At 42.7% G+C, this 144179-nt stretch overlaps 2 protein-coding genes across 7 annotated transcripts; one reads left to right on the forward strand and one right to left on the reverse strand.

Moving 5' to 3' along the window:
• Positions 1-21627: 21627 nt before the first annotated feature.
• Positions 21628-89273, forward strand: ATG5 (autophagy related 5). Of its 5 annotated transcripts, none has more exons than XM_051613175.1 (9): positions 21628-21687; positions 22293-22453; positions 29085-29212; positions 32766-32844; positions 38736-38898; positions 51891-51985; positions 65592-65709; positions 80492-80536; positions 86937-87010. In XM_051613175.1, the coding sequence occupies exons 2-8, from the start codon at positions 22346-22348 to the stop codon at positions 80494-80496; spliced, it is 696 nt and encodes a 231-aa protein (XP_051469135.1). In that variant the 5' UTR covers positions 21628-21687; positions 22293-22345; the 3' UTR covers positions 80497-80536; positions 86937-87010. The 5 variants fall into 5 exon arrangements, with proteins under 5 accessions (XP_051469135.1, XP_051469137.1, XP_051469133.1 ...); XM_051613177.1 differs by lacking the exon at positions 86937-87010 and adding an exon at positions 83120-83281; XM_051613173.1 differs by lacking the exon at positions 80492-80536 and having other exon boundaries at positions 86937-89273.
• Positions 89274-118938: 29665 nt separating this feature from the next.
• PRDM1 (PR/SET domain 1) lies at positions 118939-141870 on the reverse strand. Of its 2 annotated transcripts, XM_051613109.1 has the most exons (7): positions 141777-141870; positions 139814-140062; positions 132769-132888; positions 129451-129703; positions 120566-121674; positions 120138-120266; positions 118939-119748 (listed from the first exon to the last, which is right to left on the reverse strand). In XM_051613109.1, the coding sequence occupies exons 2-7, from the start codon at positions 139994-139996 to the stop codon at positions 119173-119175; spliced, it is 2370 nt and encodes a 789-aa protein (XP_051469069.1). In that variant the 5' UTR covers positions 139997-140062; positions 141777-141870; the 3' UTR covers positions 118939-119172. The 2 variants fall into 2 exon arrangements, with proteins under 2 accessions (XP_051469069.1, XP_051469068.1); XM_051613108.1 differs by lacking the exon at positions 141777-141870 and having other exon boundaries at positions 139814-140095.
• Positions 141871-144179: the final 2309 nt, after the last annotated feature.

Here is a 144179-nt window from a genome sequence, read left to right on the forward strand (position 1 = left end):
GAAAAGGAGAGTGCTCCTCATACTGGTGTTTTCACAGCCACAAACCTGCAAAATTAGTAACACAGAAACAGCAGCTGACACTGAACTCACGCAGGAGAGAGACTACTACTTTCATGGCACAGATGCCATTATGCAGGTTTTCACATAATAGTATTTTTTACCTTTTAAGAATGCAAAGTGTGTGAATGTTTTTAGCATCCCTTTCCTCTTATTTTACTATCTTTTTAGAAACATATTTTTAATAAGCACTGATTTCCTCATTAGGTCACAGTATAGATAAAATGTGAGCAAAAATGTTCTGCATTTCATTATTTGATCACGACAGTCTAAAAGAACTTCTTTCCTCTGTAAACCAAAATTAAACTAATAAATTTTTGTTCCTAAGGCAGTAAGCTTACATTACAGAGTACCAAGAATTATACTGCACTGTAATTACCCTTTTTGCATTTCCACCTCCCATGCAGCAAGTGCAACCAGGAACACTTGCAGATATCCACATTCAGTCTTGCAAAGAACACAGGTGAACAATTCCATTTTTTCTTTCAACCAGATGACACACACATGTGAAGTTTACACACATAAAGTACATGGAGTTGATGGTTCATATTTTACTATTTAACATAGCTGACTGACAGGTTTGTATTTTTTTGTTTCTGTCAGTCAATCAATCAATCAATCAACCTACTGCTGTTCTGTGTTACTATAAGCTCTGCTTTTCACAGGGTGAAACTTGTTCTGCATTTTTCTGCAAAATCACAGAACCATAGAATGGTTTGGGTTGGAAGGGACCTTCAAAATCATCTAGTTCCAACCCCCTGCATGGGCAGGGACACCTCCCACCAGACCAGGTTGCTCCAAGCCCCATCCAACCTGCCCTTCAACACTGCCAGGGATGGGGCTTCCACAGCTTCCCTGGGCAACCTGGGCCAGGGTCCCACCACCCTCACACTCCAGAATTTCCTCCTCATGTCTCACCTAAATCTATAAATATGATGTTACACTTGGGCTGTGAAGCACAGCTCTGACACTTAACACATAAGTCACAGAAGAGTAATTCCAAGAATATGGAAGTAGGCAACAGGTATCAGATCTTCATCTCACCACCACTTTCTCCACTTGCAACACAACATTTCTTCCCATCCAACATACCTCCTTAATGTGTGTGTCCTCTCCAAGATAAGGTGTAATTACTAAACAGCCACACTTGCCTTGGATGCAGCCTAATGCTGTTTCCCTTTGCTTATTTTTATGGTATTACTGAACCCTCATTAGTTTTTGTTTCCCTGTCAAATCCTTGTACAGTAACAGTCACATAAGTTTCTTTGCCTTCCTGTATTTAGTACGTCGAGGAAGGTGTGCTGAGTTAAATCTTAATCAGGGGAGAAGAAGGTAGTAAAAAGAAGGGGTGTTGCTGATGGTAGCAGTTTTAGCATGCTCAATACCAAGGCCAAAACCAAATGACCAGTTTTTCTTGAAAGTGAGGAAGAAACAAGGAGCAAAAATGTCCTCTTTCTTCATGGTGATTACACTGACATGTTTCGGGCAAGCATCTAGCTACTGTCATTTATGTGTTAGCCAACTCAAAACTGGACTGAAGTAACTTGTCTGGTCTTGACCATCAAATACCAAAAGCTCCAGGTTCCTAGAGAAGCACCCATTGTGAGAAGGACTTACTGAACCATCACACCCCAAAGATATACAATTTTCTTTGCCCTCCTGTAGTCAACTTCCTGCTTTAAAGTTCAAACCCAAGTCATCATCTTCATTTTTAAAGCTGCCCTTGGGTGGAGATCATTCCAAGTCCAAGACACAACAACTCTGTAGGAACAGGACCTCCAAGAGATCAAGTAAAGAAAAATGGTGCAGTGGTGACAACCTGTGATACTTTTTCATTCTCCTCTTTCACGGCACCTTCTTAAATGCTCCAGTTTGTAATGCCTACCTCCAGGAAAGTGACTCTAGAAGCTTTTTCTGGAAAAAAAGAAACTAGAGGAGTTCACCTGGCTTTGCTGATTTAACCCCAGACACCCATGGACAGAGGCAGTGCAACACAAGCTGCTTTGAGGCAGGGGAATGCAAACTTACAGCCTCGAGTTTAAGGAGCTATGCTGCTTGTTTGGCTTTTATGGGAAGATTTTTTCACCCCATATTGGCTGCCACTCTTCCAGATAAGTAACTGACAGCAAGGAAAAGTACCAGCTACCTGAAAAAAAACAACGTCACAATAGTAAAAGAGTTTAACAGGTAATTTTTTAAATCTAGAGGATGATATAGAACAGGTGTCTTCAAACTGCCAGCTGTCAAGCTCGTTCTGTGCCAAGCCATGTCTCTCTCACAGCCAAGGCCATGACCATTCATTAAACATCTCACATTTTCAAAATCATCACTATTAAAAGCATACTTTGATTTGGCCTGTACAGCATTCTCACAGCCATGCATTACAGCCCACCACCCAGGAAATAAAAATAAAATACTTCAAACAGTGTGTTCTCAGAAATGCTACCATCATCTTCCAACCTGAGCTACACTCTTCTGGTTTATCTGGCTTTTGGAAGCCAGAAGAGGGTTCTGCTCCTGGATGAGGTCACCTGCAGCATCACCCTGAGCTTGGTCACTGAAGAAAATTGTGAAAGACATAATTTCCTGGTTTAACAGTTCTGTAAAGCAGATTTCTTTTTCCTATAAATATGTAAACTTAAGCTCTTTTTAAATTTTCTTTTATAGAAGATGCTGGTGTTTAAAGCTTTCAATAACACCTTTCAATACCAAATACAAACTTAATTCACTACACTTCAGTCAAGTCCATATAGAGAACAGAACAACAGGTCTACATTTCTACATTATGCCTATTTGGGGGCAAGTATTACCACTTTATGCATAAATAACATATATCTATAGAAACACACAGAACCACCCTCTGTAACGTACAGATCCCTCAGTCTGAGCCAAACACCTGAGAGACCTAACAATTACAACTTGTTCTTTCTTTTCTTCTTCAACCCAGGTAGCACCGACATCCTCCGGCCGCCCGGCTCCTGAGCAGCACGAACCGAACCGATTCCTGACACCACCCCAAGCTCACCACGACCCTGCTGCGAATTACCTTCACGACTTTAAAAAAAAAACGAACTAACAAACTCGACGGCTTGGACAAGCCCTCCCTGTCAGCTCCCCCAGGCTGCGCCCACAGGCTGCCCGCACCCCCGGGGAATACCTGCGTCCTCCCGAAGTTCCAGCCCAGCGTTTATGAGCCGGTCATTGCTCCTGGCAGCCCGGGAACCAGCCGGGGAGCAGCAGCAGCTGCGGAAAAGCGCTGCCAAGCCTTTCTCCTTTCTCTCCTTCCTTCGCTAACGCCCAGGGAATAAGCGAGAGGGCAAACCTCGCTGCTACATGCGAGTGCAAAGCCGTCGGCGGGCGCCAGCCGGGCTGGAGGAGGAGGCTGTTTGGGGCCAGGCAGCCTCCCCCTGCTCCGGGCACGACGTGACTGTTACTTCATTCACCCGGGCGCTGCTGTTTGTCAACACCGCCCGGGCGCCGCTCCGCCGGAGGGGCTGGGGGCAAACCCGGGGCACCCGCTTCCCTCCTCGGCAGAGGAAGAAACAAAGAAAGAAAGAAAGAAAAAACCCATTTTCCATCCTTCCAGCCCTGCCGGTCCCACGGACGGCAGCTGCCCCCCGCCCCCCACCCCCTTCCCCCGTTCCTCGCTGTCCCGTGGGGAGGGTCGCGCTTACCGCGGGGCCGGGGAGCCGGGGGCGGGCGCTGGGCTGCGGGTGGGACCCCCCCGGGGCTGCTGCTCTCTCCTCTTGGGGCGCCAGGGCGGGAAGGCGGGGCGCCGCTTGCCCGAGGGGCGGCGGCGGGGCTGGGGTGGGGGGGGAGGCGGCCGCCCCCGCTTCGGGCTCCGAGTCCTCCGACTCGCTGCGACCGAAGAGGCGCTGGAAGCGGCCGCGCCGGGCCATGCCGGGCTCCGCTGCCCCTCGGCGGGTTGGGGGGCTGTGAGGGGCTCCGGTGGGACCCGCCCGCCGGCAGCCGGGGCAGGAGCGGCAGCGGGGGGAGCGCGGCCCGGTGGTGTTCTCCGCGGGCATGGACGGGGAGGGCAGTAGCAGCCTCCCGCCTCGGTGTTATGCGTTTTAAGAAGGCGATTCCTTCCCTCCTCCCTCCCTGCCCACCGCCGGCCGCGTCGGTCCCTCCCCGTCGAGGGAGCCGCGGCGGGGCAGGCAGCCCGCCCGCCGGCCGCGCAGGAAGGGAGCGGCCCCGCCTGGGATCCCAGCCCAGGGTGCGCATTAGGGACCCATTATCTTGTTGTTGCTCTTCTGCCAACCCGCAGGTGTGCCCCGCGCCACCGACACTTGTGCAAGGCGCGGGGAAAAGGCTTTGCACGCCCGCCCCGCGGCTTGTGCCCGGGACCCTCCAGCTCCGGCCCACCCACCCCCCCCACCCCAAGCAAACCCCCCTTTCCGACCGCACCAGCCTCCCCCCCGGCTCGCCCCGTCCTCCCGGGGAGCCGAGGGGGGCTCCTCAGGAGCCAACTCCCCCCAAACCCTGCAGCGCTGCTTTTTTTGTCCCGCGCGACGGGAACGAGCGCGCTGCTGATCCTTCTCTCTGGCAATAAATTGGCTTGGACCGTCCTGGCGTTTCTCCTCAATGTGAGAGCCGAGCGAGGGAGTTAGTTGGTGGGGAGGCAGACGGGGCGGGCAGCGCTGCGGGATCTTCTCGGGTCGTGTGTCCTCACCAGCCCCTGCCAGGACGTGGTGGTCCCATGTGTGCCCCTCGGAGCTTCTCTTGAACGACCCCCAGCTTTCCTTAGGAGCTAGGCTGCTCGGCGCTGCAAGGTCCCGTCTGTCCCAAACTGTAACTAACCAGCCCGGGTTCGCCCGCTCTAAAAGACCTTTTTGTGCGTTTGGTTCCTCCTGGTTTTGCTTCCGCTGCCGGGACACGGAGGTTGGTGCTGCCTGCTAAAAATGCTAACACGCGAGGTCATAAAAACGTCTGTGTGCTGGAAAAACTCGACCTTCAACACTGAAAAATGGTCATCGTTGGCAAACAGCACTTAAATTGAGATGGACATAAATTAGCGTTGAGTTTGTTTGGGTTTTTTTTATGGCTGGAGGACAGAGATGTGATCAAGGCAAGGTAAGATAAAATACAGAAGGGGTTTGGCTGAGCAACTCAACCCCAGCTGTGCTACTGTTTTACCCAAAGGTGTATGGGCACCTGGATGGGAGGAGAATTCAGGTATTTTCCTGAGTCGTGTGTAATTTACTTGGCTAGTGATTAACTAAACAGATTACCTACCAAGAAAGTAGATTTTTCCCAACGTTAGAATAGATGATGAGTACTGTCTAATGTGTGCCATGATAAAATTGGGCAGAACCAGAAAGGTTGTTCCCTTGGGAAATGCGTAAGGGATCGAGAAAAAGAAATGTCAGGATTAGTAAAGCAGTTTAGATAGGCACAGAAATCATAAAATCACAGGATACTTGAGGTGGGAAGGGACCTCTGGAGGTTGTTGAGTGCAGCCCCTCCTGCTCAAGCAGGGTTAGCATGAGCAGGTTACTCATGGACCACATCTGGTTGGGGTTGAAGTACCTCCAAGGAGAGAGAGAAGACCTGATGCTGAAAGGTAGTACAGAAGCTGTCCTTGGTGGATGATTAGGAAGAAAGCAGGAGGTCCTCTTTCCTGTGCCTGGATAGAATTTTTGGACATTGACTATACACTCTAAAGATCCAAACAGCTTTACCTCTTTTAACCTAAAATTATTCCTATTTCCTTGAGCAGAGATCCACAGCTGGCATAACCACGGCCTTTTATGACATTCATTGATGAAGGAGCCAGATAAATACATTAATGAGCATTCGTTCTACATTTCCATTGAAGCCTCAATTATAATTGGGATTCTGTTGTGCCAGGACAAAGGTGAATAAATTGGTGTTGGTGAGCCACGGTGGCTGAACAGCACTGGGGAGAAAGGAGTCTGGGCCACTGCAGTCCTGGTGTCTCCTCTCTCTACCACTGCACCTACCAGGTACCCACAGCACTTGGCAGGCCAGGTGGCTGAGGGGTGGGCTCAGCAGACCTGTGCTTCTTCATTTCACTCCAAAAAAAGGACACGTGTGGCCTGAAAACATACAGTTTAATTATATAGAACACAGAGCAGGGAAAAAAAAGAGGGGGGGGGGAAGTGCAAGGCATGCATCTTGTAAAGTATTTGTAGATTATCTTGGGTCAGCATTAGCATCACAGAGCACCTATAAATCATGTGTCTCTCTGGAGAGAAGAAGAAGAGAGAGAAGAAGAAATAAGCCTGCAATGTGAACTTGGAGGTATCCAGCATTTATGCTTCAGTGCTAAGATACAGCACGATATTCTGAGGCACAGAAGTAGGTGAAGGGGATTTGGTTGATAACACTTCTTCAAGCTTTGGCCAAAATTAAAGTCTGGGAGTTATATTTGGCAGAATCAGAGCAACAGGTGATTTTAATGCAAACAGATTCATGGAGGTTCAATAATTGTAGCAGTACTTGTTCTTAGGCTTATTCAGAAGATTTGGACCTCTTCTTTCAGGAAGGGCATTTTTAAGACCATTAGTTAAGATAAAAAATTCATTAGAATTAGCCAGTCATTTAGGAAACTCGAAATGATGGTCGTGTTTATGTCAGCAGTCCTGGTGCATGCAACAGAACGAGTCAGTCTAGCTTTTATCTGAACCAACACAGTTTTGCAACAGTTCACAGTAATTCCTATCATAGAAAGATATTATGCAACAAATTATCCTTCTCCTGTTTGGTTTCATTCCAACATGGTGAAAAATAAGATGAATTGGTATCAGGATTAGAATTGACTGTATTCAATATCTGCCTGGTTTGACTGCACACTGGGTGTGAGATACATTACAAATAAAAACCAGATAAATGCTCATTTTGGAATGATGATGAGAATCAGACAAAAACAGACTCCAAATCTGTGAAGCTGTTACAGAAACTAAATAATACACAAGCTGAGGTAACACTATTCAAATCACTGATCCTCCCTTTTTCTTCTTTCAAAACAGAAACACTCTTCTAATCTGAGATTGTTCCAAGATGTGGCACAATATATGTGGAAACAAACAAACAAACAAGAAAACAACAACAACAATCTAAAGCCTATAGGCAAATGATAGAAAAATAGGAATGGACTATCATCAATTTTATCACCCAATATTTTCTCTTCTTTTCCAATACAACAGAGGTTTGAAATTGCCTCCAGGAACAGTACATGCAAGAAAACATTAGAGAGGTAAGTAATTAACTGTCAGGATGTATGAAGAGTCTTTTGGATTCTCACACTTTGGAGCTGGTGATAGAAGAGCAATAAAGTACAACAGGGCCCAAAATCCTGCCTGTGTCCTATATAAAACATGCAAGACCCAAACTATGGTCCCGAAACCCCAGATTCATTTGACACCTAACCCTTTGGGCACCTAAATTCCAGGGTTGCCTCCCTGCTTGTCTTGAAAGTGCCCCAAGTACTTAGGGATTCACCCCTCCACATGCCCAGAGCTGCCTCAGTCTTCACAGGATCTGTCTGGTGTTGAGTTCTTGCTTCTTGCCCAAGCCTGACGAGGAGCTAAAAACTAGGTATTGCTTGACCTAAATCTCAGCTGGGACTCCCTGTGGTTGGCATGACTGGGTCTTGTTTAACACACATAGTAATAGCAGGCTCTGTACAAAATGCTGTACTGACTTCCTCTTTTTTTTCCCCAAGAGTTCAAGGTACTATGTAGAAATAGTGATGGAAACGGTCGCCTTGATTCAGTGGATGTTCTGCCTCACAGCCACATCACTAATGTTTTCTTTCTGGCCCAACAAGACCAGAGGTTGCCTGACTACACCTGAAAAGAGGCAGACCAGTCTCCCTCCATGCCTTGGGAAAAAAAAAAAAAAAAGGCATAAATACATGTCCTCAGTAAATTATCAGATGTGGTGGGATGTGGGTGATCATGGCCTGTGGTTAAAGACAGCCTGGAGTCAATAATAGAAAATACAACTAAATATTATGACCAGGGGAAGCCAAGGCTAGGAACTAAATTAGCTCAGGAACATCCCAGCCAGAACTGCAGTCACAGCAACAGGTGGGAAGCCAGAGAAGCCAAGAGACCCTTGAAACAAACAACAGGTCAAACTCCATCAAGGCCAGCAAGTCCATGTCACAGGGAAGGGCTTTGGAAAAATAGGAAGCACAGACAGAGTGAGACTAGGACTAAAGGAATCTGGAAGCAAGAGCCAGGGATTTCAGCTTCAATCAAGAAGTAAATTTGGAAGGCAAGAAGAATTTGGGGGATTGCCCTGTGTGGGGCAGAACATCAGTCAGGCTCAAAGGACAATCTTCACTTAGTCAGGGTTTCTGGCCTGACTTATCCTGGCCTGTCTCTTGGCTGAATGGCTGGATTGCCTGGGGACACAGGCATGTGAACAGACAGGTGCTGGAGCTGAAGTAGATGGAGGTAACTCAAGCTTTGAGGGACATTTTGGAGTGGAGATGAATCTGCCTAACCTCATGCTCTGAATTTTTTCTGACTTGTACACACTGCATGATTATTCCAGGCAATACTTTTTACCTTTGTGTGTAGGATGCTTCTGGTCCCATTTCAAAGTGCCTTGTTCTCATCATGGTCTGATTTGGGATCTTTGGCATTTAACTCCACCTGTGAGCTAGTACCTCAGTTGCAAGCATGCAGTGCCCATCTCTTAGATGCTAGTTGTTGATCAGGTCAAGCAAAAAATGCATCTGAGCCTTGTCAGGGTCAAGATTTCACCCTCATTCTTCTGATAGCTTTGGCTTCATTTGTAATCTGGTTATTCATGGATAGTTCTGCCAAACTCCTTGATACTCTGAGATTTTTGTTCCTTAAACCGAGCAGTCCAGAACTGATAGGAGTGGAGAGAATTTCGAATGGGAAATTAGCCTATTCAGTTATGCAGTTCAATATTAACGTGGTTTCTTATTGTTGCTGTAAAATACAAACAATGTGTCTTGGAGTCACATGTATATCCACCCAGATGGAAGGTGCCATATAGACCTCCCTGCTACCCACACACCTCCTGTCAGCTGCTCAGAGATGAGCCCTGCAACCCACCTTTGGGCCTTTAAAAAGCTTTTTGCATTAGAATCCTACAGCTCAAGGGAAGGAAACAAAGTTCACCGGGTTGTGTAACTTCGGTGCTTACCCATTAAAAGTGTCCAACAACCTGGCTGAGGTGTAGCTTGTGATCTCTCACTCTAACAAGGAGTTTTACAGTGCTACCCACAGCCAGGCTATTTGTTTTTTTTTTTAAAGTGAACTACTTCTGCATTAGTTACCACCTCCACATAATACTCTCATTGAGATGCTAACAGTGAGAGTGCTCTGTTTGGTTTTAATGCCAAAGTAGGTGCAGCCCATGAGCTCAGGCAGATAGCCAGGCAGATTTCAGTTATGAAATCTTCAGGAGTTCCCAGTGTTGGAGATCACTATTATTCTTGCTAATACAACTGTGGTTGTAGTTTTCATTCGTTCTCCAATCAGTTCACAGGAAAACACTATTCCGTGGAAAAGTTGTCATCTGGGGGTTTCCTTCTTTGTTACCTGGTAAGTTCTTTTCTCATGCTATTAAAAGCCATCCCATTTTCTCTTAATTATAACTACCTTTTATTGAAGTGCAGTGCACTTTTATTGAAGTGCAGTGTCAGTACAACACCAGGATATCATATATATCCCACATGAGTCTTGCTTGTAGTACCCCAGTACTTGGAGCCCCCAACATGAGAAGGACATGGAGCTCCTGGAGAGGGTCCAGAGGAGGCCAGAAAGATGATCCTTGGGCTGCAGCAGCTCTGCTCTGGAGACAGGCTGGGAGAGCTGGGGTGTTCAGCCTGGAGAAGAGAAGGCTCCAGGGAGACCTTAGAGCACCTTCCAGTGCCTGAAGGGGCTCCAGGAAAGCTGGGGAGGGGCTTGGGACAAGGGCAGGGAGGGAGAGGACAAGGGGGAATGGATGAAAACTGGAGGAGGGGAGATTGAGGTGAGACATGAGGAGGAAATTCTGGAGTGTGAGGGTGGTGAGAGCCTGGCCCAGGTTGCCCAGGGAAGCTGTGGCTGCCCCATCCCTGGCAGTGTTGAAGGGCAGGTTGGATGGGGCTTGGAGCAACCTGGGCTGGTGGGAGGTGTCCCTGCCCATGCAGGGGGTTGGAACTGGATGGCCTTTGAGGTCTGAAGGCTACTCATAGAAAAGGATATTCCACAATGTGGCAAATTTTCTTTCTCAACTTAGTGGTTCTAGAGACTGATACAAACTGAGAGGGAGGTAGGAGATGCTGCTTCTCAAGAGGGCAGGATGCTATTGATTGGCAGCATCGTGCTGCTCTGCTCTCCTGTGGAGACACAGCCACAATTTCAAGCTATACTAGTGAGACCATAAATCAATGCAATTAAAACCCAATAAAATTAACATAATAATGAGGCATTAGGAGTGTAGTACAGGCAAATTATTAATTTATTGCCTAATATCAAGCTATGCTTATTTTTTCCTGAGTAGCTATAGCTCTGCTGGGATGGATATCTTCAGAGGTGAGTATTTTATGGCTTTGTTTCTCTTTTTCTTTCCAGTTTTCCACTGATTAGGGTGCCTAGAACTGCTAGTATTATGGTTGCCCAACAGCTAGGCTGTGTCTTGTGTTCTTACTTTGAATCCTGATGCCATTTAAAGTATTCTGTAGGCTGTAATGAATTTGGAAATTTTTGACCTTAGAGAATAATTTCTAATTGGAGTTTGACTAAATCAGCCATGCCACTCTTGTATTTACAGACTATTCTCAAAGAAATCTATCAGCTTGAGTTAGGATATGATCTTTCTCTTTTATTTTTTAAGAAGGAAGGCAGAAAATACCATGGAATTTCAAATCAATTATTTTCTAGAGATTCCAAGTGTATTACTTTATTAGTAGCCCTGGAAATGAAATACATAATTATTGGGAATTTATTATATTTTTATACTGACTAACAGATGAGCTGGGAAATGTACAAGCATGCAGGAAGACAGGTCTCTGTCTTCACCAGTTCACAGCCTAAAACTAAAAGATTGAAGCATAAACACAGCTGATTGAATAGCCATGGGATATGAGCACCCTGTGACAAATCCAAGAGCTATCCAGTCTCCTGTAACCTAGTTAGGTGCTAAAGAATCTGCAATTAAATATTGGGCTGACCAGATGTAATTAAAAGCGTAACTGTTCCTATACATCTGCAGATAATACAGGAGCATTGCTAGGAGATTGAAACTGCCTGTTGTTAGTTGTGTTTATTTATCAGCCACTTCTTCCTCCTGGCTCCTGTGTATTATAAAGCCCTTTTGTCTGTGTGAAGACCCTGTGAAATCCATCAGCCAGCACATCAGCTCTGGCCTCTCCTCAGATGAATCTAAATCTTGCACTACCCCATTGAAAGCTGTCCAGAAGAGGAGGTGGTGGAACAGCCTGATGAAGCAAACCAGTTAGGGGGAGTCCCAGGGAGCAGAAGCATGAGGTGCTGTTTGTCAGCATTTGCTTTTCCCGTGATCATCAGATGTGATCCCAGAGAATAAGGATGTCATATGTAAAACGAGCCCAGAGAGTGACTGTGAGAACTCAGGTCAGGGAATTTCTGCCATCAATAAACAATAATTAGGGAGTTATCTACCAGCTGGTCTACAAAAAAGCAGATGAAGGAGGATGAGTAAACTGAAACTGATTCTGTCCTCATAACCATGCCCTTCCCAATAGGTTAGCAAGGAAACTATATGGAGAAAAAATGGAGAAACAGAAAGAGTAAGAATAATCAGTGTGAGATGGGACATGAAATGGGCTTCCTTAAATATCTCTAATAAGATTGTTTGTGTATTAAATACTTATTGATAAACTGTGGTATGTAGCAGGACAGTAAAATTCACATGGGATAGAAAGTTATGGGGGATAGCTACAATTCATGGGGAACTTCTAGAATATTCAACACAAATCCCAGACTGGCTGGAACCGCCACCTTTAAGGATGAAGTAATGGGCAACAGCAGCTGAGGCTCCTTTCTCTGGGGGCCAGAGCACCCACCTGCAGCTCAGACCTGCTGTCAGGAAGGTGATTGCTTGTCCTGGGCCCCATGTGGGACTCTGCAGAAGGACTGATGGGTTCTTTGGGCTATCCCTGTAGCAAATAGTCTTTGCACTATTACTGTCTGTTTCTGCTGACAGCTGGCCCCAAGTGTTGGTGCCAGAAGAGACCTTGAGCAGATCAGAGATGACTGCTGAGCTCTGAGCTGTGCTCAAGGGGCCAAGGTGGTGGGTTTTTTTGATCCTACCAGTCAGGGAGATGGGCTCTGGAGAAGAACATGTATCTTACAGATCAAAGCTAGTGTGACTGGTGTCACAGGCAGGGCCTTTGGCTGTGATTCCCATTGACCATCTTCTGGGAGCCAGGACTGGTGGAGTGAGGGCACCCACAGGAGAAAGAAAGGCAAAAGCATCTTTTCCAAAAGTCTTGCTAATCTACTGAGAAAGGTTTTTAAGCAGGTTCACCAGGGTATGGAGATCAAAGCCTAAAAAAAAAAGAAGGTAAAGAAACAGGTTGAATTTAAGATGCTAAGGGAAGTGAGGAAGGTGCATAGCAAAGAGCTGGACTTCAGGATAGTGGACTTCAGCTTGGCAGGAATCCCTGGGGAACAAAGAAAGGCAAAGATCCTGTTAAAGCTGATCTTAAAAAAAAAAAATCCCCTTGAAGCACAAGAATGGTCCATCATGACTGCACAAGATGGGCAGATATGGCAGGAGGCCAGGTTGGCTGAAGAGGGAATTTCTAGCTGAACTCAAACACAGAAAGGAAGCACGCAGAAAGTGGAAGCAGAAACAGGCTACCAGGAAGCCTTGCAGCATCACCCAGGAATGCAAGAGTCCAATTAGGAAAGCCACACATGGCTGGGGTTGAAACCACCAAGGAATGTAGATGGCAATGAGAAAGGCTTCTACAGGGAACCTGGGAATCATGGTGAACGACAGGCTGGCCATGAGACAATGTGCTCTTGCAGCCAAGAGGGCAGTGCCATCCAGGGGGGCATCAAGAAGAGTGTGTCCAGCAGGTCAGGGAGGTTCTCCTGCCCCTCTGCTCTGCCCTGGGGAGGCCTCCCCTGCAGCACTGGGGGCAGGTCTGGGCTCCCCAGTTCCAGAAGGACAAGAACTACTGGAGAGAGTCCAGCACAGGGCACTGAGGTGCTGAAGGGGCTGGAGCATCTGCCTGGGAGGAAAGGCTGGGAGAGCTGGGGCTGCTTAGCTGGAGAAAAGGAGGCTGAGGGGGGATCTGATCAGTGCTGGTCAGTATCTCCAGGGGTGTCAGGAGGATGGGCCAGACTCTGCTCAGGGGTGTCCAGGGACAGGGCAAGGGGCAATGGGCACAAACTGGAGCACAGGAGGTTGAACCTGGAGATGGGAAAACACTTCTTGACTCTGAGAGTCCCAGAGCTCTGGGAGAGGCTGCCCAGGGAGGCTGTGGAGTCTCCATCCCTGGAGACATTCCAGCCCCACCTGGACGTGTTCCTGTGGGATCTGCTCTAGGGGATCCTGCTCTGGCAGGGGGTTGGACTAGATAACCTTCAGAGATCCCTTCCAATCCCTACTGTTCTGTGATTCCATGATTCCTTAAGCAGCTTCAAAAGAAAGATAAAGGAAAATGTAAGCTCACTCCTAAATAGTGCAATGAAGCTGGGATGGATCTAGTGACAAACTACATGGAAAAGGCTCAAGTATGTAATGTCTTCTTGGCCTTGTTTTTCACTGGCAAGACCAGGTCTCTGCCTAGTTGCAAACTGTGAGCAATGAGGTACTGCCCACTGCACAGGAGGATCAATTCAGGGAGAAATTAGGTAATTCTGGACATGGGACCACAGAAGTTGATGTGGCTGATGACTCTGTGAAGCTCCTGTTTATCATCTTTGAAAGGCTGTGGCAATTGGAGTATCTCTCCAGTTGCTGGCAAAAGGCAAATATTACACAGATATTTGAAAAAGCCAAGAAGACAGACCTACAGCCTGGTCAGCTCCTGGGAAAATTAAGGCACAAATCCTTCCCATTTCAGGCTCACGAAGGACAGATGGATGACTAGAATCAAGCAGCAGAGATTTTTCAAGGTCAAACCATCCTTGACCAACCTATGATGAAAGGGGAGGCCCTGTGGTTGAAAGGAGAGTTGCAGGTGTAGCTTACCTGAAGCAAGACTTTCAACACAGTCTTTCATAGCAGAGGTAAACTGAGGAGATGTGGACTGGGTGGGTAGGCTGCAAGGGGGGGGAAAAACTGGCTGGTCTGCTGGGCTCAGAGTAGTGGTTAATGGTGTAAGGTCTAACTGGAAGCTAGTTACTAGTGGGGTTCCTCCAGCAGCAACACTAGGGCCTGTGCCATCTAACATTATAATCATTGACATGGACAATGAGCTGGAACACACACTTGTTGGGTTTGGGGATGATACAGACTGAAGGGGGTGGGAAGAAGGGGTGATATGCTGGAGGGCTGGGCTGCCATTCACAGGAATCCCAGCAAACAAGAGGAATGAGCCAGTGGAAAAGTCATGGAGTTCAACAGAGACAAATGCCAACCCCTGTGCAGCACTGACAGTCAAGCATATACTGGGCTACTTTAGAGACAGTGTGGCCAGTAAGTCAAGGGAAGTGATTGTTTTCCCCTGCTCAGTTCTGGAGGGGTCACTGGTAGGTACACTTCCCATGGAATCAGAAAGACTTTAGGAGTATTATTTTTTTTCCCATCAATGCTACCATCCATCCTCCCATTTTATACCCATCGTGCACTTACTTTTCACCCTGGGAAATCAGAGTGATTTAACAACGAGCTCAAAAAACAGTTGTGGAAATAGAACAAAGAGAAAAAACACAAGAACTCACACCCTATATTGACTGAAAAGCATTTTTAAATTTAAACTTCCTGATGTAGTTCATTAATGGAGAAACGAAGATAGATCAGAGCTCCAGAACTGGTGTTTTCAAGACTTTTTACTACGAAATTACCAAAGGGATTTTAGAATCACTGAGATAAATTATTTCACAGAATCACAGAATCACCAAGGCTGGAAAAGACCTTCAGGATTATCAAGTCCAGCCTGTGACCAACACCACCACAACTCCAGACCATGGCACTAAGTGCCACCTCCAGCCTTGCCTTGAACACCTCCAGGGATGGTGCCTCCACCACTTCCCTGGGCAGCCCATCCCAATGTCTGATCACCCTTTCCATGGGGAAGTGCTTCCTGATATCCAACCTACACCTCCCCTGGAGCAGTTTGAGGCCAGGCCCTCTTGTCTTGTTGCTGGTTGCCTGGAAAAAGAGCCCAACCCCACCTGGCTACACCCTCCCTTCAGGTGGTTGAAGAGAGTGAGAAGGTCCCCCCTGAGTCTCCTCCTCTCCAGGCTAAACAACCCCAGCTCCCTCAGCCCATCCCTGTAAGACTTTCCCTCCAGTCCCTTCACCAGCCTTGTTACTCTCCTCTGGAGCTGCTCCAGCACCTCCAGATCCTTCTTGCAGTGAGGAGCCCAGAACTGCACCCAGGACTCGAGATGAGGCCTCACCAGTGCTGAGCACAGGGGAGAATCACCTCCCTGCTCCTGCAGGTAAAACTGCTGAAGATGATCCAGTCACACCAGAAGAAATAATTTGGTCTGGAATAGAGAAACCTTGCATTTTATTACAAATCAGAAGTATTTTCTTTCAGGAAGCTAAGAAAAAAGGTAGTCTAAGAAGTTGTGGTCAGATGTGATAGAGGCACATCATTATTGAGACTAGAAAATCACTTTTCTGCAGCCACGGCGACTGGTTTGGGTAGGGAATGTGGCCTGCTCTCCTACACCACACCCAGCACTGCTTATCCATAAGGCAGCAAGATATTTGGTACTTCATTTGCAATGTCAGCTTTCCTAAGCTAGTGCTGATCCTGGCGTATAAATGGCTACATTTATGTATCAAATGTGGATGGAGACAATCCTGTCACGGATCAAGACAGTACTGACAAAGCCATTAGCCTTCCTTTGTTTCAGTGTTCCCAAAAGAAAAAATGGGAATCATAGACTCACAGAATGGTTTGGGTTGGAAAGGACCTTCAAGATCATCCAGTTCCAACCCCCTGCATGGGCAGGGACACCTCCCACCAGCCCAGGCTGCTCCAAGCCCCATCCAACCTGCCCTTCAACACTGCCAGGGATGAGGCAGCCACAGCTTCCCTGGGCAACCTGGGCCAGGCTCTCACCACCCTCACACTCCAGAATTTCCTCCTCATGTCTCACCTCAATCTCCCCTCCTCCCGTTTTCATCCATTCCCCCTTGTCCTCTCCCTCCCTGCCCTTGTCCCAAGCCCCTCCCCAGCTTTCCTGGAGCCCCTTCAGGCACTGGAAGGTGCTCTAAGGTCTCCCTGGAGCCTTCTCTTCTCCAGGCTGAACACCCCAACTCTCCCAGCCTGTCTCCAGAGCAGAGCTGCTCCAGCCCAGTCACTGGGAATCATCATCCTACTGCCCTTTGAATACCAGGCACTTCTCTTTGATAAGTGACCATTCTTGGCAGGGTATTAGTTAACATGGAGAGAGCTGAAAATCTAGCTGAGTGAACAAAAGGCTGTTGGTGCTATTAATATTCACAAAAGAAAGCTTATGATCTGATTGATGTTTGTAAGAAGTCTCCTTACATACATATTTTGATATGTTTAAAAATGGTATTTTCCCTCTTCCTCATTAAGACCAAGATGTCTTAATGGGGCTTTGACAAAGCAGCAAACACAAGGCACTTTGTTCAAGGTAAATAATAGTCAGAAGGCTTAGAACCAGAAGTTCCTCATGTCCAGTCACTTATTTTGCCAAGAAAATATATTTTGATAGCCTGGAAAATTATTTTGGAATTTTAAGTTAGAGTAAAAGTAGGAAATCAGGAAAGCAAAACAAGAGTTAACCAATGTGAGGGAAAAACCCGGGCAGCTGTCAAGCACACTTCAGTTATTTAGAGAAAAAAGAATTTAAAACCAGTCTAAAATATTTCCATATTCACCTATAATAAAAGGCAAATATTAGTAGGTGAAGAGGGCACGAAAGGAGAACTGTATCCAGGCAGGTGTGATTTTTTGTTTCCACATATAAATGAAAATTGTATCTGGAAAAAAATGAAGTGCCATCAGATGATACTTGTAATACAGGTCTTGGATGAATGAATCAGCTTCTTGTGTAATTAATGAAATTAATTCTTCACTGTGAGTAGGCAACAATGAACTATTTAGCTATATATAAATAGCAGCATTATGAGTTGCATTTGAATCTTACTCACTGTTGCCTGTTAAAAAGTGTAATGATTCTCACAATCTGGTTTTGTTTACAAACTCACAAGACAATAGCTAAGAAATTAAAAGAAAATATGTTTTACTCTCTATTGAAAACTGTTAGGGAAATGAAGGGAGAACTTTTTAACAGTGATTGCTGATCAGTCCCTCATAAAGCAACACTGGATTAAGTTTCAGGTATCTTTGTGTGTTCTGCCATTGATTTAATGGAGCCAGGATTTTACAAAAAGGATATAAAAGGAATTTTCTGTCCATCTGCCAGGGCTCTGGCATTCATGTTATACACATGAATGATCCTTATTTTGTGTTTATGGGAGGTTTTCTATGAAAGCAGCATTGAATTCATTCCATGCAATCAAAGCAATGAATGTGTTCTCCCAGCTGCAGCAAAATCGACAGGGAAATACTATTTCACCTTTTGTTTCAGGTAACTTTTCAGCAACCAAATGTTGGCATTATTTGCCCTCACCAACATGTTCCAACTTTGCAGCCTCCTTAGAGAAGGGGTGTTGGCCCAGCCATCAGGACAGGACTGCAAAGGTCCCTTCCAGCCTAAATTACACAGGGGTCCTGTTTACAAACCTTCATCTCCACTGCCATGACACAAAAACATAACTGCCCACAAATATGCAAACCACCTGTTCCATTTCTCTTATATCTGTTAATATTAATGCATCTCTAATTACAATCTTGTTCTTTACAAGCATCTTCACGTGCCAGGTGTGCTCACTAACAGCTGTTTTGATTCAGGTGCCATTAGGCAGTGACTCACTGTGTGTTGTCTGATGATGACGTTCAAAATGGGGGGAGATACTCCTTGAGAACCTTTGGAATTGGAAATATGTTTCTTGAGCTCTTCCCTTTCTGATTTAGACCAGCCCATTCTGCCCAGTGATGATTCAACTTCAAGCATTAGATAGCAATGTGGAAAACAATGCACCAAAGGAGATAACTCCTCCTTTTATTGTGCTTGTTTGGCATTCCATCCTAACAATTCTTTTTAATGTTTGGATTTGGAATCATTATTTGCAGTCATATTAATAGCAGAGTTAGTATTCCCTTCAAGGTTTCTTTATTTTTTCAGTATCACTGTATCACCTTTACCTGCAACCAAGCTCCTCTCCTCAAGTGTCAGAGCCCCATTTGCCTATAGAACTATTGTCTTTATAATCTCACACAGATTTTAGAACTTATCTTGCTGTATCTCTGTCTATTAACAGCATCAGCAGTTTGTTAGGATGTTCTAAATAGCAGGTTGTTTCACTCACTTAAAACTTCCTGTGTTTCATTCTGGGGAATGGCTTTGGACAAGGGCTTGTAGTGAAGGGGGAAGGGATGAAAACTGGAAGAGGGGAGATTGAGGTGAGACATGAGGAGGAAATTCTGTGCTGTGAGACCCTGGCCCAGGTTGCCCAGGGAAGCTGTGGCTGCCCCATCCCTGGCAGTGTTGAAGGGCAGGTTGGATGGGGCTCTGAGCAGCCTGGGCTGGTGGGAGGTGTCCCTGCCCATGCAGGGGGTTGGAACTGGATGATCTTGAAGGTCCCTTCCAACACAAACCATTCCATGTTTCTATGATAAAGAACTAGTTGCTTGAGAGCTTAAAGCCCTTTCAGTATGGCCCATGGTACACGCTGTGCTTTCCCTGTGCTGCCAGGGAGATCATACCAAATATGAAGCTTAAACTTTTACACCAGTGTAGCTGTTGTTATTTTTTTTTTAAATGAAGTGTCACAAAAACCTGTTGCATACAGGAAATGTTTCACTGGGTACACCCCAAATCACAGAAGTGCCATGGCTAAACTTTTTACTTACAGGGCAGTAACAAAAAAAGTGCATTTTTCTAATATTTACACTAGGGTTTGTGTTCAGAATATTTTATATTAAAACCAGGTTACTGTGACAAGCATATTTAAACTGGAAAAAAAAACAAAGCAAGCTCTTTAGACTTCTCTAATCTTCCCAATGAATGAAAAAAAAAATTACTAAAACTCCCGAAATCATATGGTTGAATCATCAAAATGCAAATTCCTAAAAATGCCAGTCTGGGTAGAAGCCAGGGAGTAATCGGAATCCTTGAATTCCTGAAGACACCGTCAGCAGCAGTGGCCACCGCCTGACATCTGGTGGCCACAACCCAGCGTAGGAACAACATCGCGTTGCTGAAACCGCGGCGTGTGCCACCTGCAGCGGGTAAACCCGCGTTTCATCAGTTCCCTCTCACATTTCAACTGCGAAAACGCCGGTTGCACTAACAACTTTGCTGCAGCTGCACTAATTTTGCTGCAGCTGCACTGACAACTTTGCTGCAGCTGCACTAACTTTGCTACAGCTGCACTAACAACTTTGCTGCAGCTTCACTAACAACTTTGCTGCAGCTGCACTAACTTTGCTGCAGCTTCACTAACTAACTTTGCTGCAGCTGCACTAACAACTTTGCTGCAGCTGCACTAACAACTTTGCTGCAGCTGCACTAACTTTGCTGCAGCTTCACTAACAACTTTGCTACAGCTGCACTAACAACTTTGCTGCAGCTGCACTAACTTTGCTGCAGCTTCACTAACCAACTTTGCTGCAGCTTCACTAACAACTTTGCTACAGCTGCACTAACAACTTTGCTGCAGCTGCACTAACAACTTTGCTGCAGCTTCACTAAACAACTTTGCTGCAGCTGTACTAACAACTTTGCTGCAGCTGCACTAACAACTTTGCTGCAGCTTCACTAACTTTGCTGCAGCTGCACTAACAACTTTGCTGCAGCTGCACTAAAAACTTTGCTGCAGCTGCACTAAAAAGTTTGCTGCAGCTGCACTAACTTTGCTGCAGCTGCACTAACTAACTTTGCTGCAGCTGCACTAACAACTTTGCTGCAGCTGCACTAACAACTTTGCTGCAGCTGCACTAACTTTGCTGCAGCTGCACTAACAACTTTGCTGCAGCTGCACTAAAAACTTTGCTGCAGCTGCACTAAAAAGTTTGCTGCAGCTGCACTAACTTTGCTGCAGCTGCACTAACTAACTTTGCTGCAGCTGCACTAACAACTTTGCTGCAGCTGCACTAACAACTTTGCTGCAGCTGCAGCCTTGCCACAGGACCCAGCCCTGACAACTCCTGCTCTATGACACACACTAGCAAGGAAGCTCTGACAACCTTCTCTCCCACCTGCCAAGTGCTGCCCTTCCTGTGCAGCCCTACAGCTGTCCCGCGTCCAGACAGCGATTTGCGGGCTGACAGAACTGTCGGAGATTCACCTTGAAAATCCAGCGATGAAATTCACTTGTGAACCGGCACCGACCGGGCCGACACAACCGGATCCAGAACGACGCTTTGGCATGCAAGGGGACGTCCCTAGTGGCGGCACAGACTCCTCACCCTCCTGTGACCACGGTGGGTAAGACCTACTGCATCAAGAACCGGAAAAGGTAATTGGGTATCATTGGGTAAAAGACCCGGGGTCTGAAGGGGCTGGATCGGGGTCACACCTCTCGGCAGAGCATTTAAGCCTGTCAGCACCCAAGCCTTTCCAATTAGATTGCAAGCACTGCAGCTACATTGGCAGCTCTCAGACTGGTGTTCTCTCTCCTCTGCACCTCCCACAATTCTCATTAATCACAAGGGAAGACTGACGAGCTACAACCAACAAAAGAAAACAAACCAAAAAAAATGAGTGTTTCACAGTCCCAGAATTCTGGGGCTTTATGTATTTGTCTTTGAAATCTTTTGAAGAGCGAAGAAGCAAAAACAGTTACTGATGCAAACCCGAAATTATTCAATGCTTTTCATTTCAGCCCCTCTGAAGATGCAGGAGCTGCACTTTGGGTTGCATGTAACCTCTTCCTCTTCTGGAGACCACCTTTCTTCCCCCTCCGTTCTCCTAAAAGCTGTTCCTATCCTGTGAATCACACACGGAACCGCAGAGATCCTTAAACGGTCTCTGAGGACGAAGCAGCTTCAGATGAAAAACAAGTCAATTCCAAAGCAACGGGACGAGTTCACGGCAGGGAAAAAAAAAAACCAACAACCCTGTTTTTTAACCCAGGTCCTCCCCTTGCCGCTTCTTCTTCATTTTTTATCAATAAATTCAGGCGTTTCATCGTTTCGAAAGATCTCAGTTGATTCTTCGACCAACTAGGCCGCCCAGAGGCCTCAAACCTCCCGCCGCCGCCGGCTTCCGGCTTCCAGCTTCCGGCTTCCGGCGCCGTTTGGGAAGGGGCGGGGCTCTTCTGCCAGGAGCCGGGCGGGAGCGTCGCTGCGGACCGCGCATGCGCGGGGGGGGCGGGGCCGCGCTGCAACTTCCGCCCGGCGCCGCTGGCGGGGCGCGCGTCCCGGCTGAGGTAACGGCCCCGGGCCCCGCCGCTCCCCCCCCCCCCGGGGCCCCGCCGCTCCTCCCCGGGTCCTGCCCCTCCGCCCCGCTGCCGCCCTGCCCTGCCGCCTCACCTCGGGACGGACTGGGACCCCCTCGGGGCCGGCCGGGCCCCCGCGGGGCGGTGGGCGATGGGTGCGGCCCGGGCTGGGGCCTCCTCGGTGACCACCCCCCCCCCCGGGGCCTGCCCGCGGCTCCGCTGAGGAGAAACCCCCACACACACACCCAAACCCCCCCCCACACACCCAAACCCACCCTCGCCGTGGTCCCCGCCGCGGCCCCGGGGGTGTGGGAGGGGCGGGGGGGCTGCCCGGCGGGAAAGGTGCCTTTGGCCCCGCAGCTGCGGCGTGAGGCAGGCGTGGGAAGGGCTCGTTCGGACTGGGGAGCGTGACCTCGGAGGCCTTAGCTCATCTCGGTGGCAGGAGCGTGGTTACGGGAGAGCCTTTAACCGAGTGTGTTTCGCTTGCAGCCTTGCTGACTTGTTCCTCTGGGGCTTGGCGGGGTGGGGGGTGTGTGTGTGTGTGTGTGTGTGTGTGTGTGTGTGTGTGTGTGTGTGTGTGTGTGTGTGTGTTGCAGTTCTAGCAGAGGAAACAAGCTGATCTACATGTTTTTCACTGCCCCTTGGAAGAATGACAGATGACAAAGATGTGCTTCGAGACGTGTGGTTTGGACGAATTCCAACCTGTTTCACTCTCTATCAGGATGAGATAACTGAAAGGGAAGCTGAACCTTACTATGTGAGTATAATGAAGGCAGTCACAGGGAGGCCGATGCCTTGGTTAGGATTATTTCCTTCATTCTCATCATGTTGTGAAAAAAAAGAAAGCAACAACCCTGTTTTCTTATCCCTGGTACCTTCTGCAAGTAAACCATATAACCATGCTCTGTGAATCATCTCTCTTCACCTTGGGCTCAAAACTTGAAGCCTGTGTCACCAGTGAGATAAACTTACCACAGTTAACTAAGATCTTAAGAAAGTCTGTATATGAAGGGTTGATAAGTGATTGAGTAACAGGAAGAGGCTCTACATGCACTTAATGTGATTTTGTGTGTTCTTGGATAATGACCAGAAGAATAGAGAGAACTTGTATGTTACCTTCAGTCAGAGCTTTGTGCAATCTCAAACACCAGAAGCAGTCACCCATGTAACACAAACTCATCATGAACTCTGTCTCTAGTGTTTCTATTTCTAGACTTTTTCTGCTAGTTTTCTTAAATGCAAGCAGCCTTGAGAGATCAAGCTCAGATGTAGGAAAACCAGCTATCATGTCTTACAGTGCCTAGGCTGGGTTGCAAGCTGATGATAAAAACAAGGGTGAGGGATCTATATGGGTTGTAATCTAGAAGGGCCCTCTATAATAGTGACATTTATTTGTAGTATGCTTAGCAGTGTTTCAGCACCTAGCAGACACTTGACTGATAGAGAATGTGAGCTGATTCAATGAAACTTAAATTGAAAATGTAACAAGCACGTGGGAGGAAGATCTTGTGCTGAGTCTTTATGTGAGTCTGAACTCCTTGTTGTATCCCCTTCTACTTCTTTTAGGAATATTTCTGGATAGAAAGGTTTTTTCCTTCTGTATTGAATAGCATCTGTATGTGACCAGTTTCTGATTCACACATGTTCAGTGGGCTTTTGTAACCTAAAAAAAAGCATTAATGCTTTTTGTTCAGTGACAACAGTTCTCATCTTTCTGTCACTTAGTTTCACCACTGGTTGATCAGGAGGACTTTTCTGTGGCTGATGGATTGCCAGCTACATTTGAGCTGTCTGGGAGTCTCAGACTTTAAATTTTATATATTTTAATATACATGTATATATATGATTAAAATATAATATGTGTGTATCATATAAGAGTTGCATGAAAGGTATGAGTTGAAGTATAGAGACATGCAGTTTGGGTTTTTCAGCATGGAAACCCTGAAACCACATTATCTTTGTGGTGTGGCCAGATTTCTGAGTCAAGGAGATAGTTTTAAGCTGGTAGATTTTCTTTTATTTACTCTGCTTAAAGTGTGCACAGAAATTCTCAAGGCTTAATTTTGTATTTCTGCAAAATCTGGTTATTCATAGATCACAATTCTAAAATTTTAGCTTTGTCCTTTTCAGGCTGTGTTGGAGCTTTTCTTCTTGAAGGGTTTATAATAGGAAAAGGTAGAATAGCAATCAAGGTTTTAGATCATGGTTGGGTTCTCATGGTTTCAGTGTGCATCTGATTCATGTTTTTGTTCAGAGCTGGGGTGCATTTTTTTGAAGCAAGTCTCCATCCTTTCCACTTCTGTGCCCAGGTTTGCATCTCACAGCAGTCCTGGAGCCCACAGGCTGAATCCCTTTCAAGGGAAGGTGAAGCAGATGATGTGCTTCAGCTGCCAACAGGCATTTAGTGTATGGGATCAAACTGGAGTGAAATTGAGGTAAAAAACATGAAAATCCCCAAAAAATGAATTAGAAAAGTGAATGTAGTGTGAACGTTCCTGGCCTGTGACACAGGCTGTTCAGCTTTACACTTCTTATCACACCTCAGTACGTTAATATAGATGTAAACTCTCTATTCCAGGCTCCCTTTCATAAATGGGAAGGTGGCATTGGAAGGAGATAATAGCATTGTTATGTTGAGAGGGGGAAAAAGCTTCTGCTCTGAGGAACTTGCTTTGTGAAGATGGAGGAAGACATAGATCTGGAGAGTGAGGGGGTAGAAACACAACCCAGAATCTGTGTGATGAATTTCAGTTTGTTGAGAGGCTGGAGACCCTGTTGTGTTAGGAGTCTTGGCACAGGAGTGTATGTAATACATGCATGTATTGCACTGTGGCAATGGGTAGGGCTGACAGAGCTAATTTAAAATGAGCTTGTCTGTCTTTTTGGAAAGAGGATGGACATTAAGAGTAAGCAGCTCAGGTAAGGCACTTTCCTCTTTCTTTTTCTAATCAAGCCAGGAAGGTCTGTGTTTCAGAGTTACACTGGAAAGAAAAGAAACTTGATATATCCATTTCCAGTGTAGCTCTATAGTTAAAAATAAAATGTACAGGAAGCAGAGTGCTCATTGCTGACATTCATCAGGTGTAAAAATGCCAGAATGACAGCAGAAGGCAGTCTTGGAATGATACTGCCCAAGGGACCCTCTGCTGGGCCACTCTTAAGCTTTCTCAGTGTCAGAAGAGTTGTTCTGGCCAGATGTCTGTAATAGTGAGCAACATGAAGCCACTGCAGGTTGGGGTGCTTTGTTTCTTCATCCTGGATGCATTAGTGATCAAACTAGTTCAGGTGCTGTGTAATCTAGAATGTTTCTGTCATCATCATGTTTTGCCTGTAAAATGGTGTTTTGTTCTGCAACAAAACCCACTGAGATGGCTGGAGAGGTACTATTTTTTTCATGAAGATAGATGATGCATTTAACATGGGCATTAGACAATTCTTGCATTTCATTTAATCTCTATGGAAAGCATTCCTGATTATTACCATTAAATACAGAAATGCAAAATGAGGTTGTTGCAGTTTGTGTGATTTTGGGGGTGGCATGTTCTAACCTAGTAGGGTTAATTCTGTCTCCTGATGTATTCGGGAGCTTTTTGTTTTCTTAAGAGGGAGAACTCTCAACCTTACTTGTTTGTTCTTTTCCCTTAGCAGTTTTGTGTAGCTGCTTGGGTTTCAGCCGTGCATATGTGAATTGTGTGCCTGTTTTTTTACCATTTCTTTCAAAGCTGGGACTAGAAATCATATTGAAAACAGCTGATTGTTGTTCTGTCTCATTTTTAATCAAGAACTAGTGTCTGCTTATTTTAAAAAGATTAAATAACTACATTGGGTATAGTCACTGACTTAAGAATTGAGATGCAAATACAAATTTTAGGGCGTTTTCATGTTCTCAGATAGTATTTTTTTAACTGTTAGGACTGAGTGATGTGTTTGTCTTGTCTTCATTGCTCTTGCAATGGTCAGTCTGATCCCAACAGGTCGTAAACATCTGCTTGGCTTTATACCATGGACTCTGGCTACTTTGAGGGAGTTTATACCAGCTTTTTGATTTTACAGTAAGTGGGAGAAAACTTACACAACTGGTTGCTGGAGGGAAAGGCACCCAGCCTCACTTAGCATTTCAGGAATCCTTACTTTGTCTTGACACATAAAAGCAATTCACCCACTGACTGGCTTGGCCTTGAATCTTCTTTTAAGTCTTGTCATTTCTAGGGCATAAAATGGACGGCAGAGTCAGTTGCCAGACAACCTGAATAAAAACTGGGATTCTCTTCTGTTTAATTCCTTATATGTTATATCATGCACGTTCCTATTAGGTATTTTCTCTCATCCACTATTTAAAATCATAACTAGTGAATCTATGCTGAGTATGCAGTCAATCTGTTCATTAAAAACTTTGATACTACCTTTTCTGCATCTTGCCCATGCAGCACTGCAAGTAATTTAATTTATGATGGGCAGTTGTGTCTTAGTGTGTTATGTAGTGATTTATCAGCCCTACATTCAGGTTGTTACTTTACTTGCATTGTTGGATGTGTTTGATTTTCATGGCATTATTCTATCCTTTAGCACAAAGTCAGCTGATATAAGGGTGTTGGTCCAAAAAAAAGAAAATAAGGCAGTTGGGCAGATCTGACCTAGTGGAATGAGCTAAACTTGAATTAGTATGTCTCTGTTATCACTGAATCATGGCCTTTCATTTTCAGCATCTAGAAATATTGCTGTCGGATGACCTGCATGGGCTGGTTTAGTAGTCAGTAGCAGATGTGTTTGTGGGAGAGGTGTCATTCTGGTGAATGTGGCTTTGCCTGCAAGGAAGGCTCCTTGCCAGATGGGTGAAGTGTTGGAGAAGCTTGTGAGTCTAATAGTCTAGAAGGTGAACTGCTCTGTAGAATTCCAGTTTCATACAAAAGCCTCCATTAAAAAAACAAAACAAAGCAATTCTGCTGTCAGAGAGATTGACTAAAGCCCAGCATATTTTAGAATAGTTTGGGTTGGAAGGGACTTTTAAATGTCATCTAGTCCCAACCCCCATATAGTTAAATACATTAAGGGGTTGTTTTTCTAAATATTTTTTAGTACCTTTTCTCTGGAAATACTCAGTAGTAACATGTAAAAATTACAGGATTTTGGAGTAAAAATGTTTTGTGTCAACTGGTGTCTTTCACTGAGTGTAGAGAACTGATGGAGAAGGGTAACAACATGAAAATGTCTTCAAATCATATTTTGAAGGTCTGGCTTAACAGATTTGGTATACTTGAAAATCTCAAGGTTAGTTAAAGCTAGAAAAGTGGTAGGAATTGCATCCTTTCATGTCCCCTGTGAAAGGGGAAGAGTGTAGTAAGGTAAAAGCAGTTAGAGGAGCCAAAAAAGAGTTCAGCAGGTGCTGCAGATCCTCAGCATCTCTGAAGAACAGGCAGTCCCTGTTAACCTAATTAACTGTTGGGTTTTGTCCTCCAGAGAAGCCACTTGGGAGTGCTGGCCATGTTCTGTGAAATGCCATTGGGTTATTGTCTGTGATCAATAATTGTGTTGAAATAGAAACTGTGTTGTTCTTCCACACTATGACCTGAAATAAAGTAGTTTACAGAGGAAATTAGTTCTGCAGTTTCAAGGGTTATGTCAAACAGTGTTGCAATCAGTGGTTTAATCAATTTAGCAATTCCTGCATGGCTGTGCCACATGCAGGATGCTGAAAATTGGCCCTTGAAACAATCCAGATGGGTCTCCTGTCAGAATATACCACCATTCACATAACTGCAAATACCACACAGAAATAATATGGAATTATTACAAAAAATGTTTGGGTTTGATTGGAATATCCTGGACTATGTTCTCTTGAGAACCATCAGTGTAGGTATGTGGAATTAGGTCACTAAAGGAAAAGGTGATAGTGTCAATCAAGTCACTGGTGAACCAAAAGGTTCTCACTTGTGTGTGTACGTTACAATTATACTAAGTTTATAAGTTTATTAAGATTACAAATTTTAAAACTGAAGGCTGTGTTGAATTACCTTGCTGAATTAGACTCATATGAGAGAAAGTAGAAACAATATGATGATGGTAGTAAGAGCAACAGATGGAAAAAAGAAAACCAAATGCTACACAAAAGATCAAGTGTTAACTGACTTGGTTAGTGGTGAGTCTTGGTCTTTTGCAATTTTACATAATCCGAAAGTTGTTTCACAGGTATATGCAGATTAATAACCTGACGCAGCATTATCTAAAAGACAGATCCATTCTCGTTCAAAAAAACTTGCTCTTTATTTACTTTCCATACTTCATCTTTGTGAATCTGATCTTTATAAATAAATTCTAGTATCATGGCCAAAATACGGTCTCATTTATGTGTCAAAGTGTGGTCTAATTGTTGGAGAGATTCAGGAAGAATGTTGCAGGAGATACTAAGTTTTCTGTCAGGCAAAATGCATCCTTACATGCTTGGGGATGTTTGTACCACAGACATTTGCTTAAGGCCTAACTTTATCCATATACTATAAAGAAACTATATTAAGAAGATGCACTAGTTATGAGGAACACCACAAAACAAATGTTTCTCTACATATGCAAAAAATTAATTTACTCCTGTTTATTCTGTGGTCCCATCTATTGTTCTAATAAAAAAAAAGGAGGGGTGAAAATAAAAATAACATGGCATTCTATTTTGGATAGTGCCTAACAGTACACTTGAGAAAAAAGGATGGTATACAAAAAAAAGAATGTAAGATGATGTGCTGGTTCAACTGAGAAGATATTGAGAGCTTTCCTTCTGATTTTAGTAGCTGGGCAGTGGTTAAACAGTGGAAGGATCACAGTAGCCTTGACTAACATGTTGAATTGGCAAACCCAGTGCAGAGAAAATGGAAATTGCCAGCTATTGAAAATACAAAATACACTTGGAAGCCAAACCCTTAAGCAGCTAGTTTTCTGCTGCTGCTTTTTTAAAAAAAATGTAGACATTTCCATTTTTAAAAAATAGCTGATGCAGTTAATTCTTATGTTCAAGAAGAAGTTAGAACATGTTCTTATCTGTTAATATGAAAAGGTTAAAAACTTCATTCTTTCACCTGCATAAATACAGAATAGCAGCCATTAAATGCCACTTTTCTTCCTCCCACCACATTGAAAGAATCAATAACTTCTTTTTTTACTATTTTTGTTTATATTAATATATTGGGTACTGCTGTTCTGCTTCTTCTGAGTGCATAATTTTATAGCCTTTCATTGATCATTAATAAGTAACCTGCTTAAAAGATATCTTACCTTAAATGGGGGGGGGGAGAGAAGAACTCTGTCTGAATTTTGGTTATGAAAATGCATACTTGTTACAGATTTTCACTGATTTAAGGAATTTTATGTATACTTAAAGGTTCTGTATTTTTTTCTTTCAGTTACTTTTGCCAAGGATAAGCTACTTGACACTGGTGACAGACAAAGTGAAGAAACACTTTCAGAAAGTTATGAGACAAGAGGAAGTTAGTGAAATATGGTTTGAATATGAAGGCACACCACTGAAATGGTGAGTGTATTTAACCTTTGCTTAATTCATCATGTAGAGAGTTACGAAGCTCAACACAGTGTTGGCACTTTTCCTGAAGTAATCACTCCATTGCATTTTAAAGATGGCAAAAAGAGGAGGGTAAGAAAGCATGTTGTTTGGGAAAAACAGCATATTTTTTATTCTGCATGTATACACAATATTTATAAGGCAGAGGTTGTGCTGCACCTGTTGTTTTTGTTCTAGGTCCTGTAATATGAAATGCCTGTGGTTTTTGGCTTTACTCTTTCTTGCAGTATAATCACCAAATAATTTTTTTTTTAACTTGTTCTACCTTCTTAAAAGATGCCTATTAGCATAGATAGGAAACATTATTTCTAGAGTCTGAATACAAGTAGGATATATGCTTAAAGATAATAAAACATGTGCATGACCTTCACTTTTCACTGGTGTGATGTGTCCTTGTTCTGTAAAACAGAAAATCTAATACTGATGCACAGGCTCTTTTTGAATTCAATTAGTTCAACTTTCTTGAACTGGTTGCTCATGATTCTGTTTTTGTGCTGTCTTGTGGTCTATTAAAAGTGTCTTTTTTTTTTTTCCTGTGAGGTTGAGGAATCAGGCTGCTATTGTTTCATTTACTTAGTTCTCATAAATACTGTTCATCACCTTGTGTTTCTTTCTGTTTCCACCATGAAGAGTTTTAAAGAAAACCTTGATAGCTGCAATGTTTGCTAGTTCTGTATAGATAGCAGCAGCTCTTTGGAAAGTGTTTAGTTTTTTGAATGCTGAAGAAATTTTATATCTCTCTTTCCTGTGTCATGATAGGGAAGAAAACAACCAGTGACTGTTAGTTTCTTCAACCTGGCTTGTCTTGTGATTAGCAAGCATCATGTCATGGAGTCCTCTTAGACTTGGTAATGCAGTAGATCTCTTCTAGTCTTTTGTTTCTTTGAGATCAGCCTGATGTAAACCTTGAAAATATGTGAACAGAAAAGCATAAAAAACTAGCTGCTTTCACTTTTTCCAGTCTGGCTGGCAAAACCACCTTTAGACATCTATTTAAATTATCTGTAATTTAACAGTAATTGGTTTCTTGGTGTGCCATAGGGACCTTGAGTCATGGATACTGTCTAAATCAACAGCAAGTAGCACCAAGTTTGTCCCAGTGTGTTCATAATCTTGGGTAGATAATGGGAGGAAAATGTGTAAAGTTTTCACTGAAGTTGTAAAAAGAGAGGCTTTTTACTTCAACCAAAAATAGATCTGTATTTTCTGTAAGTTTTCAGATATGAAGCTTAGCTGTTGTTCTGTTTGATTTTTCTTTTGAGGGGACAATCAGAGACTCTCTTGGGTTTTCAAATTTCATTGTTTTTTTAATTCTCCTGGTTACTCTAAGTTCTAGAAAGCATTTGTATTTATTCAACACCTGTTTTTCAAATAGAATTTCAGAAACAGCATTGCTGCAGTACCACTGGAAGCAGGATCTTTAATGAAGGAAGACTGGCTAAGTAGATACACTCAGGATTGGAGTGAGGGAATGTTGTTATGGGTTTATTTATTTATTTTTTTTAATTCCATATACAGATTGACAAGTCCTCTTCTCAGCTTCTCTCTTTGTGCCCCCCTTAATTCTCTGTCCTGGTTAAGAAACCAGGGTTTATTATGAAGGAAACACAAATAATAGCTTTACTATTGTTTTGTTGTTTTTCCAGATTCTTAAAAAATGCTGGTAACTGTATCTCAAAAGCAAGTGAAGCACAGCATTGTGTACAGGCATTACTTCAGGCCTGTACTGGCTGGAGATTAAATGCTGATGTGTGAGAACTGGAATTGAAGTCTTATATCCCAGGATTGCTTCACTCCTGGTGTGAACTTTGCCCCTAATGCAAGGCTGCACTTCTGAATAGAAAATTATTTCTCTCATGGTCTGTCTTCATTAATTTCATGTCTTCTGCTAGGGAACAAAATTAATTTAGTACTGGCCTCTCTCAAAATAAAAGCCATGTATGAACTGTGCAAAGCATAAGCATTTTACTGAGGAAGGCTTGAGTACATGAACTTTATTTTGTAATCTGCACTGGGTAGAAAATACAGAGGTAGGCCAAAGTAACTGAAATCCTTTGTGTTCATCTCGTTATCAAAGAAAATCTGATTTCTGTTACTTAGCTCACCTGGAAAACCACTTTTTCATGGAACTCTTGCTGGATCCCTGTTCAAGTGCTCAAGACATGGCAGGCAGTTAGTAATTAAAAGTCTTTGTGGCATAAAACTTAAGCATTAACAATGAATCAGGATAAACCTGGATCTGTTGTTGTCTGTATTCATTATTTCGTCAGGAAAACATGATTTTAGGTACTTTTAAGAACTTACACATGCAATATGTAAGTTAAAGAGCTGTAGTACTGGTTTGTTTTTTTGTTTTGCTGTTGTGAAGTGACATCACAGATTCTTTGACTTTGTCTTAGTTTTGGGGTTGGCTCACCTGTAGAGGGTGCTGGAGGACTGTTGTGTGAGAGTTTAGCAGGTCAGGAGATGGGCTTGGCACAGGTGCTTCTGGAGCAGTGCTCTCAGTTTCTGCTCTCTGAACTTTCTTGGCTATACATCCTGTAATAAATCCCATTTAATTCAGTGGAACTACTGAGTTTACAATTAAGTGTAAGTTTACAATTAAGTGTGCTTATCTCTTTGTAGAATGAATAGCTAGTAAGGCTCTTACTTAAGATTTGAATTACAAGAGTGGAGTTTGGTATGTTGTATGCAAAAAAAAAGAGGTTTTGTCAAAAATCTTGACAATTTCTGCTTGTGAGAAGATGGTAGAAACTTTTTAGAGTGCCTTTGGGAGTTTTGTGTATGTGGTATGTGTTCCTTGAGTAGCTTGAGGCTCTATCTCCTAATGGATTTAAAAGAGATAAACCTGTAAGACAGAAGTGAGTATTTGGAGGAAGCAGCTTCTTTGGGTAACTCCTTTAATCCAGAATATCACTGAAATACAAAACTGCAATCAATCTTTTTTTTTTTCCTCTCCCATTTTTCTTAATTTGATGGTAAAGGTATAGAGTTCATCTTATCTGTCCTCTTTTCAGCCCTTTCACAGATCTGTTATTTTTTCACTTTATACTAGTTACTCTCCACAATGACTTGAGGCAGGTAGGAGGGAAGAGATGTTAAGGGTTGATGGGGTATAAACCCATGGTGTTTAAATATCTGAAAGCACGTATACTTTTCTTCCAGACCAGATTCCTACCATTATCTAGCTTTTAAACTAAAAATACTGTTTTTGAAAGGTGCCACAGAGCAGCTGTAGGCCACTTATGTTGTTGCAAAATTAGCAGTTTTTTGTAGGTGCAGGTTGGAGACCTCTGGTTTGGATATTGAACGTACAAATTCCAGACTTGATTCTGCCAGAAGATCACTCGTTTGTCTGTATAACTTTTCTGAATGAGCAATGATGGATATTAATTTTAGGAGTCAAACAGCTTGTTTTTTTTTTCATGTAAATGCAAATATGTTAACTGTCAAGTGGAATTAAATCCCCAGCTCTTATGTTCATTTAATATCTCTTCATTTTTAGGCATTACCCAATTGGTTTGTTGTTTGATCTCCATGCATCAAATACAGCCCTTCCTTGGAGCATCACAGTGCATTTCAAGGTAAAACTGAAATCCACCTTTAGTTAAGAATAAGTGAGCCTGCGATACAGTGAAATTTGGAAGCTAGGAAAAGGTTTCATGATTAGTTTATAAAAAAGTGAGTGGTATGACTTGAAAGGGAGAATGGTCATTCTTCAGGGATAATCTAAGGTTTTCTGTAACTCTACAGCTGTTTTCCATGAGATGTTATGGCTTTTCAAACAACCCTCCTTTGAAAGTGATTCTGTTATAATCTGAGCATTCAAAATTGCTTTTCAAGATAAGTTATGAGACTATCAGTGCAACTGGGTGGATATAAGGGAAGAATGTTTCTAATTCAGTGAGCTTAAGCTGACTGAAGAATGGGAAGCACTTCTTTCTAGGCACATGAGCATGGATATGAGATACTGTAGAAATCCTTGAAGTCAGGGGGTGCTGTTTTACTTCATAGGGGTCCCCTTTAGAGAACTGAGAGAAATGAGTTTGGTCTTGTGACAGTTAGTCACAGGAGAGACATCATTTTGATTACACATTGTAAAACCATTAAGGATGACTTCATATGCTCAGAAGAGTATTTGCAAAGGGTTGGCTTTGGTGCAGGATTCTTTCATACTCTGAAATGAATTGAGACAGTAATTCCAGGTATGTTTTGAAGTCAAAATCAGAAGTAGCAATCGTGGCGTTTAACTTTGAAACTTTAGTTTCTCCATTGTAAAAGAAACAATGCAATAGTAAAACTGATTCAAGTGAAAACACTAGGTTAATAGGCTTGACTTCAGCATGTGAGATTGGAAGTGGAAAGCATGCTGGGAAGTAGTTGTTTAGAATGTTTTCATTCAAACAATTCTGCTCCTGAAGGTTTTTTTAAAAAAGGTCTTGCTAGCAGGAATAGTCCAATTCTTTTTGGAAGCCTGCACTGAAATGATACATTCTTGTGTATTTCCACATGTTGAAACTCTTAATATGACTGACTGAGTCTGAGATAGGGCTGTTTTTGAAACCATTGTAATTGCTCCACTTCTGACATATGTCAGAGAGAGTTGGGATGAAGAAACTTAGAGTTTTTTGAAGAAGCTGTAGGGCTTCTAGTTTTGTAAATCATGATTTAATTGTTGCAGATTTTGAGAGCTCTGGGAAGTGAGCAGTGGCAGTGTTCAGATGTTGCTGTCCCAAAGCAGAGCCTTCTTGAGAACTAAGTTGCAGCACCATGATGCTTTTCAATTTCATGTAGCAGTGTAAACTGACTTTAATGTCCTTTTACGGCTTGCCAAAAGATCAGCTAATTTAGGTTTGTACATAGAATATCAGCAGAAATAATTTACTGCTAAGGCAGTATTATTTTAAAAGCTGATGTAATTTAGTTTTAAAAAATATAATACTTTGGATTAAGCACCTGCCTTTAATCTCTCTTTCTGTTCTTGATATAATCTGAAAGTTCATTTTAATAAACCTCTCTTTTAATCCTTACAGTCAAAACATGACTGAAATGTATCCAAAGTATGTAAAAATATTGAAGACATTTTCATGTGTTAGTTTCTTACAGATAAATAGTTTAGGTGTGGGACTCCTGCCTGGATTATTCTTTTATTTTGTGTGTAGTTATACTTCAAAGAGCCATAATTTTTATTTGTCTTAATTGAATGGTATTAGATAATCCTGGGGCTTAACTTTTTCTGTCATGGCTTTCTCCTTTCTTTTACTGAATCACGCAGCCACCAACAGGGATCTTGATACCTGCAAAGAGTGGTTTCTAACTTCTCCCTCCCACCCACCCCCCCTCATTAGTTCTTTGTTTAAAGTTAAAAACATGGAAAAAGTTTATTTCTGGTCAGGAAAAATCTGAAAGGGACAGAGGACTTGTGTTTGTCCTTCTGTTATGTGTATGCAGACCAAATAATGAACACACTTACTGTTTGCATTGAAGAAACAGTTTATTCATTTGTACTTCTAGTATACAATAAAATAAATGCATTGTTATCTCTATTAAAGTTGAAGTATAGTTGCTGTAAGTAGTCATAAAAGGACAAGCTTGAACAGAGTGCGAGGGGACTGAGAATCGTGAGAAGCCCTACTCTGGGAAGTTGCTTTTGTTATCCAAGTGTGGCTTTCTGGGAAGAAGGGAAACTTTATCCCTTGCTGATAATCTCTTCTTGTGCTACTCTGGCATGCTTAGTCCTAGTCATGGTCTCAATGTGGTAACCAACTCTAGATTTTTGGCAGTAGGTATGAGATGGTGAAGTGCTCTGGAAATGGTAGCAGCAGAGGAGAATGTGTGTGGTAGGGGAAAGGCAAATATTTGTCCTCTGCTGAAGCTCTTACCTGCTGGTGCCTGCCTCTCCACCCATGACCTGATACGGAGGAGGAGAAACTGCATTTGGTTTTGTATAACTTCATCTGTCTTGTTTTTCTCAGCACAAAATTGGGTCAGGTGGAGTGAAAAGGAAGTAGGATATGTACCATGTAGATTAATTGTGGAACTGCTAGGAGACATTGTGGAAGCCAGAAGTATATATTAGAGTTTCTAAAAATTCATCTTTTTCTCAAGTCCACTGATAGCAATTAAACACAAATATATGGATGCTTTTCCTGCTGCTCCATGTGTTCCTTATGGTTTTAATGCCCTCTTATTGATGTAATTTGCTGTAGATTTAGTCTAATGCAACTAGACTATTGTAGTATAGACAGATGCTTTGTGAACTGGAGTGGATAGATAAAAATGGGTGGAAGAGAGTTATGAAACCAGAGCATTGAAGTTACCTGCCATGGTTTTGGAACAGTTCTATGTGAGAGGTCATTTAGTGCTCCTAAACGTTCTTCCAGAGACACTATAGTGTCTGTGCAGATGATACCTGCATCTTTATGAGCAAGTTGGTGCTGCTGTTGTCTACTAGTATGTAAAACAAAACCAGTACTACTGGAGCTTACTAAGAAAATCAGAGTCAACCCTTAGTGACTTTTGTTTCAGAGATACAGAACCCAAAGGGAATGACACATCACCAGTAAGACTACTTGAAATAAAGCTGCTTATGGAATCTGTTAACTTTCTGCAAATCTCATAGCTGTATAGCCAGAGGTGGCTACCAGCTTATTTGCAATTGTCTCTTTAGGGAACTGAATAGTTATTTACCTGCCATCACCCTTTCCTCAAGTAGGAAAGAGGGTAGAATTAAAAAAAACCCAAACAAACAAGTAACTGTAAATATTCTATATTTAAGAATAAAAGTTATTATTCTGTGCCCTAGTTTGTAAATCAGTGGACATGCCCTGTATTCTGTTCATAGTCTCATGTAGGTGAAACTATTTCATATGCCTCTTGCAGATGCAGCACTGCTGGTCTCCAAGTTATCACTTTCATGTTTAACTTCTTCAGCTTCTGCTTACAGTGCTGTGTAGAAGTGTGTTGGTGTTTTTCTTCTCAAGAAAAGAGTAGACACCACTGAGATTGTAGGATTGTTTTCCAGGCTTCCACAGTGTTATGCTTTAGAAGCTGGGAAAATGAATCATGCCACACCTTTGTACTAATCTGGCTAGATTCTTTCCACTGGCTTAGCTAGCTTTTACCAATTTTAAATACCTCCTTGCTGTTCTGCAGACCACACTGTGCATGTTCTCTGGAATGCATCCCAAGGGAAGTGACATTCCCTGTAATTTGAAATTCGTTGGGAGAAAGTTAACATGGAGATGCCTACTTATAGAAAGACAGAAATGTCAAAAAAAAGACACTGCAATTCAATATATTTTGACATCTGTGTAACAAAACAGTCATTGTAACAAAACTTGTTTTCATAAACTTCGCGTAAAACATCAGCTTTTAGCTGTGAAAGTCAGTTCCTAGGCTCCTGTGTTGCTTGACAGGAGGTACATTCCACTGCTCACCCTTTTTTGAGGGATAGCACTGTCTCATTTTGAATTCTTGCATGTAAAGAACTGCTTTGATCTTGAAGTATGCTACTTCTGACTGGTCTTTTCTTCTGGATTGCTTACCAGACTTTCCTTTTTCTATTTAAGCAGTTAAGTTAAACTTCTAAAAGTATTTTACAGGCCTTTACAGATGTCAGCTGGCAAGTAGCAATCCCAGTAATGTGTTCCATTCATCTTGGGCCCAATTATGCTGAGACACTCAGCTTTGTAGGGGAGAAAGGGAGTCAGGTCTGCCCTGGAAGAACTTTCTGTTCTGTCCTCTTTCATGTGTTTTTACTTGGCCATCCTCATGTAAGAAACAAACCTTAGCTCTGTCCTTAGATTTTAGTCAGCTCTGTATACATCAGACCTTAGTAACACAAGCACTCCCTTTTTGAGTGAAACACCAAACCATGTATGCTTTGGTGCAAAAGGTTTTACCAGTCTTCTCTTCCCTTTATGCACTCATTTTTGGAAGATACTCATCCTTTTGATCCACAGTTTCCAGAGTCTGGGTTCACTGTTGTAAGGAGGAATCAGGATGTGAAATTTCATTATTTAATTTCCACCTCTTTTCAATAACCTCATGAGGAGGAAACTATCATTCTTGTCCTCAGAGTTTCCTTCAGGTAAAGGCAATCCCCAGCTCCCTTTCATATTGCCGACTATTAGTGGTTCTTGGATATTTTGAGCTCCCATAGTCTGAAGCAGCCTTCACTATCTTTCCTGGTTTTATCTGGAGGAGGGAAGGCGTGGGTTTTTCCAGCATCATATTGCTCTTACTCTGAGATGTTAACTATATTGTAAAAGCCTTTGAAAAACACTGTCGTATGTACTTGTATTTTCAAAATGGTTCTGACAGTCCCTCACAAAGCCTTTTTTTAAATAGCCAATTTGAAATGGTTTAAGAGGAAAGGTCCTCATGAGGGAACAACAGATGAGAATTAAAGTATAGAAATATGTGGCAAGCTCTTGTTGTGAAAGGGGAGTACTAGTGATGCCACTCTTGTTTGGCTCTGGGATTTGCATTGTTCAGCCTAGTCATAAGCAACTGTGAAAAGAAATTTAATAAGGAGGAGATAAAATGCACTGGGTTTTTAAACCTTTGAGAACTCGTGACAATAAATTTGTGATATTGAATGCTTGTCTTGTAAAATGGCAAGTGACACTAAGTGTTAATAAAATAAAAATGAGAGAAAGAACAGCCCTGACTGTATACCTATACAGTGCTGAACTTATGATTAGTTAATTTCCAGATCAATCTTTTTTTGTACCTGAGCAAGATTTACTACTCTAATAATAAATGAATTAGGGAAGGAGTTGTCATTTAGTGGGGGGATATAGGAGGAGGAGTAACTGTGTGTCTGCAGTGCTGAATGCTGTGTGCCAGCTCTAGCCAAATAAGAGGGTTTAGCATCAGGCACACTGGCTGGCAACAGACAGATGTGTTAGGTGAAGTTGGGGCCGAGAAAGATTTCCAGAATCTCTAAGGAAAGATGCCTTTAAGTCACATAAATGCTGTAGCTCATGGATTTGGATGATGGTACTGGGAGGAAACATTTTTTTTTTTTTTAAAGGCCTGCAGAGAAATGGGTGCTGAACTGCCACTGAGAGTCAATAGGCATTGGGTGCTTGTCACTTTCTCCCCCTTTCCTCCTGTTCATTGCCAGAACTGAACATCTGCTTGAAAGAATATTAAACCTCTTCATTTCCTGAATTTTGGATGTAGGGGCCTAAATACATCCACTGTTATATTTAAATGTATTTATCGAGTTGAGACTGGGTGATTCAGAGTTAATTTGTATTTTTACAGAAAATTGTTTAACTTTTATTTTTCCTGAAATGTTTTTACTGTGAAAGTCACAGAGTGACTGTTACCTTCTTCCATAAGCAGAATATTCCCAAGTGCTTCTTTTGTATAAATATAAACCTGATTAAAATTATCATTTATTCTTTATCATCTAAGGTATGCGATGCATTTATTTCTCTTGATCCATCTTTTCTCTTCGTAGAATTTTCCAGAGAAGGATCTTCTACACTGCCATTCTAAGGATGTGATTGAAGCTCATTTTATGGCTTGTATAAAAGAAGCAGATGCTTTAAAGCACAAAAGTCAAGTCATCAATGAGATGCAAAAAAAGGATCATAAGCAACTGTGGATGGGACTACAGAATGGTAAATATCATGGATCAAGTAGTAATTATATTTAGGTCTAGCATGCTAATAAATAATTTCTTCACATTTTAGTTCTAGTACAGAATATAAAATGCCATTCTTACCCAGAGTTTTAGGCTAATGTTACAGAAAAGACCTATTTCTTCTAAGAAAATTCACCATTTATGTGACAATCCAAATGTGGTTGGTGTTATTCAAGGAACTAAATTGGGTCACGACTCTGTTTTAACACACCAAACCTAGTGTAACAACCCAAAATAAATAAATATTGACTAGTTTACTTCAGTGCAGCTGATGGTCTTTATTTGGGAGACACCTGGGGTGTAAGTGTTGTTCAGTATTAACTATCTTGCACTGTACTGTAAAAAAGGTTGTCTCCTCTAGTTGGTCCCTAAGGATTGTCAGTGATACTCAATACAGGTAAACTTTCAAAAAAGTTGCCCAGTAGATTAATAATTTTACTTTTCCCTCTGCCAAATTTAACTTTTTATTGCTGATATTCCCATGGCTTTCACAAAGATTTCTGCCTAGGTAAGTATGGACCTGAAAATGTCAGCAACAAGACCTTGGAAGCTGTGGAAGCCCCATCCCTGGCAGTGTTGAAGGGCAGGTTGGATGGGACTTGGAGCAACCTGGTCTGGTGGGAGGTGTCCCTGCCCATGCAGGGGGTTGGAACTAGATGGTCTCGAAGGTCCCTTCCAACCCAAACCATTCAATAAAAATAATTCAGAACAGGATGTTCTAAACAAAGTAGTGCTCTTACTTTGCATGGATGACATGAATCTATATTGCAGTGCAAAATAGAACTTGTTTTGGTTTTAGTGTCTCTTCTTTCTTATCATGGTTCCTAGAGGCCTATAAGTTGAAAAGCATTGTGAATATTTCAGGAACTGCTATCTGGAATGGGCAGTAATGTCACTTAAAATGAGTTTTCCTCATCTTCTGAAGCTCATTATATTATTTCTTGTATTTATTTTACAGAAGCTGTAAGCATGAAGATGTTTATTTTATGATGAGACACAAAATACTAAACAGTATTAACATTGTCCCCTGTGTTTATAAGGAAAATTGAATTAAACAAGAGAAGTTCTGAATTCAGGAAAGCTTGAGGCGTGTTTCTTTTAGACTCTGGGGTTCCAAATTAGTCTGGGTTTAATGTATTTATGAGTATGTGTGTTTTCTGATTTTCTTTTTCATTGTTTAGTGGTACTTTCTTTCATATTAAAGGTACTCCTGTAATGATTTTGGAGGTTGAATGCTTATTAGAATCTCTGGTTTCTATTTTTTTATTTCATTGAAGGAGAGTTAGAAATTGAGGTATTATCTTAATTTACCATATGAGTGGTAAGATCTTGAGGGATTCAGTACAAAATTTATCAGGTAAGAAATTGCTCTTTATCTGGTTCAAGTCAAAGCACTATTTGGGAGTTTCTATTCTGTATAGATATTGGCTATCAGACTGACTGACAATATATTAACATGATATATTAATATAATATATTGATAGTATATATTAATGTGATATATTAATAATATATTCAGTTTTGTGCATTAGCAGTAAATAAAGAGTTTTGATCCACAGGCAGCCAGAATTGGTATAAAAGTAGATGTTTCCTTAAAGCTTATGTTGTTACAAGTCAATTTAAAATGCCATTTTAATAATTCTGCCAAAAAAGTGTTCTGCTATAATAGCATTTGTCTTGCAAGCAGTTTAGCTCAAGAAAAGCAAAATGCTGTGCCAGCATAAGTTTTTCTGTTTCAAGAATTATGAGCTTCATTGCAAAAAAAACAATCCTGTCAGTCCCATTGCTGCATTGTTCCCAGTAGTGCACTTTATGTCCTTTTTTATTAATGCTTTTAAAAATTAAAACTGAGACCTCTACCATGAGTTATGATTGTAAAGAGTTATAATACTGGCAGAATTGTTGCCTACACAGTGAAATGGTGTGAATTAAGGTTCTTTTCTTAACCAGAAATTATAGAACCTCAATACCCTTAATAGGTAAGAGAACAGATAGGCAGTGTGTTCTTTCCATGCTCATCTTAGGCTCTTTTATTTCATTATTTGCCTGAGTACCTTCAGAATTTCATTGTTTTGCTTTATAATGTTAAGAACAGAGGTTGCCTAGCAAGGTTGATTTCAAGAAAGTTTCACTGCACTTAATGAGAAATTGCACCTGTGGGATCTGACACCGATATGAAAAGTTTAAACAATCTTTTGAATACTTTCAAATGCTAATTTTAATTTCCCAGCTCTTCATAAAAGAGAAACAAGAAAAGCTTGTGAAACCAAGAAAACTCTTTTTAAGCATGCAGTATCTTTCAGTATGTTTTTATAGACTTTTGTTTGAGATGTAATAATTTAAAACCTCTTTGTGAAACAGAATGAATGACCACAAAAAAGAAAAGAAAGTAGCATTTGTGATAACTGCCTTGTAAGTAATGATACATCTGCAGTCTTTTTTTTTTTTTCTGTGAAACTTCAAACAATTTTCTTCAGTTCTTAAAGATAGGAAGTGTTTGTTCAGTAAGTGACAGCAATGCTTACAGGATATGTATTACATTTTTTGAAAAAATATAATCTAATTTTGCTCGTTTTGAGAACTGTAACTGCCAATTACAAGTCTCATTTGGTTTAAATGTTTCTGCTAAAAGGGAGGTACTAGAACAGATAGCATGAGAAACTTCAGTTTTAGGGGAAGAGCTGTAAGAGTGAATTTGTGACAGAATCTTGTGCTGGTAACAGCTGGTAAATATTCATAACAAGCCTTATGTCCCTCCTCCCACCATTTCTCGTTTGTGTTAATCTGCTACCAACTCAGGAAGGTAAACATACTTTTCTGTCTATTGTTTGTGCTGTGGTTTTGCTTGTTCTTCATGCTTCAGTTAGCCATTTTTGGCCCACAAACCAGATATTTCTTAGCTAGAACACTTCTTTGGGACAGGTACATCTGTGTTGCCCTAATTTTGACCAGTGTCCTGGATGTCTGACAGTGGTAGGGAAGCAATAAAGGCAGGCTTGGTAGCTACACTGACCTCTGTTCCTTGGTAAGACTTGTTGAAACTCTTTGGTCAGAATTGATGGAATAGGAAGATAGGCTGAGGAAGTTGGGGTTGTTCAGACTAGAGAAGAGGAGGCTCCATGGTGACCTTATATCCAATATCTGAAGGGGCCCTACAAGAAAGCTGGGGTAGGGCTTCTTACATGGCTGTGTAGTGAGAGGGAAAGGGGCAATGGTTTGAAGCTTAAAGAGGGGAGATTCAGGTTGGACATGAGGAAAAAGTTCTTTCCTGTGAGGGTGGTGAGATGCTGGAACAGGTTGTCCAGGGAGGCTGTGGAAGCCCTCTCCCTGAAGGTGCTGAACAGGTTGGATGGGGCTCTGAGCAACCTGGGCTGGTGGGAGGTGTCCCTGCCCATGCAGGGTGTTGGAACTGGATGATCTTGAAGGTCCGTTCCAACCCAAACCATTCTATGATTCTGTGAATCTGTTACTACTCTTCCTTTAATAGTTTTATGGCCATTTTTATCATGGATAAAGGTGATTTTCAAGTGGGTGATTTTTTTTTCCTCTTGCTTTTTGTGTGGAAAAATAAAGGCTTTCAACTTAGAAACATTAAGACCTTGTGAGCAAACAAAATCTCAACTGCTTTTAGAGGGAGAGCTGTATTTTTTTGCATAGCTCAAAGAATTAATATCTATATTGATTCTGGTAAAGGAGGGGTTTTAGATATAACACATCTGCTTTTCATCAGTTGTGGGGAAACATAAGCAACCATGCCCTAAAATTTTCACAGGGATCCTTTATAACCAGTGAAGACTAGACTTGGTATTTCTGATGCATGAGTGGGGGAAATAAACAGTAAAAACTCGTGGCTGTTTTTAAACCTTCTTTATATCTTATAAAATATAATGAAGTCATTATTTTACTGAAAACATTATGGAAAAAGAATTTAATATTCATACTGTAGGACTTAACCAAAAGTTGGCCACATTGAAGTGTTCTTATTAAAGGAGAAGAATCCTGCAAACATTCAGAGCATGCAATATTTTCTTTTAATTCATGTGATCTCTTTCTTGTCTTACTGACAGAATCAGGTCTGTGTTTTCTTGCACTTCTTTCTAAATGGTATCTAAACCAGTCCTGGGTTTTTGAGGGGCAGAAGTTGTGGTTTTTTCTGGGTTATCACATTCCTGTTTCAAAATGCTTGAACTGCCAAAAAGAAACAGTGCGATAAATACCAGCATTTCCTTTCTGCTGTGTACACATGGCCCACTCAGGTTTACTCTGTGTTTCTCCTCTTTGTAGGGAACTGGTGGAAGCAATGCTGTTCTTTACTTCAGTCTGAGATTCTGCAGCTAAGATAGCATGTCATATACACCAAAGACTGGGATTGATGATATTACAGAACCCAGGGGGGTGCAGTGTAGACATTCCAGCAGCTCTGCACAAAGTCAGCCCAGTGCTGTTTGGGTGCTGAGCTAGGGCTGGGGTCAGACAGGCTGGACCTGCAGAATTCATTGGATGCATCAGAGCAGGCCTTCCCAGGGATTATTTTCTTATGATGGTGGTTTTTGTTTGGGGTTCAGTTGGTTGTGTGTTTATTTTTTTTTTTCTTATAATGGATTGTGACCTAGAGTTTACTGGTTTGTTACCCAGTGTTCACATGGGTGCAGTATTATGATTCCCAGCCGTCCTCCTCCCTCAACTGGCTTTTGCCCTGTTGCTCTTCTGTGCTGGCCTGGTGCCTGCCTGTGTAGCTGCCCTCTGTGGCAGTGCAAAGGGGGAGAACTGATGGCAGCCTGAATTCCTCTCTTGGCCTCCTCTGCCTCCCTCCCAAGGAGAGGCAGAGCAGAGCTGCTGTATTTTGTGAGGCCATGAGGATGGGTGGGTCTCAAAGGAGGGCATGAACTCCATGCACTAGGGCAGAAAATGCAGGAAAGCAAAAGGTAACCCAACAGGAGGTTGTCTAGAGACAGGTAGACGGAGATAGAGATGCTCTCTGGTGTCCTCACCATCTTGTGTTGGACATCCATGCATCTCATGAAAACTGTTAAACTTTGAGGGACCAGGCTTGGAGGTCTCTGCATCTCTGGCAATCTGCCCACTATATAATCTATTCATATGTATTGGAAAGCTTGAGTGTATCTGCCTGTTGCAGTTTCAAGGGCTTTGTTCTGTCCTCTGTTTGACTCCCTTCCTCCTGGAATATTTCTTCAGAAGTACAGCTACCTTCCAGACTTCCTACTGATGCAAGTGTGTCTTTAATCTTCAGCCCAAATGAGCAGCTTCTCTACCCCTGTCTTCTGTAGTTTGTTCAGATCCAAGGGAGACTTGGATTCAGACTCAGAGAATCTTTGACTTATTTCTCTGAATCTATTTGATTTAGCTGTAAGTGATGCAGAACTTTTTTTTTTTTTTCCTTCCCCCTCAAAACATGTAATTTCCTGAAAGATATGTGAGGTCTAACTAAATTTCAAAGTAAACTATCTCTTAAAAATGGACTTAATTATTTTTTTAATTAACTTTGATTAGTTGTTGGGGAGTTTCTGCTTTGCAATTTGAAATGCTTCTAAGTTACTTTCTGCTAGTCAATTCCTGAACTGGACAGATGCAGGAATATAAAGATTCCTTGACTTTAAAGCTGTATTTTAGAAACAGTATAGAACAGGGAAAGCAAAGTAGGTGAGAGAGTTACCAGAGAAATGCAGCTCTGTTTTCATTATATAAACAGAGAAGATTAACAGTGGCAAAAAAGGTATTAAAGTATCCAGGGTCTCTAGATTTGGACAAGAGAACTTTCACTTAGGGAAGTCTGTTACAAGCCTTGCTGCTTTATTCCTACACAAGCTGTGGGTTATGTTTTTCAAAAATGGAGAACACATTTTTGTTTAATGGTCATCAGAGTTTTCTTTTCAGCCTCAGTGACAATGCAACTGAGGTCACCTGCATTTAGGCTACACAGAAAGCTTACATTATGTAGGAGGTATGGGTTTTCCTATTTAATAAAGGGAAGAAAGTAGTCCATCTTGCTGATTTTCATCCCCTGAACCTGTTCCAGATAAATTGATGACTTAGAACTGAAGGAATGTGGTGTTAAGGCAACAGTGTACTTAAAGTGAAACTTCTGTTTTGTGAGTACATTTAATACGTGAAAATAACGTTGGCAAGAAATGGCTCCTTTGTGTATATTTGTGTCTGTTTAGCCCATATCTGGGGCTAGACTGAAGCAGCTTGCTCTCTAACCCATTGACTGCCCTTCCCAGGCAGGAATGGGAGTCAGGAAGAGGAGAAAAGCCCTGTGGGTTGAGACAGAAACAGATTTAACGAAATCTCAAATCTAACACCAATGTGCATATATAAGCTTATACTCAGCCCAGGCCTCAAGAGTAGCAGAGGGAAGTGGCAAATGAAGAGGGAGAAGCCCCAGGAAATGGAACTGCCCATCCTCAACACACCTCCCCCTTTATAATGAGCCTGAGGTAAGTGGTGTGAGATACCCCTCTTAGTCCCCTTGGGATAGCTGCCTTGACTTAACCTCCCAGTTGACTTGGGGCTACTGCTGGCCTGCCCTCCATGGCTGGCCTCTGATCCTGTCCCAGTGAAACCAGAACACCATTAAAAGAGATCAGGAAGGAAAGGCCTCTTTGGATCTGATAGATAATCTGAAGAGTGAAGTGCTGCTTTGTGACACAGTTTTCAAAGTGTCCTGTTCACCTGCAAAATTTGAGCAATATGCTTTTATTCATCTTCAGAACACTACTTTGCTATGAAAACTAATGGATAAATTACAGCATAAAAGTGAATGTGTTAAATACAGTGATCTCAGACCTAACTGTACAATATTAGGGAAGGGATCCCCCTTTTTTCTCAAGCTGCACCCATAGCTCAATTTACAGTGTGGCTTACGAGTTAATTGTTTTTTTAACTAGAATTTTCAACTAAGTACACATTATGAAGTTTCTCCTGATTGTTCTCTGGTTTTAAACACTGCCATTGAAAATTGTTATAATGCATGTAGGCAAGCAGAGTTGAATTGATTTAATTAATTTATTTGCTTATAGTACTAACAAGGGAGTGACAAACCTAGGTAACCAACCCTAAGGCCCATACCACTGTACTTGGCTATTATTAGTACTTGAGCTACTTAGCACAGTGTTTACTCTTGTGATGATATCATGTCTTATTTAGCATGGCCAGACCAAGTAAAGCCTATTTGCTTTTTAATTTCAAATTATACAATCTCTAACCTGCCAGCTGAATGCCCATTTGGAGGGTATTCAAGGTTAACAGGCACATCAAGCAGTCTGTACACAATGACTACAATGAGTGTTGTGTAATTACTAGGCAAAATTCTGACTACTTCAGATATGGACATTCATGTTGAATGTTGTTACTTTGCTATCTATGACGTAAATAATATGTCCACATAATTATGTAGCTGGCTTCTGTCACAGATGTCAGGACAGTTCTAAGGTCCTGTGTATCCATATCTGGTTCAGTAACAAATTGGTAGAAAATATACTTGCTTTAATGTTAAGAAAATAGATTTTGAGTCTTTGACTTGCAGTTGTGGCTCTCTGTACAGTACATCTTACTTGGTTTTATGTATGTGATGGATTAAACCCTTAAGTTTGTTTATGACTAAAAGAAAACATTGGTGGGAGTGGTTCCTAGACTGGAGGGCAGATCTGCCATTCAGTGGGACAGTGATGAGCTGGAGCAGAAGGCAAGCAGGAGCCTCTTGGAGCTCACAGACACAAGTGCAAAGTCCTGCACCAGTGAAGGAAAACCATATCAGAGCAGGCTAGGGACTGACTGGGAAGCAGCTTTGTGGAAGTGGGTGATGGTGAGCAACAAGCTGAATGAAAAGTCCGTTGTGTGGTGTTGCAGAAATGAGTCATGGACTCATAGAATGGTTTGGATCGGAAGGGACAGAATCACAGAATTTTTGGAGTTTGAAGGGACCTTCAAGATCATCAAGTTCCAACCCCCCTGCATGGGCAGGGACACCTCCCACCAGCCCAGGTTGCTCCAAGCCCCATCCAACCTGCCCTTCAACACTGCCAGGGATGGGGCAGCCACAGCTTCCCTGGGCAACCTGGGCCAGGGTCTCACCACCCTCACACTCCAGAATTTCCTCCTCATGTCTCACCTCAATCTCCCCTCCTCCAGTTTTCATCCATTCCCCCTTGTCCTCTCCCTCCCTGCCCTTGTCCCAAGCCCCTCCCCAGCTTTCCTGGAGCCCCTTCAGGCACTGGAAGGTGCTCTAAGGTCTCCCTGGAGCCTTCTCTTCTCCAGGCTGAACACCCCAACTCTCCCAGCCTGTCTCCAGAGCAGAGCTGCTCCAGCCCTTGGATCATCTCTGTGGCCTCCTCTGGACTCTCTCCAACAGCTCCAAGTCCTTCCTGTGTTGGGGGCTCTGAGAGCTGGGCACAGGGCTCCAGGTGGAGTCTCATGAGAGCCGTTTAAAAGGGGAGAATCACCTCTCTTGACCTGCTGGCCATCAGTGTCAAGTACCAAAACAAAATACTTCCTTGTTATTAAGATATTTCTGTTTGCTAGGCTTAACGTTTGGAGTGGGTCTTCCTAATTATTTTGCCCACTGTTCTACGGTGGGAACTCACTTCTAACTGGTCATACGCTGTGATCACTGTGTCTTATTTTAAATTACTTGTAGATGCAGTTTCTCATTCTGTGCTAATTGGCCATATCCTTTCTGTATGCTGATCTAGTGCTCTGCTGCATTGGAACACCCAATGATTGCAAGGACTTGGGCAGTGCCCTTTACCCTCTCAGTGACCCGTCCAAGTTACCATTTTTATAGAGTCAGGTGGGTGGCAGGGACACATCTAACATCAAGAACCATGCAATATTTCAAGTTGCTTGAAGTGTGACAGCACTTGAGGTTCAGAGACACAAATGAAACTAATTCTTCTGGTGGTCTGAAGAACGTTTCCCCCAGATCTCAGCCTGAGAAAGGGGCCCAGCCTTAAAAATTTCAGCCTGGACTAATCCTTAATTAGCGCTGTGTAATAGTAAAAGGTTCAGCAGTTACTATCTATTAACAACAAGCTGTGACTGGAGGTAATAACTTTTTAATGTGAGAGTTATGAATTTGGATTCATTTCAGAGATCACTGTAGTATCTCTAGTTGTTCTTAAATGGTGGAAATTACAATTCTCAAAGTGCTTTCTTGCAACAATCTTTTAAAAACTGTTTTGAAGGACACTTTAAAAACATGAACAATTTCAGTGATAAATTTTTGAACATTAAATGCACAATATGACATGCTCCACTTATTGATTTATGCTTACTGCTTAATTTGTTGCTTAATTTGTATATTGAGATTGTTATGGATGATGGTAAGTCATTGTAATTTTGCCAACTCTTATTATTTCTGTATATGTAAATATATAATATTCAAAGCTGTCTTTAGATTCTGTGCATCTCTATAGTACTGAAGGCTAACATCTATGTCTGGTACTTGGGCATGCAGTGACTGCTTTTCTGATAACTGAATATTTATTAATATAAATGACATAGCTGAGAAATGTCTTGTTTTTCCACTGGATCTTTCCCCCATTATTTGGTTATTAGCTTTCTGACCTCTGCCTTAAAATACAGGGAGAAAAGTTTTTATAATTCACTTCAAGCAAAGTTATATAGCAACCGTTTCATCTCATTTTAATAAATGTATTTAGTGGAGTCATCTGAAACTTAGATACTGTCACTGATCTCACTTCTGTTTGAGTCTTACTGCCATTCATTTAAATATTAATATTCAGCTATGAGCACCTGCCCCTTGTAAGCCCTGTTTTTTGCTAATACAGAAACTCTTTAACACGTTGGTCAAGCACTTTCTTAAAAACAGATGTATTGTGGAAAACAAAATTAATCAGATTTGACTGTTACAGGATTTTAGATACCACGTGGACTATCTAAGGGAGGGAGATGGGTGTGTGAAGTGCTTTTGCTGATAGGTAGAGGGCTCTTCCCTGTTTACTGGCTTGATGAGAGCTCAGTTTTGTTTTGATTGTCCCACTTCTGGCCAGCACCTTCTGTCTTTAAGTCCTGTCTAGCCAAAGCACTAATTAGCTCTTAGAGCTTGTAGTAGCATTAATAGCTTCTTTAAGTCTATTTTGCATGAACAGGAGGTACTGAAGCACAAAAATGGGAGAATGAAGAGTTGTTTCCCTAATATTTTCAAGGGGATTGAGCGGGCAGAGGGTGGTTCTCGTGTGACGGGTGTTGGGAGGTGTTGGGTTTTTTGTTTATTTTAAGCTTTGGATCTTAACAGTTCTGCAAAAGCAGTTATTTTTGGATTTTGTATTTTGGAGCTTTAGGATTCTGGTATTCAGCCAACGCTCCTTATGCTAATAAAAGCTCTTGCCAGGCCATACATAGCTGTATGCAAACTGGATACCCTTTCCCTGCTGCTTGCTTTAAAAATTTGTGTTCATTTTCTTCCACCCAACTCAATTGCCTGTAGTAAAAATACTGTATCCATGGAAAGATTTATGGAGAACAGCAGTGTAAGATTATGAAGGTTAGTTAGCCTAGATGTCTTCAGACAGTGCTGTACACAGGGTGGAGACGTGTCTTAAGATGTTTCTCTCCATTATGTCTAACTGATTTACTAGGAGGCTTTTCATTCCCCAGGATATGAGGTGGATTGACAGGACATACTTGATTACAAAGTGCAACAAGTTTGCCATTCAGCTGTTGCACATTTATTGCTGTTACACTTAGAAACTAGAGAAACTATCAGAATTTTAAACATCTTGATAAAACAGTAGATTATCTGAGTATTCAGAGAATAATCTGAGAAGTATAAATTTGTAAGTTTACCTGCCTTAAATAAGGTTGCCTGCTTCATTTTCTGGGAGGTGAGGAAGCTGGAATGAAGAACAGAAGTGAGTTAGCAGTACATTACTGCAGTTCATCTTTTTTGTCCTTCAAAGATTCATTTGTCATATATGCCACAAGGCACAACATACTTAAGCTTCTACCATAAATGTGTTGCTTGTTCAGAATTTCTTGTTCTTCTGATCCATAAGATGTGCTGCTCATCTCTATTGAATTTTGATGACAGTAAGTTGTTCTACCCAGCTTTCCTGGTTACTGTAATATAAGCTTTAAACAAGTATATGAAATCACTGTTTGGTTTGGTTTTATTCAGGTAGGATATCTTAAATAAGGAATCTACATATTTGCAGAGTCTGCTTAAGCTCACTAGTTTCAGTAGGTCTTGATTGTTTTGGTTTGTGTATCACCACCATGATGTGTGTATCACCAGACTCTTACCACTTCTGACTATAAAACTCAGTTGGTAATTAAAGTATGTATCAATTCATGCCTACTGTAGGATGCCTGTCCACACAATCTGTAGTGAAAGCTGGAAGCTGTTCTCAACACTACTGTCTCCAAGGAATGAGGGAAGTATGCTAAGTCTTCACCTTCCCACTGACAGCATTCCTGAGGAGGATGCACTCCTCCTTTGTGTCAGACACTAAGAATAACCTCTGGATCTAGTCTGGGGTTCCCAAATGCAGGCTTGCTGGGGTGCAGTTGGCTCCAGGGTCCTCACTGCCACCTGCTGAGGAGCTCCCTGGAGGGAGCACCCTGCATCCAGGCAGCTCCTCATCTCAGGCAGGTGCAGACTGCAGCTCAGGGAAGTGCTTCTCCAGAGGCACTTGCTGCTAATCAGGAAACAAGGGTGTGGAAGTACTTGCTGAGATGAGTATCAGGAAATGCTCCTACAAAATACCTGGCACGGGTTTGTTTACAGTTTCTTGGAAATTCCTGCCTTGTGTCATGTTCAGTGGGAAGAGCAACGTGTTACAAACCTGCATTGTGTGTTAACTAGATCTCTTAGTGCACTGACAGGCCTCTGTGCTGTACCTGGAGTGAAACAAATCTCAGACTCTTCATTTTCTGCATTTGCTTTAATTGGTATCAGTAGTTTTGGAAGCAAGAAGAACCTTTGTTCAGCTAATAGATTTCTGGATTTTTCCCTTGCTTTGGGGGGCTGGATTCTGTAAGGGTTGTACCACCAGGCTTCTTGAGACTCAGTTGAACATGGTGCCCAGGAAGGAAAATTGGAGATTCTGTGTTCCTTCTGAAAAAATGTCTGCAGTGTTTGGTGTCTTGGAGAATTAGGGCCTATAAGGAAATTTATCCCTCACACTTCCCCTTCTAAAGCTGCCTTCTCCAGCAAGGCTAGCAGCAGCTGTGTTCATCTTAGCTCTTCAGGTTCCTTTCTGTCAGTTTTGGTATTGGTTGTTTGCTTGATTTGAATAATTGATTTGCAAGTATGAAAGCCTTTGCTGCTCTAGACCTATGCTGTCCTTACTACATTTTAAGTGCAATAAAGTATTCAGGTCTTTTAATGTCTAAACAGAGGTATTTTACTATACCTACTTACTTGAATAATAGTAACAAAAATGTGTTTTCAGCATAAACTTTTATTTTCAGGTTGTGTCATGAAACTGACAATAAATTTTCTGATTATACTGTATGTCGTTGCAAATTTTAGGATTTCCATATCCAAATATAAACCCCTCAAGAAGTTTTTCTAGTGCTTTGGTTTCTCTATTACCTGTAGTTCTTCTGCAGTTAAGAAAAATTAGATGTTTTTAACAAACAGTAGCAGCAGGGAGTGGAGGAGCAGGCACTGTTAATTGAGGTAATAAAATCTGTAATTTGTGGCCCGATATTTCCCTAACAGTGGGAGATAAGATACGAGTTCAAGTTGCTTTCTCTTTCAGTTGTGTAAGTTGTCACATCACTGTTCCCACAAGAGAATGCAGATGATTTACCTTTGGCTTCGGGCTAAATAGGGAGGAGAAACATGGGGAAAATAAATACATACAGGTCAGACCTCTGTAAGAAAAGTTGACATGTTGTTCCAGTTACGTCTCATTTATCTTTTTGCTGAAAAAAAAGGAAATATGTTATTAATATTAACAAAATCTAATTCTGCCTTCACAGATAAATTTGAGCAGTTTTGGGCAATAAATCGAAAACTCATGGAGTATCCTCCAGAAGATAATGGATTTCGATACATCCCATTTAGAATTTATCAGGTAGGAGACAACAAAATAGAAACACTTTTACCAAACTCCTCCGCTGAGATGTCATATACCATAATTGTTCTCAGAATTACATGTTCCCTTTTCTGACATTATGGTAGAACTTTCTCTGCTCATCTGTGCTGGACCTTTGAGTTGTGTGAACTTGCAAAATAAAATAGACTGTAATTATTCCAATAGGTAATTACCATTTGTTATGTTGTGAGTGTGAAATGCTGGAGAATGTGCTAAGGCTGATATAGATCATGTTTGTGGTTGTTTTTTGTTGTTTAACTAAAAACTAATTCTTTCATTAATAATAACTGCTAACTAGGAAGGCTGCTTGGGATGCAAAATGCCCTCTGCAAGGTCAAGTCAAACATTTCAGCAGCAACACTTTTCCCTCAGCCACTGTGTGTGCTTCTTTTATTGTTGGCATTATGTGGTGAATAAAATGGCACAGTTCTTGCATCTAGTTCTGACTTCAGTCTTCTAATTCTGTACTTCACAATCCAACACTGGCTTTGAATTATGTTTTCTGTTTTAATAAATCAGTGCTCTGTTTTTCTCAGCGGTTTGTTTGGAGGCATATTCTTTGGAATCCTTACCATTTTTCAATAAAGTGAAGTTTTTATAGCATTGAGGTCATCATGAAGTTTGGAATCAACTATGGTTAAAAGCTCATCCGGAATTAATGTAGCCTCTCCAGAAATTAAACAGTTCCGCTCTGTTTCGTCTTTGAAACGTGTTCATCTATTTAAGTTTTACACCTGTAACTATAAAAAAAAAATTCCTTTTTTTCATAGTACTGAGTAGTCTGATACTCCTTTGTAACAGGTTTTAATGACCATGCAGACCTACACAGTCCTGCAGTGGAACTGAAGTAACTTTTAGTGTTAGATAAAAGATTTTTACTGTCATAGTGAAACCTTAGATTGAGAACGGAAGTCAGTTGTTTTGTCAGAGATCACAGCAGATGGCAAGGTTTGTGTAAGTATCAAAAAGTATGTATCAGGAAAAGTAGTTTGCTCACACCATTTTGTTTGGTTTGTGACTAAGTTGTTTGTTTGTTCTCTGATAGGTGGGGGGTTTTTTTAAGCCTATTCATAGAAATCACGTAAATGGGTTTGCGAAATGGAGGTTTTGCAGTCTGAATAAGGTACAGACCTGTAAGCCAGGAGGGAAGTTTTCTAAGATATCAGGTGATTTCATGCTAGTAAAACATTTAAAAAATAAATAAATTAATCTATTTCCATAGTATCTATCCATTTAGCAAGTATCCCTTGTCTTTATTCTCATAATCTTTTAAATTGGAAACACTTACTTGCTGTAGTTCAAACCCAGAGTATCTAAGAATAGAAGACCAAACACAAATAAGGCTGATGCTGAGATAGCCTTTGAGAAGGTCAGTGTATATTATTTTCAGTAAAGCTGCTCTTAATATTTCTAAATATTTCAGTAGTGTTCCTCTTTTTTCAAAATAAGTGGATGCAGGTGTTTTTAGTTTTTGAGTTGGGTTTGTTGGTTGGTGTACTGATTACTACTAGTCATAAAAGTCTATGTATTTAAAGGAATTCTCAGTGTTAGTCAGAGTAAGATTATAATTGGATTTCAAGCAAGGAGTTAATTCCTGTAGTTTTAACATGATTTTACAGTACTTAATGACAGACTTGTATATACTGAAGTAACTGATTCAGAAGTATCCTTAAGATGTATTTAACCCCAACTGCATCTAATTTCCATTAGTGCTGGTAGAAGTCAGCTTTGTATTCTAATTGGTTTCTTGTATATCCTTTCATAAGTACCTGAAAGCCAATTTAGCCTGCGTTTCTGTTACATTGGACATTTATCCCCTTTGTGTTTTCAAACAGTGTTTTTGTAGATACTTAAAGATATACAGGTGGATGGCAGGAAATTACTAGGCACTGTCTCCAGTGGGGAGAGTTCCTTCTCTCTAGCTCCATACCTTTCATTACCCCCAAAATTATTAGAAGGAAATGCTGTGAAGGGAACTGCCTAGGCTGTGTTTTGGCAGTGTGAGGTGGATGAGTTTGCTTTCCTTCAAAGACATGATGATACCAGCTAAGAGAAATCAGTCTTAGCAATGATGAAATGTGACTGGGAAAAGCTGCTGCAGAAAAAAAGAAGTAATCTGGCATATTTTTCACTGATATTTTCAAAACTCAAACACTCTTTCAGTTGTAAAGCTTATCTGTTAAAATACATTTCTAAAGAATAATATGAATCATATCTTGTGGTGTGCTATCCAAATCTGATGGTGTGTGGGGGAGAAAGAGATGGCAAAAAATACAAATGTCATGCTTGGGTAAGTCAGAACTAGAGTAACCACGGGTAATTTTTAAAGTCCTTGTCCAGCCCCTCTTCTTTTAAGTGTAGCAGCTAAGATTGGACCAGAATCTTGGCATTGGCTGTAGAAGATGAAGAAAACAACTGAGTTATCGCTAAGGATCAACTCACTTGCAATTTTGAGTGTTAGCTAAGAGATCCTGGAGATTTTATTTCCACTTGTCATAGTTCCATACAACACAGTTTAAACTTGCACAAGACAAACCTTTGACATAGGTGGAAACTTTTTTCTACCAGAGACGGTTTAAAAAGAATGGTTATATTTTTGTGATGCTTTTGCTTACATGCATCCAGAAAAGAAAATTCCCCTCTTCATCACTTCAGAGTTGATGAAGCTTCCAAGCTGCTGTGTCTTCAGCTGACAGTTGCACAGAAACATGTTACCTTTTTGTCTGGTAGTACTGTTGACTACAGCGCTTTTTTCACTTGTTTTTTAACAGCAAGAAAGAAAATAATAGTAATGTTTTGAGTATATTATGCATTTATGAGTGTTTTCTTGTACAGAGCTAGTTTGGCCTGAGGATTTATTTGCCCATGTTTATAAGATCAGCTGGTTTTGCACTTTCTAATTGAACAAACTATATGGCTGATAGATTGCAGGAAGTTTTTATCAGCCTTCGGCTCCTGGCACTGACACGGGGCATGTTAGTCAGACTCTGGAGAGGAGTCTCTGTGTGCTTATAGAGACTTCCCTAATGAACCCCTGTCTGCCCTCTTACACTGCAGATGAGAGCACTCTGAGTCTCAGTTGTTTTAAGTTTAGTGTGCAGTCATCCCAGAGTTTTGGTATCTTGCTCTCTCCTAATGTCACACTCCCTCACTTGCTCTTCCTTGCTCTCTACCTGTCTGTCAGTCTTTCTCCTTTCCTCAGCAGTCTGCCATACGAGTATATAGGATGTGAGGTTGCAAATAGGATTTCACTTTTGAGAGTAAAATTACAAAAGTATGTGAAAGAAAATGCATTAAAACTATTAATTACAAGTTCTTCTGAGCTTTTCAAGCATCACACTTGGTTTAAGGCAAGTGTCTGTTTTATGTTTGCTAACTCAAAAGGGGATGATCTGGCATTGTTTGTTTGCTTATTCCTCTTTCTGGATACTGGGACATGTCATTGTACTGAAATGAGCATTTCCTTGCCTCTGTTTTCTAAGGGTTATTAATTTGAATGCCTAATTCCATACTAGACTACAGCTTTGAGCAGGTTTTTCCTATCACAAGTCCCTTAAGATGTTGTGATTAATTTGTACAATCACCAACTGTTATGATTTTTATCTGCCTTAGCAATGTGAGTGAAATTCTTTATATTTAATAAATTCTCCATTAAATCCAAGGCTTTGCTCTTCCTGTCAAAGTTGCAGTACTGAGATGTCTAAATAGATTGAAATGTCTATCATCACTGTCCTCTAAAAAAAGCAAGGTGAGAGAGAGGGAAATGAAATATTCTAGGAGGTTATTAGTAGCTGGCTCAATAAATGAGTGTGAAGTCCAAGCGTGGCCCTTTCCCAAGCAACAGAATATTGTTTTATTTGCATTTCCACATGAATTGGCAGAGCTCAGATAATCAATTGGAAAACCTATTACAAGTGTGCACGTCAGCATCACAATTTGGCCCATGTTACAACAGCTACTCAAAGCTGATCAAAGCAGGTTGTTTGGCAATATACTGGGTCCACCTGTAAAGCTTTCAAGTAATAAAGAATCCATCCTTATATGCTAGAAGGTCATTAAAATCTTATTTTGGTGTTGGTGAAAAGCTTTTATTGCATTTCAAGGCTGAATTTGTCTTAACTCTGGTTTCTAGATTTTGGTCTACCTTCCAGGACTTCTAAGTCATCTGACTTTTCAACCTCCAAATTCACGTGCAGACTAATTTCAGCAGCTTCAGTTTTCTTTGGGAAGCTGACTCAATTGAGCTCTTTAAGCCTCTTGTCGTGAGGCTTACTTACCAGTTGTTGGTTTTTTAGTCATCTTTTCAAACGCTAGCTGACGCTTTGATAATCCTTGAGATTAGTATTAAAGTCAGGGATACGTAGAGGCCAAAAAATAAAGCTTATTTCTGTAGGATTCTAGATCAGAAATACTTGAGGTACTGGTGGGACGGAGGTAGATCTAGCTGCCACTTGAAACTGCAAATTTGAATATTTTTATTAAAGAGGTTGGAAATGCAGTGACTTTTCAAGCAAAAGAATTAGAACATGTAAGTCGACCTGAAGAGGGCAACACAACACAGCAAGTGTCAGTGTCTTGTTGGCTCTTGAAGAGACCTGTGTGTAGTACCTTATTTAACTTTTTTCCTGTGTATTAAAAATGACGTTTTCATAAATCACCTGCTGAAAATAGACACACTTATTTCTTAAAAACTTCCTTTTACAAAGAGGAAGTTTGAATGAATAGGGAAACAGAACTGCACTCAGCTGAATTTTTGTGCTGAAAAGCAAAAAAATGAGCTCTGGTTCATCAACTGAGTAGTTGATGGTTCAGCACTGAAGAAGCACTAGCACACTTTCATCAGTTTTAAATTACTTTCCCATTCATAGAACTTTGATTTTAAAGTTTAAAAGGTTTGGTAGGCAAATATTTTTCATAGTGCCTCATTATTGGAGAAAAAACAACCCTTGTATCAAGTGTGGTGTATGGACAGCATGGTCCATAAGTTGCTATGAATACTTGATTGCTTAGTTCAGTGCTGAAAGTAATAGCAATTTGGCAAGTTGTCAGCTTGAGTTGAAGGTCACTGTCACCAGGTGAGGTTCCATAATTATGTAAGCTTTTCTGGGCTACTCTAAGTGCAAAGTGAAATGGGCTAGCTCAAACCAACACTGGTGAACGTTTGTTAGGTGTTTGGCATTATAGCATACTTTCTCAAACACTTCCCTGGCAGTGTTGAAGGGCAGGTTGGATGGGGCTCTGAGCAACCTGGGCTGGTGGGAGGTGTCCCTGCCCATGCAGGGGGTTGGAACTGGATGATCTTGAAGGTCCCTTCTAACCCAGACCATTCTGTGATGATATGAATGTCCATGCAGTTCTTTTAAAAAATACATACATAGATAAATATACATTAATATAATATAAAGTTATCTGTAAAACTGTGAGTCTTCCTGGTTCAGAGCTGCTGTAGAAGTTGCATAGCACTCGAGGAAGGAGGCACAGAAGAAATGGGGCTGTAAAACTTGGGTTTGGGAAACTTCCCTGATCCATGACTGAATTGTTCCTGGGTTAGTTAGTTCTCACCTTGCTCAGGCTTGTCAACAGGAGCTGCACTAATCCTTTTGAGTTGAATGTAGATGAAGCTTGTATACAAAGAACTGTGTGAAAAATAGTTTGGGGTTCTGAATTACATTGTAACTAGTTAAAACAATACAGGGATAAACAAAAAAATTGCATATTGGGGAAAAGTGGGTAGTATTTTATTTAAAATCTTTTTTTATCAGATAGTAATTTATCTTAGAAGGATCTAGGTGTGTCAAAAACAGTAGCATCCGAGTAGTTTAATAAGTTAACTTTATGTAAATGGTTGGTTTGGGGTTTTTTGTTAGCAAAATATAAGTAAAAATATGTTTTGTGTTACAATGAAATAATTAATGCTTTTGGGGAAGGAAAAAAAAAAATCCTACTTTGAAGATGCCTTAATCTTAGCAAGTGTTTTATGCACTCCCTCATCACAAATTGGTAGGTACTTTTTTTAAGAAATTATTTTTGTATAAAACGAATTTTTCATGTTTTATCTGAATTGTCTTATGGTAACAGACTTGGATATAAATAAGCTTATGCAAATATTCATGCTGCAAATTTGAATTTAAACCAATTTAGACTATTTAATATATGCATGCACTTTAAAAAATGCACTTTTCACCTCAACCTTGAGCATTGCTTCTTAAGAATATGAGTATGTTGAGATGCTGGGATGAAGACAATGAATGAAACAGTAGTTCATTTAAGTTAAGTCTGTAAAGTCACCATTATATCTTATTATTTAAATGCAGTGCTCTTTAATATATTGCTGCCTTTTGATCATTAAAGCTGATCACTTCTTTGTTTCATTTGGTTTAACCAACACAAACTGATTTGCCACTTTCACTACGTGCTTCATTATGTGGTTAAATTCTTTATTTGTAGGAAGAGGGATTTTTGCTACCTGAAACTTGCAATCCAGAGCTGTATTCCTCTGAGACTGGCTCTTGTACTTTGGTGTAATAGCAAAAAAACACCCAAACCAGGACACCCAGTTGGTAGAACTGCTTTGCATTCAGGAAAAGGGGAGAAGCAGATGTGGATTTTTTTTATTATTTTTTTTTCTTCACAGGGATGAGGAATGTAATCTTTGAGGGTTATTTCTGTGGTTGTGTAGGGTATGTAGTGCCTACTGTTTAGGAATTAGCCTGGAACAAAGGACAGCCTGTGTTAATGACAATGCAAAAAGGTAACTGCATAGATGAAAGTCATGGCAGAATCTCTTCTGATTTCTCAGTATCAGTGTCCCAGCTTATTTTTCCTTTACTCATTTTTAAATAAAAGAGATAAATCAAACAGGTTAACTTTTGCACAAAATTGAGGATTAGGAAATACAGGAAGTGTTCTGTTTTTTGGAAGGTGCCAAGACTCCTCTGGAACCACTGTCTGTGTGAGGATGTTACTTCTCACTTGAAACAGAGACATGTAATTTTTTTAATAACCAAATATTGTAATTATCATGTGCGTTCAGGTTGTAGGGCTGACAGTTGGACTTGATGATCTTGAAGGTCTTTTCCAACCTTGATGATTCTAAGATTCTGTGATCCTGTGAGTTCTCTTTGCACTTTACATAAGGCCAAAAGCAAACTGAACACGGGTAAGTGTGGAATGAAACAAAGCTATGAGGAAGTGGGATGTGTCACTGTACTCTAGGAACACATTATGAATTAACAATAATGAATTTCTGAACTTCTGCTATCCTTGGCTATAGGGGCTTCTTCTAGTTAATAATTATTTTAGAAAACTAATTGTTGCTTTTAAGGCTTCTAAGTAGATTGGAAGTGTTGTTTGAAGTATTGTACTATTCATTGCTCTTAAGCAAGCAGTGTAGTGTTTGCTTTTGGGGGACATAAATCTATTTCTAAAGTTGTTTGCTTCATAAGTAGTCAGCACTCTGTTGCTTATATGTGTCTTAGGTCTGCATATGCCACATCAGACACTGCAGCTGAGAAAGTCACTGTTGATTTGTTATTGACTCGTCAAATACCCTGATATTTTACCAATTTGCAAATACAAATCCTTTCCTGGGAAATAAATGTAATGCTTCAAGGACATGCTTATGTTGTAGATGTCAGTGCCCAAAAAAATTGGGCTGCTGTAGGAGGAGTGTTGCCAGTAGGTTGAGTGAGGTGGTCCTTCCCCTTAACTCAGCACTGGTATGACCTATTGTGTCCAGTTCTGGCCTCCCCAATACAGAAGAAAAATGGAGCTACTGGAGAGAATCCAGCAAAGGGCCACTAGAATGTTTGTGGGACTGGTGCATCTAATATGAGGGGAGGAAAGGCTGAGAGACTGTTCAGCCTAGAGAAGAAAAGGCTCTGGGGGAATCTCATTAATGTGTATAAATATCTGAAGGAAGAGCAAGATCTTTGAAGGTTCTCTCAGTGTGTGTATGTATTTCTTACTCTTGAGAGAGTTTCTTTAGCCCAAGCTGCACGAAGATACTTTCTAAGAGAATGGTATGTTCCTTCTAGCAAAGAAATTGACAAGGATAAATTATATGTGCTGGCAGCAGTGTCACCAGTGCTACTAAGGAACTTCTTAACAATAAGTGGAACGTGTTCTTTTTAGATAATAAATAGATAAAAATAAAAGCAGGTGTTTTGGTGTGTTTCATTTTGATCTTGGTGAAGCACCGAGTTTCCTGAACTCCACATGGTGTGAGATTCTGTGCTCCAGAGTGGCAGAGACAACCTTGTACTTTGGCTGTTGGTGTAGAAATAAGTTGGTTTGACATTTTTTTAACTGAGACAGGCTTGTGGAAATACCTCGTTTCAGTAGTATAATAAATATGATCAGCATTTGAATTGCCTCCCTTTTGCGGGTCTGTTGCCATCAGACAGCAGCAATTTGCAAACATTAGTGCAGTCTTGGGCTTTGGAGCAATTGGGAAGTAACCTTGTGTCCTTCTCACAAACTGAGCCAAAAACAAGGCTGTAAGCTTCACCCTGTCTCTCTCTGGAAGTCTCTCTCTGGAAGCCTCTCTGCTGGTTTTCGCACTGGAATTGCTTCACTGTAAACCTGTGGGCATATGACAACAGCTCTTCTTGAAGCTCCTGTTGTGGCAGGTTAAGAGCTCATACAGAATCTTTGGAGGGAACAGAAAGAAAAGTCAGTTAAAATGATTTAATAACATAGGTACAAATTTTGTCCACTCTTGGTTTTTTTCCTGGTCTGTGGCCTGTTAGCATTGAATTTGATATGTTGAAGTAAAATAATCACTTAAGGAAACAGGGGAGAATAATTAATACTTCTTAATGCAGGACTTCAGGTAACTTCAGGCTTAATAAAGCACTATGAATATTCTGAGTAACTTATTTATTAAACTTCTACTTTTCTAGAATTCAGCTTTGCTGGTACCACAACACCTGTAAATTGAATTTTGTAACTGCTGCTTGGAGCAAGTCTGTGATTAATAATGTAGTGATTTTAAGGACAGTGATACAAGTTCCTTGCAGCACAGAAAAAATACTGGACTAATAAGAAAAAGTGATGCAGGGATATTTTAGCTCTTTTTGTGAGCTTTTATTAGTTGAATGATGAAATAGGCACCACAATATCATAATATATTAATATTTTATTTTCAGGGAGCAGCTGATTTTCCTGTACTTTCCTTTTTATATAAAATAACTTAGATCATTATCCAAATTCTTATTACTTTTAAAGCTTCTTAGTTGAGTTGAAATCAGTTTAAAATGATCCAATTATCAAAGATTTTTCAGTGTCAAGTGGTTCATTATGAAACAGCACAGACTGTGAACTTGACAAGTTACTGAAAATACGGTGGAGGATGTAGGGAAGTCTAAGTTTTAGGCTGCCAACTTAAGCATGTGTGGGAATGGTAAGGAATTCTTTTTTTACTTTGTGGGTTCAGTATGTATGGTAACTTTTTATTTGTTTAAACACTCTTGGAGCAGCAGCAGAGTGTTAAGGCAGAAAATCCAAATCCCTTCCTCTAGATGGAAATACTGGTAACTCTTAATTTTTACAGATTAAAACCCAACAGTTAGTGAGTTGTGTTTTTCATTTTAAGATGCATCCTGTATAAAATATCTGACTAATCTAATTGTGCATTTCATGCAGTGTTTGAAAAGGACCAGGCAAGCTGACTACTCTTTTTTTTGGCAGGATGATAGGGAAGAAAAAGGGCTATAATTGTTAGCACGGTATGTAACTGTATACCTTGTCTCTGATCCTCTGAGGCTTTACATTTCCTTTAAGGGCCTCTTAAAACTTTCTCTCACTTATAACTCTCACCAGCACCATATACCTGAGTAGGAAATTTTAATCTATTTTTTTCTCACTGCAGTGTAATTTTGTTTTCACTGTCCCTTTCCTATCGCTGTTGTTTCTTTAAAAAGAATAAAGTCTTCATTTGTTCTGTGAAGCATAAGATTTGCAGTGCTGTGTGGTGCATAAAAGAATGAAAAATTTCAGTTGCAGTAAGACAGAAAGGACATGGAGCTCCTGGAGAGAGTCCAGAGGAGGCCACAAAGGTGATCCTTGGGCTGGAGCAGCTCTGCTCTGGAGACAGGCTGAGTTGGGGTGTTCAGCCTGGAGAAGAGAAGGCTCCAGGGAGACCTTAGAGCACCTTCCAGTGCCTGAAGGGGCTCCAGGAAAGCTGGGGAGGGACTTGGGACAAGGGCAGGGAAGGAGAGGACAAGGGGGAATGGATGAAAACTGGAGGAGGGGAGATTGAGGTGAGACATGAGGAGGAAATTCTGGAGTGTGAGGGTAGTGAGACCCTGGCCCAGGTTGCCCAGGGAAGCTGTGGCTGCCCCATCCCTGGCAGTGTTGAAGGGCAGGTTGGATGGGGCTTGGAGCAACCTGGGCTGGTGGGAGGTGTCCCTGCCCATGCAGGGGGGTTGGAACTGGATGGTCTTGAAGGTCCCTTCCAACCCAAACCATTCTGTGATTCTATGATTCTAAGTCCAGCTTTCTAGAATGTAAACTTCAGAGTTGAATATTTGCTTTCATAAAAATTTGATTATTTGATACCAATTGTGGACATGATCAGTGCAAAATGCACTGCAAGTTTTGGGCCAGGTGGTTGTCTTAATATGCTCATATACTTGAAGGCATTTTATTTGTAGATCTGTCACTAGCAATTACTGATTGACTCCCTCCTGGTGTATCGTGCATATGCATCCAGCATTTTTGGACAGCTCACAGCTACACTGGGGTTAGACTGTGAAATAAAATAATTTTAAAAGCTCTATATTCTGCAGGAGCTGTAAAATCTTTGTAGGAAAAGATGATGGATGCTGCACAAATACCTGCTTTAGGCCTGAGGTAGATTATTTCAAGTCTTTGTTAGTTTTAACAGTTAACCAGTGATGTCTTTGTGGGTGAGGTTACAGATAGTACTGTTTTGCATGATTGATTAAGCAAATATTGTACAAAACATGACATTATGTGAGCACTTACTCATGTTGGCTAGTCCTTCATGTGGTGCTGTAGTAAATACTGGAGTAGAAAGCTGTGGTCAAGTTGGACATATTACTAGCTACAACACTTATTTTTCTAAAATCATTTTTGCTGCTATGTGACAAAGATACTTTGAAAAAATATCCTATAAACATTCTAGACTGTAGGATGGGACTTTTCTTGTGACTCTTTTAATGCATAAAGCATCTGGTGCATGGGAGGAGAGAGGAAGCATGTTGGGGGTCATTCTCTGCCCATAGAATTATGTTTGTGAACCACAATCCTTGTATAAATACCATGAAGTTACTTCTGTCATTTTAACATTGATGGAGACCAGTGATTTTTATCTGTATTGCTCAACACTTAAAACAGAAAATTAATTTAATTTTATATAACACTTCATGATAGCAGCTGAGGATGTTGCTTTGCAGTGGTCAGCAACTGTCTGGGAGACTAGAAGATAGACCTTTGGATTTCACTCTTGCTATAATATGGCATTAAGTTATGATAACTAGGGAAAAATTGATTGAAAGTTATTAATAAATAGTGAGAAACTGCAATATGCACTTGGGAAATTCTTGGCTTTTAAGTCTGTTGATGACAACCACCTTTGCCTTGCATCCTTCTGATGTTTATTTCCAACTTCTGCTGCTCCAGATGGCAAACCCTTGGGAGCTGTGATTAGACTCCTGTGAATAAGTGGTTATTTTTGAAAAATAAACCCAAAATGCTAGAAAATTGTTTGGGCTATAACAAGGTTAGGGGTTTGTTTATTTATTTTAATTTCTTAATGTTTTGGAGGTAAATTTCTTCAGTATGTCGTGCCAGAGTTCACTTCTCGAGCTGGATGTGCCTGAGGTGCATCCTGCTGGCTGGGTTTCCCTCCCATCGTTTTTCAAACGTTCAGACATTCCATTAGCCCTGTTTGTATCCACATTCTGCTACCCTGAGGACATAAAGAATTGACTACAGGAGCTCGTCAGCTCCTCCTCATCAGTCTTTGTAAGAAAAACTGGAAAAAGGCTGTTTTTCCATTTTTGGAGGCTGTTGGCAGGAATTAACAGGTAGCTGTGTCAACAGTTCTCCCTGTCCTGCTGTTTCAGAGGTGAATGACAATTAAGTTGTCATGGTTATTCTAATGCCTGTGGCTTTTCATGTAGGTAGGTGACAGGGATCACACTGAAACTTCCTTTCAACATTAATTTTTAATTTTCACATTTCTTACTATACTTCCTATTTATTTATTTTTTTCCAGAAACCTCCACCAGCAGGTAAAATATTTTTTGGATGTTCTGTTCGTTTTGTTTTGTTTCTGTTTTTTAAGTCCTGTGATAGGTCAGGAACCACTTTGAGTGGTAGGAAAGGAAATTTGGAAGGAGCAGTGGCCTGCATTGCTTTTTCCAATTAAGATAGTATGTGACGAGAGTGTAATTTACTGGAGCCCAGTCCCCTGGAATGCAGGCCACATCAGCTGCTCTCTGGAGTTAGCTGCTTAGCAGAAATTTGTCAGCAACAATTTAGAACTTAAGTAAATTGTTGGGGTTGATTGAATATGAGGTTTTTAACTTCTGTTTGCTCGCTCAGGTGCCCAGTTTGGGAGAAGAGGTCAAGCTGTCAGGATTTTTTTCCCATCCTTTTGAGATCAGATGCTTTCTGGCCCTGGGCTTGCTTATACAGATCCTCAAAGAATGGGATTACTTATCATAACCACAGTTCTTAAATAAGTGTATCTGTAGATCCTATAAGCTGCTTTGCTTCTGCAACACTGGGAGTTTATTGCTTACATTGTGGACAGTGACTGCCAGTTGATTTGCCTTTTTTGCTTCCAAAAAAAAAAAGTAAATTATGAAAATATGGAAGTCCTAACAGGACCCAGAGTTAAAACCACTCTGAATTCCTGTGTGTATCTGCCACAGAAGTGGTGCATGTGTGGTGTTTACACCTGACTAATTCCTTAAGCAGGCAGACTCTAGGTTGTCTGTGAAAGCACATTTTTTAAATTTAATTTTCTTTAATTGTGTTCTGGTTCTCATAGCTACAGTAGTTTTCATTTTTCAGCATAAAATCTCCTGGCAAAATTCAGGTGGCTTAAGTTGTAAAGGTACTTCTTTGCCATTGAAAGTGCTTGATGTGTGTCTAAAAGCAGGAAGACAAACTAGTGCAGAAGTTGTCGGGTATTTGTTACTGTATTGCTTTGACTTGGCAAAACATACAGGTGTTTGCTGAGCTCCTAAGTTTGTGCTCACTGCTTGTTTTACTTTAATTAAGAATATATTGAAATGTTTGGTTTAAGCAGATTTTATTCCCATAACAGAAGGAGGTTTTCTTTAATTAGAAAAGAACTTAATGCTTTTATATCCATGACATGGTTTGTAAATTATCTTCATAGTTTTCTGGAGCATCAACAGCCAAAAACTTCTCTGCATTTCATGATATGAATGGAATGCAAGAGGAAGGAAAAAACAAATCAAAGCCCAGATGTTGTTTCTGCTGCAGCCTCTTGTTCTGTCCTATCTTCTGCCTGTCTCAAATAGTAATACTTCATATTTCCATGGTCCTTAAATTGTTGTTTTTGCTAATCTTGTTATTAAAACAGGCAACAACAGAGAGACCTTTTATACAGAAGCTATTTCGACCAATTGCTTCAGGAGGACAGTTGCATACTTTGGGAGATCTGCTAAAAGATGTGTGTCCTAGTGCTGTCACCTCTGAAGGTACTGTAGAAATCAGCTTCCATCCAATAAGATCCTTTTTTCTGTTTATTTATTGTTTGGGATCAGACAGGGATTTGGGAGGAGGAACTATGTCTCAGTACCAGGGTTTCAGATTTCACTCTGTCCTCTGGTGTTCTCATTATACATCACCTGCAGTGTTTGGAGAGGGTAAGATGGAGTCCTTTAGGCACTCCTGAAACATTCACCTCTGGAAGTTTTATTTTAAAATTCATATACTCCTTTGCCATCACACTGGTCTTAGAAAATAACATGCGAGTGCTTTTATTGCATTTTTAACAAGCATTCTTCAAGCAAAGTCAACTAAAGTTTTCAGTTACCTTTAATGATAGATTGTGTAAACTTTTCATATGTAAAACTACAAAATTGCTAGAAATTGAAGGTGTTTTCAGAAGGCCAACCTTTTAAATTGTACCAAAAAAATAAAGTGATTGTTAAGTGGCACTTTGTGACAAAATACTGGTTAGTTCATGTAGCATCGTATTACTTGATGCAGTAGCATTTGTTGATCAGCACTTACTCAGAAAAATAAGCTTTTTTGGGTGTTACTTTACCCTCAGAGATTACAACTGTTGAAACTTGGATATACTTGCCTGGTGGGATAAATGTAAAAGTTACCTACTGTGCAAACTGAGATAAAAATTATCCCATCTGAAATGTTTTTCATCTTGTACTTTCTCTCGTATTACCAGTTCCTTCAAAAGGGTAAATTATTTTTTTTAGTCAATAAATAGCTATTTGCTTTGAGAAATGTCTGATAGTCTAGAGAAGATCTTGGCACAAAATGTGCTGATGTAGTATCAGCACCTTTTGACAATGAAACCCTGAATTTGAAATCAATATAAAAATCAATATAAGATGCTGTTGTACACAGAAGTTGTGTCATTCCAAATCAAACAGTTGTCACGGATTTCTTTAACTATGGCCATCTTAGAAATGGAGTGGAATCTCAAAGGTGGTTTTTTTAACCCCTGTTTAATATTTGTTAACACATTTTCAAAAAATAACATTTATGAAAAATAGGGAATGTTGCTAGCCATGCATCCATTTTTCCCAAAGCTGCTATAAATTTTAGAGCATAATTGTAGGTGCTACTTGCACCTAGCTGTCCAAAAGATAAAGCAAAGTACTTGGTGGTTAGCACTAGTGAGTTTAACCATCTTTAAGTGCAGAAATGTGAGGATTCTACAGACACTAGTGAAAAGGTATGATGTAAATTTTTAAAAAAGAATAAGAAGGTTGGTGCATTTTGACTTGGAAAGCAGTCAGGAGCACAAATGGAATGGAAGAAAAACTCAAAAAGCATTTATGCAGAAGTTATTCCAAGGATATAATGGATGATAATTTAGTTGAATTTTTAGATCATTTAGTTGGAAGCTGCAGGTGGAGAATGTGCTGTTACTGCTTGTATTAAAAGTGAATGCAATGTCATTTATCTGAGCACCAGTGGCTCAATGCTTCTCGTGAGTACGTGGTCTCTTCAGATGTAGACAAATGCACCAACCTTGACTAGCAGACTGGAAACATGCTGTGCTAGTTGCTTGCTTTATTTTTGTTCAAACAAAGCCCCTATAATGTTTATTCAATGGGGCCAAAAAAATGATTATTTGGAAGAACTAAAGTAGGTTCTACCCTTACACAAGAGGAGTGATTTGAAATTTGGAGGGTTTCCTTACACTGGAATGTGTTTGTTCCTGTATAAAGCTGCTTAAGTTTGGCCTAGTTTTAAGATCCTACTGACCAACTTGCAAAGTTAGAGTTTAATAACTGATCTTTCATAGGTGTGAGTTTCAAGGATTCAGCAGAATTCCTTCTGTAATGCAGCTTTGTGTTGTTGTGCTGTTCAGTTGTTCCCTCATGCTCCAAGTGTTTGTGTCTTCTGGTAGGTAGCAGAAGGAGAACTGCCTGAGCTAAATGCAGAAAATCGGGTGAACTCTTGAGGAGATATGGGGGTAGAGTGATACACAGAGCCAGTGGAAGGGGAGGCAGCCTCACTGAAAAAGTAATTTGGAAGAAAATGACAGATCTGGGAGTCATTAAATATGATGGGGAGAGCGACTATAAACAACGTCGCAAGATGAAAGAGATCGGGGCAACAGCCAAAAATTGACATAATGACTGTGAACACCTGGACAGAGTAAGAGGGTTAGGAGATGATAAAAGGATGAGGGGGGAAAAAGAAGCATATTGCGTGTGGATCATACACTAATGTTGTGCAAGGCATCCATGAAAGAATGGGAGTGGAATTCCTGCTGGCAAAGTGATTCTCATGGTCTATAGGCCTGTTTGGAGAGATAAATGGAATCAAAAGTTGAAAAGAAGGGCAGTTTGCAGTGGCAGAATGAGAAAATGCAGGTGGACAGGTGATCAGATAGAGCTGGACATAGTCAGATAAGAGATTGAGGAGAACTTCTTTGGAGTCTGCTGTTCAAGTAGACTGCACTCTAGAGAGGAATACAGAGTAAAAAATTAAACATGGCAACATGGATAGCAAAAAAGACCTGTAAGATAGTTCAGGAAGAAACAGAACTAGGACAAAATGGAGGGATGATAGAGAAGGGATCAGACTTAGGAAAATTAGCTGAAAAGATGGATGGCCATGACAGCAGTGATGTTCAGATTTTATTCAGTGTTGTCAAATGTTTAGGTCTACTTAATTTTTCTAAGCAAAGGAAAAAAAAAATAATATCTCGTCAAAGGTGTGCTTAAAGACTTAGTAGATGTTGGTGAAGCAAGTTGTTTTCAAGTTTTTTCACTCTTGTTTCCAAAAAGTAACTTGGATACAAGATTGGTTTTTAACTTCCCTCTTTAGTGAATTAATGCATTGGTGACATCAGCTGCATTTTTTGTTAGTGCAACACAATCAATATGAGCTTCTCTTTCTTTCTCCGTGTGTTGAACATTTTTATTTCCCCCCCCCCATTCCCTCTATGGTTTTTTCAATGACTTTTCATTCAACTGGAAGCTTCATAGCAGTTGTGGTGGTTGCTTGTCCATGGTGACATCCATAACTGAGCTTTGTGCCGTGGGAACACAGAGGATGTATGATTGTCAAGCTCAGCATTTGTAGCCATAGATGTGAGCTGTTCCTGCTGCCAGACACTTAAGGACCACCACAAGAGGAGGGAGGGAAGGGTTTCAAGAGCCACCCACAGTGTCTATATGCCTTTGCTTTAGGAAACATGGATATAATTAAGTCTTCTCTTTTAACTGTGCTGAGAAAAAATATTTCAATGAAAAGTGTATTTTTATATATATGTGTATTGAATATATATGTTGATTACCCAGCCCTTGCAAACATGGTGTAAGGGGCATTGTCAGCAGTAGAGGAGGTTGAATAGTGACATTAAAACACTGATAGTGAAAATTATCTTAGTAAAATATTGTGTCAATATTAGTTTGGAGAGTTACAGACTGTGGGTAGCTGTTTAGATACTGCATTTTATTTAAATTAGCTTATGAAACTATTTATTCAAGGCTTTTATTGTTTGTTGAAGTGCTCTAAAAAAGAAGAACTTGAGCAGTTATTATTCCAACCCATACTTCCCTGTCTCTCCTGAAACTGGACCTTTATTCCATTATGCATAATGCTTTAATGAGCACCTTTCTGGATTGCTAAGTAGTTTCATCTCCTTAAACTGTTCATTGGAGGGAAACTGATGGACGAAAGTGAAAGGTTTTTTGTCGTGGGCATTGTTAGACTAAAGCAAAGAGTGGTTTCCACTTAGAGTCTATTCTTTAATTCTTCAAATTGCAAGGACTTTTTTTTAATTTTGTGGTTTTTTGGCCTTAAGCACCTCAGTGGAATTGTTGCAGAGTGTAATAGTTTGGAACCCATTTGTCAAAATGCAAATCAAACCATTTATACATTGAAACACACATCAAGCAATTTCTACATTACTAATACTGCTCAGAAAGTGTGAAGAAAAGCAGTACTTTGAATTAGAGGAAGCCTTGAGAAGCCAATGTAGTACTTAACTTTTGGCAATTATATTAATAACCTTAACAGTAAAGGACAAGCTGTTCCTCTGGAACAGCAAGGAGAATGGCTGCTTTTATTAGTAGTAAACATCTTAAAGAATAATAAAATATTAAGAGAACCTTCAGAGAAGATGCTCTTGTTTCACCTTGCTGTACTCCTACTGCAGGACTGTGCAGTACTTGATTCTGGAAGACCATATTGGAACTGATGTAAAATAACACTAGTTTTCTGTCTAAATGAGCATTTAGACAGCAGTTGTTGTAAATCAGATATATCCTCATTAGCTGAGTAGCTTTTCTTTTTCCCTGGAGCCTATTTAGCTGTTTCAAAGGCAGTGACTGTGTGGCAACAGAAATGGTAGGACCGAGTCATCACAGAAAGTGCATCAACTTGCATTTTAATATTGATGTATTTAATCAGTTTCAATACTTTTTTGTTGTTCTGATCCTCATGTGTTAACATGAAGTTTGGGAAGCAGTGAAGTCCTACTTGTCATGTTTAATAAAGATTAAAATTAATCTTCTCAAACACAAACTAAGCCAGTAATAACTTCCTCTGCATTGCAGCCCACTGTAGTATCTCTTTAAGGCATGTTATTATTTTTTAGTTATTGCAATAATAAATTATAATTCATCCATTACACAGCAGTTCAAAAATGAAAGACACTTCAGTCTGAAATGTTACTATACTGTGTATTAGTACTTTTTATTTATTTACTGTATTTCTGTAATTTTTGTTTCCTTAAATTCTTCTAAAGGCTGCATACAATTGAAGTTGCACTTGGGAGTTCTGTGGTTGTGTAGCTATTCATGGACCTCCTGGAGTTATTTGGAATCCTTACTAGAAGATAGGCAATTTTATTTCAGTTTTCAGTCTTTTAAAGTAAAACTTCACAAGTGCTGTAATTTGAGCATACTAAAACTGTTTAGTCCTTAGTTGTGTTCATCTCCTGTTGGGGTGGGGTGCACTTGGCTTTGTTTTTGTTTGTTTCTCCCTAGTTGTTCATACTTAAAACTGAGACAAGCTGGTCATGTAGGGTTTGGGGAATGTTTAATTATTCTAATCTTGATCCCAGCATCATGGAAGAGTGGTCTTTATTTTTTCATGTCTTTTTTCAACGTGTGCGGAGCTCTTATTTTCTTCCATGTCAGTGACTCTACAGCTCTACCTTTCTTTTGCCTACTGTTCCTTCAGTACCTCTATTCTAGCCATACATAACTCTTGCTGTCCTTTGTTGCTTTTTTAATATCTGCTTTTGCATCCACTTGGGTTTTGAGCAACCTGGTCTGGTGGGAGGTGTCCCTGCCCATGCAGGGGGGTTGGAACAAGATGATCTTCAAGGTCCCTTCCAAACCGAACCATTCTATGGTTCTACGATCCTTTAAAATTGTCTCTTCTCCTTCTTGGACTAAATTCCTGCAATGTCTAGAAATGTTTCTGTAGTTTTTCAAACCTTTGCTGTTTTCCTAGTAGAAATAGATCTAGATCTTCAGGGAAGTAGTTAGTCATTATCACTTCTGGTTTAGTTGTTTCTTCTTGCTTTCCATCCTTTAGTTTTGTGGTGTTCTGTTACTACTACTTAAGTTTCCTTGAGTTTTCAAAAATATTTTTGTACCATTGGATATGAAAACCTAATATATTTGGATATCTAGGGGCTGTGTCTCTCTATCAGCATTTCTTCCATTTCCTAGTTTAGGTCTCTTGGTTTTTAGATGTCCTCCAAGAAGATTAATGTCCTGATTGCTCTGGGAAGTCCAGAATAAAATTGTCCAGTGTCTCACTTTCCATTCACCATTTTACACTCCTGAAACTGTCCAGAGATCCTTTCCAGCCAACAATCCAAAGTCCTTGTTTTACTTCTCATAGACTGTGTGTCGTGTAGTTTTGAATCCAAGCTCATGACAGATGTCTTTTTTATTTTAATATGAAACACCCATTCACGAGGACTCCAGGGTTAGAATCAGATTCTTCTGATTATTCATGCTACAGCTTGTAAACTCCTTGTCTGATCTGCTTTCCTGTGCTTGTGGCTGCCACTTGCACAGACAAAAGTTGATCCTTTAATTGGACAGTCCTTGTGTGGTAAAGTGGAATTGTCAGCAGTAGTTCTAGGCCCAGAAAATGAGGCAGTCTTTTAAATCATTTGAGAGTTAACACACTAAATCTTCTCACAAATAGTAATATGGAGGAACAGGCTAAGATGAAGCTTGTTCTTCCCTGTGGTCCTTTGAATAACCAAGTTAATTATTTGTGTCTAAGGGCAATGGCACCCTGGCTGTTTTTCCCTACTATCTAATAACCTCTGTCTTACTAAGATGAGGCAGATGAGGCTACCTGCCTACAGCTGCAATGTCATTTATGACAGGTAAATAAAATCAAGTGTTACCTTTCTGTTGCTGTGAGACAGGTCATCTGCACTTCCCCATGGTTCCATGTATCTGCTGATGGGTGTTCCTGTTGCCAGCTAAGGAGCCTTTGTTTCCAGAAGTAGTGATACCAGTTCTGAACTTCAGAGTTTATCAAATTTGAAAAAGCCTATGTGAATAGCTCACAGGGATATAAAAAAAATAATAAGAAAAAGGAATTTGTTTAGCAGACATTTATGAGGTTCCTGTGGAAGAACATCCTAATTGGAACAGGCTGCCCAGGGAGGTGGCAGAGGCACCGTCCCTGGAGATGTTAAAAAAATGGGTGGACATGGTGTTTCAGGAGATGGTTTAGTGGTCAGGGGTTGTAGTGCTGATGGTTGGACTTCATGATCTTGAAGGTCTTTTCCAACCTTGACGATTCTATGATATTGTAAATATTTCATTTAGAAATTGTGTCTCATTAGGAAAAGGGGATGAACACACAACTACAGAGCAACAACTGCAAGAGGAAACCAGTGCTGAGTTCAACAGAATGCTTTGAAGAGGCAAAGGGTTAAAATGATAGAAAACAGAGTTGTTCTGGGGGAGGGAAATACTTCTTTCCTCTTGCACACCAGAAATTTAAGACATTGTGCATCACGCAAAGATAAAAACTGTATAATACAGAAGGAAACAGTTTTATTCCACAGTTATCATGTCTAAACAATTCTGGATGCAATTTTCATTTGCCAGTGTTGTTGAAGTCTTCATAAAACTTGTTTTGATTTTTGTCTCATGCTTCCTTGAAGACTCAAATGCTAAACATTTGGACACAATGACGCAAACAGTAGGCTATCAATCAGTCCCAGTTTTCACAGCATTGTTGTTCATTCAGAAAATCTGTGTGAACTGACCCCTTTCTACAGCAGTGTCATTAGTTCTTTCAGAAGTAAAATGAGGATCAAAAAGACTTCCAGGATTTTTCTCTTAAGACTTGCTGTACTGAATGATTTTGTAAAATTAGGGATCAGCTGTTTTCAATTAACTCTCAGCTTTTTTTAATGTATATTGTATGAGAGACTACATATTAATTGGTTTTGTTCTCCCTCAGTTTTCTAAGCATTTGACTTCCAGTAAATTAGTCAAACAGAAAATTGAATTTAGATTAGATTTGCTGTGTAGGCTCCTAATTTTGAAGCAAGTGACAAACAGTGCAATAGACGGAAGTGAATGTGAGCAGTGTGAACTTCTTTGGATTGATGTGAAGAATAACTGGGCTTGTTCTGTCTGAGATCAGAATTAGCTGGACCTTGGGAGCAGCACAGCAGGGAGAGGAACAGCACAGCACCATCCCAGTCCTTGCTGCTCCCCATGGAAGCTGTTGCTCCCCATGTCTGGCTAGTCAGTTTGGCTGCTTGTGCTCTCTGCAGGCTGGTCTCTGCTTTTCAGTGCTGGGGAGGTACAGTGTTGAAATGCTTTTCCAGGCCACCTAATTATAGCCCTGGTCAGTTTTAGGTGGTTTATTAGCAACGTTCTCCTCCCACATGGATGTTGTGTGTGAAGGGTTATAGCCTTTGTAGTGGACAGGCATACTCTTAAAAGTTGATTAAAAGCTCACCAGTGATACGAATTCTAGTCCCCTGTCTCTTCTGCTGTGAGAGTCATCTTGCAGGACAGAACTGAACTTCAGACTACTACTTCAGCTATTCCACCCTCCTTGTGTCCTTGACTCAGTGGTGCTGCCATGTTAGAGGAGGTCATCATGTACATCTCCTTTCTGGTGTGAGTCATTATTTGTGTGTGTTATCATCTCCCAACCAGGCCATCTGCTTGGATTATCCTTCTGCATCTGCCTTTCATCTGTCTGACTTCTGGCTTTTTTATTTTCTGTTTTTTTCTTTACACCCACACCTACCTGCCCTAGTTCCTTTTTTTTTTTTGTTTTTAAGTTGAAATGGAAATATTTTTTCTATGTTAAAATTGCATGTCTCTGGATTCAGTAGTTCTTTTTGGTCAAAAGAGGTGGAAGTCCAGAGGTTGGCTTGAGATCATAGAATTAGTAGTCATGACTACAGAATTAATTAATACAGATCTAATTTGTCATGACTACACAGAAAGGTGCAAGTAATCTGAGATTTAACAGTATGGCAGCTGTGCTGTTCATATGGCTTCTTGTTAGCATCTTCATTTCTAAACAAGCTCTTTGCATCATCAGAGAAGGCTTATGGGTATGCAGAATGCTCTGGCTTGCTTGATCTCAGAAGAACAGAAGAAACATGGTGGGGATCTGTGACTGGTTGTGGTCTTTATGCATGGAATTTCTCAGGAAATAGCAAGATAACTTGGTTTTAAGGATTGTTCCAACTTTGCCTCAATCAACTATACAAGCATTATCAGTTCGGTAGCTTCTGAGCCCTCTGCTCCTTTCCTAGTGGCAAATGAAATTGAACAAGTCCAAATGCTGGATTCTGCACCTAGGATGGAGTAACACCAGCCTGAGTATAAATTGAGAGAGGAGTGGCTGGAGAGTAGCCCTGGAGAATGGGATCTGGGGGTGCTGGTCGACAGCAGGGTCAGTACAAGTCAGCAGTGTGCCCTGGCAGCCAAGAGGACACACCACAACCTGGGGTGCATCAAACATGGCATGACCAGCCAGTCCATAGAGGTGATCACCCTGCTGTGCTGAACATTGGGGTGGCCTCACCTTGAGGGCTGTGTGGAGTTCTGAGCTCCATGATTTAAGAAGGGTGTGAAGGTCCTTGAATACATCTAGCCAGAGGAGGGCAAAGGAGCTGCTGAAAGGGCTGGAAGGAATGTCCCATGAGGAGTGGCTGAGGACTTTGGGTTTGTGTAATTTGGAAAAAAGGAGGCTGAGGGGCAGTGTAGTTGTTCTCAACAGTTTCTGGGGGGAAAAGTGGAGAAGGGAGGTGCTGAGCTTTTCTCCCTGTGATCCAGTGATAGGACACATGGTTCAAAGATGCACCAGGGACAGAGGTTTATGGTGGACTTTAGGAAGCATTTCTTTACTGAGAGGGTGATGAGACAATGGAATGGGCTTCTTAAAGAGGTGGTCGATGCCCCAAGCCTTTCAATGTTTAGGAGGCATTTGGACAATGCCCTTAATAACATGGTTTAACTTTTGGTCAGCCATGGATTGGTCAGATAGTTGGACTAGATGATTGTTGTAGGTCCCTTCCAACGAAACAGAAACACTCTGTTCTATTCTAGTCTTTCCTCTTCCATCCAGCAACTTTCCTAACATCACAAGAGTAATGTGCTTTTTCTTTGTGGCATAGAAATGATTTCTGGGCCTGCACATGCAGATACAAAAGGGTAGAATGGAGGAAGAGCTACAGCAAATAGGGAAATAATCCTGTTTCACAGACAAGACTTTGGAAATTTGTTCAGCTTCAGCTAAATTTGTTCTGTCGGCCACCCAATAAGTTTTATTAGTGTCAGACTCCAGACTATTCTCTTCAAATTTGTCACAAGGCCAATGACTTTATTCAGGCACAACAAAGTTGGTTTTTTAAAGTCTATTAACAGTAGTAGTATGAAATGGAGAAAGTAAAATCCTCCACAGAGCAAACTTAACTTTTTCATAATTTAGCTTGTTCCATTTGGAAATGGCAAGCCAGCCCTTCTAAAATCCTCTGCAGAAGAGAGGTGGGATTTTTCATCCTAAGAGCAGTCTGCTTCATGGGCTGCACTAGAGCTGCACTTCCTGGGAGCATCAGAGTCCTACCCCCAAATCCCTGGTGAGTGCTGTGGATCTGAAAAATCTCGGCAGTCAAGAAAAGGAAAACTGCTAGAAATCAGGCAAGTTTTCAGACAGTAATCTGCAGAGTTTTAGGAAAACTGGAATCAAAGCATCTTGACAAAATGTTTTGGTTGTGATGAATTTTCAGTTTTAAAAGGAATCTTTTTTTGTGGTTTAGGAAGAGGCCTCAGGTTCTTTATACACTTTGCAGACATTGTGGTTGTTCCCACAGAGCTTATCACTTAGACAAAAGGTGAGTGAAGAGAGACAAAAATGAAGGAGAAATTAGAGGCACAGAAGGGTGCTGTGGTTTGCACCTGGTCACACTGAGGTCAGTAGCAGAGTTAAGAACTGATCTAAATCAGTCTGTCTCACCTCAAGGAGATCACAGGTCACTCAGTATGACTAAGCCATCAAAAACTTCACCAAAGAAAAAAAAAAAAAGCCCAAGCCAAACATTTCTTCTAGCTTCTCATGTATCCTTGCTCGCAGACACAAGCAACGGCTGAAGTGCACTAAGTATATGGACTTACAGGGTATTATTTTTTACAGTTATTTTCATAAAGAATGTGAGAATACTCCAAAATTATTTATTTCAGTAGGGATCATCACCCTGATAACGTTCATCTGCTGTACAACCACTGCTGCCTTTAGTGCTGCAACTGGTGAAAGTGTAACTGGAGACTTTAGTGGGACAGCAGTAAAGCTCCTTGGAGACCTGCAACCTGGAGTTCTAACCGGGACACAGCAGCACACAACTGGATTGAAATGTTGTGGTGTCAGTGTTTCTATTTATACTAAAACAGAAGAGGGCTAGAAGGTGTGTTGTTTGTGCTGTGTGACTGTTACCAGTTCTCTGGCATAATTTTGGTCTAGATCAATTAATACACTCCTAGAAAATCTGAGCAATGTTCATGGTTTCAGAGTCTGGGGGTTCTTCTCAGTAAGCAAAATGGAGGGGGAGATAATTTAGCTGAATAGGCATGAGTTGGTTTAACCCTGAGGTCCAGAGAGTGGGTTCTAGTCCACTTTATGAGCCACTTCTATACCTTTAAGTTAGGTATATGTCCTGTATCTTTAGGAGAGGGCTGAGCAACATTGTCCCCATCTTCCTTCTTCTCTCTTACACTCCTGTTCTGCAGTGCTGCATGCAGGTGTAACCTGTTTTTCCCAGGAGATAAACATCTTACAGGGATAAAAGAAAAGAACCTGCAAAAATAAAGGACCTACCAAAAATAATTAGGATAAAACTAGCAGCCTTACCAATAATGGAAAGCAGAGCAATCCACTAGTAAACGCTACTTTCTGTGTCCTACTCTCTTCTCTAAGGATTCCACAGTACCTTTTAGAAGTAGCTGACCCCTTCTTGGAGTGCCTTGTTTTCATCAGAGGTTTTGATAACTTCACATTCAGTAGATAAATTGTACTTTATCTTACTTGGCAGGTTGGGGAATATTTGTAAGCAAGCAGAGGTAAAACATTTCCTTGAGTCAACGCCAAAGTTTTCTGCAGTGGCTTGGCCTGTGCACAGAGGGGCTGAAGTCACTGAAGAGCTGACAGCCTCTTGTGCTCCTTGCCTTCCCTGGTGGAACCACACTGACCGTGGCAAAATGCAGTGGGTGTCTGCACTTTGGGAAACTTCCCTAAGTCCAGTATCTTTGTGAAAACTGGGCCTCACTGGCAGTTTAAGCACTGAATCATAGAATCGTCCTGGTTGGAAGGGACCTTGAAGATCATCAAGTCCAACTGTAACCTATATCCCCCAACCATAATCTCATCTACCCGTTCAGTGCTTAAATCATGTCCCTAAGCACCATATCTATATTTCTTTTAAATACTTCCAGGGATGGTGACTCCACCACCTCCCTGGGAAGCCTGTTCCACTGTCCAACCACTCTTTCAGTATAGAAATTCTTCCTAACATCCAGTCTAAACTTCCCCTGGTGCAGCTTCAGGCCATTTTCTCTGGTCCTGTCATTATTCACTGGGGAGAAGAGCCCAACACCTACCTCCCTACAACCTCCTTTCAGGCAATTGTAGAGGGCAATGAGGTCTTCCCTCAGTCTCCTCTTCTCCAAACTAAACAATCCCAGCTCCCTCAGCCTCTCCTCATAGGACTTGTTCTCCAGACGTTTTACCAGCTTGGTAGCTCTGGTAGAAGCCAGACATATGGACCAGATACACAAAGAGCTGCCCTTCTTCCACTAGTGGTGCTGAGGGTTGGGATCTTCAGTTGGAAGGTTGGTTGTCTTTAAAATTGCAAACTAATGCAGCAAATTCAGCTGTAACTCATTTCAGAGCTGTGGACCTGGAGTGTTTTGTCAACAGAACTAATGATCCCTAGTAATATTGCTAACTAACTAATGGTAGTAACAAATCAAATCCTGTTTGTAAATGCTGCATGCATGTACTATAAATTTTATGGACCTACTGCTCTGCTATAAAGTGGAGGAATACTTTCTGAACACTAAAGTAAAAAAAAATGTTTGTTACTAGCCAAACTTTCTTTTAAAAATAAAGGTTATATGATAATGTCTCAGCTTTGAAGCCAACTCATTATTTTGGAATGGAAGAATTAAAATGTTTCGATGAAAATTCCCTTCCAATCTTAACTCTGAACAGGCAGCTGTTTTGTGGGGTGTATTTATTATTTTTTAAAGTTACTTATTTATTACTTTTTTAAAGTTATTTTTCAGTGTAAAGAGCCTTTCAGGTATTCCTTTACTCCTTTATCCATTCTTGAATGTTCAAGTCTTAATTCTTTATTTTTATTGTGGTAGAGATCTTTAAATACTTTAATCTACTAGCTGTTTAAAAGAACATACAGTACATGTTCAGAAACAAAATATTTCATGTGTGCAAACTCCCTTGCCTACTTATGAAATAATTTATTTTTCAATGAGGAAGGGCCCGGAAGAAACTAATGTAAGTATTTTAGCAAGGGTTTGTATTTCTCTGATAAACAGCACTCCCCTTCTGTTTGTGATCACAGGATGAAAGCTCTCTAAGCCTGTATATGTACATTTTTACTGCTACATCATGTAGTGTGCTCTTAAGATTGAGATCTCATTCCCCAGGAAGCATTTCTGTCTAAGATTAATTGCCCTTTTAAAATCAGTGTTTGATGTATTCCTTTGGCTATATCCTGACTCACTTTAACCCTCTTTGACCTGACCCCACTGGCTATTACCTCCATGGCTGAAGCAGAAATCCTTCAGCTTGATGTATGCAGTACAGACTTGAGCCTGTGGTTTTTCACATCGATGGATTCAATTAGCAAGAGTTTTTTACTGATCAGCTTAGCAGAGGCTGAAGAATTTGTCAGACATGGAACCAAACTGTCCATGCTTGGGGGTTAATCAAATGGCTCAGCCACGTTTTCGTGTCGAGTTTGCTTGTGAATTTCCTTACTTTGTTAAATATCACAGTGAGATTGCTGGAAGTTGTATTTTTAAAAAGGGGAAGCCCATTTGTTTTTCTTCAGTTAAATGGGGGAAGGTACAAAACATGAAATAGGAATCATTGAGCCTTTGATCTGTATATATCACTTAGCACTTTTCAGGCAAATGTTTGAAATTGTAATTACGTCCAAATGTCCACTTCTGAATTTGATTTAATAACTGGGCAGGTACACTAGCAATTAACATCATGGATTCATCAAAACAAGTAAACTTGCTGGTCTTTTCTGCATTTACAATGATTTTGCAGCAATATTAATCTTTCCTTGTTTTGCCTTGCTAGGAATAGTTCAACATTTGATTAGCTGAAAAGTTCATTATGAAAGAGGGATGGCTGCTAGAATCGAAGGATTTTTGCAGGCATGATGTGAATTATAGTTTGAAAATGAAGTAAAATAGAGGTTGAAAGTTCAAGAATGCCATTAAAATGTTTAAAAGTGTATGAACATGCACATGCATAGGGAGTATATCGTATGATTGTATAATGAATTTGCTATTTAAATTTTGGTGTAACAGGGTTTTGAAAATTGACATTATAGAAGTTCTCACAAACTGCTATAGCAGCAAGAGGTCTTCTACAGCAGATTGATCTGCTTTATTCCAATCTTGATAGTGAAAAATCTTTATCAAATGTTGCTTCTTTTGGTTTTCCAAGAACTGTATCGATTACATTTAGCTCCCTACCTGTAGCCAGGGATAGCTTTAATTTCTGAAGGTCAGTTCTGTACAGTTTAGAGGGAAGGGAAACCTCAGTCCTAATGAAGGGCACAGTGCATGAAGGGGTTAACTTACTGTAAGTCCAGATGCCTGCTGTTTAAAAAAGCTACACAACTCCTAAAAGAGGTTTAGCTCTCCCTCAACAATGGAAAGCATATCATGGATGAGCTGGGCTCAATTTGTCACATAATCAAGTGCTTATCTTTTAATGCACACCTTGCCTGTTCCTTGTATATATCAATGTATCGTGTCCTCACTTGTTACACAGAACAGCAGCATGATTTCAACTGAACTTTGTCAGTTGGCTCACATGGGCATAGCCAGACTTAAAAATATTGCAGAAAATTGTTTTTTAAGCTTTCATTGCTAACTCTGGTCTTGTATTAACTGGCACAGTTTAATGCTGGTTCAGGGCTGAGTCTGAGGCACTGATGCTAAGGAAGAAGGGGTATAAGAATATTTCCTGGGAGTTTTGTCTTAACATATCTCTCTTTTCCAGGCTGAAGCTAGATCTTTGATGAGAAGCGTCTTGGGCTTAGTTGCTGTAAGGTCTTCTAAAATCTTTTAACTACTAAAATGTGAGATGTTTAAAACAAGTATTTTAGGGTTCTGTCATAAATTAGTTTGGGACCTATAACAACAACCCCATTAAAAAGCTTATTTTAAATGTACAAATATAAAAATTAAAACAAAACAAAAAAAGTTTAGTAAAGTAAATCTTTCATTTCCATCCTTTATCTGCTTTTCCACTGAGCTGCAGGGACTCTTTACAGAAGTAAAAATCCCCTTGGTTGTCTGAGGTGGTATTACTGTCAGTGTTAACTGGTTTGGGCTGCATGGAGAACTAACTGTTAAATACAGTCTGCTCAGGCAACCTGGACTCAATAGTGTTTGAGCCCAAATATACCCTATTTAAACTTTTTCAATGGGACAGGAAAAGTTTTCTAGTTTGTTTACATAGTTGCTGGCTGCTGTGAGATTACAAGTGGAACCCAAGTTCTTATAAGCTGCTCCAAAGTGTAATAAAATACTGCTGGTGGTGATTAGTTTAATCCATATATTTTGTTATGTTTCAGAAATGTGGCTGTCTAGCCTGGGGATAGAGTTGAGGTAGAAGATGACAGGAAATCATGAAGGAGGAAAAATTGTATGGAGAATAAAATGATGTTTAGGGGTGATGCCAAGTATTTGATTTGATGCTAGTATTTAAAGATATTTAATGTAGATTATAATGTGGCATAGTCATCTACTTTCATTTTGAGGATACAGAAAGCTAGGACTGTGCTGGAATATAATCCAGGGCATCTAATTATATTGAGATCTGTGACAAAGAAACTTTCTTCCTCTCCTTTAAGTTACAAGTGTCTAAACTCAAGTAGGAGATGTTTATACCACGAGACGCTCATGTAAAGATCAGCCAACTGGCCTGTGTCAAACCATGTAAAGAAATACAGCAGTAATTAAATCGGTGAATATGGACTTTATGACAGTGTTGCAATGGAGGAACACTTGAGATATCTTGCCTGGAGTTAGGCTTTTGTAGCCAAGCACTCTGCAAGAACAGACTTCACTGAGGCTTGTGTAGGTCGAGTTCTATCATGACATTTTGGACTAAAAAACAGTAGTTCTTGAGAGGGGATCTGCTAAGATGACATCAAGGTGCTGTAAGGGTGAAGCTGAGACATGTCCTATGAATGCCAAAATACTCCAGGATGGAGAGGGACTTAGGTTTTGAGCAGTTTATTTTGGAGAAGAATTTAAGAAATTAAAACAGTGAGTTATAAAGATAGGTTAAACACTCTTGTTATGTGTTAACATTACTTTAAAAAGATATTTTAAGCAAAATACAAAGTTGTGGATTTAATTTACTATTAGTTGTCTTTGAGGCCAGGAACTCACCACAGTTAAAAGCTTTCTGGGGTACTTGTGTGGATATCAAGAATATCCAGAGCTGAGAACATATATTTGGGAAAACTATGACCTTCAGTTTCAGCAATGTTAACTCATGTTTCTACCAATGCTTAAAATGAGATACGTTCTAACCTTGCTGCTGGTTAACCAGATCTACCTGATTGTTTATTTATATTCCTATTGAATAGTTGGATTATATCTAGAAACCAAAGTTTTTATTCTCCAAACCACATCTTGTGTTTGGAACATGGTTTATTCTGGATACAGAATAATGTTGAGGAACAGGAAGACTGATTTATTGATCATGTATTTCTGTGTGAGTTCACAGAATCACAGAATCTTTCTGGTTGGAAAAGGCCTTTCGTATCATTGAGTCCAACCATAACCTAACTCTACCAAGCTTTGACCTCACCTCTTTTTGGATGCACTTCCCTTAAAATTGCATAGCTTTTGAGCACCTGTTAGTACTCAGCTGAGTAGGTAAGATTTGTTTAACATACAAGGTTGTTTTTGTATTTGAGACCTTTATATCAAGGTTCTCATGACTCTGGAATCTGAGCATCTCACCATATTTCTATGCATTGGTGGCTATTATACATACATATGCCAGAAAATGATTGCAGAACTGTTCCAGTTAGATTGGACTTTCTCAATGGAAAAGCCTGAAATAATATGCTTTAACTTCTAATTTATATTTTTTTTTAAAAAACAGATGCTTAATAAAAGCAAAATACGAATATTCTATATACAAATGGGTTGAATTAATTTTGTAGCTAAGCTTGCTCACCAAGCAAGACATATTTTGCCATAAATTATAAAAACACATGGTATTTGGCTAAAGTAAATATTACAAAAGTGATGTGGAAGGGTTTATAAATGCCCCTTACCTTAAAAAACAATAATTAAGTTTATGGATATTTTATGAGCACACGTGATTTTTGTAGTGGACTCAACATAATTGTGAAGCTTGTTTTCTTGTGAATGGTGTCAAGTCATTGTCAGTTCTAGTGTCAGACACTGGACCTGCTTTCAGTTTTGGACAGGTTGCTGTTGAAGAGCTAGATGCTGTTCCTCAGTTTCAGTACTAGCAGCTGATAGACCCCTGCATCAAATTGAACCACTACTGGCAATATTGAAGCTTTAGAGATGTTATGTACTTAAAAGTGCAAAAACCTGAAGTATGTTCATCAAGTGCTTGTTTATTTATGTTCTACAGCTGGTGCAGAAGTCACTGGAGTGACTTCAGGCCATGAGGGTTGTCTGGGGCTGTCACGTCTCTCTGTGTCCTAGAATATCCAACCCCAGGTGCCTGGAGAAGGGGAGGATAAATTCAACCACTGTGCAGTTAGAGGCACTGGTTACAGGTTAGAAGACAGTCTTTGAATTTGCTTACTGATAGAGTGTAATCTTTTGTAAATAATTGCATAGAATTTCCTGTGGGATCCTCTGTGCTCCAGCAGAAGTCTAGCTTTCAAGAAGGAAATTTTCACCTCTGCTTGCCAGGGACATAGGCTTTAAAAATTGAGTCAGCAGTATCTGTCAGTAACAACCTTAGTGTTTTCATCCACATATGAAGATCCACATCACTGAAAGCTATGTATGTCTGCAGTTAATTTCCTAAGAGATCCTAACACGGTAAATTAAAACCTTCCTGGTGAAGATGTTGCTGTGTCTCTTCAGAGATATCCAAGGCACCAGCTGCTGAGAGCGTGCTGTCCAGGAATGCTCTGGCTGCTTTCAGGTACATGCACCTAAAGGCCTGTCCTCCTGCCTGGGAATCTGAGGTGCAGGAGCCCTGGAAAGGAAAGCAGCTGCACCACAACCACCAAAGCAGAACTCTGCTCCCTGTAATGCTGACCCATGAGGAGTTTTCCTACAGTGTGGTGTAACTTATCAGGAATACCTTGAGTATCTTCTAGTCCAGAACATAAGATGTCTTCTGAAGATGTGTTTGCAAGCAAATGTTTGTGGACAATTTCACAGCTGAAAAAGCTGGAAACTCCTTCTCCTAGGTAAGGCTGCTATTGCACAATAGGAATCTCTCCAGGAGCAACTTGTGCCCATCACCCCTTGTCTTTTCCACCTGACTCCTTGTAAACAGGGAGTCTCCATCTTCTTGGTAGCCACCCTTTAAGTACTGGAACAATTAATCTTCTTTGTAATTAAGTAATTAAAATTTTATACCGTTTGCTTAAATAAGTGTTGTGTTTAGTAACTTGTTTATAGAGGCATTTTGTCAGTCTGAAAAGGCCTTTTTTTAAATCCTAGAATATGGGGTGGAGGGAAGAAGAGAGGACAGCACGTAGTGTGTCAAGATGCATATAAATTAAACTACAAAAACCATTAACAGTAATGGAAGGAAAAATATTATGTAAATCTATTTATCTAGAATCCAGATGGATGATGCTTTCATGATAGCTAGCAAATCATCCAGAACCCAGGTCAGGGTGGTGATGGTGGATATGAAATACACAGCTGTTGAGAAAACAAGTGTATTTTCCAGAGTTTTCATCATTTTCCAAATTTTTTTAGTGTATTTGCTGTAGAAAACTTCTTGCTACATAAAGCAGAGGAGCCAGCTATAGGAGAGAGAGTGTGACTCAAAATGGTGAAGTTACTGAAAACGTGGAAGTTGAGGAAAGTTTGGGTAAATGTGGCTTAGGTGAGAGTTTATGGACCTTAGTAACAAAAGGAGGGAAGAATGTTAAAGTAAAAACAATGGATTTTGTGAAAGAAGGCTACAGTAAATACCGAACCGGTAGATAAGATCTCTCTAGTCAAGCCTCAAGGGGACAAGGAATTAAGGAGAAGTGATGCTTTGTCAGAGATAATAGTAAAGCACAAACAATGCAAATGCAGAGATTAAGACTTTAATTAAACTGTAAATTCTCCATTGACCTCCGAGACTTTCTCACTTTGCTGAGGAAGAGAATAAAAGACTTGTATGAGAAAGGGACAGAGTTGGGTCGGGAGCAGGGGATGAGGACACCCAGATTAACTGCATTTCATTTCTAGGCAGGACACATTGAGTTAATAACCACATGCACACACATCCAAAAATGTTCTGTCACACAGTGAGAAAGAGCCAAATAAAGTGATTATCATCTATAAGCCTTTCCTCTAATGACAAGAACAAAGATCCTGAGATTCTAAAGCTTTTAATCGACTTTTGTGCAAGTTTTTGCGAAGAAGACTCAGCTCTGTGTAGGTGACTAGCACAGGACTTATGCCAGAACAGCAATCTGCCATCTGGCTGTGTCTGCAAAGTAGTTGTTTCTGAAAATTAAATAATATTATGAAAAAAAAAATAATAATCACCAACTCTGTGGCAATTTCTGGAATACCATAGGTAGATTTTACCTTGAAAGTCTTAAAGAAATATATCTGGGAGTCACTTCAATCTAAAAAAATATTTAGATTTTCTCTTTACTTCTCAGTGTCAAAACTTGGTTTCTGAGATCTTTTCTTTTGCAGTTTATGCTGTTACCAACCTCACTGGTTTCAGCCCAATAAATACCTGCTTTGGTTGGAAATACCAGAAGTTTATTTCTAAATTACATGCTGCACCTTCTGACCTGTCTGCAATAAAACCAGAAACCAGCAGTTGTTTATGCTTAATTTAGGGTGATAATGCCATTTAGAGAATCAAGCTTAATATATTTAATCAAGAATTTGAACAGAATATGGTACTGTATGTAGGTAACATGTAAGTGATGTACACTGCTTTATTTTAGGCAAATGTAACTGTCTGCTTCTGCAGGAAGAATTATTGCTACCATAAAGTCAACAATATATGCAAGGGAGATTCTTCCTAATCTAATTTAGTCTGTGCTGCCATAGATACCTGGTTATAACACAAACTTCTTCAGACAGCTGTCAAATCATTTTGGTTACCAAACAAGTAAGATTTTTATCTATGTTAGAAAGTAGGAATGATGCTACAGCTGGGATGGCTGAATGGTAGAGCCACTCATGCTACCTTCTCTTCTAGATTCTACTCTCATGCCGCTCCTGGGGATCACAGTGGTTTATTCTGTAATGCAGGGAGTGGAGGGGGGAATAAGATGTCAGTTAGAGAAGGCAGTGATGTTTCTGAGCACTGAATGTGGATTTCACTGTGGTAGGTCCATGTGAGGATGCCAGAATATAGTAGAAGAACAGTAAATGGTCACTGCCTACTTCCCCCCCGCCCCAAGCATTATTTGGAGCATATTTCAGATGCTCTTCTCATCACAAGGCACTGGAATAAATTCTCATTTTTTGTGTTTTTTTGGTTTTGGTTTTTTTTTTAGTTCATTTCATGACAGTTATGTCGGTTGCTTTCGCTGGTTCCCATCATTTGGATCAAAGGATCAAAGTACTTGCATCCTCCGGGACAAATATAAATAAAAAGAATTGAAATATTCTTAGAAAATAGTCTGTTCATACTGGGAATCATTTGCTAACTTAGCTTTTCCAAGGAAACTAAGTGAGAAAAAGCTGATGCCAACTCAGCCTTCTGAGTGACTCTGAAATATGGCTTGAGACTGAAGTAAATTATTCTTAGCAAAACAAAATTACTTCAGGAATATTAGATGTATTATAAGTGTGGTGTATTACATAGAGTTCAGCTCTTTCAGGAGGTCACAGTATTAAGAATACAACTTTCTTAGTATATTTTAGGAAGTGCAACATCTTTACCATGATCTGGGTAAGATTCATATGGCTTGTAGTTGGGTGAGATGGAGGTGCCTTAACTGTGTTGACACCATTGCAGGGAAAGAACCCTGGCAACTAATAAGTGTGGCACTTCTGTTGTTGCATTTTAACCCCTTTTTGTTTTTTTCTTGGAATTAATTTTAACTCAAAGTTTCTTGTTTAGATAATAGAAATCTCAGCTTTCTCCATTACCAGCATTTCCTGCTTTTCATTCTGTTAAGTGTTCAACGCCGTAACACCAACTAAATCTACTGTAAATTAAGCATAAGGAAATGTTTAATCTTTCTGTGAACTCTGAGTGATATACTAGTGGTTTCTCTTTTTCTTTGAATTAGATGGAGAGCAGAAGACTCAAGTGATGATTCATGGAATTGAGCCAATGCTGGAAACACCCATACAGTGGCTGAGCGAACATATGAGCTATCCAGATAATTTCCTCCACATTAGTGTCATTCCCCGACCTACTGATTGAAACTCAGCTCTCCTGATATGAGGATCATTCTCCAGCTGGAATGAGAAGGGCATGTCAGCTTCTTGCTCCTGCCAGTCTTGACAGAGGCAGCCTGACCAGCAAAAACAAACCCAACAGAAAACTGAAACAAAACGAGAAGTCCTCACTGCTGCAAGCCAAACAGGAAGAAGAGATCCTATCACCAGATAAGGGCAATGGGGCTGATCTTATTTTGCATCACTGCTGCTTTTCTTCACCGCTGTAATTAAATCAGTTGCGATATGAAAGAAATTTACAGGCCCTCTGCACGTCTGCTGTTTTCTTGTAAAATAGAATGAAGCTGAAACTGGCGGGCCCGAGAGCAAGTGGAAATGTGCCACTGGGTTGTATTTCTGATTAACAAATAAACAGGGCTGTTTCCTAGAGCGGTGGCGTTTCAACTTGGGGAGTGGAAACCTTGGTTTAATTTTCTAGAAAGTTAGACCCCGAGAGATCCAGTTACCAATAGCTTTTTGTAACAGATCGGATTACTGTAAACCCCGTCTTTCCTTAACCAGAACTTCATGTTTACAGTATGTGTATTGGTATGCAAATGATCTTTTAACTTTGGTAACAAGCAGGGAGGGATTTTAAAGTAAACCCGTGAGCATGTTTTGTCATCTAAAAACATGCACAACTTAATAATTTAGGAATACTTTTCATTTGTGTGCTGTCACTGAATACTCCAGGATGTTTATTATTCAAACCAGTTTTCATAGACTAGCAACGATGTCAGATAATTTGTCTCAGGATTTGTCATGGCATTTCTTTTGTGCTCATCTAGATCTTCCCCCCCCCAAGAATGTTTTCTTAATTTAGTTTTAAAAGTTTTACAAAAAAAAAAAAGTAAACGGATGTTGCAAATGTTTGTATCCTGCTGTTTATTCCCATAGACTAGAAAACAGTTAAATCATGGAATGATGAACAGATGTATTGCTTTTTAATAACTTTGAATTTTGGAAAGCTGAGGCTTTTCCAAGCTTCCTTACATCTGAGCTTAGTTTTCTACTGTGGTCCCTGAGCAATCAGTCTGAAATTTGCACAGATTCTTCCTTAGTTTAGCAGATGTACTTTTCGGTTATTGGATCACTTTTGTTTCTAGATGTTTGTTACCATTGCAGCTGCTCCTAGGACTCTACCATTTGTTTTTTTGTATTTTGCTGAATTCATCACACCGTGTGCTTTGTCTGCAGTTCGTGGCACAAGACTCGGTTTCTAGTAGACATGTTATCAAACATGCCAAATATTAGCAAATATAAAGAAAGCATGACATTCTTCTTTCAAAAACAGTACCTGTTGAAGTTTCTACTCAAAGTCTTAGCTTGCAGATATCCCAGTAACTCCCAGTGCTGTTCCCATCTGTTTTCATTCTCCCTAATGGTGGGGTACCTACCTGTATCTGCAAAAGAACAATATGAAGATCAATCAAACAAACAAAAACCTCTTAAAGAAGCAAGAGGGGAAAGATCTCCTTAGGTGAGGATAGAATTGAGGCTAAAAAAAAAAAAAAAAAAAAAGCCCTGTGGGCACACAAACTCAGTAGACAAAATAGTGTTTAAAATGTAAATTAGGAAATAGCATTAAGGAAATGTGAGGGAAAAGGTGTTAGTGAAGGAAACTTGTGCTGTATTCTGCAGGTCATGAAGAATTTTTAAAAACAAACCCTGCTGATGTGTGTTTATGGAGAACTGAAATACAATATTCTAAGACTGGGATGATTTGGTTGGGTTATTCTAATTTCCAGTTCTGTTTGGGATTTTTGTCACAGCGTTGGATTGGCAGTTATAAACTTTCTTAGGCAGATCCATCTAAATATTCTGGAGAATTTCAAAGTCCTGCCAATGGGTAAAGCAAATATTTTGTAGAGTCTTCGTATTTAAAAGAAAAAAAGAAAAAAAAAAGTCTTTTGTAGGGGTAATTTTTCCATTAGTCAGGATAAGAGGCAGTGCATTTAAAATCTGGTAAAGATTGTTTCCTTTCTTTTAAGGTAAACTGGAGTAAGTCACTGGCTATTTTAATATATTCTGCACCAGCAATCAAAGTATACAGCTCTCTCCTCATGGCCCATATTTGCTAGTAAATCCAACTTGAAGGCCTAGCATGGAACAAAGATACATCTTGGCTTTAAAACATACTCTTCTCTTATTTTAACTATTTAAACTTTATTAAAAAATAAAACAAAGTTTGAGTCTGTCTTTATTTCCAGCTAAAGGAGGATCTTTGTCATGGAGTGACAAAAACACTTAATTAATGCTTAATAAGTAGGAGCTTCTTAAAGAGCTGGTTGGATTATGTATCTAAACACAAGCACATCATCACAAAAATGAAGTGGCATCTTTGCTTTATCTGATTAAAATCACATTTTTGTAGTTTCTTTTACTTAGTGTGTGAACAGCAATAGCAACTGAAGGTGTGTTGTGGCTTAATTAAATGCTTCACTTAGAAATGCTGTAACTTCTGGAAAAGAAACTAGATTAGGTTTAAATTGGTCAGACTCTAACATAATACTCCCTAAATGAGTTTCAATGCTGAGGAAAAGTGTCAGATACATGCACACCCATTCCTGTGCTTTTAGAATTCATGTGTAGCTGGTGAGCAAGTTAAGTTTAAAAAAAAGAGTAAAACCCAGAGCTTGTTGCTCTCCTCACTGTATTTAATGTTGTTTGGCAATGGCTGCCTCCATTTTTGAGTGTTTGCTGAAGAAGAGTGAATTTTCCAGTGATTTTTTTGAGACCACTGTCAGTCAGCACACAAGGTGATGCCTTTTTACATTGCCATGAATTCTTTGGGGAAAATAAACAGGAGCATCCTAAATGAATTAACTTGGTGCTGGTAAAAAAGTTGGATGGCATTGCCATTGGATGTGAGCTTGACATCTGAAGGCCTCGTAACCCTGAAAAACTGGAGAGTGGGAAAAGGTGTTGATGTGAATATACAAGAGTGGGCACAGGGCCCAAGGAGAAGGATTTCTGCTGGGAAATGAGGAGAGCTCGTCCAGTGATGTGTTAGGCTGCTAAAGTTCCCGTAATCCTGGCTTCCCATGAGGTGAGGAACATCCAGAAAAGGATGGGGGGGGGGAATTGTTTGTCTTCAGGGGCAGCAGTTCTCAAATGGAATATTTTGGATGGGTCTGAAGGACTCTGTGGAAAGGAGAGATTCGTGCTGGAATAGGGACTGTGCTGCCGTAGTGGCAGGAAGGCAGGCACTGCTGGGAAGATGTTTTGGTGTGATACTGGAAATCTTGCAGGAATGTGAAGAAATCTTGAATATTAAGGACGGATCAGGCATACGAACATGCTGTATGAACAAAGTATGCAAAGGGCAACTATTGAGCTACTTCAAACCAAGTTACTTCTCCAGTAAGAGTTTTGGGAGCTGTGGAGCTATGGCACTGATGATAGCAGATGTTTTTTTCAGTTTTGATATTTAGGAAGGTCAGCATCTTGGCTGCACAAGTGTATTAGCACACTCTTAGAAGACTTCTATGGCTAAAAAATGACTATTCACTTAAGCAAAGTGAATTCACTAAGCAAATTTCACAGCTTGCCAGTGATAATTCACAAATCAAGGGACTGGACAAAAAAAAAGGATAAATTCATCCCTGTCAAGGGTACTTTCCATATTGAACACTTTTGCATGAAATTATTTTAAACTCCCCAGAGAACCTAGATGTTAAGTTTGCTTGCAAATTTAGCAGTAGCTTGCACAATGTATTTCTTTATACACTACCATATGTAGATGTTAAAACTGATTATGTGCTTGTGTAAGTCTAATATTAATATTCATTGTTATGCCAGAAAGTGAACTGTGTTAGTGATTATGAGGGCTCCCATGGTTGCTGTTGTTCTGGTGTTGCAAATGGATGAAATACAGAGATTGAGTGGATGGATCTCTGGCAAGTGCTATGACTTTTTGCAACTTCAGCCTTCCAGCAGAAACAAAATTGCTCTGTCATTACTGAGAAAACGATGTTATTTTCTTGACGTGGCACAAGTGCATTTCAGGGGAAAGTATTTCTCTCCTCAAAATACTTCTGAATCAAAATTTATGGCTGTCTCAGAGTATTAAGGCTTCTGGAAAGTGACTTTAGCCATTGTTTTAAGCAGTCCTTGTTTATTTGGACAGGAAAGAGATTCCTGAGGTGATATATTTTTTTTCTTTCCTTAGGATGAGAAAGGGTATGCACAGAGGTTCTTAGAATATCACCTCATATGTATAATGGATTTCTGAATTAAAGCAGGTGGGTGTCTATTCTGCATTAAAGCTTCTGGTTTTGAGACTGGGATGGTGACATTTCAAAATGTCACACTAAACCTGAGTAATATCTCTTTTAGAGAGGTAAAAAGATGTGAAGTTTCAAATGCTCAGAAGTAGATTTCAGATTTCTGTACTTTCAAGTTATACTATCAAATTAGCTTGTGGACGAAGAGTTTAAAATGAGAGATTTTCTTTTCTTCCCTCGCCTTTCATGTCTCCACAGTTCAAGTAATTAAGTTCTTTTAACTATGAGATGAAACACCAGTTTCTCTAAATAGATTAAAGACCACAAAAGAATGCAAAACTTCTTTCAAATGCACCCTTGCAAACAGGTACATGAAGAGGAGTTTTGTGTAGTTCAGGTTTTTATATGTATAAAATAACCTAGTAATTATAGGAAGTTTAAAGGTATGGTTTTCCACGTGGTTTTAATGGTATTTATATGGATAAAAACACTTAGGGTAGAAAGACAGGGAGTGAAACATTGTGTTAGGGTTGGAGGAGCTTGACTTTACTAGACTCGAAACTGCCAAAATGTGTCAGATTTTAAAGCAGCACTTTCCACTGCAGATGTTTAAAGCCTTAATTCTTGCATAATTTCACTAATATAGGTCAACAGATACAGAAAAATGAATAAGTTGTGGGAACAAATCTAGTTATTAATACACATATTCTCATCTTGGCGTTCACAGTAGTTGTGAGTGTTGTGCAGTGGAAAGGGCAGAGCGGGTATGTGACAGAGCGTGCATCTGCCTTGCTAGACTTTGACAAATGCATTTTGCAAGTTCACATGCACGTCTTCAGAGCTACCAGAAGTTGGTCCTCGTTCAAAGAAAAGTGGGCTGTGATCAGGGGGGAAAAAAAATATTAAAAAGTATATATATATATATATATATATATAGTGTTTTTCACTAAGCCTCTCCCTTCAGGGATTGCCTTGCAGGGAAAGGTGTGTGGAGTGAGAGCAGATGTGAAAGCTGGTGATGCCTTTTCATACAGATACATATGTAATTTATCCTATCTTGAGATTTTGTTGCTTAGGGCCAGGAGTGTCCCCACTGCCATAAAACAGACCATTTAATGATTTCAGCTAGACAGAGCCGCTCAGGAGTGTGTTCAGTGCTACGGAACTGAAGATCGGAATGGAAGTTACCTGGCTGAAACTTGCACCTTACATGCTCTTCTAGCCATAATTAAAATAATCTGCACTTCAGAGGTTTGATTCCCATCAGTCGTATGTACACACACCCTCACTGGATTTTTTTCCCACGTTTTCAAATTAGCAAATTAATCTGGTTTTCCTTAAATGAATCCAAGTCCATACCAGGCAAATGGGAGGCAGAGACCAGGTGGCGGGAGTGGCCCTGAGGCCTGAGTTGCCAGCGTGACCCAGGCAGCTCGTTCACTATTTCCACTCCTTCAATTTTATCCTATGACTCCTGTCCCCGAGTTGCAAGCTCTTCTGTAATTTGCAGCCTCTCTCTCTTTTTTTTTCTTAGCTCATCCCTGACCTGAGCTGCGTGTTGATGCGCTGGAACCCTCCCCTCGCTCTCCAGGGCCTTTCCCGCGCTCGGTGGCTGCTGGGTGAGTGTGACAAACCCCAGCTCTGGAGCCCCACAGGGACCCTTCTCGCACAGCTTCCCTCCTTCCACACATCCTGAGTGTGAGTTTGTTTCTGCTGGCTGCCGCCACAAGCTGGGTAGCCCTGTAGGAAAACGGAGAAGAGGTGTGCGGAGGAGGGGAGAGAGAAAGGAGAGGAGTTAAGAAAACAGTGGAGGTGGGGCCTGAGAGAAAATGCTTAGTGGGGAGTGAAATGACAGAGCTGGATTCTTGATCTCACCCAGGTTTCTCATTCACTCATCATCTTGCAGCTCCCACTGCGCGCTTTCCTTTCTGTCCTTTCCATGAAAGTGGTGTGCTGGCTTTCACCTGCAAAGCGAAATGTCTGGCACCTCTGGGGTCACCACCCACCACAGCTGCCTTCTCCTTGGAGTGAGCAGCACGCCGGAGAGGGTGTCCTTAACTCGGCATTATGCTTAAGAAGGCCTTTATTTAGAAAAAAAAAAAACAAACAACATTTCAGAGCGTCTTCCTCTGCAGCAGGTCCTAGGCCTGGGCCTCCTTCAGCTGCGAGGAATCAGAAACGGAGACACGATTTGCGCAGGCACTTCTTGTTAGGGCTTTCACACGCTGTGTTGTGGAAAACTGAATCATCAGCGTTGCTTTTTGATTCAGGGAATGGATTGTGGAGTCACTCGAGGACCTTTGTCTCATGAAAATTACTGTCTCATGGTTCTGAAGTTTTACTTTATACTGATATGAATGTTTCGTAGAGAAGAGCAGAATTCGTTTTCAACATGTGTAATGAACACCAAACCCAGTTTTGGTCGCAAGCCTTTTCTGTTTCATTTTCCAGTCAGAACAAGATTCCATTATATTGTGTTTAGTTGTAGCAAGATATGTTGGTGTTCATAATGGGGCTGTATAGGCAGTAGAAAGAGGATGTGTTGGTTTGAATCATCAGCATTTCTGCACTTTACATCTTGACGCCTTCGATAAAAAGGCACACAAGGATTTCTACCTTTCTGCTGAAGGATGTTTCTGCTAAACAACCCAGGCAGTTTCTCTGACAGTTTGGGCAATCTGCTCCCTTAGGCAAACCATCTAGTTTTGTTTTATTGTATATAAATTTATGCTTGATGGCCACTGAGAAAATCACTGGAACAATAGCCATGATGGCAACTAAAAAAAAAAAGTCAGCTTACTTTATTGCTTGAATGTCCTTTGCTAAGAAAGGATAGTTTTTAGTTACATGTCCTACTTCTGGTTGTGCATTCAATTATTTCGATGGTAAGAGAGCACAATCCTAATGGGTCAGCTTACAATTTCCTTTAAATATATTGTGTGTTTTTAATTAATACGCCAATAAGAGGAACTACTTGATCTTTATTCTGTTTCTTAGTGAAATGCATTCAAGGGATCTGCTGTGATTGGCTTCCTTGGGGACGTGCAGCAGGAGTTGGATCCTCTCTGGCCTCCATATATCACATTGGGCTCAGTGTCTTGGGGGCATGGGGGAAAATATTTCAGTTCTCTGAAGCCTGTCTACTTGCACTCCACCCTCCTTCCCCAAGCTAGGTGCCACAACATTGCATGATGCAGCCCTCCTCCCTTTTTTGATTGCATGTGTTGAACAATCAAGCAGGTGAACTATAGCTGCTGGGCATAACAATTAATTCTTCAGCTATCATGTCCAAGGGGCTCTGAAATTTCAGTCTTTCAAGTTTTTTGAGCCACACCTCTAACAGAGACTTGGTCTGGGGTCACCATGCAAGCTTCCAGCAAGGTAGCGCAAGGTGTAAATTAAATTCTCTTTTAAAGTTGGCACTTGGGTAAACAGAAGTATCCACAAAGGCTCATAGTTAACCTTCAGCCACGCGTGTTTTGCTGTCTCAGTGCAATCAGCTTTCTGTGTACTTTCAAAAAGCAAACCTGATGGCGATGGTGTGGCATGAGGAAGAGGCCCACTGCCCAACTCCCTTCCCCCTGCCCACACCAGAGTCTGTCCTTGCTTGTGCCACTGCAGGCAATTCACAGCACTTCAAAACCACTGCTTGATGGTATCAGGAGGTTTGAGAGAACAAGAGAAGATAAAAGTTTGGGTTTTTTTAAAGGGATTGCATTCTTCATCATTAGAAGATGCTGAAATAATCAAAGGCACCGAGTGTGCAGCATCAGCAAGTAGGTCTTTGCTGCATAGTATTGTCTGGATGGGACAAAAAGACATTCTTCGTCTTTAATATAATGTATGTTTGAAATGAACTGTAATATATTTAGATGTTCTGCTTTGATCCTAATGGGTTGTGAGGTGCTATGCTGAAATGGATATGGATTCCGTTGATGCAGCAGAAGATCTTTAACATCTAAACCTATGGGCATGTGCTGCAGTTGCCACATAATAAACAAGGGTGTGACCTTTTCAGAGCTGCCCTGAGATAGGGAACTTTTACCACCTGTTGTCCCAGGGTGAACAGGTTGTGCACATCTCTGAGAGCAGCAGAGTGCTTTTTCCTGGTGTGGGCCAGAGAAGAGAATGAGAGGATGAATAATTACTGTGGATTTGCTGGAAGATCTGTAACCACATGTGTTTTGATAGAAATGAATCTGAGTGTTCATCTACCACCAGGATTTCTTCTGAGTGATTTTGTTACTTATATCTAACAGGGATTTCAGGGATTTGAAATAACTTTAGGGCAGGAATTGTTTTGTTGACTGTCATAGAATCACAGAACCACAGACTGGTTTGGGTTGGAAGGGACCTTCAAGATCATCTAGTTCCAACCCCCTGCATGGGCAGGGACACCTCCCACCAGACCAGGTTGCTCTAAGCCCCATCCAACCTGGCCTTGAACACTTCTAGGGAGGGTGCATTGGTGCTAATTATGTGCAGCAAATCAATGGCTGGGATTTTTACATCATTTCACTGTGCAATGAGTTATGATTAAGTGTGAATGGTGTGGCTGGAAATTTCTTGAGAATTATTTGAGTTTATTTTGCAACGGCAAAAAGGGTCACAGGAACAAGAGAATGATGCTGCTTGTGCTGTCTTTCTGCCGAATGTCTTGATGGGTCATAGTGTGGAGCACTGAAGTATCCTTCAGCCATTCAGATCATGTAGTAAGGGTGTTGTAACTGGTGGCAAAGTCTCCTTTCCCAAAATGAGGGCTGGCCTAAACCTGAGTCTGGTTCTTCTGAATTCTGTCACTCATACACTCCTCCAGCACAGCTGTGTTGCTTGCTCAGCACAGTCAGCAGCTTTATCTAGATTCATTGCCTTGAAAGACGGAGTGTGCTATTTAGTCTAAAAAAATCCTACCTCAACAAATGAAGAACATCTTCAAAGATTTTAAAACTAGAGGCAGAAGCCAAGAGCTAGGAGGAGTTAGCAGCAACTCCCATGTTGTTCCAGAAAGAGAGGAGCTAAGGTCCTGCAGTCTTCACCAATTCACAAGAGCAGAAGAGAAAGGATTCTCAGTGAGTTATCTGGTGTTCAGCTAGGGAAGATAACTAGGGATCTTACTGCTGCTCAGCTTAATGTCAGTACCTCCACTTTGCAAGCAGAGTGAAATCTGCTGTCTTTCCTCTGTAGGAATGTGGAAATTCAGCTTCCAGGAAAACCTTAATTTCAGTTTCACTGGGAGAATGAATTGATAGAAGTTTTGGAATGGAAGTCGATGTTTAGAAGGTGAGATATGGCAGAAGGTCTTTCTCAAAGCTGAGTTTAATCCTGCTGTGGAGCAGGCACAGGTCAGAAGAAGTACAGTTACATTGAACCATCCACTGATGGTCAAGCAAGCCTGTCAGTAATATCTTGGTGATGGTTTGGAGCTCAGAAGGAACAGGTGCTGTGGTGCTTTGCAGCACAGAGTGTAAAGGGTGTGTGATAGTGAATTGACAAGATGGCACATCTTGTTCAGTAAGTGCTGCACAGCCCTTAGGGTTTCTTTATGGGCTGACTCCTTCATGGCACTCCATTAACATGAGAAGTAGTGTTTCAATTATCTCAGCTGATGTTCCTCTGGAGCTGCTCAGTGAGTAATTGTAATGGACGTGGGATGGAAATCGTTGCACTAGCAGGTACAATATCTGTTCATCTTGTTTGCTTACAAAAGTTCCAAGCAATCATGTACAACACCTTCCTGCAAATGAGGTAATTCCCACTTGGAGCTTAGGCCTCTAAAGAAGAAGACTTTTATATTGTAACATTAAAGGCAGACACTTCGTTTTAATCACTTGCCAAAACAGCTGAGAACAATTATTAATTAATAGGAAACAGTGACTTTTAACTTTGCAAGCTCTCCAAAGAAGTGTCTGTGACAACTTGCATCTGGATTTATGGATTATTTGGATACACTGGAACTAGGCATCGTACTGCAAAGGTTGACTGCTTTAAATTCATTTTAAGTGTACACATAGCGCTCTTAAAATTAATATGTTTATAAACCTAAATTGGTTCAGTTGAATGCCTTTTGTTCTCCTTCTGGCTTCATTTGAAGCAACAACAAAAAGCTGTGCATGTTTGTGTGTTTAACCAAAATGTTAAATGCAATTAATCTACCAAAAAGCACACAAATATTTTTTCGAATAATAGAGGAGCCCCTTTCACAGGGCCTTTGGTATTTAGCACTATGGTTTGGAGAGTAAAAGGCAACTTTTTCACATCTCATAAATAAAATTTAAAAAACCTTTTGCTTGCCTTGTTTAATTTGAACCAACTCAGTGCAGCACCCTCAGATTGCCTCGACTGCTTTGATAATGCTGAGGTTAGTATGTATGGAGGCAGCTTTCCTAGGATTTTAGATTCTGGATCTTACTTTCCCTTCTGGAAAATATTGTGTCTGGCAAATGCAGCTCCCAATAAATAAGAAGTGAGGGGATGAGTATTGCAGTCTGAAACAAAGCTCCTCTTTGATCTGACTTGGAGGGTGATTATGTGGGGATTCATCATGCAGATCTACTGGTAGTGACTCCTTTGTCAAACAAAATAATGGAATTCCTTGGACTGTCAGCAATAGAAAATATCCAAAATATTTCAACAAGATCAAACCACAAGAGTTAGTTTGTGATCTTAATTGAGAATCTTGAGACATCCTAATTATTTTAACAACGGGAGAGTGGCTGCCTCGCCTGTCTGCTTCTAGCCAGTCCACTTCTCAGTTATTGAGAAATTCATGGGGAATACTTAGTTTAGTAACTGCAGATTTTTCATCAGTTCAAATCTCTTTCCTAGCAAACATGAGAGCTTTGCTTTGTGCATTTGCTACTAACAGACTCCTCTCTTAAAAAGAAGTGTATGATGTCATATTTTATTTAAAATTCTGCTAGTCCTGCTAAACCAGCATCTCGCTCTTTGCCAGGTTACTCAATCTGAGCTCGTCTTCTGTGCATGGGACTGAGTCCTAACTGCTGAGGGTTGGCTGGTAGCTTGTGACTGGCAAGTTGGGTGTGTCCAGAGTCTCTGCCTGGGTACAGAGACCCAGGAACCAAGACTTCATCCCTGTCATTTGAAGAAAAGTCATCTGTTTCAGCATGCTTACTTCTCAGTAGTTTATAATGACTGGGAATCTGCTTAGCTGTCCTCGTTGCTTTGACCAAGCTGCAGCCTTCATACCTACCACCAAGCTATGGAAGGCAGAGACGAGTCTGTATAGTCTTATATTCATAGTTAAGAAGAAAACTGGCACGCTCTTCAAAGGTTAAGTTGTGTTTTCAGATAATAACACTTTGCTTTTCCTGGAATGTTTTGCACAAAGAGACTGGACTGGTCCTTTTTTTTAACAAATAGTGCTTAAGATGGCTACAGAAATTATGCTGGTGGCTGGTTTCCCTTTCTCTTCTCCTCCCCACTCAGCACTGTGCTCCTATTGGAAAGGGGGGTGGATGGTGCAGACATGTGGGTGCAGCAGCTTAATAGTCAGATGTACAGGAATCAGGGGCAGTGCTGATGCACTGATGGAGTGACATCTCTGCTCTCATTAGTAGTCAATAATCTCAGTATCAGTGACCAGCTCAATATCTGGGGATTTTATGGGCTGAACTATGGCAACTGCACTACTTGAATTGATGTTTGTACCTGCTGAAGTCCCACACATTCATTCTGAAATTGCTTTTTATTACAGATGGTGGCTGTTGGCACAAAGAACTTCATAATCTCAAAGTAGTTCTCTTTCTGCAAGTGGTTAACAGGGTCATTAACAGCTTTTCCTCAAAAGAAATGGAAAAATTGACTAGTCTCATACAGACTGAAAGGGAAGAGTAATTTCTGCAGTGGGTCAACATTTTATGTACTTCTGTTCTCTTCCACCTGCTGCTTGATACACTACTCAGTCCTAAACATCCACCCTACCAGGCATAGCAAAACAGCAAACTGCACCTGTGGCATCTCTGGAACATTGTGACCATTCATGGAAAAAGCAGTAGGTTGCTTGTAGATTTCTACAAGCAGAACAATTTTCAGGTTTCTAGGTTGTGTGTTGGCAGATGGGAAGAATTGTTCTCAGTATGCTCTGAGGTATTGCTCTCTGAACAGAAAAAAGACAGTGCTGCTTCCCTCTCCTGCCACCCAGGGTTTAAGAGATGCCTAGAAAGAGTGCAGAGAGGATCTGGGTTGGTTCCTGAGTTTCATTTTGGAGTTTTTCGTTATTTCCACAGAAGCAGTTGAGGGATAAATGTGAATTCCAAATGTCAGCTTCCAGGGAAAGCATGAATCTGATCTGTGATGGCATTTCTTGAGAATGAATTCAGGGCACTCTTAAATTTTCATGCTTGGTTTTTACATCAGGGTTTCTCCAGACCAGTGGGATGCCTTCACACCAGCATTGGTTTGTGCCTTTGAACCATGTCCTTGCCAAAGGCTGTGCCTTGGTGCCTTGATCCCAGGCACACCCACCATATAGCAGAAACCCTCCCCAGCTCTTGAATTTCCCAAACACGTTCTGGGATTGCAGCATCCTCTGATGCTTCTGCATGTTAGAAGTTAGTTGGATTTGGTCTGTTTCTCTCTAACTCTTTGGATCCACCAGCTCTGTGAAAATAATGGGATGTTAGAATTTTAAAAATCAAAACATGAGTAAATTATTACATGTGCCAAATTCTGAAGACAACTGCTGATTACAGCCCACCATTCTGTGCTGCCCTCTTTTTGACTGCTTTTTTTCTGTTACTGCAGGAGGGTCAAATCTGTGTTAACTCCAGTGTCATCCTATGCTTGTGGCAGATACCTAGGTATAGAAATCCAGCATGAAACAAGTGATTTATTAATTCTCTGCAGTTGTCCAGAGGGTAAAATGTGTTGTGCTGCTGCAGGGGAGCTCTCACAGTGCTTCTTTAAACCAATAAGCTGTTTGTTTTCATTTGGCCGTCTTGCTTTATGATACAGGAGTGACCACTGAGTCTCCCTACTGGCTTTTGTTCGTATTTGTGGAGCCTTTTGCAAATGAAAGCAGGGGGTTTTGCCATCCTTGTAAACAATATTGCAAGCCTCAGTTCCAGACCAGGGAAATGGCTCCCTGTCCACACAGGTGGAATTCAACAAGTGCTGAATTTTGCAGTTGTTTTATGTCTCGCAGCATGAAACCCACAGTATGAATTTTGAGGAAAGGCCTTTTCACCATCAAAACTCTCAAGCAATCTTACCAGCAGAACAAAGCTGCTCCCCTTGTCCTGAACAAAACATTAGTTTGAGGCAGGGACTTGCAGCAATGAAGGAATGAGAAGGTTTGGTCTAACTGGTCTTTTTCTCTTCCTTAAGATCAGCAGAATGCTGTTTGCCATAGTATGCTGTTGAAATCACAGAACCATAGAACAGTTTGGGTAGGAAGGGACCTTCAAGACCATCCAGTTCCAACCCCCTGCATGGGCAGGGACACCTCCCACCAGCCCAGGCTGCTCCAAGCCCCATCCAACCTGCCCTTCAACACTTCCAGGGATGGGGCTTCCACAGCTTCCCTGGGCAACCTGGGCCAGGGTCTCACCACCCTCACACTCAAGAATTTCTTCCTTATGTCTAAATTTCCTCCTAATGTCTAATCTTCAGTTGTTATGAATCAGAGCAAAAACACTTGGGTTGTGGGTTTTTTTTAAAAACAGGCTGATTTGAAGAAAATCAAGAATGCAGGAAGCCACTGATGTGGAAAATGTTCACCTGTGCCAAGAAAACCTTTTTATCAAGTTCTTTTCTTCACGGTGTCACTTTGCAAGGTTCTTGCCTGTTGCATGCTGATGGTAATGTTTTGCTGCTAAAGCTGGAGGAAATGGGGTTGGACTAGATGATCTTTCGAGGTCCCTTCCAACCCCTATGATTCTATGATTCTATGAAATGAGGCTGAGGGAAATATTCTGTGTGAAAACCTGCAGAAGTTGACTTCAAACAGAGAAATGTCTGTAAAATGCGAACGTGGAGGAGATGTTCCACGGGAATGTTTGTCAGGAATGTGAACTGTGTTGTGAGCGTTTCCCCTCTCAGATTTGCATAGCTGGAGATAATGTTGATTCAAAACAGAAGGATTTTGATGAAGAGATCTTTAGCTTCAGCCCTAGCTGAGTAAAGAGGAAAAAAGGTAGGTCACATTCAAAACAACGGAAACTCAACAGCTTAATTATATGCTGCGAATGGTCCTGCTTCTTCACTCAGCAAAGATGGAAAAGTCCTTTGTTAAATGTCATTAGTACAGACGAAACTGCAGCCTTTAAGCCAATGCCAACTCCTTCTGAAATAACAACACTGAGTTCTGCAAACTATGCTGCAATTTATTTTCCTGAAATCATGTGGTTTAGCCTGCAAGTGAAACTTGATTGGGTCAAATGAAAAGGTTCGGATTTGATGAATGAGTTGGTCTATATTTTATGAACTTTTGTTGCTGTTCTGCCTTTGCAGTCAAGAAATACTAAAAACTTTGGGCAAGATGAGTTAGTGAAAGTGGTGCAACAGCTTAGATAATGTAACTTTCATGATGGCCTAAGGATGGCTCAACATCAATTATACATGATCAGTAATAAGAGTAAGCTAAAATTATAGCTTGACAGGGCTTAGGAGGGGACTTGGAGGATGTATGTAATATATTTCCTTCCTTCCAAAACTTGTTGGACTAGCAACCTGACTGCAGGAAAATCACTGTAATTTGTCTTTTGTTGGCAGTATCAGCAATGGAATCTAGGGCATAAATATATTACTTTGTACATATCTCAGCCCAGATCTAACACAGGAGTGAGTGAATATGGGAGAGTTTGCAGTGTTGTCTCTTCTTCTTTTCTTGAACAGGAACAGCTCAGGTTTGGTCATGCTGGAAAGGAGACATGCACTGAAAAACATTACCTATATTTCATCCTTAATAGCCTGTTGAATGGAGAGATGAGCCCATGTTTTATCTGGTCTAAGGCATGGACAGTCTGGCAGACAGCAGGGCTGCTCTCAAGCTGCCAAGGAGGAGGCACATGGGGAAACTCATGGCTCAAGGTTTCAGGCTGGGCATGGGAAGGCAGCTCCCACTGCACTCAGCCCCATCTGGGAGAAAAGCAGTAACTGTCACTCTCCAGACTGTCCCCATGCCTCACTTCTGACACAAACATTGCTGCTTCCTTCAGCCCAACTACTGGGAAACATCTGATGCAGCTCAGGAGTTTTGCTTTGTTGTGTGTCTGGGGCAGAATTTATTTATCATGGTAGGTAGAAACTAAAAACAAGGAGTAGTGTGAGTCCGGACTTTAAATTTTGGAAGAATGGGGTAGCCAGGCTGCATACTGGATGCTAAGGAAGCACTCGTGGTGACATGTTTTGCCAAATAAATCAGCATAAGCAGACTCAGGCCAGCCCTGAGTGTGTCACTGGCCGCTTTGGTGACCCTTGTTGCACCACTTGTAGGAAACCAAGGAATTGCTGTAATCTGAAGAGCCAAACATTTGAGTTTGTGCCAGCAGGCACACGTGGACAGGGCTTTGCTGAGGTCTTTGACCTCCATAGATAAGCTGCTCTTTCAGGTTAGGAGATCTGAAACTGCTGGGCTGAAATCCAGCCTGTTACAACCCAAGCTCTTTACCTTCTCCTTGGTTAATAGGTGCTTGAACTATTTGGGAGGGAGCCAAGGAGGTCTGCTCGGCCTGTGCTGGGGCCAGGAGGTTATGTGAAAAGACCCAGTTTCCAATTAATCCTGGGACTTTGTAACTCTGTAAGTGGCTTGCCTGGAGTCATGCTAGTGCAGGGTCACCCATGTCTTCTGAGTGTGAGATGGGGTAGATGAGGCCTCCAGTTCTTCTAAACACTGAACTTCAGTACAGATCATTAGCATTTTGAAATTATGCATTGAAAATTGCTATAAAATTACCTGTGGGATTATATCTTGAGGGGCAGAAGCTGGGGCAGAGGTAACTGACTGATGTTTCTCTCTTGGGTTGGAGTTCAGCATTGCCCTGTGCTCTCTGCTCAGGCTGTTTTTATGGAACTTTGCATGGAGCTGTTCTTGGTGTAGCCTGTGTGTAGGGGAGACAAGAATGAGGGAGAACTTATAACCAAAGTTTAGCTTAATGTTTTTTCTTCAGTCTGCATTTCTGATGGTAGGTACTGGGTGTGGAGAAGTTGCTTTGCTGTACCAGTCTGGAAGCATTAGTGTAGCTTTGACTGAGGTTGCAGGTGGTCCTGGCTGCAGATGTGCTTTGGCTTTACTAAGCCACGTAATTGGTTTTGATGTGCTCTTGGTTCATGGCAAGTATTTTTCAAGGGTCATTTGTACCTTCTGGTGCTGAAAGACGACTTCACGTGTGAAAATACATTGACCTGGTAACTCTTAATACATGGCAGTGCTTTTTAGTGTAGGAGTAGGACAGCAAATACCCCTTTTCAGCACTTGGGATGGGGTTTGCTAGCAAAAGGCCTGATTAACACCATGCTTGTATGGTCAGCTCATTAACAGATTCAAAGCTTTAATTAGTGCTGGCAGTGCAGGTTCCTCTGCTGCTGGTTATGACTGAAACAGTGACCATCTGCAGTAAATGGCTATTCAGTGCAAACCCTTGAGATACCTGCTCATTGCTTTAACAATTCACCCTTAAAGGGGATTTCAGGTCCCTCAAATTTTACTTGCTCAAAGAAATTTCATTTAAAAAAAACAACAGGCCAATAACAAACCTCACATGGGAACTTGTTTTGTTCATTAATATCTCTGTAAACGTGATGTGCTTGTTAATATGGTGTAAGTTGAGTTGAGAGAAAAGATCTAAGAAATGGAACTTGTGTTGCCTGGGTCGTGTGTGGTGTCTGTTTAATGAATTTTCATTTAACCATCATCCATTAATATATATGATAAAAATAAACATGGCAATTGAGCAGCACAGTACTAAGTACTGCTCTGAAGGAAAAACCACATTGGGTAAACTAAAACAACTGCATTTCTTACTAATCCACACAATGCATTTTGTTTAAAAGGAGAATTTATAGTATTTGAAATATCCTACCACATACTGAAACTTTTAGTGTAAACTGCCACTTTCTGACTATCACATATTGAAATACTTGTGGCACAGAGTGAAATTTATGTTACATAGTGTAAAATATATAGTGAAACCAAACTGATGTATAATGAGACACACATGTGCCTGCAATGACTTATCAGTTCCATTATTTTCTAACTAACATTATTTTCATGGTCAAGTTTTTTTTCTGGGTCAGAGGAAGACAATTGTGAAGACCAGGACTGGTGTTACAAGGGAAAGTATAGACCTGAACTTGCACAAAAACCTCATTGAACTGAGTTATCCTTTGTCCTTTTCTGAGATAAATTCTAAATGCAAAGCCTGCTAATGGTTACAACATGGCTCTCTTTCTCTGCCAAAGCTTCATTATGAACATCAACATGACCAGCTGGCCACTGGGTGTGCCCCACTGCTGGCCAAGGAGGGCTGTGACAGCCGGTCCAGCAGCTGCTGGCCTCCTGGTGACCTGGAGTGCTCCTCTGCAGGGCTGTTGTTTCAACTCATGCTTGCTCTTCCACCTCAACAATGGTTTGGGCTGAGGATGTTGTCTCCTGAGCTGGCTGGCTTGAGAGGTGGTTTCGTCACTGTCCTGGTGGACTGTGGTCTTGCAGGTCTCACCCAGTGCTAGGCGGTGGGACTTGTCCAGCCTGCCTGCTCCTGCTTGCTGTTCCCCACTGGACTTGGACCACAAAGTACCACCTCCAAGAACTGACCAAAAGAGAACCCAAGATCCCAATGCTGCTCAACCAAAAGAGGGGAAATACAACAGAAATCTCACTTTTCCTTGATGGGTCCTACTCCAAGCTCCATCAGAGGGGTTTTTCTTTTATGGGTTATCTTTTACCTGCTTTTGCACCAGTGCCAGGATGACCAAAGGCTTTGCCACCTGGAAAGTGGTGACAACAATGAAGTTCCCTCTCTGTGATCTTCCTTGATAGCACTCAAGTCGAGGTGTGTTTGTCCCATTGTAGCCACTGGACTACTGGCGTTTTGCTAAACCAAAACAATCCAGGCCATACTGAAACTGAAAGAGAACCTTCCTACTTTGCAGCTCTTGTGCAATCATGGCTCATCGAGGATGGTTGAAGGTACAAGATGAAACACACCCAGTGTTTGAGGGTAAGGTATATTAACCTTTCCACTTGGAATGCCTAATTGCTCAAATATTGCCAACATTGTTCAAACTGCCAGATATGTTAGGGAACAGGCAGAACTGGAGGGACAACTCTATATAAGGGGTATGACAAATTTATTGGGTAAATTGTATGGGAGTGCTTAACCCTTCTCTCTGTTCTGTCTTTTGTAAGGACAAGTGCCAAGCAGAGTTGATCGTGACTAATTCATGTGAGGAAATAGCACAGAGGAGTTAAACAGCAACAACCAGTTTAATTTCACTTGTTACCAATAAGGCCTAACTTAAGTTTCAAAAGGAGATGAAAGGTAAGTTTGCCATTTGCTCTCTATGTTTTAAAAGCTGCAGGAGAGCTTGAAGAGAGGTGTGCTCTCCATTATTAGTACCACGTCTGTCTTCAGAGCAGGGGGAGGAGACAAACACAATTTAATTCCTATATGTACCAGGACAAAAGGTCTCCAAAACACTGAGTTAGCTTGTCTTTTTGGTTTTGTTCTTTCCCATTCCTGGCTTTTAAAAATCATTCTAGGTTAGTTTAAATCATTCTAATGTTAGTTATCCCTCAAGCAGGACAGGGTGTTTATGGGCTCTTCCATGTGCCTGTGCCAAAACTGATCAAGTTGATATAGAAACAATAAAGAAATCATTTTGAGGGAGAAGTAAGCAGGAAACATATCGTAAGTATCTGAGCATCAACTCTAGCAAACAACATACGAGGTATGAATTCAAAGGTGGTACAATCACCTGCTACCTCTTTTTTGACTTCTGTTCTTAACTCCCCTGAATCAAAGGGTGTGACAATGGTGACAGTGAGTAGATGATGTGCTACGTATTTAGACAACGCTGTAGAAGATGCTATGTTGACAGGGAAAGAGGAACCTTTCATAATGCTAGGAGGAAAATTCATTCAGTAATCCCAAAATAATAGATCTTTAAGCCTTGCTTGTTTCCTTGTATGATACAAACTACTGAGTGTCTACCACTCCTCTGCAACTTCATTGAGATAGATAATTTCCTTTTAAAAGGTGCTCGGCCCAGACTGAAACATTTACCAATTCCTTCAGCTCTGGGGCTAGGTTGTTATTCTGCTACAGCAAAATAGAGCCAAACCTCTGCATCTTTTCAAAGGCAGTATAGAAATATTGTCCCTTTGAGCTAACTTTGGTAAGCCAAGTACATGGCAGAGCTTTCATAAGATCAGGTCTAAACACAGTTCTCTTAATTTAAAAAGCTTCTTCATAAACCAGCCTTGATTTAAATGCCCGCTACAAGCGTTGTAGATGGAGACTGTCCAAAATCAGGCTGCCAAGCTGGATCTGCCTTCTCCTGAGCTAGGGGAGTCCCTTTGAGGAGGCTGAAGGCAAATGGCTCTTCCTTAGCAGCTCAGCAATTTTTTCAGCATCCATGGGAAAGCTGGTGGTGATCATTTGCCAGTAAAGGGGACACTTTGCTAGCGTGCGCTCAGTTGATTTTCTTCCCTGGCTGCCTGTATATCCAGGCATGGAGGTGACAGTGTCCAACAAGAGCAGCAGCTCCAGGGAGAAGTATTAGAAAAATAAGATGCATCAGAGTAAGGAGAACCCTAAAAGATGGAGCAATTTGGCAACATCAACCCAGCAAAACCCTTCAGGTGAGCTTTGGCAGTGTGGCAGTGGGCTTCTGTGGAGCCACAGAACATTGTGGATGTTACAGTTTGTCAAGTCATGGGTGAGATTTCATGCCTCTGAGTAAAGTAAGAAATTAGAAACTCTGGGCCTTTCAACATGGGAGAGCTGAACCTATCGAAATAGTTTCACTTTGCATCTACAGACTATGAAAAGATGTTCTTCCTTTTTTTTTTTTTAATCTCTTGGTGTTTCATCTCCCCCTTGCCCTGAGCTGTGTGAGTCCCCTTGGAGACACCGTGTTTTCCAAGGAAAAGGCAGCATTTCACAGAATCACAGAATCTTATGGTTAGAAGGGATCTCTGAAGATCATCCAGTCCAGCCCCCCTGCCAGAGCAGAACCACCCAGAGCACATCACACAGGAATGTGTCCAGGGTGGGTTTTGAATGTCTCCAGAGAAGGAGACTCCACAACCTCTCTGGGCAGCCTGTCCCAGGGCTCTGTCACTCTCACAGGAAATAAGTTTTTTTCTGATGTTTACGTGGAACCTCCTGTGCTCCAGTTTGCACCCACTGCCCCTTGTCCTATCACTAGACATCAGTGAATAGTAGTTTCACTACTTCCTTCCCCCAGGTCACATCTGGGGAGACTGAAGAAGCCAGTGGCCACCTTAACCCATGGCATATGTGCCAGCAGGGCTGGCAGCACTGGCAGGGGGCTGGGAGCCCTGGAGATGCTCACTGAGAAGGTGAGGTGATAGGGCTGGGTGCAGAGAAGGGAAGGATGAGAAAAAGTGATGGGGATGAAGAGAAAGAGCATGGGGCTCACCACCAGCCCATGCTAGACTACATCAGGAGTGGCAGGGTGTTCCTGGCAGCAGTGCCACAGTCAGCAGAGCTGGCAGCTTGGTTCATGGAAAAATGCCAATCCTGCTTTGAACTGATGTTCCCCAGGCCAGCCATGGAGTGAGGCAAATGTCACTAAGGCATGTGCTTTCCTAAACCCAGGAGCTGTCCCTGGCAGCCTGTGAGAACAGCACTGAGGTGGGAAGCTCAGGCACTTGGAGGCTGGGAGATGCAGGTGTTAAGGCTGAGACAGACCCCGTGGATGTATGTGAATGATGTGGCCTTCACAGGATCATTGCTACCTTTCCCCATGGCCTTTGCCATTGGGAACCAAAGGAAGCTCTAATCTGCAAACCCCACACCTTGGTGGTGGTCTCTATTGAAAAGGGGGAGGTAGGTGGAGGGGCTGTCTCAGACAGGGAGCTGAATGCTGTCTGGAGGAAACCTGTTTTTCACTGGCTGTTATCCAAGGAGTTGTGCACAGTAATGAGCAAGTCACTTCACCTGAATTTCATAGGCTGTGAAGTACACTCTGGATCTAGGTGCTGGGTTTGAAGGCGCTGAGGATTCATAGTGACCCCTGAAGTTAGGATGAGCTATGATACAGTCAAACAACACTTCAGCTGGGCTAAGCTTCCCTGGCAAGTCTGGGCACCCAAAGTGCATATTGACTTCCAACTCTTGTATTTCATTTATTTTCTATTTCTCATGCATAGGGATGGCATCTTTCTCTCCCATGTAGGCACTGAGTGACACAAGTGAAACCTTCAGCCATCCTCCACATGGACCCACCAAAAGCACAGAGGAGCAACCAGCCCCAGCTGGGGAGAGGGGCAGGAGCACAAAGGCCAGAGCTGTGTGGCCAGTGATGGAGGTGGGAGGAGAGGGAGAGCATCCCTGCCTTGTCCTGCACAGCATCTCCCACCTTCCAGATGCAGAAGTCCTGTGGGAAAACCAGCGCATGATCCTGCAAGAAAAAGCTTAGGTGTGGACAAGCTGAATTAATTCTGACATTTCCTAGCTTTTTGGTGCTTGACATTGCAACCTTCCTGGTGTTGCAGGGAGAGAGGTGTGCACATGCAAGGGAGTGAAAGTAGCATCACTGTTTTGATTGGAACAAGGTTTCCATCGGATGCAGACACATGTCCGACCCAACGCCTGTTTGTTTCCAAGCAATGTGAAGTGAAGGCCCACTCAGTTTCAGCACACTTCTGGGGGCCCAGGCTTTTAATAGCATGTAATATTTCTGGCAACAGATGAGAGCTAATATATTGTGTTTAAATCTGGGATGAGTTGTTGACCAGCTGTGGTCTATGTGCAGAGATATCAAATGCTTTTCTTTGGATAATGTCAGTTCCTGCCTGCAGCCCACATGTGGGTCAGAGGCAGGACTGAAGACCAGCAAAAATAACCCATTTAATCTCACAAAGCCATCTCTCTCCCACAGTGTGTTTGGTGCAGTTGTTCTCTAGTGATTGAAACATTTCAGAAGGTTCTGGGTGAGCTGGCTCCTTTTTCAGCGTCACACGTCGGTCGGCACTGGTGCACTGGAGAGGTAAGTTAGTTAAGCAGAAGCACAAATTATTTGCATGCAGCTGAGGCAGCAAATGTGTTATCTTAACAGCAGAAAAGGAAATGGTTCTCTATAGATTATTAGTTACTGAAAAAGCAAAGGCACATCTTTTGTTGCCACCACACCACTGGTCTGACTGTTGAGTAGATACGGATCAATATCCCCCCTTCCTCCTCACCCCCCTCGCTCTTCACTTTTTCACTTGTGCTGAGGTGAAGAGGTTTCACTTTAATTTATGTCATTCTTGTATTGCTAAATGGCATGTCAGAGCAACCGAACCGGGCGTGATCTGACTCTCTGGTGGGTGCTCTCACATGCAATCCCCTCGTGGGAAAATGCTGAGAGAAAATGGAAATTGAAGCTCTGCATCTCACCACTGTGGTTTTTTGGGTTTTTAATAATGCTTCGTTTGTGAGCATCTTGGGGCAGAGAGAGTTTTTGTTGCATTCAGGGCAGTCATAGCCCATATTATGATATTGCAGATAGTACTATAAGCAACCTGTTCTCTCTACAACCAACCAAAAACCCATGTTGTTGCAGATCAGAGGATCTCAAAAAAAGGTACAAATATTAGTCTTACACCACAACTTGCACAAGTCTTGTACCTATTCTACAAATGAGTCGGGTGTTGTATGGGAAGGTCAACTGACTTGTTCCAGACCTTGCTACCAGTTAGTGAAGGTACCAAAACCAGAACCGAGCTGTCTTGGCTCCTGGGTCCCTGTCCTTGCTGCGAAGCTTTGCTCTGGCTTTGGAATACTGAAATTTCTGGATTAAATAACAACAACAACAAAAGTATCTTTAAATCTCCATTGTTAAGGTAAGATTAAACTTGGATACGTTCCCCTGCATAGATGCACATCACTGCCTTAGTGTTTGGGTTGAGCTAAACAATTACACTGAAAATTAATTTTTAAAAAAGAAAAGCATAGGAATGGCATCAACAGGCATTCTCAGACTCACCTCAGGTCTGGGGGAAGTGAGAACCTGTAGCTGAACTCTGTGGCTGGGTCAATCTCTGATTATGTTTTTGGAGTCAGACTCACATGGGCTGAGGTTTTCTCTTGTGGCATTTGGGCACAGAAGGGTCAGTGGGCAGGAGGCCAGCAGCAAAGGGCTGGGATTTAGGATGTTCACGTCTAACAAGGCTCTTGGAGTATTTTGCAGGGGCACATGCTGCTCCAGGAGAAGGGGTTTGGTGGTGAGGGAGGGCCCTTGTTTTCTGGCCTACTTAATTTGGATGAGTAGCCAAGATTTTGAAGGATCCCAGAGAGCACTGTGCCTTCAGTACAGTCTGCACCCTCAGCTCCTCAGCCTGCCTCTCAATCGGGTGTGCTCTGGCAAAATAAGGACAATCCCCCCTGGGCAGCAGAAGGGCCCATGCAGTGTTGCCACTGCCCCAGAGGAGACTGAACTGCTTGTGTGTGGCAGGGCAGGAGGAGCTGGACCTGCAGTCACTGCTTCACCTCCTCTCCTGGGCTCCTTTTTGAGATCAACAAGACAAGTGACTGTGCAACAAACCCCACTGTCATTCCTGAATGTTGTATCCGGGGGTGGGAGGGATTAAAAACCTCAAGCAGACCTGAGGGAGGAAATCTGCATGTTGCTCTTAGCAGCTATGTAGGTCATAACTTCATTCGAGAAACACTCAGGTGTTTTATGAACAGGAGTCCCAGCAAATTGTGGTGCAGGGCACCTGAGGAGGGCAAGAGGAACCTGGGCGTTCCAGGGGGACTGTGCTGAACTCCTCCTGAGTGGCTCCAGATTTGCAGAAGACATCTTTCTGCAGTTTTTTGTCAGCAACTGCTGAGGCAGCAGTGGGTCCTTCTCTGCAGGGAACAGGCTTTTCCCAAGGGCAATGAACCCAGCAGGGCTGCTGCCATGGGGCTGGTGACCACACAGGACCCCCAGGCAGGAGGCAGAGGGATGGAGGATGTGGGGGACCAGTCAGCCCATCTGGGGACAGTGGGACAGGCAGCATGGACATTGGTGTGTAGCCTAAAAGATGGGCTCTTTTACTGAAGAGATGTAAAGGTAGCTTTGCTCATTTGTAAACCAGCTGCATGGCTGAGCAAAGGGGTGACTGGTGGGACTGTGAGTCTTTGGACCCAAACTACAGCTGCTTTCCCAAGGGCCATGGAAGTACCTGCCCTGCCCTTCCCTTGCTGCCATCTCTAATCATGGGCACAATTTTGGTCGCTGGCTCAAAGTCAGGCTGGCTCAGACAGGAATGGGGATGGGCAAGCGCCACCCACAATTGCCCAGTTTGCAGTGGCATTGGTGTGAGGGGCTGCAGCAGGTGGTGCAGGGTTTTAGGGCAGTGGGGAGGTAAGAGAAGAGCCCCAGCCCTGAGGTCCTGACTCTGCTCTCCAGGGTCCCAGCCAGGGCCCCCTGGGGCAGTGCCGAGGTTGCAGCTCTCAAGGCAACTTATTTCCCTGCTGATGGGAGTGTGAGGCTTCTGGCAGATTGGGATGATCTGGTGAGAAAAAGCCCTCTGAGAAAAAAAAAAAAACAAACTGGCTGGCTTTGCTGTGCTTCAAGTGTATTTTCTGAGTTTGCAGTGTCAGAGGGCTGGGTGCACTGTGAAGTTACTTGGATTCTGCCTTGATAAGGCAAGTGCGAACTGTCCCCACAGCTCTCGAGAGCAGAATCAAACTGAAACTTGCCACTCAGAGTAGAAAGCACATAACACCCACAGCTACAGACATGCACAAATTGCTGCAATATAGGTTAGAAAAGGAGCCCTGTTCTGCACCCTCTGGTCTCATTAGAAACACACACACAGAATCTTCTCTGAATGACTAGAAGCCCCAGCCCATGTTCCCTCCCCAACACCCAACCAACTTATAACGGTTTATTAAAAAAGCCAATTTTCACTTTTCATGTATCCTTGCTCCCTTTCGCACCTGGTTGCAGTTTCTACAACATTTTTAACTTCTGTTGCTTTTTGTTTTCGTGACCAGTTGCAAGTAAAGTGAGACCTCTTGGGGACACCACCCAGCCTGGTTAAGCTGTGGCCCCAGCACAGCCAGAAGAAACCAAACCTTCCCCACTTACTGAAGGCCTAACCCTGAGAAGAATTTCTGCATGAGGCTTTGAGGCTGACATCAAGAGCAGATCTTGTCTGTAAAATCACACAGGAACTGTCCTTTATTAAAAAAAAAACAAACAGCCACATGAATATACAAGGTAAACTAAGGAGAGGGGAAAGAAAATGTTTCCTGTGGTTCCCAGAGGGACAGTCCTCACGCAGGAAGTTTTGCTATAGGAAAGCTGTAGGGAAGCTGGGAACTAGGACTATAATGTCCAAGAAATCCCATATGGACCTGCCATGCTCTCCTTCCTGCCCAAAAGCTACTCTCTGCTTTGCTCATTTAAGTTAGGATTTACAGTGTAAATCGTGGTGAAGGCAGGAACTTTGGGGTGTCCCTAACCCCAAGTCTGGTACCACGTTATGACAGCTGAGTCCTCAGCAGGGGCAAACTGGGAAAGAGCCTTTGATTTTGCTGTCTGTGGTTTCAATATTGCAGGAACCTTCCTAGCACAGAGCATCCACTTTGGGGCAGGAATGCTGAAAGGAATCTCACTCGGTCCTTGGATAAGGAAATGATCAAGGACTTGCCTATTCACAATTAATGGAAAAAAAAAGAGCTGAAGGCTTTTATTAATCATTGCACAATAAGGAAGTCATACTGGTTTGGCTCCCTTCAATCGGGCTATTTGGTCACACCTACCTAAGTGGTTTGGCATCCCAACCATCTCCCTGCACGAAGCAGGGGAGGAGGAGGAGGGAGGGGCCACGGCGCCCACATGCCACCAGGGTGCCTGACCACCAGCTCATGGGGCTGCTTGTCCCCATGTTCTGGGCACAGGTTTCTGCCCCAAGCCTTGGCATCAAAAAGAAGCAGAAGTTCATGCATGCTCTGTGCTGGAGTTTCCTCCCTGCCAGCTGAAAGGGTCCCTGCTGGGGAGGGCCTTCTCCCAAGGGTGTGTGTCACCCGCACAGTGACCACAGCTCCTCAACCTGCTGTTGGGCTTCTGCTTGGGGCCCTGGCTTACCTCTGATGGCAACCAGTCTGTTTAACCCCCAGACCCAGGAAGCAGTTTGTGGCCAGATGTGTTGGCTGGTGGGTGCCTCTCAGGTGCCAGGAGACAGATGTTCATGCACTGGGCTTTGGCTGGTGCACAGGGCTGCATCACCCTGCCCTAGGAGATGGTGCTGGGGAGAATTTTACAGCGAGTGGCAGGACAACATTGGCACAGGATGAGAGAGAAGGCTTCAAGAGCCCTGGCTGTGTTTCAGGTGCCTTTGCTAGGTGAGCTTGTGCAGGCTGAAGTTTGCAGAGCTGAACAGCCCATGCCAGCTGAGCCTGTGCTGCCTGGAGGTGGAAAGCAGCACCTCACTTTCCCTGTGCTGGGCTTAGCCATTTGTCTTGTGCCAAACTGGAGGCTGTTACAGTGGAGGCAAGGAGGCTTGGCTGTGAAGCAGATAAGCAGAGGTGGTGTCTTCTTGCATGTGTCTCTAAGCAAACAACCTCTGATTCCTCCAGCCTGGGGCAAGAATGCAGCTTTGCATCCAAAGCAGGCACCAAGACAGCAGGGGCTCAGCAGGAATTAGCAGTTCCCCCGCCTCTTCCTGTTCCTCCACCCCAACCTCTTTCAAAAATGAGGGGAAGTGGAGTCCTCCAGCATGTTGGACACTCTTGAGCCTTCAGCCATTGTCTGCACTTGGTGCAAACCTCACCTCGAGGGGTGTGCAGATGTGCTCTGTTCACCAGCACTTCCAGCTGCTGGTTGGCAGGATGGCCCTTTTTCAGCATCTGGTGAAAGATGAAACACAGTTTTGGGTAGAGTTGCGCCTTTGACAAAAAGTCGTGTTTTCCCGCTGTTCAGGCAGGACTGCTTAGTCCTGAAGTTGCCAGAATTGCCATCTGGGTCCCTACGATCCCAGTTGCCTGGTCCCTGCCAGTCTCCCAACCTCGTGTCCGGGAGGGACACCTCTGTCTCAGTGCCAGGGCAGCTGCCTTGATGCCTTCGGCGAGTGTTTCTTTAGGCCGCCAGGACAGCTCGTGTTTTGCAGATCCCTGCCCCGTGATGGGTACATTCCTCAGCCCCGCCGCAGCCACTCAGCCCCGGCTCACGCAGTAATTAGCCAAGTGTTTCCTGGCTGCCTTTAATTACAGCCACAACTATTTCCCTCCCTCTAACGTAACGCCTCCCAACGACAGCAGGGGCTTTCTTGGCCCCGGACGCACGCGGAGCGCGGTCCCAGCACTCCTTGGGACGCCACCGCTGCACCAGCAGCCGCTGGTTTGAACCCCAAGGGCTCATACCCCTTTGCTGAGTCACCTTTTTGGTTTCCAACCTCAAGGTCGGAATTGCCCGCGCTGGGAATGAGCGGTGTTTTCCCCAGCACCCAACTGAGAGACACTGGGCTTTATAAACCAGCCAGAACCCTCCTTCAATCTGCCTTTGAGTTTGTCCACTGGAATTCAGCCCTGTCCCGTGGCAAAGTGTATGTTGCCTTCCCGGCCATGTCATGTCTGGTCCCCTGATATTTTTGCAAAACCATGGGAAGGGAAGTACGTGTTGCCTTCCTGCCCACGTCACACTTGGTCCCCTGATGTTTTAGTGCTGCTGGCAACGAGGTGGGCGCCAAACCCACCTGCCCAGAGGGAACCCTTGGCTCTGTGCTGGGAGCACTGTGAGGCTGCCTTTTCCAGCAGCGACCAAAAAGGTTGAGCTTTTCCCCCCACACACCTCACAAGCCCCGTCATGGTTACCCAGTCTGGTGGTGGTGGTGGTGTTGCCATGGCTGAAGCCTGCTGAATTTCTGGTGGTGAGACACTCCTTCAGTACCTTCCAACCAGCTCGGGGGGCTGCCAGAAACCAAGGCAGCAGCTGCCGGGCTCGGCCTCGCGGGGCTGTGATCTGTAACGTGCATTGTCTTTTTATGTAATGCGTTTTATTAAACATCTTCTAAAGCTTACAAGTGTCCCCAGGACATAACTCTCCAGCACAACACAACGCTCTGCCAAGTAATGAAGTCTGATTTATGGTGGAAACGGTGATCCTATGTTTTTTGTTGTTTTTTTTTAAAAAAATTATTACAGCAATAGCTCTGTCAAATCTAGGAATATAACATGCTGCCTTTGGCACGTTTATGACAACAGTGCTCTGGTTTTCTTAACTCCACAGTTCGGTGTTGGCAGTATTTCAAATTCTTGAGACAGATGTTTAAATGAATTTTTTAAGAGGACAGTGAAATACTTTTATAACATCATACGGCGCTGAGTGTCTCAATATGAGCAGGAACACCATTTCTTTAACGTTCAGGTAGGGCAGGGCAGCAGATGGCCTCTCTGGTTTAGATCTCACCGTAGATGATGGAAGTAGCAAATGTTGCATTAGCTTTTCTAGGGTGTCCTGGCCTGTCGTTACTTTTTGGCTGAGGTGGTGATGGGGGAAAGGACACTTGACCTCCTCCTGGGTTTAGCTCGCATTCGCGTCTCGTTTGCGAGCAGTGAAAAACAGATCCACATTTGTTTTGAATGCAGTTCCCACCACGTTGATATGGGACTAAGTGGTCTCGCACTGACATTTTGAGTGTGTCATTGTGGTCCCAGTGGTTAGGGTTTCGGGCCAGAAATGACAATCATTTGGAAAAATGTAAATGAGAACCCTGGTCATGTATCTACCAGGCAGCATTCAACAATTTCCATCGAAACACCAAAAATTCTTGGTTGGTTTTGTGTTTTGTTTTTGTGTGTTGGTTTTTTTTCCTCTAAGTCCTTTTTTTCTTGTTTTTAAAGGTATGGGCTAAAACTGAGCAGCGTGGCAGAATGCACAAGGCCAGGCTGCCTGGCTCTGGCATTGCTGTTGGCAACTTTCACCCAGGGAAAATCAGAGCCCACAAAGGCAAGAGCATTGTTGGAGACATCGTTGCCCTTGTTTGCGGCTGGGAGGGGAAGGAGCCCTGCAAGGAGGCTGCCCACGGAGAGATTGAAGACAAGGGAAGCATCAGTAAAGCAATGAACACTTATATTTAATTTACATTTGACAATTTGCACATAAATAATGATGTAAACCAATACGTAAACATATGATAGTTTGTTGTTCTAGCAAAGTAAAAAGCCTGTTAACTTTGGTCAGAGTCTTTCGTAAGAAAAAACCAAAACAAACCCCAAAACACTGTTGATTGTTGCTACATTCACATGTAAAACTTCTAAGGGAAGGGGGGAAACAGTAAAGAGAAGTAACAATTCTTAAAGCTGATGCGTATAAATTCTTGTAAAATGTGTATCAAATACAAGAAAAGCACTACAGGCAAATAATAGGAAAAGTGTGTGTCCAGGGACAGAGTAGTGATACTTTGGTTTATCCTACAAGTAAGTACTATATTTATGAACTATTGCTACATTTAAAAGATGTCAGCCTCACAATTTGCAGGAGTGGAAATGTAATGAACTGTAGTCCTTCGAAAGCCGTGTTCAGAGACATGTATTTCAGGATTGTTTCTTAGTTTTGAACAGAAGGCATTAAGTTTGCTGGGGGGGGGGGAAAAAAAAAAGATCACCAAATCCTGGATTGCTGAAGTGGGCTACTTTAAAATTTGTAAGAATATAACCAGACAAAAAAAAGACAAGAGGTGGAGGGGAGGTGTGTAATAATGCTACTTAGATTTAGGCGAGTCAAACGTGCAACTCGTTCGTGGCCGGGTACAAGGAGGGGAGGGGCTCATCCCAGGCAGCTTCCACCCTGCCCTTGCACGGGTCATATTTGGCTTCAAGTTCTTTCAGATCCATTTTCTGGCTCTTTGTTCACTGACCACCCACCTCCTCCCATCCCCTAGTACACACTGAGGATCCTGCAAGCAGGGTCATTCCCACCGGAGTCACCGAGGCATCAGGCAGGGGTGACATTATTCACATGAGGTGTCTGCCAGCACAGGCTTCACCTGGACAGCTCTGCCTGCAAGTGACAAATGCCTTTAGTACAACCTGCTGGTTTTGAGGTCATTGGTAAAACTGGATAACATTTGATTTTCACACTTAGATGAAAAATAGGTTTTATTACATGGTTTGGCTCACAACTTAAGTGGTATAAATATATATACATATACATATTTAGTATAGTGGTATAAATATATCTATAAATATACATGTATTCTTTGCTACACCTCAAACGTCACCGTATCATCTTTGGGCTTAGCAAAACAAAAAAGATAAAAGGATGTGCATTCTGTCTTTCCCTGTGCACATTTTGGTTTCTTCTCTAAAGTAGCAAAGCATTTAGATAAAACAGCATTGTCTGCACCACTGGACACAAGCACTGAGGTAATTGTTGTTCAACAACTTTGCAATGCCCTTTTCTTCTTTAATTAAATTAACCACAAAATGTACAAACACAAATACTGAGAAAAATCTTGAGTCGTACAGGAAGGAAAAAAAAAATGGTATGTGCCAGGAAAGGACTTTGTTCCCCACTTCTACCCAGGCAAAGTGGGAGAAGAAAATACAAGTAAAACCAAAAAACCTTCTTTCTCCGGGAATCTGACCATCTTTTTATTGTTTGTTTTTTAATCCCTGGAAGGCTCTGGCCAAAAAAAAAAAAAACACCAAAAAAACCAACAAAAAAGAAGTGAGAAGTCTGCCCAAAACCTCCTTTTAGGCAGAGTATTAAGAATATGTGTGTGTGTGTGTGTGTGTGTTTGCTCTTAAACTGCTTTTAGAAAAACATGTGAGTGAGATTTTGTTTTGGAAGAGCCACTTCAAGCTTTGGTCATAACGTTCCACACCAACTTGTGGGGCTGTAGCTGTTCTCTAAAAACCTGTGGTGTTGCCCATGGCAGGGAGGTGGTTGCTGTGCCACATCTGCTCCCCAAGAGCTGCAGGGAGAATCTCTCCCCTACCCTCAGAGAGGCAGGGGAGCAGTTTCTTTCCCTACTTGCTGCTACTCTGGGGTTTTAGTTTTTGTTGTTGGTTTTGTGGGTTTTTTTTTCCTTTTCAATTCCCATTGGGGTGATTTGCACATAAAAGTACACAGCCTTTTTTTTTGTTTTCCTTTTTCAAACCAACAGATCTAGGATTCTCTATGTCAAATGTCCAACTTTGGCAATATGAAAAGCCACATTTGTTTAAAAGACATTGGTACATTAAACACATTTACTGAAACCCCCATCTTAGGTTCTTAAAACAGATGTGCAGAAAAAAAAACACAACCAACCAACCACATATCTACAAGGAATGGCTGTAAAACAACAACAACAAAAAAAATAAAAACATTTTAAAGTAAAAATTACAATGAATTTTCCAGTCATTGTAAACATTTTCCTAATTATTGCTTTTAGAATGATTAATTGCATAATAAATTATGAAGTACTATCATTGAAAAAATAATTATGGATAGATGATTGTCTTTTAGTAACTGGTGAGGCAATGCACAGTCCTTTGCCCCTCTTTATGCCCTGAGAAAACAGTAACTTTGGAGTTCCTTCTTTCAACTGGAGAGCGTAGGGAAACTACTGTAAGCCAAGATTGCTTTGCAGCATTGAAACTATGTACAAGCAACTGCTACAGGCACCCTGACTTGCCAAGTCATAAATAAAATTTAAAAAAAAAAAAAAAAATCACTTTGCCAGAAAGTCTTAAGGGTCCATTGGTTCAACTGTTTCTTGCTTGACCTTTACAGGTAACAGAGGTAGTGGGTGACCGTGAGGCAACTTCATCATGGACATGTCTGACGACTCGTAAAGGTTGCATCCTGAGGAGATAAGTCCGTTTCCCAGGTTCCTCTGCAGAGACACTTTCAGATTAGCTCCTTCCATCTCCCTCCTGAGCATGGTCAGTATATCCTTCTCCACGATGGATGTCAAGTCGATATTGTCCTCCACTTCTTCCAGCTTGTCGGCGTTGTCGCTGATGTCGAACTTCTCGATCTCCTCGTTGATTCGATTCAGGTCCTCCATGGAGAGGCCGGAGGCAGGGGCGACGGGGCAGTTGCCCTTCAGGTGGACCTGGAGGCTGCAGAGGTGAATGTAGCTCTTGTGGCAGTGGATGCATTTATGGGGACGTTCCCGGGTGTGGAGACGCTTGTGCAGCTTCAGGTGCACAAACTGGGTGAATTTGGCGGGGCAGAGCTTGCACTGGTAAGGCTTCTCTCCAGAGTGGAGCCGCAGGTGGGTTTTGAGATTGCTGGTGCTGCTGAACCTCTTGTGACAAACCTGATGGGGGAGGGGGGGTGGCAGAGAAACAAGTGAATGAGTGGGAGGGGGTTTTATGTTTTAAATCACAGATACCCAGGAGGAGACAGCAGGATGAAGCAGCAGCTTTTTTTGTATCTTCACGCTTTTCTCACGAAGGGGAGAAGGAGAAATCCCCACCTTTTTTACTTAAATATTGCTGACCAGCCTCTCGAGTAGGGCTGATGGCAAAACTGTCTCGGGCAGATGTTGCTCTAGCAGGCTAAAGCCAACCCTGCTGCACCAGGGCTGGAAACTATGGCTGTGACAGGGACTCCTGAGCAGCCCGAGGTTTGTGGCACAGCCCTCCCGGCACAGGGAGCGTGGGAGGCTCCTCCCAGGGAAGCTGCTCTCCCTGGTGTGTTACCTACCTGACACTCATGGGGCTTCTCTCCCGTGTGTACCAGATAGTGCTTCTGGAGGTGGGCCAGCTGCGTGAAGCCTTTATTGCAAGTCTGGCATTTAAATGGTCTCTCTCCGCTGTGTACTCGGAGGTGCACCTAGGGAGAAACAGAGCAATTCACAATTTGCAGCTTCCAGTGCTGCAACTAAAGCACTTTCAGATGTTTCCCAAAGTTAGCAGCAGGCTCCCAGTGCCAAAAGACAATGTTATCTCGTTAATTACGTGGCGTCAGTATTAAAGCACTGTCTTTACAGCCAGGCTTTCTTGCTGGGGGGTGCTGCATTAAGCCCAGAATGATCAACAGCCTAGCAAGCAAGGGAGGCTTGTCCTTGCTTTTCCTAGAGGGAGAAACCAGAGCCTTCGGAGAGGGCTCGTGTCCTGTTCTCTGCTGCTTACCTTCAGATTGGAGAGCTGGCCAAAGGTCTTGGAACAAACGTTGCATTCGTACTTGATCTTCCCGTTCTGCTTCTTCAGTGGGTACGGGAGGGTTTTGTAACCGGTCACGTTCCTCTTGCTTTTGATGAGATTCATGGCTTCTTCCCCGCCGGTGGCAGCCAACACCACTGAGGTAGGTTTAGGTTGCATTATGTGTTCTGAACTGGCGGCTGTACCAGCCGTGGGTGACCCACTGGTGGGGCTGCATGGCTTGTCCTTCATGCTGGCAGCAGCGCCCGTGATGGAGAAGGCACTGTTGGGGGCTGGGATGAGGAAGTCTCTCGGATGATCTGGCTGCAGCAACCGGCGGCCTCCTTCGCTGGGCAAGGAGCTGGGGAGTGTGGTGGGGTTCAGCACGTGGTGGGAAAGGCTGCCCCCACTGAGCAGGTTGCCATAAAGAGGGTACATCCGTGGGAAGAGATTGAAATTGTTGATGCCGTTGATATTGTTCAAAGCACTCAGGTTATTGCAGCTCATATTGAACGGAGGTAACAGGAATTTGGGGTAGTGGGGGTTGTAGGATGGTAGAAAGGCAGGGGGGAGGTGGCCAGGGGGTGCGTATCCAGGGTAGGACCCCAATCCTTCTGAGCCATACGATCCGTTCAAGTAGGAGTATGACTCTCTGTGCTCTTGGGAAGTAGGTGCCAGAGGCGAAACCGTCACCCCTGGACTGCTGTGAGGGCTTGAACTTTTTAAACTTGGGTCTGGGCTGCTCCTCCCAGAAGGACTCGGAGTAGTAGACGTCTGGATGGGCGAGTGAGTCATGTAGCTGGGTCTGTCCATCCCATATGCCAGGGAAGCTTTCAGATAGTCTTCTGGAATGTGAGGTCGGATAGGGTAGACAACTCGAGGGAAGAAACACCTCTCGGGGCTGTAGTTCTTACGCAAATCATCCAAGTCTTTTTCTGGAGTAACCGGTGAAATGTTGGTCTGGAAGAAGTCTTTTCCTTTTGGAGGATTGGATTCCATTTTCAGGATTTCTTTCACACTGTGCTCCTTCTTTGGGATGCTTTTCTGATAGAATTCATCTTTATCAGCACTGTGCTGCTTTGGATTAACGTGGGTTTGTGCTGAAAAACAAAGATCAAGGTAATGATTATTTAGATGTGCCACCGTCATTATCTCTTCAAAACACAATCCAACTCCTACAGGTTCAGTGGGAAGGAAGGGCCACTCTGGGAGATGAGCAATCATTTAACTTGCCAAAAAACCTAATTTCTGTGTGAAGAAATGCCTGCTGGTATTAAGTGTTAATAAAAAGCATTGTTAATTTGAGGGACACCAGCCAGAACATACAGATCCAGATGATGATTCATTCGCAGAGCCCTGGTCTCCCCTTCGCAAACTGATTTCACCTTCCTTTCCCCTGAAGTTTGCCTGGCTTTGCTGCTGAGTGGCTATTGCAGCAGTATTTCTAATAAACCCAGCAACAAGCATTTGTTCACAAGGCAAGTTCAGCAGAAGGACTTTGCAGAACACAAGCTCCCAGAAATGTTCCTCTGTAAAATAACAAGGCATGACAAATCGGCTTTTGCCAAACCGCAGCAGTCACTTCACCAGCCAGTTCAATTACTTACAGTACCAAAAAACCCCATGGCTGGCTAGGATGAAAGCCTTCTTCAAAGAGAAGGTATTCTCCATCAGTAAACAGATCATTACTCATTAAATATCCTGCTTAGGAACATCTACAACAAAGCAGACTATTTACTGCAGATTTCTGTGGCATTCGGTCTATGCAAAACTCCTCTGCTTACAGCTGTACTTTATAAAAAAAATGCTGAAGCAAAGCAAAAGCAAGCAAGACTGGTTGGCTCCAGCTGAAGTTGAAATGTACTTCAAAAATAAATAATAAAAAAAAGAAGGGAAAAAAAAATGTATTGAGGGAAATTAGAAGCTAGTATCTGTTCGGCTCAGTTCAGCACATACACTATTTGCATTCAAAGACTCTGCCTTGTTGTCTGGACAGAACAGAATATCAACAGTACCCTGAAAGATGCCCTAGACAGAAGAAGAAGTCTGCTTTTATCTCATCTCCCCAACTTAATAGTTATATAACCTTGAAATGGTGACTTGTAAGATACTTCATTAAAGGGGAAAAACTACGAGAAGGTTTCACGTTTGTGGTTAGTGATGTGCAAGGTTTTCCCTCAGGAGGCACAAGGCAACGCTGAGAGATGTGTGACTCAAAAGTATCACAGCCCTTTAGCCAAGCTGCTGCTTTTGTGACTGACTGTTCTTACTTCACTAACTGGGGTGAGAACCAGTTTCATATTCTGGTTTTTTGGAGGGCCAGCTGAACCCCACAAGGAAGATGGGAACGGGCAACAACCACACCGCTTACAACACGGATTCTTTGCTTCACTATTCACTACCCTGATGGAATCTACCATTTGGCAACATTACCCTATAAGGCAAAGAAACAACCATTTATTAAACCTATCCAGGAAAACATCTGCCTTCAAAGCATGCTCCAACTCACAGCAACCCCACTTTTACAGTAGCATCCTTTTCCTAACGGCATTAGACCAGTAGCAAGCAAATTTAGTTTGAGATATGTGGGCAGTTTGGATTTTCAGGCTGCAAAGAAATGCTATTGAACACAGTTATGTTCTATTAAAATATTTATGATAAAACACAGGGCGTGTTGTACAGCAAGCACGTACACACAGAAGTGCACAGACAGCTTTGCAGTGACTTATCTCAGTGTTAAAGTTTCCTGCAGAGCTGTTTCAGAAGTAAATTAAAGGCGTGTCGTGTTGTCTGGCATGAAAAATAATCAATATTCTTTGGTCATTTTGTCTGTGCTCATGGAAATGTCCACCCCCACGTTGGGGTATAACACAGAGGTCCTGCTAGATTCAAGAAGCTCCACAATGGCACTGTGGATAATGTTATCTCCATCTCCTTATCAGCTGCCTGTCACCACACCAGCCTCTCAGAGCAAATATTCCTGGTGACACTATCAGCATCGGGAAGGATCCAGACTGGGAAGTACTGAAAGCTGGGCGGGGAGGGGGAAGCAGGACTTGTGAAGCCTCAAAGCAGAAAAAAATAAATAAATACCACCTTATCAGGCCTCTCTCAGTTTCTCAGTGGGGTCTGTCAGGCAGGAAGTTCAAACTGACACTTTTCTCTTTTAAAGAAACAAACAAACAAACAAAAAATCGGGGAGGGGGAGGGGAAGAGTAAGGAGAAGTGCTGGAAAAGTGATAGAGAAACCAGAGCTGCTTCAGCTGGAGGAACTCCTGCTGTCACAAGGTTTAACATCAGGGTGCCTGATGTGCTGGAGCAAGCCAGAGAGTGACAAAAAGAAAAGCCCACACCAAGAATGTAACTTTCTTTGGGCAACGGGCTCATATCCCCACTTGACAGACTGTACAGATAATTACTCTTTCCTTCCCTTCAAAGCCTTCCTGGCAGAGCCTTCCCTCCTACTCATTTCCATGTGCAGAAAGAAGTTGCAATGTTTAAAGATTATTTTTCTGAGTCCAACTGTGACAGCCCTCCTCAGTTTCCAAGCTATCTTTGCTCTATACCTCCCCTCTTGGCTTTTTCCTCGGAGCACGAGGGATGCTCAGGAACACCAGAGGGGTCAGAACAGAAACAAGCATGTAAAGTAAGAGGAGGTGAGGCCAAGGAGAGGTTCTTAGGTTTTATACTGAACGTGGATTTAAGGCAGGGCTGAAACTGACTGAGAGGTTTACAGCCTTTCTTGGTGCTCTTAAAGGAGCCATACTTCCAAGGTAAAGAGAGAAATTCCTTATCAATGGATTTACTTTTTTTTCATGTGTGATTTTTTTAGATTTAATTTCTTACTGATCACACTGTCTTCCTCTCACTCCTGAAATGCTTTTCTCCCTCCCACTCCCATATACTCATCTATGCCCTAAATAGAGGCACATACTCTTCCAAGATCTGTCTAGTTTCTGTGGTCAAAGACACACACAGAAAAGAGGTTAATGACAAAACAAGAAGAGTGCAGCTGCATTTGTATGTGACTGATCTGAGAGGAGGGGGGGGGAAAGAAAAGAAAGAAAAAACCCCAGACGTGACTCTTTAGGTGCCTGATGCACTTTATCTGAGGTCAACAGATTATTTGCTCAGATCTGAGATTAGTGAGGGCGTGCAAGAGGAGAAGGGACAAAACTCCTGTTGCTTTTAAGTATTAACACAACTTGAGCAGAGGGGCTGCCTGAAGTCACCCCAATGTGGGTGTTCCAGCTACAGACTGCTGCGGAGCTGGAGGCTCTGCTCTCCTTCTGTGTCCTCTGAGCTGAAGCCTGAGAAAGACTTCATGAAAACAATGATCTGTTTTTTTCTAAAACCTTGAAAAACGGTTGTAGGCAGGCAGTCATGGCAACAGTAATTTCAGGAGTGAGGTGGTACTGAACGCTTCGAGTGGCGGAGCTTAATTATGCCGATTCACATTTTCGATCTAAATTAAGCACCTCTTCTGCTAGTAGAAAGAGAACCTCGAAGTTGTGAAGAGGGCAAAACAAAGAGTGTTTCCACTCAAAATGAGAATGGAGACCAGCATTTAGAATTATATCATTTGATCATCTGTTTTCTAAATGTGTCCAAGGTGACATGTCTTTGAAACCATTTTGCTCAAGAGAAGGTCTTTGAGCCTCCAAATAACCCTCAACTTTAACTCAACTTTAGCCCCCAAACCCTGGTTTTGTCAAGACAACATTTCATATCATTTCAAAATCATTCTCCTGAGCCCTTTTGAAGATTCCAGGAGGCTTTTTTTTTTTTTTTTTTTAAGCAAGTGCAGATGTTTCCTCTCAACCCAAACAGAAAAGCTTCAAAACCAGAAAGTGAAACTGCCCATAAACAAAAGGGAAAGCGGGTGACAGGGCTTAGCTAACGGCCAGGGTGTCAGGGCCAGCAAGAAGAAGAAAGGAATAAATCACATTTAAGAAACAAGCATTCAAAAAGTTCATCTTCACATTTAAGAATCTTCACAGATTTTAAAGGATACCTTGTTAAACCTGCTAATGAAACAAAAAGTTTGCCAAATGTTTTTTAAATGTGCAAAGTGTCCTCCTCCAACTCAAGGGTTTTTTTTTTCTGAAGCTTGACCAAAAGATGTCAGCTGCCCATCCTTGACTGAGGAGACAAACACGACATGAGCACCAGGAAGTTGCATCATATGATTGCAATACATGAACATTATTATCCAATAGTCATGTCCTGAGTCAATGCAGTTGTTTGTTGTTTTTTTTTTTTAATTATTATTTTTTAAAACAAAACTGTTACCCTCTCTCCACCCCAAAATAGTTCTCCAACAACGATGTAGGAATGAAATCCTAAACTGTGTGGGATCCTCAGTCTGTTTGCTCGTCCAAAACTAAAGTATCTCAGACTAAAAGACCACCTGAGAGCCCAGCTGGATGAGGTTAAACACATCTAACAAACTACTGAAAACTGATTTTTTTTTGGCCAGTAGAAGATAGACATCTTGTGCCATCGCACTTAACGCCATTTCCTGGACGATGGCACCATCTGAAGGTGAGGGATCTCAAATCTTGATAGAAAAACCACATCAGTGGCCTCCAAACAGGCAGGAAGGAGAAAAGGATTGTTTGAAATGAGCCTGGGCTTCCAGAGCTGGGATAACACGGTCTTGCCTCTGCCACTGTTGTGCAACTCCTTGCAGAACTTCAACATCCTCTCGGAGTTACGTAGCTCCTCGCGGAGCTAATCATGCCCGTGAAGGTAGGTGTGTGCTTCAGTGTCTGAGGGGCTGGGTCAAAGGCCCCAGTTCAAGAAAACACAGAGGACAGGGTTAAACCCCCTAACTAAGTTCATGCCTAATTGCTGTCTTGAACCTGGATGCTTTCCTTCTGTGGCACAAATGAACTAATGCTGGAGAAGTTACCTTTAATTTGAAAGTTTGCTGTTACAGAGGCAAGTAGATGTTAGATGTGGACGCGTAAATATATTTATGCTCTAAAGTGGTAGTTCTCTCATTTTTGAGGCCACTAATTACAGGAAATAAAACCAGAGAAATCCTCTGATACATTTTTCCCTGGAGGCCCATTCCGCTCGGGCACTTGAAGAGGTGCTGAACTCCAAGACCGTGATCCCCAAACCCCTGAGGCACCTAGAGCCTGTATTTTTTCAATTGGCAAGACTGGAAGCTCTCCATAGGTGTGTGTCCCAGGTGGCCTCTCCTGTGCTGGGCAACCAGCCAAGGCACTGCTCCTCCAAAGCCGGCCGCGGGCATCGGCATGTCCTGCACACCTGGGAGGTGGTGGAGGGAGGGAGCTGGATCCTAACATGGCCATGGGCTGGCAGTGCTGCTGCCCCACGCTCACACCAGCCCATGTCCCATTGGGAAGGAGCCCTGACTCCAACCTGTGATGGGACCTGGACCCCAATTTTCCTTCCCTCTTCCTCAGAGGGTGCCAAAACCAGCAGCCAGGAGCTAGGAGGCGTGGGGATACTCGCCTGCTCCTCCGAGAGAAGCCATTCTGCTTCAGAAACCAAACTGCTGCTGAGCCATTTGCCTGGAAAAGGCTGTGACCAGTGGGGGTACCCCCAAGCAAGACTGTGTCAAGATGTTTTGATGGGGCAAAGCCCCACATCTGCAGCAGATGTGCAGGATGCCAGCGATTTCATGGAATCATAGAATGGTTTAAGTTGGGAGGGACCTTAAAGATCATCTAGTTCCAACCACCCCAGCATGGGCAGGGACACCTCCCTGTGGGGACAAGCCTTCTGCACTCTATCCATAGATGAACACAGTGTGAGGGCATCTTGGCCAGGCTTGTGCTACAGAGGCTGCAGAGGCATGGGGGGCTCACTGATTCCAGGTTCAACTAGAAGTGGTCTGGAAGGAAGGGGAAGAAGAAAACTGAACGGTGCTGACTTTCACTTTAAACTCATCTGGTTCCATGGAACACTGGAAAAGACATCCATGCTCATGCTCTTGCTACAAAGCCCTCAGCAAATAAGCATCTTTGGGAAACCTCTGGGATTTTTTTCCATGCTTTTCAAGAAAGGGCACTGAAACTTCAGAAAACCTCCATTCTTACTGTACCTGTAGGGCTCCTGGACTAACCACAAGCATCAGGGCTTTAATGTGTTTGTCACAAAGATCAGGGGAAAAGATTTTTTAAAAAAAAAAATGAGAATTTGTTCTCATTTTTCTGAACTGCTATTTTCACTAGGTGGAGGAGGTGAACTTAAAATTTCTAAATGGTTTAAATGAAATCATCTTTCAAAAGAAGAAGGGACACTCTCAATGTCTGGAATGATTGCTCTTTCAAATGTTAAGGCTGAACTACAAGATCCTGACTCTTCAAATCCACATATTGAGCCTACTTTTATTAAATGGATGATTCTGCACATGTCCAGACACCCCCAGTTTTGATCTGAATAAGAGTAACCAGGTAATTAGTTGACACTTTACAAACACATTCCTCACTAACTCTCAAGGCAACCTAAGATACCAGCAGGTGCAAGAAACTGAGGCTGTGTTTCTGTATCCTCACTAGTGGCCAAATGTGTCTGGATGGATCTTTGCAAACTCCTCCTCCATGGGCACCCTTAATGCTCCTGTCTGGTCCCACCTGCAGGTCCCACCAACCAGCCAACTGCTGTTCATCATATCAGAAAATAAAACTGCTGAGCAACTGGTGAAATGACAAATGTGCAAAGATGACAGAATCAGTGAGATGCTTTTTGAATAGGAAATACAGCAGCACAGGACCTCTCCTCCCTCTGCCATTAACAGAAAGACAATTTTCTTCTCTGATTTATTACATTTAGCAGGGAAAGACCAAAAACTGGTGAAAGAACAACACCCATGGAGGACAGATGTACTTTTAAGTGTGTGAGATCATTTTCATGATGCAGGGCAGCATTTTTGCTGTAATGATCCCCAAAATAACACCGATACTTTATAAGTCGTTATTTGTTGCCAAATAACAGCAAACAGTACTTTTTATACTAAAAAAAACCCACAACCCTGCTGGCAGTTTTTCCTTCAAATTTCAGTGTAGGTGCTGCCAGAAGGATAAGAGCAGGTAGCAGGAGGGGTAGCAGCCTAAGTGAGAAGTGAGCAAGAATGTCTCCCTCTTCAAGGGGCTCTGGGTGAGGTGCTAGGCAGTGATTAAGCTCTGAGTAAGGTGCTGCGGCTAGAAATGGTCAGAAACCACAGAGGAACACAGAGATAAAGTCCTGTAAATACCTCTTCCCCCTGCTACCAGTGCTATTACTTTTGAACAGAAAATGAAAGCAGTGATACAGAGCCAAGGGACGGGGATAGAATACCCTGAGCTTAAACAATAAGTAACCAGATGAGAAGACAACGGGAGGTTTGCGCCTGTAAGATAAGTAAGCGTGGATGCAGGGCTCAAAGAGCACTGTGCAGTCAACAAGTATTTTGTAAGACACCTAGACAGAGTCATGGCACATGGCCACTTCCTTGTAGAGCGAGGGCAGCCCTGTGGGAGCATGACTGGACAGCCTTTATATGCTATCAAAGCAGACTTCTGCTCAATGCACCATGAGATCTGGACATGGAAAGTCTGAGAGTGAAATGACACCTACAGTCCTGAAGGCAGAGAATATATGCAGGTTGTTTGTCCAGAATATAATCAGATAAGACTCAGGCTGTAAACCAGTAGCTATTCATGTTTTTTATAATCTGTTTATGTTTGAACGGGCAGGGGGAACTCATTCTCGTGTTGTTGTTGGTTTTCCCCTTTTCCACTCCAAGCGACCTACTGTGACACAACAGATGATGCAGCTGTGTAATTATACGGCTTATTATTAGATCCTATAGGCAGAAGAAACATTACTAACATTCCTTATTTATACTGTAATCCACTTACTGAGGTTCATCATTGTCAGGTCTCTGGAGGAGGGATAGTGCAGCCTCTCTGCAAAGTCTCGGCAATACCACACAAGCAGCTCTTGGTTGGCAGGGATGGGCTTGATGGTGTAGAAGTAGATGTTCATTCCATTCTGACAAGCAGCCAAGTTCTGTTCCTGAACAGAGTAGCCAGGGTTTACATAACGCATCCAGTTGCTCTTGTCCTCATTAAATCCATCAATGAAGTGGTGAAGTTCACCACTGGAATAGATCTGGAATGAGAGGAAGTGCCTATGAATATAAAGATATATATGTGCAATACACAACAGGTGTGCACTGGGTCCGGGGGGGGGGGGAAATTGTAAGTTGTTTGGTTTGTTTTTTTGTAAAATGAGAAGATATTCCTGAAATAAGAATTCAAGCTGGGTTCCCCCCTTTCCAACTACGTGTCAAGAAAAGAGATGCTCATTCCAAGTGAAGTCCCCAGTCACCTTTTCCTTTTCTGCTCAGCCTGTGCCTCTGCGAGTGTGGACAAATCCAACTCCAAATCTGAAACGCAGAGGACTCTCCCTGGGTGAGCAGTCCACCTCAGAGTCCTTTTCCTGGTACTATGATCAACAAGTGGGTGATGCTAATGACTGCAGGTCTGAGTGCATGCTTGCATTAATGGTTTGAGTCACCTGTGTATAAGACTGACTGGCTGTGCTACGTCAGAGTCTTTCTCGCCTTTTTCTATGGCCTCTGTACTTGCAGTTTCCTACCACCTCCGCCCAAAGGTTTAAACTATGCAAACATCCTCCACTCCCCCAGAGTCCTAAAGCAACACTTGCTCATAGTTGGACTGTAGCCCTTCTGTAGAAAGGCTGGGCGAGGCAAAGATGAACTTCACCTGCCATAACTTAACGAAGACCTGGAGAGGAGCCAGCCGATGAGAAGTCACTTTTCCTATCGAGGGACACGTTCTGGCTTGTCCACAGAAGGGGAAGAAAACATGAATCTAAAAACTGCTCAGTGGCTCGGGGGGGGAGGGGGGGAGGAAGAAAAGAAGTCCCAATCCCTGAGAGAAGCTACTGTTGCCTAAAGTGGTTAAGAATAAAAGAAAAGGAATAATAAAAAAAAAGAAGTCCAGAAAAATTCAGAAGGCACGTTTGCTAAAGACACATCCCTCACTCTTGGGGGGAAACGGCATTCCTGGGTTTCGCAGACAGATGACCTGGCAAAAGCCTGACCTCGGAAAGGGAGCAGCGCCTCGCTGAGCAGGAAACGCCTCTCCAAAGGGGAGACAGAGCTTATCTCAGGGAGAAGACACTCCACAGCACGTTCCTGCCTTTGTGTTGGCACCACTTTCTTTCACACCTACCTGGCCAGGCAGCACGCCCTGCAAGCGCCCGCCGGCCGGGCCCTCTGCGCGGGGGGAGGCAGCCGGGCCCTTGAACGCGGGCCGTAAACACCAGAATCACTTTCTTTTAAGAGTAACTTCCTGTAAACTGAGAAGGGGGAAATACATGTGGCCTCATCAAAGCGGCTTGCGAGAGATTTTTGTGGTGTGTTTGTTATGAGAAAATGGAAGGGAGCCGGGCGAGTTGTGCTGCATCAAGAGGAGCCTTCGGGTTTCTCTGCTCGCCCCGGCTTGCAAACTTCCAGGAACGTGGGGCTCCCAGAGTGAGACGCCTGCTGCTGCTTCCCAAACCGGCCTTCCACGGCTCCCATGGTGGGACCACGGATGCTCCGGGCTGAAGGTGCCCCAACCCAGCTCCCACCTCTTCTGGGGAAGGAGAGCCCCGATGTGCTGAGTCACGGCGCGGTTCCCAGAAGTGACGTTGGCCCCGGCAGGGCGCAGGCAGCGTCCCCCCGCACCAGCAGATGTTCCCGCTCCTGCCAGCCAGCCCAGGATGCCTTTAATAACATGTGGGAAGTTATCTCCCACAATTTCCTTTGCACATGCAAGCCTGTTTCAGACCCCTAGGAAGGAATTCATTTTCGGTGCAGCAGCCTGTCTTGAACGAATCAAGATTATCACGGGGAATTTAACGACGCTTGGATGGCTCCTGGGATATTATTTCTGAGGATCCCTCTGCGTTAAGGCTTAGAATCACACCATGAGAATGATGTCATACTTCTCACTGCAATACATGGATGAAGTCCTGCAAGATGGATAGCAGCCCCTCTTCCCAGTGTTTCCATTTTACTAGCAACTGGCAGCATCACCAGCCTCTCCCTCTGCCAGGCACAACCTTCTGAAAAATCTGGCTAGAAGAAACATTTTGTAGCCTTATGAATGTGGAAACAGCCGCCTGCTTTGTAAAAACACTCATGCAAATAACAGCCTCTGCAATGCTGTATTACATTGCATGAAGACAATTTGGGAAAACCAAAATGATGCAATTAGGTAGGAAGAAAAGGGTGTGGGGAACGCTGGTGCTTGCCCTGGGTTTCACCTGGATATGAGGTCGGGATATTGCTAAGGCAGGCAGGCAGCTGGGCACAGAGGCTTGGATATAATCCCAAATCCACTGATTTAGACACAAACTAAATGGCTAGAAGGCAGCAAAACAAATCCATGGAAGGAGATGGGGCTGAAGGAATGTTCTCTAACAATAACAGGTCTGTAAAGGAAACTGAGGATTATGTCAGCTGATAAAACTGGAAGCATATTCCCCAGCAAACACTTCCCAAGCCAAAACAAATTTGCTGGTGCTCCCTTCCAGCCTATACTATGAAGTACAAATTAGGCATCACCTCTAGTCTTTGGCATTAATGGATTTTCCCTTCCACTAAGATCCATGGGCTGCTCCTTAACACTTCCTGGAGTAGGAGAGCTTATGACTTGAACAATACATGCTGAAGACCACCACCACCAGTGTGGTACAGAAGTTCTATTCAAAACCCAGGTTAAAAAAACACCACAAAATGTATCATCATCCCAGAGTAAAAGGCTTTGCAGTACTTTCACAGCTTTTTCATAGCTGGAAAAATCAGGGATACGTGACATTTGCATAAACAAGAATGACTTTCTGCTGTGAAGAAATGCAAAATAACCTGCCCCTACAGCAAGCAGCAGAGCTGTTTCTTGACCCAACCAAGCACTAATCCATTTTGGAAGACAAGAGCCAGGAAGGGCTGAGCACCTCCCCTGCTCTCTCCACCCACACAGCCCCTACCTCCAGGACAGCCAGGTTTCCACCCCACGGGCTCCACCGGTGCCCGGCAGCATGCAGCAGTTGCCCCCTGCATGCATGCAGGTCTGAAGCAGGAAGTGACCCAGCTTCTCAGCTGTACTCATTTAGTGATCTGCTTACTGCAACAACATGGTGTTTTTTTTTTTTTTCCTGCTTACCCGCCAAAAGTATTTTCTGTTTGCATTCTTGGGAACCGTATCGCTGGTATAGATCTCTCCTACCAGGGGTCCGAAGCGCGTTCCTTTCGGGATGTACTCTTTGCTTATAACTCCAGTGACCTACAAGAAGAGCAGCACAGGATCAGTCCGTTGACAGTAGAAATTAAAGAAATCTGCCTTTCTCCCTCCTGTTCCCCGAACTTAACAAGGTATAAAACCAGGGACAGGTCAGCAAGACAGAAATAAATGAATGACTGGGCTGGATATGATGGGAGCAGCTTTGTTAGACACTGGCATCTTCCTGAGACACAGGGAAGGCAAAGATGACCACTGCCTGGAGGATGGGTCTTGTGGAAACACATTCACAAGGACAAACAGTAAGCAAAATGTACAGAGACTGTCAAAGTACCTTCAGAAGTTATTTCTCCTATCAAAGGCAACCCCCGAAAGTCTAGTTCCAGCAAAGAGCAATACTCAATAGCTATCAATCACTTCACTGCCACACAGCTTGCTTTTCTAATAAGTTACGAACTGGAATGACTGCTCCTCCAGATCAAAGTGAAACCTTCCCTCCACCCCCACACCTTCTTCGTTCTATGCCCGTCCTGAGAGCTAAAAGGAGAACAACAACAACAAAAAAAGAAAACTTACAATTCTCTCACCAGCACACAGTGGCAGACAGAACAGACTATGAAATGCTATGGGACATGTACTCACAGATCACCTTCTCTTATAAAAAGGAGGCAGCAGTTCCAGTAACATATGTCAAGTGGGTTTGGTCAAAAGGGCGTAAGGGTTTTGATGAAAATGCTCCACTATGCTAGGTCTAAGAAATGTACTCGAGTCGTTCAGCTTCCTTCTTGACAGTAATTATACCAAAAAAAGTCACTGACCACAAATCAGGAAGCAATTCATCATTATTCAGAAGAACGTGCCTTGGAGTAACCCTTTGCAAAACATTGCTGAGTTATTGGTTTTGACTCTCTCTGTTCCTCACCCGTCTTCTTAAATTTAATGTAGCCAAACAATTCTGCAAACCAACAATTTTGTAAACCAAAAACCTCAAGCCTTTGCAAGATTGACTCTGCTGCTCAGATAGTGGAGGAAAAAAAGAAAAAAAAAGGGAAAAGAAAAAAAGGGTACAAAGCCCATTAAATTTGGTACTACGGCCACACTTTCATGGCAAAATGTATTAACCATATCCCCTCCCCACATCTCGCCACGTCTTTTTGCTCGCCAGGATTTCAGAACAAGAAGGGAGCAGCACAAGTGGCTGAGGAACACCAAGATTTGAGATTAGTGCTGCATGTACCACGCAAGGAACCCACGTTATTACCAAAGCAGGTAAGCACAGACCCTGCAGATGGCTCACTGCAGTGACCATTTTCATTTTCGTCCTACCAGTCCTTGGCAGCAAAGGATGGTACAAACCCTGGACTGTAGACGGCACTTGACAAATTAGCTAAGCCTCGTGATTTCCTCATGCTACATCTTCTTCTGTTGTATCACCCTTGGAGTGAGAGAGGGAGACAGCAAAATGCTTGCCTGTGTATTGGTCAAGATTAAAAAATCCCAGTAAAAACTAAAGCCTGGCATAATTTCACACGGAATCAAGGAGGTAATCCACCCGGAAACAGATTGCTGGGTGTAAGGGTGGCTGTTTGCACTTGTCTGTGTTTCAACATGTGTTTCAGCACACACACACAAAAAATAAACATCGACAGCAGAGGTAGCTAAATGCTCCATTGATCTGTGCATCTGGACTGAGCAGAGAGAAAAGGGACTTCCAGAAATTTTCCTACACCTACCACAAGCCGAAACAAGCTCAGTGGCTCAGTTTTATTTTTGTCTTGCTTGTACATTTCTCATAGAGAGCTGAAAAAGGCAGATGTTCTTCTCATCTTCCCCATATATCTTCATTTACATCCATCTGCCCTCTCAAGAAAAGTTCACCACCAAGCTACAGCACACCCTTCCAGTTTTACTGCATGGCAGGCTCAAGTTTTTTTCATGGTTCTAAAAGACCTTGGTCTTAATTAAACCGAGTTTAATGAAATTCTCAGAATCTCTAGAAATCACTCCTCAGACTAGTCAACTTGAAACATGCACTGAACTGGTGTCTCTGACACAGCAGATACTTTTTGATATCCATCTTACATGTGGTGTTTGCTTCTCCCCCGGCGCAGCCGAGCAGAAAGATGATTTCTCACCCTGTACCCATCAGAAGGTTATTTTGGCAGAGGATGTTCTCCACATCCGCGTGTGTGCCAACAGCCAAGCTTTGCTTAAACCAGCCTAAAGCTGCCCAGATGACTTTTCACCCAAGGGCAGCTTTCAGGTCAGCAAATCTTGGCTCCTGCCCTGCCGCAGCTTGGGAGGGGGAGGTTTCCCAGGAGGCCACCAAGGTTGGAACCAAGGTGGGAGCAGCCGAGGCAAAACCGCCAGGGAATTCTGCTTCCAGAGCTGATGGGGGGGGAAGCTGTGGCAGAAGAGGCATTTCAGACTTGTGTCCACCAGGTGTCCTTCAGCACACTGCTGCCTCTCGGCCAGGAGACCTTCCCCGTGGCAGGGAACCCCCGGGGGAGCACGCCCGGAGCCCGCTCCCCGCAAACCAAAACCTGCTGCTCTTCTGCAGCCTCCTGCCTCTGAACCTCACGGCAGCAAGGCGCTCCCTCCCGAGCCAATCTCCTCCTCTACCGACGCTTCAGCCCTTCTCCCTTTCAATCTCCCAGCGCTCCGCGGCCACAGCTTTCCCCTCGCTACCGCGGCATTGCCAGCACGCACACAGCACCGGACACCCCAAAGCCCGAGGCCGCCCGGCCGGTGTTCCCGCCGCCCGGTGCCTCCCGCGGGATGAGCAGCCGCGGGAGGAGCAGCCGCGCTCCCCTCGGTCCGAGCGGGACGGGACGGGACGAGCCGGCTTGGCCACTCGGGAACCCGCGGCAAGACGGAGGCGCTGGAGCGGCGGGGGAGCCCGGGAACGGGGGGTGTTTCGGGGCCGGGGGTCCGGGGGGGAGTGGGGCGGAGCAGCCCGGGGCGGCGGCGGCCCTGGAACTGACCAGGGTCCTAATGCGGCGCCGGAGCCGGCGGCGGGAGCCGGGAACCGGGAGCGGGAACCGGGAGCGGGAACCGGGAGCGGGAACCGGGAACCGGGAGCGGGAACCGGGAACCGGGAGCCGGGAGCTGGGACGGAGGGCGGAGGATCAGCGGGTCCGGCTGGCAGAGCACATCCCGCCCTGCCCGCTGCCCAGATCCCGTCCCGAATTTGGTGTTAAAAGGCGCCTCGAGAGACCCAGCGTTAATTTTGCAAGGGGAGGTTATTTTCATAGAACGTCAGAACGGTTTGGGTTGGAAGGGACCCCAAAGACCATCCAGTTCCAACCCCCCTGCATGGGCAGGGACACCTCCCACCAGCCCAGGCTGCTCCCAGCCCCATCCAACCTGCCCTTCAACACTGCCAGGGATGGGGCAGCCACAGCTTCCCTGGGCAACCTGCTCCAATTTTGCAATGCATCCACTGAATTGCTTTAAATTTAAACAACAAAACCCCACAACCAACCAACCAACCACCACCACCACAAAAAAAACAAAAACAAAAAAAACCAACCAAAAACCAAAGAACAAAACCAAAACAAAAAATAAAAGCAAAACAAAACAACAGAAAAACGCCTACACTGAACAAATTCTTGCTGCCTTCAGAGAAGTAGCAGTTTTCTCCCAATGCAAACAAGGAAAGCCATCATGTGTCCTGGAATAACACTAATTTTTTTAAAAATACATTTAACTACTAGTTTCACAGTTATAGAAGCCCACATCCATTTTCCCCCATCCTTCAGTGACCAGTTTTCTAAAAGAGATGCCATGAAATAAAATGCTCTCAAGTAATTTCCTGGGTGATCATATATGAAAGACATTAAATAAAAGCAGTAGGGGAAAGCAAGGGTCTGAGGTCAGCCAGGCACACTGTGTAACAGCTCAAAAATCACTGCTTTCATCAAAATCAGCGATTCAGGGTCTGTTGCCATGGCCTTACCAGAGAAATGCAACAAGGAGTGGGTTTGCTGAGGTATGTTTTGCTCTGTGAAGCTCATGGGCCAGGACAAGGCACTAGCAATATTCAAGACAGCAGAATAAATGGCACTTTCTATCTAGAAGGGCTGTTTGGGCTTTAAGGACTGAGACCAAAGGAAAAAAAAAACTATTTTAAAAAAATACGGGTTTTTTTCTATGCCTGCATGAAAAAGATCACTCACATATGGCCTCCCAAGAGAGTGATTTTGGCACTGGGTTTCATCATTTTTTGTCAATTGCTAAAACTGGAGGAAAGGATAAATACTTCACGCATCGAAATAAATAAATGACTTCGTGTAAATCGAGCAGCCTGAAACGTTACGAGCAGTAGTAATTCATTTTTTAAAATGCTGACACATACTGTGAACTCATAATGAAAAATGTGTCCTTCAGAAAAATCCCCGATCGAGATCCAAGAATAAACAAGAGCATGACGTGTCATAGACTCCCTTGCAAATTCAATAAACCTCTGAAGAGGAGCTACTCGCCTCACAAGGCATGCAAGGCAAAGAAACACAAAAAGCAACCCTCCCCAAACAACAGGAGTTGTATTTCCTCCATCCTAAGCAGGCACGCAGTACTTTTCCTACTTCAAGTGGAGACAGAATACTAATCATGACAGCACTAGGATGTCGTGATCTAATCATGACAGTATTGGTGTTTCACAAGCGATGTATTATATATGTTTTTTGTCAATAAACTGACTCAGCATTCAAAACTCTCAACCAGATGAAGCCACAGCTCTCCGCCAAGTTAACAATGGAGACAGCTCACATCTGAAACCCACTGGCAAACACGCACACATGCATCCCCCCCAAGTCTTACCTCATCCTTTTGCAAGTGAAAAAAAACCCACCCTATCAAGCTGTCAGGAGTCCTGTGGTTTTCCACGAGGTCAAAACCAGAACCTGGCTCCCTTGCTCACCCCACAAACGCTGATGTGCAAGAGCAGCATGCACCAAGTCCTGCCCTTCTCCCCACCCCTGAACAAAATAAAACTCGGAAGGCAGACAGAAGAAAAAAAGAATGTTTCAAATCAGAGGTTGCTAGAATGCAAGCAGATGATGCCATTTGCAACTATTTCACCCTGCAGACAGGCAGGGAGTGACCTGTCTGTACATTCAAAGGACCACAGCCTTGACAGAAGGTGGCGGGGGGGAAAAGGATCAGATCAGCCCTTTCTTTGAGAGCTACCTTAGAAATAGCCAGGGTTCAAAAGTTCCTATTCCTCCTTATGGAAGGTGCTATTCAGTGCAAATAAAAGACCGGGGGGAACTCTGGAGAACAAAAGGAGGATGTCCTATATTCAGACTCCCACTAGCAGGGAGCTGCTCGAGTCGCATTTTACAAGGAGGAACCGGGAATCTTTCAGTGACTCCTGTTCCCCCCCACCTCTCACACAGAGATGGCAGCAATCCTCCTGCCCTGATTCACTGACCTGAGCTACAGGGTAAGGAAATGACACCCGGGTGTTTCCAAAGACAGTGCTGGGAATTTTGAAAGCTCCTCGGACATCTCCTGCCGCGGCAGCAGGACTAGAAGAGGGGCAGAGTGAGCAAGCAGCCTGAGCAGCCAATCTGTCACCAGCCAGCTGCTGAGGATCTGCCTGAGCTCTCCTGCTGCAAGCTCATCCCTCAGCCAAAAAACCCTTCCCTATCACCCAGCAGAGTCACAGCTTCACCTCCCTCCCCACCCAAGCCAGACCCATCTAACGATGCAATAACACAAAACAAGGTTTCGCACTTATTTTCTAGAGTGTTTCCTTTCTCTGCCAATGCTCTGCAGGGCAGGGCAGGGCAGGGCAGACAGGGAGAGAGGAGTGATCTTACAAGAGAATTTAGCTTTAACCTCTTAACAAACCTACTAGGCACGGTATCAGACACTGCCAAGCTAAATTCCACGGTGCCAATACCCTGCAGCTGGGGGTTTGGCCCTATTTCAGTAGGTAGGATTAAACAAGTACCTACTTTGGAAGGAAACATTTGATAGGCACGGATGAGTGTACCTCTGCTTTTCAGCTCTGTGGTCAGTGTGTTTAGCCAAAGCAGAAGCACAGGTAATAGCTGCTATACCACAAGTCTCAGCACAAGGAGAAATGAAGGGTTGTCCCTTGGGTCATTACCCGGTCGAACATCACACCTAGCTATAATAGCTACTCTATATGAAGGAGTAAACACAAAACCAAATTGCTCATCCGGGCTCATTTCTTTCCAGCCCTTCTGAAACAACAACAAAGAATGTACCCACTCCAGGGACAAGGATAGGACCGACTCGCATGGCTAGCTAGCAGTGAAGATACTGTCCCAGATAAACAAAAGTTCATTTAAACGACGGCCACCCTTCTGTCAAGCTAGCTACTGTTCTGCCATCACTTTCTTAACCAATATGCTGGAGTTTTTAAGAATTTAGGAAGTCACGAACACAGCAAGCTTACGAAAAGAATAAAGCAATTTCATAACCAAAGGGAAAACAAAAAGAAATAATTAAACACATTTCCAGGAATTTGTTTTTTTGTTTTTTGTTTTGTTGTGTTTTTTTTTCCCCTCTCTACTTTTTTTAAAGCTATTTATTGGACAACCGAGGCACTTTAATCTCTGAGCCAGAGGCAATGAATGGTCCTGGCAAACAGCAGACTAGAAATTGGCACAGAGAACTACCCCACAGTTTAAATATGCTTATTCAGATGCTGTTCAAATTGTGTGAAAATTTAACTGTTTGCGAATTGGTACAGACCCAGTTCCAGGGATTGGCTGGCTGTGATTTCCAGTGAAAATATCACACGACAGGTGACCAGCTCACAGTTTCTTAAAAGACTTATCAGGGTCCCATCTTCAAAGCCATCAAGGCAGCATTTGTTGGTGGTGGTGGGGTGTGTGTGTGTTAGAAGAATGGAAGCCAGGGTGAGCACACACTTTCCAAAGCACTGTGATTTGGCCTGTCTGACTCCAACCTTCCCCAGAGCGTTGCCGCTTACCTCTTTGCAGTTAGATGCGTATTTGAAAGTCAAGTTCCTTGGCAAGGAAGCCTCTGCCTGAGTTAGGGTGCTTCCATCAGCACTGGGATCCAACGGGTGATCGTTTACAATGTACGTGCACTTCTCTTCAAAATCAGCTTCTGTCCACAGAGTCATGTCAGCATCCTCCATGTCCATTTTCATCGTCCACTCTCTCCCTTTCACCGGATCCTTGAAACTCACAGCGTCCGAGCTACACTGTGTAGCAGCCTGGAAAATAAGAAAACAGCCTTTAATCCTCATTGTCCTTCAGTGTTGTGGTTTCCGTTGAGACAGCGTGACTAATACAGCAGTCTGTGACACTTTGAAAGCGTATGCAGGAATAGTTGGTACAGTTGAGTAATAGCCAAAAAAGCAGTGTAAACGAAGCTGCTCCGACTGAAGCAGCGCCTTAAAAAACACCAGCCTCGGTGGTAATGAGGGAGGGAGCAAAAACAAAGGGGGGGGGGGGGAAAAACCCCGGGTTGACAACCGCTTTACCTTTTTCAGACCCTCTCCCTAATGCCTGAGAGAGAGGGAAAAAAAATATTCCATGCTGAAGAAAACGTGGGGTCGTGGCCGCCAGACCGCTTGAAGTCGCCTGTGGAAAAGCTGCCTCAGAAAAAAGTGTCACAAACAAGGAGAGGAAGAGGAAAGGAGCTGCTGTCTGCGTCTGAATGAAGCTAAAAATGGAAAGCGCATGTTGGAGGAGCGGAACCCAGCCTTGCCTCTTCCAAATGGGGAAGCCTGAACTTTCCCACCGGCTTTCAACACACAAACAACTTTCAAAACAACCTGCCCACCCCCCCCCACCCCCTCCCCGTGACACACACACACACACACACCCGGCCACCTCCTCCTGACGTCCCCTTATCCCTTGGCATGGAAGGCTGAGAAAGCCGACATCCTGCCAGCATCACCGCAGCAGCAGCCCTGCACAAAGCACTGCAACGCACTCCCGGGGAGGGGGGGGGGGGGGGCAAAAAAATACAAAGAAAAAAAGAAAAAGGAAAGGAGCAAGGGAAATAAAACGGCAGGAATGCATGTCGAAAAGTTCTCCCTCTCCCTGTTGGTTTTGATGGCACCTCCGGGAATTGCTATCTTGAAAAGCAGCGGGCGGGAGCCTGGCAAGGGCAATTCCACCGAGCCCTTCAGCCCCTCTGCGGAGGGCAGAAGCGCTGCCGCCAAAGCCATACACAGACAGGTCCTATGGCTCGGGCTCTCCCTATTAAAAAGGTTCATTAGGGACCAAACTCTCTTGCCTACGCCGGGATCCGGGAATGCCGCTCAAGCCCGGCATTAAATCCCTCCGTTTTTCCTTTCCTCGTACGTAGCTCCGGTGAAAATTCACACCCCTCCTCCGGGAAAAAACAAAACAAAACAAAACAAAACACCGCAAAACCAACAAAACAAAAGAAAAAGCAACCAAAAACAAAAGGCGACACCTGAAAGAGCACGGTCTTCCTGGGAAGGGGCTCAGGGGGTGCCTGCCGGCGGGCGAAGGGGGAGACCCCCCCCCCCACCCGCCGGGACCGCCCCGGCAGGCACGACCGGAGGGGCTGAGGGGAGGGCGGCGACACGAAGCCCCCGGCAGCCCCTCGGGGACCGGCCCCCGCAACCCGTCCCGGCGGCGGCGGAGGGGAGCGGTGCGGTCCTCGCTGCCCGCCGGCATGAAACAGGGGGGATTCGAGCCTCACAGCGGGACTCGGGGGGGGTCAAGAGCGTGTGTGCGGGGCGGCGGAGGGGGTGACAGCGGCGCGGCGGGGCGGGAGGGCGAGGGGCGGCTCGGGGGAGCGCCCGGACGGGCGGCGGGGAAACTCGGGCTCCGTTCTGCGGGCGCCGTCGCGGCGAAGGGAGGGCGAGAAGAACGAGCTGAAAGACGCGGGGGGAGGGTGGGTAGGGAAGGAAGGAAGGAAGGAAGGAGAGGAGGCATCGCGCTCCTTACCGGGGCAGAGTCCGCGCGCGTTTCCACACCGAAGCCCACCGTCGGCGGCAAACCTGGCTCATCTCTACCGAGTAAACATTCCTCCTTCCTTCCTTCCTTCCTTCCTTCCTTCCTTCCAGCGGCTGGGTCCCCGGGACACTGACTCACCCCCTCACGCACACTCACTCACTCCCGCACACACACACACACACACACACACACACGCACCTCCAGCCGCTCCTCCTCCCGCCCCTCCCGCGGGCAGGTGCTGCCGCGCGCGCGCGCCCGCCCGCCCGCCCTGCGCTTCCCGCCGCCGGACGCTGGGGGGGGGGCCGCGCGCCCCGCCTGCCCCGCGCGCCCCGCCCCGCATTCATCTATCTATCTATCTATCATCTATCTATCATCTCTCTATCTATCCGTTTTAATTGATTAGCCATAATTTAGCTGCCTTCTGGCCCGTGCGTGAGCGGGCGGCGCTGCCCCCGCGGCCCGGGTCTGGCGGGCAAGGCAGCCCTGCGGCTTTCCAAGCAGCGGCTGCCAGGCAGTTTTGTTTTGTTGTTTTTTTAAACTATAAATCTATTTTTTTTTTCCCAGCTGTTTTAACTTCTGAGAGGTCAACACGCTGTCCCTCAATTTGACCGGGTAGAGCACCATAAAAACAAGAATTAGAGCGGCTCCCAGCTTCCAGAACACCGATGCAAACCCGCTGGAAAAGCACTTGCTCCCCAGGCTGCACAATGACAGCGCTTTGCTCGAGATCAACCCACTCGGGGCGTTCAGACGCGCTTTCCGGAGTCTCCTTCTAATCGACGCTTGTAAAAGGAATTAGGAAAAACATTTCTCTTCCTTCCTTTTAAACACAATCTGCCTCGGTGCCGGCAGGGAAGCTGGCAAGAGCAGGGGAAGGCAGGCAGCGCTTCCCAATGGGACACCTCCTTCCCAGCCTGGTAGGAAAACTCGGGCAGGGCAGCTCCGGGAGCACCCTTGGAGATGGGAAGTTGGATCGGGATACCAATTAGCAGACCCCACACACCCCTTTTTTTATTTTTAACACCCCCCCCCACCTCCGATCCAAGCCAGCGTGCTGGCTGAAGGAAGGACATCCTGTGATGATGGCATACAATGTCCTGTTTGTTTATTATTAAGAGCATTCCTGCTTCTCATTACAAAACAGCCAGATGCCTTACTTCCTCCAGTGGTCCTGTCTCTGCAGCGGGGCGTCCTTGGGCCGAGAGGAACGGTGATGCACAATTCCATTTATAGCCATCGACAGCCCAGTGTGAACGCTAGCTGCTCCACTGCGAGGCAACTCTACTACGCTTCCCTTCTGCCTGTGCATTTCTCATCACTCTCCCAGTGCTTTACGTGGCAGCTGGTTTCACTGTCTTCTTTTAGACCCACGCACGCTCCTATTTTGGGGGTGATCTGGGTGTTGCGTACTACTTCACAGGGAAAAGGGAGAGAGAGGAAACCAAAAAAAAAAAAAAAAAGCAGGTTTTATGCAATCAAGCGCCCGTCCGTCTCTCTGATGGCTGTGAGGACATGCCTTTCCCTCAACCTGCTCCTCCTCCCACTGATAAAAAGACGTGTGGAAAGGATTACTTGCCATTTTCGGTCTGCGACGCCGAGAATAGAATATCTGTGTAAAGACCTTCCCGACGTGCTAACGCAAGAGGGCTGGTAGCAGCAGACATAAGTAGGGCAACTGCTACCAAGTGAGTGTCCTGGCTTCACTTCCACCACTGTGTAATTCCACAGGAGAAGTGGCCCGAGCACTGGGCCGAAGGATATAAATGTAATTGGATATACCCAGTAAAACCGAGGCACATTCAAAATGAGGTCTAGGAAGGCTCTGAAGTAGGAAGAACCATTCATTAAAAGGAGAGAAATCCGGCCTACTTGATTGGGTTAATTAACTGATGCTGAGTCACACTGCATAGAACAGAAAAACAATGTAGTCATACTGAAGGTGATTATTTTACTGAAAAATAGTCTCACTCTGAGAGGCAGATGTTTCAGAGCTTTTCACTTCCCTGTTAGCTTGAAAGCAAAAAAAAAAAAAAAAAAAAAGAAGAAGAAAAAAAAAAGGGGCGGGGGGGAGGTGTGTGGAGAGAAGGGGAGTCAAGAAAAAAGGGTTCATGTGTTTCCTTCAGGGTTTGATGTGAAGGAGAGCAGGAGAAAAGCAAATCTGCCTTTCAAGGAACCGAGAATGCTTTTGGGCTGGAGGAGAAGAGGAAGCAGAGATTAGATCAGATCAGATGAAGTGAAATACTCATCACGACAGGAGGATGCCAATATCCCAGGTCAGCACAGCTCTCTCCCGAGCCTGGGGAGGTGAGTACAGCCTATGAAGCCTAGGGACTTCAAAATAACTCCCTGGCACACTCTTGGGCTATCCTGAAGTTAGCTCCAGGTGTCTCAGTG

This window comes from Apus apus, chromosome 3 (assembly GCF_020740795.1).
Source record: "Apus apus isolate bApuApu2 chromosome 3, bApuApu2.pri.cur, whole genome shotgun sequence".
In the NCBI taxonomy this organism is placed as follows: Eukaryota; Metazoa; Chordata; class Aves; order Apodiformes; family Apodidae; genus Apus; species Apus apus.

Bases quoted from the DNA above. Each gene is read 5' to 3' on its own strand.
- PRDM1 (XM_051613108.1), bottom strand. From the start codon at position 140,095: ATGAGGATTAAAGGCTGTTTTCTTATTTTCCAGGCTGCTACACAGTGT. The intron at 121,675-129,450 runs GTAAGTGGATTA...TTTGTTTTTCAG, and splicing joins CCTGACAATGATGAACCTCA to CACAAACCCACGTTAATCCA. The intron at 120,267-120,565 runs GTAAGCAGCAGA...GTTTCTCCCTAG, and splicing joins GCCAGCTCTCCAATCTGAAG to GTGCACCTCCGAGTACACAG.
- ATG5 (XM_051613173.1), top strand. From the start codon at position 22,346: ATGACAGATGACAAAGATGTGCTTCGAGACGTGTGGTTTGGACGAATT. The intron at 29,213-32,765 runs GTGAGTGTATTT...CTTCATTTTTAG, and splicing joins GAAGGCACACCACTGAAATG to GCATTACCCAATTGGTTTGT. The intron at 32,845-38,735 runs GTAAAACTGAAA...TTCTCTTCGTAG, and splicing joins GCATCACAGTGCATTTCAAG to AATTTTCCAGAGAAGGATCT.